Raw genomic sequence first — 115,992 nt, 5'->3', positions numbered from 1 at the left:
TGGGAACGTATTAGGATCTCATTGTGGATTTAATTTACGTTTCCTTAGGGCTAGTGACTTTGAACATCCTCTGATAGGCTCTTGGTCGTTTTTATATCTCCTTTGAAGAACTGTCCATTCACACCCCCTCTCCCCGTTTTGGGTTGTTGTCTCATGAGTTATAAGAGATCATACCGTCTGAAGACAAGCCCTTTATTACATGGATCTTTCTTTTTTCTTAAATCAGTCTGACAATCTCTCATATTTGAGTAGCGTGTTTAGTTCCTTCATATTTAGTATTTATATAGTTGCTTTTACATCTGCCATTTTGCTATTTGTTTCTTGATTTTTCTCACATCTCTTCCTCCTCTTTTATGTCTTAGCAGTTGCTCTAGGAATGAAACTGCATCTTATCTCTCTCTTAATCACTGGCTACTTCCAAATGATACAGATTTCATTCTGGCACAGCTTAGTAACTTTGTTCCAGTGTATCTCCTTTTTTTTTCCTTTGTGCTTTTGTTGTTACATTACATCTATATGTATTACAGCAACTCAACAATACAGTACTGTAACTACTGCTTTATATAATCTTAAATCCTCAGTCTTTAGCTGGGCATGTCTTAATTTTGCCTTTGCTATTTTTAGAATTTTTTTTTTTCCTTTTTTTATTTTGGCTGCCCTATGGCATAAGGAGTTCCCTGAGCCAGGGATCAGATCTGAGTCACAGTTGCGACCTACGCCGAAGCTGCAGCAATGATGGGTCATTGAGCCCACTGTGCCAGGCCAGGGATTGAACCTGTGTCGTGATGCTGCAGAGACACCGAGGATCCTATTGCACTACAGCAGGGACTCTTAGAGTATTTTGCTGAAATAGAATACATGGTTAAGTGTTTATTCCTTTTTTTTTTTTTTTGCCCCATCTATGGCATTCGCATGTTCCCAGGCCAGGGATCGAACCCAAGCCACAGCAGCAACCAAAGCCACTGCAGTGACAATGCCAGATCCTTAACCCACTGCACCACAAGATAAATCCCCTTTGGCAATTATTTTTTCAAATATATCTATTTGCCCCTTCTGTCTCTTCCTTCTAGGCTTCTCCTTTAACATGTGTTGGTATACTTGAAGCTGATCTGGTCCCAGAGGCTTTGTTTATTTTCTTCATTGCTTCCCCCCCCCCCCATTCAGATGGACTACTTTCTGTTGATTCTTTTTCAGGTTCACTGATTCCTCTTTCACCTGAATTTTTCATTTCAGATACTGTATTTTTCAGCTCCAAGTTCCCATTTAGTTCTTTCATATACTTTGTATCTCTTTATTGAGATTCTTTATGTATTACATCATTTTCATCATAGCTTCTATTAATTCTTTAAAAACGACTTCTGCTAGTTCTTTGAACATGTTCATAGTAGCTGCTTTCAGGTCTTTGCCAACTCCAGCATCTGGAGATGCTTGGTTTCTATTGAATGCTTTTCTTCCTCAGTAAGGGTACACTTTCTTCTTTTTTTGCTTTGTAATCTTTTTGAATTTCAGATAATGTAGCAATTTTCCCCCAGAGGGTTGTTTTCATTTTGGTTTTTGGTTAGTAACTTGGCAGCAGTAAATTTGTGAAGTCTGTTTTCACTGCAGTATGCAGCCACTGATGTCTCTGCTCATTTTTTAAATGTTAAATCTCGCTTCCTAAGGGTTGCTGCTGTGATTGCACAGCTTAGCATTTTGCCAAAGATTGGGCCGAGGTTGTGTTCAAACCCCATCACTTGGGCCTCCACTCTGCTGACGGAGCTTGTGGGCTGACAAGTTCAGGTCATTTTCAAGTCTGCTCTGCTCTTTGCTTTCTAATAGGCTTTTTTGCTTCTTGTACATATGTGTAGGCTTTGGCAACCGTGGATATGTGGGTGGCTTGAACTAACTTCAGTTTTCACTTTGCTTGCCAATAAATCTAAAATACATCGAGTGCATATCAAACCCAGACAGCTCTCTTGCCTCCCAGAACTTCCTTTGAAACACCTGGGTACCCTGTTTTTTGCCCCAAGCAGCGCTGCAGCCTCAGCCTACCACTGAGCTCACCACTTTAACTTACAGTGCATCAGGTTCAATGAGTCCTTTCTGTCAGTGGCAACAAGCCTATTTCCACGTATCTGCCATCGCCTTGGTTGAGCTGCTGCACCTGTGGACCCAGCATGGATGGGGGATATAGCAGCGCAGGAATACCACAGACTCACACCATTCTTTGCTGAAGCACAGTGGCTTTCATGAATAAGCAGTTCTTAGCTTGGTGTAAATCTTTGGTTCATTTCCCAGTGCTGGAATGGTTGTTAAACAGTTTATCCCAATTTATAGCTGCCTTTTTAAAACGGAGATGATTTGTCAACCTCCTTACCTCATCATGCTGAAAGTGAATTTCCCCAACTTATTTTGAATCACATTCCAACCAAATCAATTTCATAAGAATGGACTTCAAGAGGACTTAGAACTGTTCAAAGCTGTCCATTCAAAGCTACCAAAATGCCAGAGTTTTACAAGTAACCTATATCTATTAAAATTATTACTTTTGGTAATTGATACATATTTTATTTTTAAATATTCTTTGTATTTGTTCATATTCATTCTAAAGTAAATACTGAGTTATTACAACCTGGCAAGTTATAAGCATATTTCTTAATGTAAGTATGTAATATTTTAATAAAGTATGTTGGAATGTATACTTGATCTTTGGATTGAAAATACAATAGCCAGTCATGGACATAAAATTTGGAGAGTTTATACCTTTGAACTGAGGAATTTATTTCTATGCAAATTCTCCCCTGCCCCCATTCTGTCATATGAATCCCCATTCTTTTAGGCAAAATATGATACTCCTCCCCCTATTAAAACAGAAACTTAATTTGTACCGATGCTTCATATGGGAATATAATGGGTGGCTAATCTGTTAGGAATTTGAGAATATATTTCATTTAAAAAAAAAGGGAGGAAGGAACTATACAGCTGCCAAAGAGGGAGGGTGAGAGGAAGAGAGGTCATAAAATCTAGTTTGGAGTGTTTAACATGAATCTCCTGCAGTTCTGGGAGCAGATATTTAACTTATAACCAGGGAGCCTGGAATCTGAGAGCCCTGGTAAGGTTCTTTGGCTCAGGACAGGAGAGGAATTGTTAGTTTGTTGAGACCGTTCTGCACACTTGGCATTTGCCTTGACGGAAGCGGCCTCAGAGCTTATGAAGGACCCAATGTTGGTCAAGCCTGAAAGAAGAAAGTGTGGGGGGGTCCATTTTGGATTCGGTACAAAAGGGCCACTTAGAGGTGTGAACAAGCCTCATAAGAGGATAATATGAAGAAGTGGAACTCTGGAGTCCATAAGACCCGAGAAGAAAGCCCAGCAGAATGGGTTTCATTCGTTGAGGTCAAGGGAGATGCAAATGAGAACAGCTGTGAAAGAGTCAGCTTTAAAATAATTGCCTATGGAAGAGTGGCTCAGTGGAAATGAATCTGACTAGCATCTATGAGGACGAAGGTTCGATCCCTGGCCTCACTCAGTGGGTTAAGGATCCAGCGTTGCTGTGAGCTGTGGTGTAGGTCGCAGACCTGGTTCAGATCCAGCATGGCTGTGACTGTGGCGTAGGCTTGCAGCTGCAACTCTGATTCAACCCCTATGTGGAAGAAGACAGGAAGAAGAGACAAAATACAGAGGATCGGAGAAGATGGTTGCAAAAGGATTTCCAGGAAGAACAAAAGAGAAACTCTGATTATTTCATCACTATCTAAAAAAAAAATTAAAATCAACTGTCACCATCACAAGAAATTTGTGAATCAAGCAATGCAAAGCCTGTTCTGAGTGGAGGGAGCATGGCACCTGCCAGGTGGATGGCATGTGGTTATTATTAACTCTGCTAGGCCAAAGAGTTCTTATGTATGTATGTGTGTATTTATTTATTTATTTTGGTATTTTGGGGGCTGAACCCATGGCATATGGAGGTTCCCAGGCTAGGGGTCTAATTGGAGCTGTAGCTGCCAGCGTATGCCACAGCCACAGGTGCACCAGATCCGAGCCTCATCTGCAACCTACACCACAGCTCACGGCAATGCCAGATACTTGAACCCACTGAGCAAGGCCAGGGATCAAACCTGTGTTCTCATGGATACTAGTCAGATTCATTTCCACAGAGCCACAACAGGAACTCCTCATTTTTTTGTTTTTAACTTTGGCAATAGATAATGATTTGTATTGTTATAGTACAAAGAAAACCTACTTCAAAAGTTAGCAAAATTTGGAGTTCCCGTCGTGGCGCAGTGGTTAACGAATCCGACTAGGAACCATGAGGTTGCGGGTTCGGTCCCTGCCCTTGCTCAGTGGGTTAATGATCCGGCGTTGCCGTGAGCTGTTGGTGTAGGTTGCAGACGCGGCTCGGATCTCGCATTGCTGTGGCTCTGGCGTAGGCCGGTGGCTACAGCTCCGATTCAACCCCTAGCCTGGGAACCTCCATATGCCGCGGGAGCGGCCCAAGAAATAGCAACAACAACAACAAAAGACAAAAAGACAAAAAAAAAGCAAAATTTAATGTGATTTTTTTTTCCCCCTGTTTGGGTTAAACAGGTGGGCAAGTACTTACGTGGGCCCTGGTTCTACTTTTTGTTTGCTTTCTGTCATACTTTTTCGTCCTTGCTAGATTTTTTTTTTTTGTAGTCCTAATAAAATCTTATTGAGAACCAGTAAGTCAAATCCTTTATAGAACATAGAAACACTTTCTCAGCCTTTTCCAATAAATGGCTATAGAACATTGGTATGGGATCCCTGAATATCCCAAACACTGTATTTTTACTTGTAGGAGAAAAACAGTTCTTTTACAGCTTAATAATATAGAAATAGGGTGCTCTGATCTGTTTAGGGGAAGCATAAGTGGAATCAGAATTCAGTATGAATAATAAAGACTACAGACGAGTTCATGTAGACGAAGTAGATTAATAAATGCTCTCTCTTCATATTTTGTATTTCGAACTCAGCTAAGACAAAGCAGGGTATCATAAGATCAGACACATTAACCTGAGGACATAGGAGGAAAGCATATCTCTCAATTCAGTTGTACAGGAAAGTAGTAACAAGAGAGAAAATGTCCACTTTTACCTATAACTCCCCACCATGAAGGCTTTTGATGTCATTTAGCCTTTTTTTTTTTTTTTTGTCTTTTCTAGGGCCTCATCCGCTTCATATGGAGGTTCCCAGGCTAGGGGGTCGAATCAGAGCTGTAGCCGCCGGCCGAAACCACAGCCACAGCAACGAGGGATCCAAGCCACATCTGCAACCTACACCACAGCTCACGGCAACGCCGGATCCTTAACCCACTGAGCAAGGCCAGGGATAGAACCCTCAACCTCATGGTTCCTAGTGGGATTCGTTAACCACTGCGCCACGACGGGAACTCCAGGGTGATGTCGTTTAAATGGAACTGACATCAGAGATGAAAAGGGATGACTCTAAGAATTAAAGACTGACTCCTTGATAGGCCCAAAGCCCAATGGGATTGATGTAATTAATTGATCAAAATGTTCACAGAAACACATGACAAGAGAAATGAATACTGCTTGACAATGTTTTAAGGTTTTACTACTTAGGCCTTGCATGTAGATAAGAGACACTATCAAGTTTTCTGGAAAGCAACCTCGGGAAGTGTTTTTTTTTTTTTTTTGAACAAGGTGAGGGATCAAACACGCAACCTAATGGATGCTAGTCGGATTCGTTTCCACTGCGCCCACGATGGGAACTCCTTGTTAGTTATCTTGAACTAACCTTCAAATTAGAATTTTCACAATAACCGTCAAATTTCAAAAGTTTTTGATAAAGATGTTGGGTTATAGAGCTGGGGTTCTCTGCTAACAAAAGGGGGTGAATTTGAAAGTATGTTTATCTCTAGTTTAAATAAGCATTGAGAATTTGAAAAAATGGTATTAGGTTCCTAACTCAGTTGGCAACTCTTGAAATTTTTGACCTGGAAGCATACAGTTATATTTTTGTCCCCTTTCATAATCAACCACCTAGAGAAAAGCAATGTCCTAGGACTGTCATAAAAAAATACTAAAGGCATTTGCTTGTATGGATATATTTTGTTTATCCATTTACCAATTGATAGACATTTGGATTGTTCTATTTTTTTTGCCTTAAACGAATAATGTTGCTATGAATTTTGCCTAAGAATGTCACGTTTTGTTTTGTTTTTGGCTTTTCTGGAGCCATACCTGTGGCATACGGAGGTTCCCAGGCTAGGAGGGGTCCAATGGGAGGTGTAGCTGTCGGCCCACACCACAGCCACAGCAATGCAGGATTGGAGCTGCATCTGCAACCTACGCCACAGCTCACGGCAATGCTGGATCCTTAACCCACTGAGTGAGGCCAGGGGTTGAACCTGCGTCCTCGTGGATACTGGTCAGATTCAGTAACCACTGAGCCATGGCGGGAACTCCCAAGAGTGTCATGTTTATAAATATGTTTTTAGTTTTCTTGGAAAAAAAAAATACTAAAGGAGTTCCTGTCATGGCTCAGTGATTAACAAACGAGTTGTATTCATGAGGATGCCTGTTTGATCCCTGGCCTCGCTTAGTGGGTTAAGGCTCCAACGTTGCCATGAGCTGTGGTGTAGGTCGCAGATGCGGCTCAGATCTGGTGTTGCTGTGGCTGTGTCCTAAGCCAGCTGCTACAGCTCTGATTCAGCCCCTAGCCTGGGAACCTCCATTTGCCACAGGTGTGGCCCTAAAGAGACAAAAGACCAAAAAAAAAAAAAAAAAAGATTTCCTTGGGTATTTTAAAATTAAATAATAAACGGGAACTGAATTAAAGACATATTCTGAAAAAAATCAACTAAATCAAGTACACAATTTGACTCTATTGTTGCTTTAATCTTGGTTTGATATACAGAAAGCCTCATGTGGTGAGCTGCAGGGGGCAGACTTTCCTTACACAGTTCAAATGCAGGGAACTTAGCTTTTGTGGGTACTAGCTGGTCAGCCAGGAAATATATTGTCCTGGCCATTCCTTCAAAAAGGGAGAAGGGAGCATCCGATGTTCTGCATCCATGTTCTCCATAATCTAGACACCACTCAGCAAACTCAAAGGCCCTGTACAGGTCGTTCATGTCCTGTATGAGGTTGAACAGGGTCAGGAAGGCATAGGCATTCCCCGAGGTGCTGTGGCACAGCCCGTACCCATTCCTCAGCCACACATACTGCCAGGTCACATGGACAGACTGGTAGGCATCATTGAGATACCGTTCTTCTCTGAACACCTGATAGGCCTGAATGAGCATGTAGATTACCCCTGAGGAACCATGGCACCAATGGACTAGCAGATCTGGGGTCGTCCACACAAGGAGGGTAATTGCCTGAAGGGAATTTCAGCTGTCAGACGTAATCTACACTAGGCTTGACCAAAGTTTGTAACTTTGCATGGCTCCCTTGAAGGCTAGACTATATCAGGTAGTAATAAATTCCTGCCAGGCCATGAGCAGCTCCCACATAATATTCTTGGTACTACTCACACATTGGTGGAGTCTTTTCTGTGAAGTTTCTCTTTCTAGCTAGGTTTTCTCCGGAGGTTAAGACTGTTTCACAAATCTGCTGAATATGGCTTCGAGGAATCTTTTCCATTCCAAAGTTCTTACTCACAATGAGAAGAGCATAGATGTAGCCCATTCATCCATATAGCATTTCATTTGGTGCACGGGGATCAATCTTATTTACGTGAATTAGTCGGGTGATACAGTCTTCTGCTTGCTTCTCACAGTTCATCTTGGTTTTTTTTTTTTTTTTGTCTTTTTGCTATTTCTTGGGCCGCTCCCGCGGCATATGGAGGTTCCCAGGCTAGGGGTCGAATCAGAGTTGTAGCCGCCGGCCTACGCCAGAGCCACAGCAAAGCGGGATCCGAGCCGAGTCTGCAACCTACACCACAGTTCACCGAAACGCCAGATTGTTAACCCACTGAGCAAGGTCAGGGACTGAACCCGCAACCTCATGGTTCCTAGTCGGATTCGTTAACCACTGCGCCACGACGGGAACTCCAGTTCATCTTGTTATGCTCCACAGCAGCCACTGCCAGGGAGCCTGAAGCCCCACAAAGTAAAGTGATGGAACGCTTGGTCAAACAGTTCAGACTTTGCTTTACAGAGCCATGTGCCATCTGCAGGGAGGCAGGGTCCCAAACACATCAGAGAGGTGTGAGTAAAGCCCAGTAATACGTGCCAATCTAGTGTCATCCCGAGAGTCTGCTGACTTTAGGCCTCTCTCCATTTGCTGAAGAAGCTCTTGAATCTTACTGTTCAAGCATTGTAAGAACCCAGGAGTCAGCCTCCCAGCAAAATCAAAGTAGCCTTCGGGAGTTCCTGTCGTGGCTCAGTGGTTAACGAATCCGACTAGGAACCATGAGGTTGCGGGTTCGATTCCTGGCCTTGCTCAGTGGGTTAACGATCCGGCATTGCCGAGCGCTGTGGTGTAGGTTGCAGACGCAGCTCGGATCCCGCGTTGCTGTGGCTCTGGCGTAGGCCGGAGGCTACAGCTCCGATTCGACCCCCAGCCTGGGAACCTCCATATACTTCGGGAGCGGACATAGAAAAAGGCAAAAAGACAAAAAAAAAAAAAAGGTAGCCTTCGGCCAGGGGTTTGTTATAATCTGCATAAGGATTTGGAAAGGCCCTTTACACCATGATGCCAGAAATGAGCCCTGCAGCTTCTGGACAATAACAGAAGTGACGCTTTCACTCATCCTTGTTAGATTTTAAGATTCTTTTTTTGGGGGGGGCACCCCTCGACATATGGAGTTCCCAGGGCCAGGGATCATATCCAAGTTGCAGCTGCAACCTAAGCCATAGCTGTGGCAATGCTGAATCCTTAACCACTATACCAGCCCAGGGATCAAACCTGCGTCCCAGTGCTCCCCAGACACTGCTGGTCCTGTTGTGCCGCAGCGGGAACTCCAGTTTTAAGATTCTTAAATTCATCCTTCTTTCCGACTGTCATAAAACCTCTTCAAGTCCTCTCATGTAAAATTAGAAAAAAAAAGGTGTTAGAGGAACACATAGAAGGTAAGAAGAACGTCTCTATTAGTTAGGTTTTATAAAATACACCTTTTCTTAAAGTGAGCTGTTACTGTGCTTCTCACGACCCTAAATCACACATTTCATTTATCTGCCAAAGCTGTTGGTCACTGTTAGAACTGATTATATTGTTATCATTATATTTTGTAAATTATTTGTGATGCCGTGGTATTATTTTGAATTTGTGGTTAACTTTTGGGGAACTATTTCTTTAAATGAATAATGCTGATTTGTTTCTTTAAGTGGGTTAACATAAATTATAGCAGTATAATATGGCAAAATAAATTTTTACCAAGACTTTCAAACTATCTCCTCTTTCCTATGCACCAATACCATGAGCATGAAACCATCCACATTATTGGTAAATTTGTTGGCCTTGAAGGTAATGAGAATATCAGGATTCCAGTGGATTAAATTGTCACAGAACTGAAGAGAAAATGTTATCTTAAGGCAAGATGATAAAGCTGAACTACTATCCCTATCAAGTAAGATTGTACCCTGGGTTAATTTCTGAGCTGATTTTATCCTTTGACCATTAAAAAAACTGGTTCCTTGATTGTATAGAAAGTAAGAATGTTTTATTAATTATGCCTATAAATATCTTTTCTGTATTTTCATTTATACCAAGTTTATTGGTTACAAACTTAATGTGGCCAAATGTATTTATGTTTTCTTTTATAACTTCCATTGTTTTTGTTTGAAAAATCTAGCACTTATAAATAATAGCACTCATCCATATTTTCTTTTAAAATATTTAATAGTTTCATTAGAAAGACAAATAATGAGTTACCATTGTGGCTCAGCAGGTTGAGAACCCTGCTAGTATCCATGAGGGCGCATGTTTGATCCTTGGCCTCACTCACTGGGTTAAGGGTCCTGAGTTGCCACAAACTGTGGCATAGGTTGCAAATGTGGCTGGGATCCCACGTTGCTGTGGCTGTGGTGTAGGCCAGCACCTCTGATTCAGCCCCTAGCCCTAGAGCCTCCATATGTCGCAGGTGTAGTCGTAGGGAAAAAAAAAAAGAAAAAAAAGAAAAAACTCAAAACGCAGTTGCCTTTTGGCTCAGTGGATTGGGGATCTGGCATTGTCATTGCAGTGGCTCGGGTCCCTGCTGTGGTGCAGATTTGATCCCTGGCTGAGGGAGGAAAATAAAAGACAAAACATCTTTAATCCCAATAACAAATACAAAAAAAAAAAACCCTTTAATCTGGAGTTTATTTTGGTGTATAGGTTGAACTTATCACTAATTGATTTTTCTCAAAACATTGTTAAGGGGTTCCCCATTGTGGCGCGGCAGAAACGAATCCGACTAGGAACCCTGAGGTTGCGTGTTCAGTCTCTGGCCTTGCTCAGTGGGTTAAGGATCTGGCTTGGCCATGAGCTGTGGTGTAGGTTGCAGATGCGCCTCTGATCTGGCATTGCTGGAGCATAGTCCGGCAGCTACAGCTCTGATTAGACCCCTAGCCTGGGAACCTCTAAATGCTGTGGGTGCAGCCCTAAAAAGACAAAAGACGAAAAAAAAAGTAATAATAATAAAATAACCCCCCCAAAACCCATTTATTAATAATCCATGTCATTCTCATTAAATTGTGTATGTTATGTAGTTTCTGTTAAGTTAATAAGTTCTGGAGTTCCCGCTGTGGCGCAGTGGTTAATGAATCCGACTAGGAACCATGAGGTTGCGGGTTCGGTCCCTGCCCTTGCTCAGTGGGTTAACGATCCGGCGTTGCTGTGAGTTGTGGTTAGGTTGCAGACGCGGCTCGGATCCCGCGTTGCTGTGGCTCTGGCGTAGGCTGGTGGCTACAGCTCCAATTCAACCCCTAGCCTGGGAACCTCCATATGCCTCGGGAGCGGCCCAAGAAATAGCAACAACAACAACAAAAAAAAAGACAAAAAAAAAGTTCTCAACTCAATATTGTTTTCCAATAATATTCACATTCTTCTGTAAGCTAGTATTTAATGCTTATATTTTTGTATTTATTATTTTATAATCTAATAGAAAGAAATTATCTTAATTTTCTTTAAACACAATATCAAGCTATTTTATTATTTTAACTAGAAATAAATCACTAGAAGTCTATGCAGAAACAACATATATTTGTGGAAAAGCTTGAAAATATAAATAAGAAAATAAATATGAAACAAGTTAGACCCTAGTAATCAGAGTATGTAGGTCATGCCTCATTCTCCCAACATTGGGTCCCCCATATACATGGTTCTGAGGAGTGATGCTAAGCTTTTGCCTACCTCATTCCCCTCTTGGAACCTACGTGGGTTCCAGGTTGGAGACTGAGCCATTAATTTGTTTCCAGTGAAAAAAGTTTGGTCATAAATGAAGTGGCCATAACAACTCTCTTGGCACCAACTCCCTATAAAACTAAGAGGTCCTATGTTTGGAGCAAAGGTAAACAGCTTACGACTTTACGAAACAGAGATGCCCATCCAGTTTTCCTGAAGATGGAAGAGCATTGGCGACTGACTGTAGTGATGAGAAAACAAGCTCAGTGCCAACATTTGCCTTTTCCTCGTGGGAAGCAAAGCCCCTTGTGGGAAGGGCTAAAGCAGGTGTATGTTGCCAAATGATGCTCGATCCGATCACAATTCTGGGGGGTGGGGGTCTGAGCCACAGTGGTTAGTCTGGATTCTGTGGGAGAGGAGTATGGAGGGACACAGCTGAAATTTTAACTTGCATTCATTTTTTTTTTTTTGGCCTTTTGGCTTTTTAGGGCTGTACCTGCGGCATAAGGAGGTTCCCAGGCTAGGGGTCTAATCGGAGCTGTAGCTGCCGGCCTACGCGGCAGCCACAGCAACACGGGATCCGAGCCACGTCTGCAACCTACACCACAGGTCACGGCAATGCCCAATCCTTAACCCACTGAGCGAGGCCAGGGATCGAACCCGCAACCTCATGGTTCCTAATTGGATTCGCTTCCGCTGAGCCACGACGGGAACTCCTTAACTTGCATTCCTAACTAAGTTTCAGTGTTGGAAAGTTACAAAGAAAAGTTACAGATGCCCCAGGCTACCTGAGCAATCTCAGAGTCACAGATTGTGTCTGCTCTGGCTAGGTGGTAAAGGTAGGAAGAAGGTGAAAACTGCCAGGTGTGAACTGCCAGTTTACGCAGAAAGTATCCTGAGAGGAGGCCCAGAAAGGAGGGGTATTTGAGGCATGAAAATGCTCAGATCAGGTTTCCCTAGTTCGGAATCAGCTAACTAACCATGCCACTTTCCCCAGGACCATCTTGGTTTTAGCACAGACATCCCTCCCTGTGTCCCACGAATTCCCCAGCCCTGGGCAACTGAAGAACCTACTTGGGACACAAAGCAGACTGACAGCCTCAGCTGCTGTCCTTCTGGATCCACTTCTCTGTCTGTCCTATGCCCATGCTTCCCATGGCTGCTTGGCTGCTCGTAGCCGTCGATTAATACAACAGGTACAAAATGCACCCATTCCTGGAAGGATTTATTTTTTCTTTTTCTTTTTTCTTTTCTAGGGCCACACTCTTGGCATATGGAAGTTCCCAGGCTAAGGGTTGAATTGGAGCTACAGCTGCCAGCCTATACCATAGCCACAGCAACTCGGGATCTGAGTTGGTCTTTGACCTACACCATAGCTCAGGGCAACGCTGGGTCCTTAATCCACTGGGCAAGGCCAGGGATAGAACCTGTGTCCTCATGGATGCTAGTCAGATTTGTTTTCGCTGAGCCACAATGGGAACTCCCCCATTCCTGGAAGGATTTCTTTATTGGATGATTGCTTCCAGGACTCCCCCTTGATGTGACTGGAAATGTTAGAGTTGTGCTGTGGTTTTAGAGTCTTTCTACCCAATCCTCTTTGTTTCTTTCCACCTCCAGTCCTTGGAGGGGTAGGACCTGTACTGCAGTTCTTCATTCTTCCTAGCTCCCTCCCACTGTAGTTTGCTATGGCTACTTAACATGCTACCACAAATTTCATGCCTTAAAATCACATATATTTATTGTACAGTTTTGAAGACCAGAGGTCTGAAATGATTCTCAGCTAAAATCAAGATGTTGGCAAGGTTTCTTTCTGGAGGTTCTAGAGGAGGATCCGCCTTCTTGTGTTTTCCAGCTTCTAGAGGCCACCTGTGTTCCTTGGCTGTGGCTTGATACATTTTCAAAGGCAGTAATGATGTGCTGAGTCTCACGTCATTCTGACTGTTCTGCATCCCTCTCTTCAGTTGAAGGACACTTGTGATTACATTGGACCCACTTGGATTTGTTAAGGCATCCATAACAGTTGTTTTTCATCATAAAACCATTATTACTCATATTATTATTATTATTATTATTATTATTATTATTATTATTATTTTGTCTTTTCAGGGCTGCCCTCACAGCATATGGAGGTTCCCAGGCTAGGGGTCTAACCGGAGCTGTAGCTGCTGGCCTACACCACAGCCACAGCAATTCAGGATCCAAGCCGCATCTGAGACCTACACCACAGCTCACGACAATGCCAGATCCTTAACCCACTGAGCAAGGGCAGGGATCGAACCCGCATCCTCATGGATACTAGTCAGGTTTGTTAACCGCTGAGCTATGACGGGAACTCCTGCTCTAATATTAATTCCATTAGCATACCTATAAAATGAGTGTGCAGGAAACCACCAGGGCATTACCTGAGTCAGATAGGCATAGGCGTTCCAAGCAACAACTTCCAGTGGGCGTCTGTTCACAGAAATCTTGGGTTTCAATTGCTTGGGGATCTGGATAGCATTTGACCAAGGAAATACATAAATTTAGGGTTGTCCTAAAGTATACTGCTTGAGTATCTCTGGTCCATACAAAAACACTAGAATCGGGAGATCCCATTGTGGCTTAGTGGTAACGAACCTGACTGGTATACATGAGGACAATCCCTGACCTCGATCAGTGGGTTAAAGTTCTGGCGTTGTCATAAGCTGTGGTGTAGGTCGCAGATGAGGCTTGGATCTGGCATTGCTGTGGCTGTGGTGTAGGCTGGCAGCTGCAGCTCTGATTTGACCCATAGCCTGGGAACTTCCATATGCTGAAGGTGCATCACTAAAAAGACAACCCCCTCCAAAAAAAACCCCATAAAAATAGTAGCGTCAACCACATTTCCACAACCTACTTGGAGTCCTGGTGTGTATGTGGTTCTTAGCTACATACAGTGTGGCAGTGTGTTTGACTCTTTCCAGACTGTATCAGGAAATATCAGGAGTTCCCTGATGGTCTAGCAGTTAAGGATCTGGCATTGTCACTGCTGTGGCTGCTTAATATTCCTGGCCTGGGAGCTTCCACATGTTTCCAGCATGGCCAAGAAAAAAAAAAAAAAAAGATAAAGTGGTATTTTAAACTAGGTGAGAAAAGATGTATTGTTTGTGACAAGTGTATACCTTTTTATTATTATTATTTTTTTTTTGTCTTTTTAAGGGCTCACCCGCAGCATATGGAGGTTCCCAGGCTAGGAGTCGAATTGGAACTGTAGCCGCCAGCCTGCACCACAGCTCACAGCAACGCTGGATCCTTAACCCACTGAGCGAGGCCGGCGATCGAACCTGCGTCCTCATGGATGTTAGATTCGTTTCCGCTGAACCAAGATGGGAACTCCCAGAAATGTGTTTTCATTTCATGTGGAGAACATAGATAGATTTCTTATAAGTTTGCACTTGATGAGAACTATTGCCACAATCTCTGAAACCATGAAAACAGCCTTCTGTTGTTGCATCTGCTAAATTCCATGGAGACCCGCCGGGGTCCAGAGGGATGTGGAAAGGAATGAACTGAGGGATAAGAGACTGAGCCTTTGTTTTAGTGGAGCTCTCAAAGGAAGAAGGCTTTCAATAACTTGAAGCTCCACGTCGCTCTAGCCCCAATCGCTTGCAAAGACGCTTTTCTCGTGGACGAATCTAACTTTTTCAGATATCCGGAAATGCTCGGCCACCTCCCACCAACATTCAAAAGTTACGTTTTACTGCCCACAAGCAATCGCAGAGATTTGAAGTGCCCCGGCCTTGCACATGCGCGTTGGGCACTCTCGGCCTCCACGCCTGCTTGCACATGCGCAGTAACGTCAGCTTCTGATGCGCGCATGCGCACTGTGATCAGCGGTATTGCTTGGATACGTTTCTTCTGAGCTCAAAGATTCTTAACCGCGGATCTTTGCGGCTGGCATGTTGTGGCGAGACTCGGGCGGCTTATCTATAGCGTTCTATGGCCAGGACGTAGCTCTCAGGACGTGGCGAAAAGCCGAGGGGGAGGTGAGGTGTGTCTGAAGCCCGTATGCTCTAAGATGAAGAAAATTTTTGGCTTTGGGAGTAAGAAGGGCGAGTCCCCTTTGGGCTCCTCCACCAGTCCGGGGAGGGAGGGCAGAAATAGAAGCAACTCGCAGCCCGGGTACCACATCCGAGACAAGGATCTGGGGAAGATCCACAAAGCAGCCAGTGTTGGCAACGTAGCCAGGGTGCAGCAGATTCTGTTGCTCAGAAAAAATGGTTTGAACGACAGAGACAAGATGAACAGGTAAGCGGGGCCGGCTGGAGGAGGCGGGGCGGGCCTGGGAGGAACTCTTCCTGTCAGTTTTCCCTCTGAAGATCCTTGGACAAGCTACGTGGGGTCCACCGCTCAGCGGCCTTTACAGGCAGCAAAAGCAAAAGCTTTAGCTGGTTTCAGAAACCGCTCATAATTCCCCTTCCAGAGCACTTTACTCACGGTTTAAAAGTGATTTAAGTGAATTCCAGTAATTATAGAAAGGCAATTCAACACAAACAGCATCTTATTTTTAATGTACATGAGTTTATATCGTTATATATTACAGAAAAGTGCATAATGAGAAAAATAATTCCCATAATAGACAAACTTCTGGGCTAAAAACACTTTTTTGGGGGGGGAGGTTTGCATCAGTGGCATATGGAAGTACCGCGGTCAGAGCCAGGGATTGAATCTCAGCTGCAGCTCAGACTTCACTACAGCTGGGGCAACCCACTGTGCCATAGTAGGAACTCCTGGGCTGAAAATCCTTGGGATAAAATCCAATATCCATTTTATGTCAGTGTTTGCCTGTGTATATATGTTCTTTATTGAAGAACATTAGAAGACAGCTTTGAACTGGGAAGTGGTCTGTGTTTTTTAGTAGGAAGACTCATTTTCTTAAAATGTATGATCTTCCCATATTTATCACTTGTGTGTAAACCAAATAACCATATCATGGTTTTTAAAATTTTTGAGTTACACAGGCTGTGTATAATTGTTGTGATGAAATAAAAAATTTTATATAGTAGACAAAGATTTGCCCTTCTAGATGTTAAAATGTGCTGTAAATTTCCACAAATTATTTGCCAACAACTGAAAAGCAGATAAATGAATGGAACAGAATAGATAATGCCCAAACACCTAAATATATATAAGACTTTAGAGCTTGATACTGATGACATTTCATGTAAGAAGGAAAAGATAATAAATGGTGGAGAAATAACTTGCTTTTTAGAGAAAAGTAGCTAGATTTTTATCTCACAAAAATAACTTTCAGGAGTTCCCATCATGGCTTGATGGTTAATGAAACAGACTAGTATCCATGAGATTGTGGGGTCCATCCCTGGGCTTGCTTAATGGGTTAAGGATCTAGCGTTGCCGTGAGCTTAGGTGTAGGTCACAGACTCAGCTTGGATCTGGCGTTGCTGAAGCTGTGGTGTAGGCCAGTGGCTACAGCTCTGATTATACCCCTAACCTGAGAGCCTCCATGTGCTGTGGGTACAGCCCTTAAAAAGACAAAAGACAAAAAAAAAAACAAAACCCAAACAAAAAAAACAAAAACCCAGCCAAACTCTCAGATGGAGTATAGATTAAAAATTTTAATCCCTGGCCCAGGAACCTCTGCATGCTTCAGGATTTGACCAAAGGAGAAAAAAAAAAAAAAAAAAAAGCCCCTCAAGTTATAGGGATTCCCGGGTTGTACAGAGATTTAAGGAAATCTGGCATTGTCACTGCTGTGGCTCAGGTTGCTGTTGTGGCCCGGGTTCAGTCCCTGGCCCTGGAACTTTCACATACTGTGTGAGCAGACAAAAAAAATTAAGTATGCAAAGTGAGAGCAGTATCAGATGAAAACACAAATTCCTATTTGTACTTTTTTTAATACTGACAAAGAGCTTCCTAAGAATGTCTTCAAAAACAAGAATTCTGGAGGTTGATTTAACAATGAAAAAAATTTAAAACACTCTGTAGATCAGAAAATAAGATTAACATGGAGTTCCCGTTTTGGCTTAGCAGTAACAAATCTGACTGGTATCCATGAAGACTCAGGTTCAATCCCTGGCCTTGCTCATTTTACAGAGAAATCTCTGAAATCAACAAGGGAAAAAAATCTCTAATTTGAAATTGGGCAAAGTGCTTTTATGCATATCTATAACTGACCCTTGGATATAGTAAGAAAAGGAATTTAAGTTAAAAGTGGAATGAGGAGTTCCCATCGTGGCTCAGCGGTTAGTGAACCTGACTAGCATCCATGAGGTCTTGGGTTTGATCCCTGGCCCCTTTCAGTGGGTTGAGGATCCGGCGTTGCAGCGAGCTGTGGTGTAGGCCGCAGATTTGGCTTGGATCCCGAGTTGCTGTGGCTGTGATGTAGGCCGGCAGCAGTAGCTCTGATTGGACCCTTGGCCTGGGAACCTCCCTATGCCGCAGGTGCAGCCCTAAGACAAAAAGACCAAAAAAAAAAAAGTGGAATGAAATAGTATTTTCACATACCAAAGTGTGTGAAGATAAAGAACTTTGGTACTTATACTGCTACTTAAAGTTTAAGTCACTTTTGCTTTTTCTTTTTTCTGGTCGCACCTAAGACATGTGGAAGTTTCAGGGCCAGGAATCAAATTTGTTGTCACAGCAGTGACCCAAGCCACTGCAGTGACAGCACTGCAACCTTAACCTGCTGTGCCACAAGAGAACTCCATTTTTGACTTTTCAAGTATGCAATTTGATAATAAGTACCACATTACAAAAATTACACATCAATTCTATTTATACTAGTTAGAGATGAATCATTAGAGATAATTAGAGATAAAGTAGAGTTAAATAACATGCAGTTTGCTTTTCTCAACACTGCTTAAAATAGCAATGTATTAAGAAGTCACATAAAGGATTTTGTAAGTACACTACAGTGCATCTGGTATGGAGTAACGTGTGACCATGGAAGGTGGCTTAAGTAATAGCTGTATATTGACTTGCAGAGATGTACTTTGGTAAATCATTGAGAAAAAAAATTGGAGTTCCCTTTGTGGCTCAGGGGAAACGAATCTGACTAGCATCCATGAGGATGCAGGTTCGATCCCTGGCCTTGCTCAGTGGGTTAAGGACCTGGCATTGACAGGAGCTGTGGTGTAGGTTGCAGACCTGGCTTGGATCCAGTTTTGCTGTGGCTGTGGTGTAGGCCGGCAGCTACAGCTCCTATTGGACCCGTAGCCTGGGAACCTCCACATGCTGCGGGTACGGGCCTAAAAAGACACGGGCGCGAGCACATACACACACACACACAAAGGCCGCTAAGAAAATAAAAAAAAGAAAATGTACAAAAATTCTAGTAACAGTTTATTATTAAACAAATGATCCTGGGAAAGAGCAGGAAAATGAATCTTGCACAGATAAAAATAATTTCTAGAGTTCCTGTTGTGGCTCAGTGGAAATAAACCCGACTGTATCGATGAGGACTCAGGTTTAATCCCTGGCCTTGCTCAGTGTGTTAAGGATCTGGCATTGCCATGAGCTGTGGTGGGTTGTGAGCTGTGGTTGTAGGTCACAAATGGGGCTCTGATCTGGCATTGGAGCCATCGGTTGTGGCTGTGCTGTAGACTGGCAGCTGCAGCTCAGATTCAACCCCTAGCTTGTGAATGTCCATATGCTGTGGGTGTGGCCCTAAAAAGAAAAAAGAAAAAAAAAAAAAGAAGAAATACTGAACTCTCCAACTCTATCCATTCTTTGAATACATTTATTACTCAAATATGACTTGAATACGTGTTATGTAGCAGACCTGTTCTGCTCAGGCCTCTTCATCTAGCTCTCAGAACCCTTTCATTCTTAATAACTTCATAGTGCCTCCTGTGAGCATGATGAGAAATTTAAAATTGAAGTGTTAAGATTTAATATGAATTGAAGCTTTTCTTCCCTTCTTTTTCTTTTTTTTCTTTTTTGTCTTTTTAGCTATTTCTTGGGCCGCTCCCGCGGCATATGGAGGTTCCCAGGCTAGGGGACTAATCGGAGCTGCAGCCACCGGCCTACACCAGAGCCACAGCAACGCAGGATCTGAGCCGCGTCTGCAACCTACACCACAGCTCACGGCAACGCCGGATGGTTAACCCACTGAGCAAGGGCAGGGACCGAACCCGCAACCTCACGGTTCCTAGTCGGATTCGCTAACCACTTCGCCACGACGGGAACTCCTCATTGTAGTTTTGATTTGCATTTCTCTAATAATCAGTGATGTTGAGAATTTTTTCATGTGCCTCTTGGCCATCTGTATATCTTCTTGAGAGAAATGTCTGTTCAGGTCTTCTGCCCATTTTTCGATTGGGTTGTTGGTTTTTTGCTGTTGATTTGTATAAGTTGTTTATATATTTTAGAGGTTTAAGCCCTTGTCGGTTGCATCATTTGAAATGATTTTCTCTCACTTGTAGGTTGTTTTTTTGTCTTTTTTATTGTTTCCTTTGCTGTGCAAAACTTGTGAGTTTGACTAGTTAGGTCCCATTGGTTTATTTTTGTTTTTATTTCTGTTGCCTTGGGAGACTGATCTAAGAAAACATTTGTACGGTTGATGTCAGAGAATGTTTTGCCTCTGTTCTCTTCTAGGAGATTTATGTATGGTGTCTTATTTATGTTTAAGTCTTTAAGCTATTTTGAGTTTATTTTTGTGCATGGTGTGAGCATGCAAGGAAGTAGTTTTTTCAAAAAATTCTTTTGTTATTTTAGTTCTTTTTTCCCATGATGTTTTGTTTTATTTTTTTTAAATCAATGTACAGTTGATTACAATTTCACCCATAATGTTTTTATTTTTATTATTTTTTATTTTTTGTCTTTTTGTCTTTTTCTTAGGGCCACACCCTTGGCGTATGGAGGTGCTCAGGCTAGGGATCTAATTGGAGCTATAGCCTCCAGCCTATGCCACAGCAACACCAGATCCGAGCCGTGTCTGCAACCTACACCACAGCTCATGGCAATGCTGGATCCTTAACCCACTGAGGGAGGCCTGGGATCGAACCTGCAACCTCATGGTTCCTAGTTGGATTTGTTTCTGCTGCACCATGATGGGAACTCCCCCATAATACTTTTAAAAACTAAAATTTACCTCCATATGCCTTGGGTGCAGCCCTAAAATGACAAAAGACAATAAATTAAATAAATTAAATAAAATAAGCTACAAAGATATGTTGTACAACATGAGGAATATAGCCAGTATTTCATAATAACTATAAATGGAGTATAACCATTAAAACTGTGAATTACTATCATATCTTACAGCTGTAACTTATATAATATTACATAATATTTTATATTAACTGTACTTCAATTAAAAAAAAAATAGAGAAGTTCCTGTCGTGGCTCAGCAGAAACAAATCTAACTAGCATCTATGAGGACTTGATCCCTGGTCTCGCTCAGTGGATCAGGGATCCATTGTTGCCGTGAGCTGTGGTGTAGGTCACAGACGCGGCTTGGATCTGGCGTTGCTGTGGCTGTGGCTGTGGCGTAGGCTAGTGGCTCCAGCTCCGATTTGACCCCTAGCCTGGGAACCTACATATGTCGCCAGTACTGCCCTAAAAAAAGACAAAAAAATTAAAAAAAAAAAGATACCTGAGGCGAAAGATAGTAGGATAATTAGCCCAACAGGAAAAATGAGAAACAATAAAAAATAATCCTACCAATTAATTATAGCTGTAAGACATTGTGAGTTATAAACTGCATTCCAATGTCAGAGATGTTAAAATGTGAGAAAAGGAGCATGTTAGAATTATTGAAGTACAGTGTTTTCTCTAGTCCTTAAAACACACCTGCAAAGAAAATATAATATCCTTTTGCTTAATTGAAATATTGTCTTTGCAAAATAGTAGTAATAGTAATAATTTTATATTAATACGCTGTTATTTGTGCAAGGATCTGCTCTAAACACTTTGCAGAGCTTCTTCTTTAAACATCGCAGTGGTGTCCTTTGCAGTAACTACCGCTTTATGCACATTTTGTGGATGAGGAAATGGAGCACAGAAAGGTTAAGTGACAGCTTAACATGACAGAGTTAAAGTAGAAATCAAACCAAAGATGAGGTGAATCTCAGGGTCACGTTCTTATTCTTTACATAGGTTGTTCTCTCATTAATGTGTTGAGTAATAAGAGCTAAGAATTATTGTTCTTTCTCTAGAAGGAAACCAAATATTTGTCTTAAAGGGATGGAAGGAGCATGTTACTAAATATTTAAAATTACACGAGTCATTGTATATATTGAAACAGGACACTACAGTTTCCTAAAAAGTCCTCTCACTTTCGTAGGACTGCTCTCCATTTGGCCTGTGCCAATGGCCATCCAGCAGTGGTAACTCTCCTGGTAGAGAGGAAATGCCAGCTTAACCTCTGTGACAGTGAGAACAGGACAGCGCTGATAAAGGTATGTAGTGGCTAACCTTTATTATCACTGGGAGATGGATTTGGTTTTGTGACTTTGAGTAAAAATGAGTTTGTCTCATTTAACTCTAAGGAATTGGTGAACTTGTGGAGTGTTTCCTTTGCAGTCTTAGAATTTTTTTTTTATAGTGATTTTTATTTTTTTCCATTATAGCTGTAAATAATGATTTTTATTTGAATTCTTAGAATTTATCTTCTGTTTCTTGGCATGATACTGACAGGCGGTCCAGTGCCAGGAGGAAGAATGTGCAAGTATCCTGCTGGAACATGGTGCCGACCCAAATCTTGCGGACGTCAGTGGCAACACTGCCCTCCACTATGCTGCCTTTGGTCAGAATATCTCCATCGCAGCAAAGCTGCTTTCATACAATGCCGATATTGAAGCAAGAAACAAGGTATGGCTCAACTAACTTCATTTCGTTATGTTCATGTTGTTGCTGTTTTTTAGTTACAAGTGTTTTATGTACAATAATATGTATACTGAATAGTACCCATTAGACCCTGTTACCATAGAAACCATGTCAGGAGGCTAGAGAAAGGTGGTGCTCAAGGAAAGGGCAAAGCTTTGTCCCCCAGCTACCCTTTACCCAAGAAGGAAAAAATTCCGCTTAGGGAAGGCTCGGCCTCCACACATTGGGTCAGCATTTAACATTTAGGAGACTCATGCAGAAATCTGCATTTCAGGGATTTTCCATTGTGGCTCAGTGGAAACAAATTGACTAGCATCCATGAGGATGCAGGTTCGATCCCTGGCCTTAAAGAACAATGTTGCTGTGGGTTAAAGAATAATGCTGCTGTGGGGCTATGCTGTAGGTCAAAGATGTGGCTTGGATCTGGCGTTGCTGTAGCTGTGGTGTAGGCCAGTGGCTCCAGCTCCTATTCAACCCCTAGCCTGGGAACCTCTGTATGCCGTGGGTGCAGCTCTAAAAAAAAGGTGGGGGGAGTTCCTGTCATGGCGCAGCGGAAATGAATCCTACTAGGAACCATGAGGTTGTGGGTTTGATCCCTGGCCTTGCTCAGTGGGTTAAGGATCTGGCGTTGCCGTGAGCTATGGTGTAGGTTGAAGACTCAGCTTGGATCTGGTATTGCTGTGGCTGTGGTATAGGCCAGCAGCTGTAGCTCTGATTGGACCCCTAGCCTGGGAACCTCCATATGCTGAGGGTGCAGCCCTAAAAAGACAAAAGACAAAAAAAAAAATCACAGAAATCTGCATTTCAGGCTCCTTTTTTTTTTTTTTGGCCTTTTGGCTTTTTGTCTTTTCTAGGGCCACACCAGCGGCACATGGAGGTTCCCAGGCTAGGGGTCAAATCGGAGCTACAGCTGCCAGCCTATGCCACAGTAACGCCAGATCCTTAACCCACTGAGTGAGGCTGGGGGATCGAACCTGTAACCTCATGGTTCCTAGTCGACTTCGATTCCACTGTGCCACGACGGGAACTCCTCAGGCTCCTCTGTTGTTTTTTTTTTAATTTTTTTTAAATTTTTTTATTTTTTTGGTCTTATTGCTATTTCTTGGGCCGCTCTAGCGGCATACAGAGGTTCCCAGGCTAGGGGTCGAATCGGAGCTGTAGCCGCCGACCTACGACAGAGCCACAGCAACGCGGGATCTGAGCTGCGTCTGCAACCTACACCACAGCTCACGGCAACAATGGATCCTTAACCCACTGAGCAAGGCCAGGGATTGAACCTAAAACCTCATGATTCCTAGTCGGATTCGTTAACCACTGCACCACGACAGGAACTCCCTCAGGCTCCTCTTAAAGAAGCAATCTGGTCCTCCTTGAGCCCTTAGGACTATTTGGTCTGCTGTGCAGGGGCCACCCCTCCATGTGGGTCCTATGTTCCCTGTCTGTTCTCCTCATCTGAATTCTCTGCTTACTCTGGTCACCGACTTTGCTTTCTTAAGCATTTGAGTTTACAATTCCTGTTGTACAGTTTATTTTGATAAATATTTCAAGATTTAAAAAATTGTCTATATTAATTTATAGTCTAGCTCATGTTTTATGATAATCTCTGAAGAATGGTAAGTTAGAACCTATAAATTGTTTTTTGTTTTGTTTTGTTTTGTTTGTCTTTTTAGGGCTGCACCTGTGGCACATGGAGGTTCCCAGGCTATTGGTCTAATTGGAGCTATAGCTGCCGGCCTACACCACAGTCACAGCAATGCCAGATCCCAGCCGCATGCAACCTACACCACAGCTCACGGCATTGCTGGATCCTTAACCCACTGAGCAAGGCCAGGGATCGAACCTGAAACCTCATGGTTCCTAGTTGGATTTGTTTCCAATGCACCACGATGGGAACTCCTGTTTATTTGTTTTTTGGACACACCCATGGAATATGAAAGTTCCTGGGCCAGGGATCCAATCTGAGGTGTAGCTGTAACCTGTGTCACAGCTGTGGCAATGCTGGATCCCTAACTCACTGCTCTAGGCTGGGAATCGAGTTCTCCTTGTCTCAGAAACAATGCAGGGTCTTTAACCTGCTGTTCCATAGCAGGAGCTCCATAAATTGTTTTTTTAAAAGAACTGTTTTTCTTTACATATACGTGTATGTAAATAATCATCTTCCCATTGGAATGTCTGTAAACCTTATGGGGTTAATCATGGCCATAGATGGACAGGTTATGCATACTGCAGACAGTATTATATCTTTCTTCTCAGCATTGTTCCATAAAAATGCAATTGATTTCGTAGTGAAATGATTATCTTGGAGTAGTGTTTAGAGTAGTAGTAGAGCAATAAAATAACTACACTTATGGTCTACCTGATAAATGCTGTAAGAGAGGCAAAGATGCTCAGAACCAGTAAATGTTCGAAGTGAGTTTTAGAGAATGTCTTTGCAGTTCATCTTTCAAAGTGGTAGAGGAGGATCATTTTATTTTTTGCTTTTTTTTTAGGGCTGCATGCGCAGCATATAGAAGTTCCCAGGCTAGGGGTCAAATCAAAGCCACAGCCACTGGCCTATGCCACAGCCACAGTGACGGCACAACCCGAGACCCATACTGCAGCTTGTGGAAACACCAGATCCTTATCCCCCTGGGCGAGGTCAGGCATTAAACCCACGTCCTCATGGATACTAGTTTGGTTCCTTCCTGCTGAGCTACAGTTGGAACTCCCTGGATCATTTTAAAGAGAAGGAGCACAGGGAAGGAAGGGGCTCCTTTTTATTTACTTTCTTTTTTCTTTTCTTTTTTGTTTGTCTTTTTGCCTTTTCTAGGGCCTCTCCCACAGCATATGGAGGTTCCCAGGCTAGGGGTCTAATTGGAGCTGTAACCACCAGCCAGATCCAAGCCGTGTCTGCAACCTACACCACAGCTCACGGCAACACTGGATCCTTAACCCACTAAGCAAGGCCAGGGATTGAACCCGCAACCTCATGGTTCCTAGTTGGATTCGTTAACCACTGTGCCACGATGGGAACTCCTGTGTTTTTGTCTTTTTAGGGCCTCCCCCATGACATATAAAGGTTCCCAGGCTAGGGGTTGAATTGGAGCTATAGCTGCTGGCCTATACCAAAGGCACAGCAAAGCTGGATCCAAGCCATGTTTGTGACCTACACCACAGCTCACAGCAATGCTGGATCCTTAACCCACTGATCGAGGCCAGGGATCAAACCCACAATCTCATGGTTCTTCGATTCATTTCCGCTGTGCGAAGACAGGAACTCCTTATTTGCTTTCTATAGTATATGTTTAAGTTCAGAGAATCTTTTATGTATTCTAAGGTTCATTTTAGAAATATGTAATTTTGTACAATATAAATTGTTTTTGCTGTTTTACAGGATGATCTTACACCACTTTTACTTGCTGTCCGTGAAAACAAACAGCAAATGGTGGACTTTTTAGCAGAGAAAGAAGCAAATATGCATGTGGTTGATAAGATCAAAAGGTATAGTAGTTTTCTTTTTTTCTTTTTCTTTTTCTTTTTATGGCCCCACCCGTGGCATATGGAGGTTCCCAGTCTAGGGGTCTAATCAGAGCTGCAGTCACTGGCCTACACCACAGCCACAGCCACACCAGATCGGATCTGTGTCTGCGACCTACACCACAGCTCCGCCAATGCCAGATCCTTAACCCACTGAGCAAGGCCAGGGATTGAGCCTGCATCCTCATGGATCCTAGTCGGGTTCGTTAACCTCTGAGCCATGAAGGGAACTCCTATGTTACCTAATTTAACGAGGTCATATATTTATAGATAAATTTACTTACAAGTTATATAATAGAAGAGAGTTTCTAAATTACAAAACAGAAAGAGAAAACAGCTAATCACCATAATTAGTAACTTTTTTTCTGAAAACTATAAGGTGGGAATATTAAACCTATGAAAAAAACACTCAGTGGATTTTATTTGGGATTCAAAAGTAATTTTAGTGATGAAGTTCAAGAATTTTTCCATTCTTTCAGTCTTTCTCTGAGCATTTTGGGGGTATGTTATTTCATCGAATCCTCCTAACACCTTGTAAAATAAGGCAGTGAGACCCCAGTTTTAAAGTAGAAGTCTTTGAGATGAGGAGAGGCACCTCTTCCCGGGACAAATAACTGTTGGTTATAGAGCAAGGATTTCTGAGTTCGAGATACTTTCCATATGTCAGGCCCCCCCTAGTTAATTTACTGAGCTTTACTGCCTGCAGTTCATGAGTACTTCACCTTCCTTTTTTTTAATCCTTTAATTGTATGATAACCAAAAAGTTTGTAGAATACAAATTTGAAGTATATGGAACAGCTGACATTTTGACATTAGCTCTGATATTATCTGCAGTAATCTAAGAATTTAATATATTTGGTATTTGTTTTTCATATTAGTATTAAAATAGTAACATTATTTATCACTCGTATTTTTTATACATAGCAATCGCCAACTGATTTCTGAATATAAGGAAGAAAAGAGACCTAAAAGTCCTTCTCTAAATAGCAACCTAGGTAAGACTTTCTCTTAATGATCCTGCCAGAGGTAATGTGAGAGGGAGGGAGTTTTGATAATGAAAGACCAATGAAAAAAAAATTGTGTAAATTTCATGTGTATTTTTATTTTTAAAATTAATTTCTTAATAGTCTAGCTTTTAGAATTATTTAAGAAATCAATTGTTGGTAATTTCAGATCAGAGACAGTGTTGTCTGAAAAGAAATTTATTCATGTAATGATGGCTCCTAAAATCCCATGTTATATTTTGTGTAAAAAAGAAAAAGGTTTTTTTTTTCCTTTTTACGGTCACACCTGTGGCATATGGAAGTTTCTGGCCTGTGGGTCAAATAAGAACTGCAGATGTAACCTACGCCACAGCCATGGCAATACCAGGTCAGAGCAGCATCTGCAGCCTACACCACAGCTTGTGGCAACACCAGATCCTTAACCCACTGTATGAGGACGTGTTAGTAGACCTCTGTCAATCAAAGAACTTCTTTTTTTTTTTTTTAAGGGTCACACTCCAGGATATGAAAGTTCTCAGGCTAGGGGTTGAATCAGAGCTGCAGTTGCTGGCCTGCGCCACAGCCACAGCAATGCCAGATCTGAGCTGTGTCTGTAACCTACACCACAGCACACGGTAATGTCAGGTCCTTAACCCGCTGAGTGGGGCCAGGGATTGAACCCGCATCCTCATGGATGCTAGTTGGATTCATTATCGCTAAGTCACAGTGAGAACCCCCAAAGAACTTCTGTATGTTGTTTTTATAAGTTATAGGGGATACAGAGATGGAAAAGACAGAGTTTGGGTCTTCAGGGTGCTCATATTAGAATAGAGTTGTCCCTGCGTCTTTTCTGTGTTTTTTTAAAACAGAATTTTCAAAGAAAACATTTTTATTTATTTGTTAATTTGTCCACTTAACAAATAACTATCAAGTGTCTTTTAGGTATTAAGCGCTTTGGATGTTACAGAATGCAAACATTTTAAACACACAGTCCCTGTTCTCCAAGAGCTTGTTATTATTATTGTCATTTTTGTTCATTACTCTGTCTGTGCTTACTCTGTCCCAGAGTCCACCAGGTGTTTATAATTGTCCTGAAGTATTTTCTTCTTTATTATATTGGTGTTTCACATGTGCCAGATACTTTAAGTCTATGGTGAGGAAATGAGTTTTTCAAAAGTGGGTAGGCTTTAAGGTAAGCATGCAGAGTGAGGGGAAATTTGCCAGACAAAGAGGCAAAAGGACAGTGTTTGGTAGGAGAAACATATATTAAGATTACATGTTTGGGAGTTCTCTTTGTGGTGCAGTGGAAATGAATCCGACTAAGAACCATGAGGTTGCAGGTTCGATCCCTTGCCTCGCGCAGTGGGTTAAGGATCCAGCCTTGCCGTGAGCTGTGGTGTAGGTTGCAGATTCGGCTTGGATCCTGCATTGCTGCGGCTGTGGTGTAGGCTGGCAGCTGCAGCTCCAATTTGACCCTTAGCCTGGGAACCTCCATATGCCATGGGTGCAGCCCTAAAATTCAAAACAAACAAAAAAAGTTTACATGTTTGATAGAACAATAATGCAAAGGCTAAGATGCATGAGTGAGCTTGGCAGGATTTAGGAGTTCTGTTTAGCTGGTGCATAAAGGGTGCTGTGGGAATGGTTAGTAAAGAAGACTTGAGGAGAAGCTGGAGAAAAGTAGGAGAGGTACTTACCTCTACAAGGGGACAAAGTGAAGGTGTCTTGGAGGCAACCTGGGAGTCACATACCATCAGGATTCTATTCAAGGATTTTGAGTACCAGCCAGTTACAAAAAGATGTCCATAGGGAGTTCTCCTGGTGGTGCAGTGGGTTAAGGATCCGGTGTTGTCACTGATGTGGCTCTGGTTACAGCTGTGGCTTGGGTTTGCTCCCTGGCCCAGCAACTTCTCCATGCCGCAGGCGTGGCCAAAAAAAAATTGTTTATGGAAGTACAAAGCCCTCAACTGAGGACTTAGAATCATGAGATAGAGGGAAGCAGAGTTACTCCACATAGATCAGTTTCTACATTTGTTCATCTGAATGTAGTAAATAAAACTGTTCAAAATCAAAATTAAAAAGGAAAAAGAAGGGAGTTCCCTTTGTGGCACAGTGGAAATGAAAATGACTAGGATCCATGAGGATTCAAATTCGATCCCTGGTCTCGCTCAGTGGGTTAAGGATCCGGCTTTTCCCTGAGCTGTGGTGTGGGTCGAAGATGCAGCTTGGATCTTCTCTGGCTGTGGCTGTGGTGTAGGCTGGCAGCTATAGCACGCATTTGACCCCTAGCCTGGGAACCTCCATATGCCTCATGTGTGGTCCTAAAAAGCAAAAAAAGAAGAGAAAAGAAAAAAAGTAAAGGAAAAAGGAAACAGAAGTAGGAGAGAATTTAGAGATAGTGATACTGCAAAAATTTTTTTAATGAAAACTTCGATTAGGGAGCATCAATTATATCAAGTAAAAGTATGGAAAAGAAGATTGTATTTAACTCTTTTTTTTTTTTTTGGCTTTTTGTCTTTTTGCTATTTCCTGGGCCGCTCCCGCGGCATATGGAGGTTCCCAGGCTAGGGGTTGAATCAGAGCTGTAGCCGCCGACCTACGCCAGAGCCACAGCAATGCGGGATCTGAGCTGCATCTGCAACCTACACCACAGCTCACGGCAACAATGGATCCTTAACCCACTGAGCAAGGCCAGGGATCGAACCCACAACCTCATGGTTCCTAGTCGGATTCGTTAACCACTGCGCCACGACGGGAACTCCTATATTTAACTCTTACAAGCTCTTTGGTGGTAACTTTTTCAAAAGAACAATTTAAGAGTTCCAGCATCTACTTTTTACGTGCTTGGTACCTCTGATGTCCACATGTGGAAAAATGGTCACATCTCCCAAGGTCCTACCTAACTGTATAACTGCGGCAGCTGCCCATGCGGGGTGGGGAAAATGGTCTGGTCTGGTGAGCACACCTGCCAGCGTTTCTCCAAAGTTTGTCAAAACCTGGAAGTCAAGTGTGAGGAAAAATTGTTGTCTTTCTTCACTGCTTCTTGTGGAAACACTTGAAAGTTTTTCTCAAGTCTTTGGTAAGCTCTTCTAGATGAAACCTGAAACAAATTGTGGCAGCACCAGTGGGAATTTGGCGTCAGACCCTGACTCTTATAGGGAATCACTGCGGCCATGTTTTGACTGAGTTTCAAGTGTGGATGAAAAATCATTTATAGACCAGTAGTGTGGGGAAACTGACATCTTTTACATATTTCATTACAAAAAACTAATATAATACCACAGAGAAAAAAGAAAGTGATATGCTGCATATACTAGTTCTCAGTAGTTTGGAAATTCTGGTGATATCAGTAAAAAAAGTCAGTATCTGACTTTTGTTAGTGCTGTGTCTCTTGATTCTCTTTTCATTTGGCTTCTAGTATCTCTGCTTTTACTCCTCCCTTCTGAATTTCATCTCTAAAGAAAATTGTCTTTGCATCTGCTACTATTAGAACATGTTTCTAGGATACATGTGTTTGCAAAATGTGTATATCTCCTTTTAACGAAATTGGCTACCTATCCTAAATTTGTCTTATATTCTGTTCATTTCTTTCTTCCTTTTTTTTTTTTTTGAGGGCCACTCATGTGGCCTGTGAAAGTTCCCAGGCTAGGGGGCAAATTGAAATTGCAGCTGCAGGCCTATTGCACAGCCATAGCAACACCAGACCTGAGCTGTGTCTGTGACCTACACCACAGCTCAGCAATGCTGGATTGCCGACTCACTGAGTTAGGCCAGGGATGGAGCCTTCATCCTCATAGATACTAGTCAGATTCATTTTCGTTTCTGCTGTGCCGCAAGAGAACTCTTATTTTGTTAATTTCTTAAGCTAAATTTCTTTACATCTGTTCCACAATGATAGTGTTACTGATGATGATCACCCAAAATTTATTTATTTAATTAATTAATTACTTTTTTGTTTTTCTAGGGCCGCACCTGAGGCATATGGAGGTTCCCAGGCTAGAGGTCCAATTGGAGCTACAGCTGCCAGCCTACACCACAGCCATAGCAACTCGGATCCAAGCCACGTATTCAACCTACACTACAGGTCACGGCAACGCCGGATCCTTAACCCACTGAGTGAGGCCAGGGATCAAACCCACATCCTCATGGATACTGGTCAGATTCGTTAACCGCTGAGCCATGACGGGAACTCCAAATCACCCATAATTTTAAAGTGTCTTCTAGATTTTTACATAGAAATTAAGTTTTATCTAGCATAGGTTTTTTTTTTTTTTGTCTTTTTGTCTTTTTTAGGGCTGCTCCCTTGGCATATGGAGGTTCCCAGGCTAGGGGTCCAATTAGAGCTATAGCTGATGGCACATGCCAGAGCCACAGCAATGTGGGATCCAAGCCATGTCTGCGACCTATACCACATCTCATGGCAACCCCAGATCCTTAACCCACTGAGCAAGGCCAGGGATCGAACCTGCATGCTAATGGATGCTAGTCGGGTTCGTTGACTAACCACTGAGCCACAATGGGAACTCCCTTATCTGGCATAGTTTTAATGTGAAATACATTTAAGGTATTGTATTTTTTCAGAAATTTGTAATCTCTGGGTTAACCAGAATATAATTCCTTTTTTCCCCCCTAAAAGAGTTGAATACTATTGATTTTTAATGATCAAATCCTCTATTTTTGAGATGAATTGGATAACTCACCCTACATTTTGGATACAATTTTTTTTTTAGCTTTTTGACTTTTTTTGGTCAACAACTGCCCTAATAGGTGAGCCATGTTTTTAATTTTATAAGAAATTAGGAAAAAGAAACAAAAGAACTCTATAATCAGTAGTACATTATTTTATTATATATAATATTTACATTTTTTATTACCCAAGTTAACTGAAGAATCCTATTCTAAAAAGGAATTAATCCCTGTTTAATTGTAGAAAATTAAAGAGAATACTTGATCTTTTCCTTTTCTTTGTAGGAACTTTCATACTATAGAACATTATTAATCATCAGGATTCTCTCTCTTTTTATTCTGGTTAGAGTAGGATCATTGCTTGTTTCACATTATTTTCTAACATCACTGGTTCATCTATCCCTTTTATGCCTTTATTCAAATGGATCTAATAATAGAGGAGTCTCTAAGACAGATAGCAAGAAAAACAGATTTGATGAAAGGTAGTCTTTGGAATACATTAATCCAAATAATACAGGTTTCATGTAAATAATGCAGCTGTTTCAGAGATTCCCCAACCATACTGGGTTCAGCCATTCACTAGAACTCCTAGGACTTAGCCTGTGGTTGTAGTCAGGCTTGTGATTTATTACAGTGAAGAAATACAAAGCAAAATCAGCACAGGGAAAAGGCGCATGGGGCAAAGTCTGGAGGAAAGCAGGCACAAGCTTGCAGAAGCCCTCTCTCCGTGGAGTTATTGCGTGGTGTCATTCCTCCAGCATCAGATGATGACATCACAGGTGAAAGGTCCAGGAGGACCAGAGTCTCTCTTGAGAATCAATGCCCGAGGTTTTCTTTTTAATCACAAGTTTGTCATATAAACATTCTCTCCCTGGCATATGCCAGAGGTCCGGGCTCTGAGAAGGAAAGCAGGAGTTCTGCATAAGCCCCATTGTTTGTACTAACAGTAGGCTTGGGAGCCACTCTTATCCCTGAGGGTGTGGTGGGAACCGCCCCCCCCCCCAGATCCTGGTTCCTAGACACCAACCATTGGCTAATCAGTCAAGCAGGACTTTTCTTTTTTACTTTCTTTCTTTTTTTTGGTCTTTGTTTTTAGGGCCAAACCCGAGGCATTTGGAGGTTTCCAGGCTAGGGGTTGAATTGAAACTACAGGTGCTGGCCTAAGACACAGCCACAGCAATGCCAGATCTGAGCCTCGTTTGCAACCTACACCACAGCTCACGGCCAACAACAGATCCTTAACCCACTGAGTGAAGCCAGGGATTGAATCTGCATTCTCATGGATGCTAGTCAGATTTGTTTCCACTGAGCCATGACGAGAACTCAAGCAGGACTTTCTAAGGATAGCAGGCTTAGACCTGCTGTACAGAATCCTTTCTGCACAGCGCTTATAGCACCGACTTAATTTTTGGTGTTGTCTTAAAATTGTTTAAGTTGTAGTGCTGGTTATTATTACTATTCTTTTTACTTTTGGTGATAACAGATATTTGTACATAAATTATACGGTACTATTAGGTAATTACAATATTACTAAAATAAAGTAAAATTCTTATATAAAATATGCATCATGATTTCTATTTTAAGGTTAGAATAAAGATTGTGCTTTAATTATATGGATACCCAGTTTTGATTCATATTTGCTCCATCCCTGTTTGTAATAAATCAAGAAGTCATCACCAAAAAATAAATTAAAAAAAAAGTCATCACCAAAAGTCTACTTTCCATTCCTCACTGTCCAGTTGACTCCCTTTACCCCTTTTCCCTTCCCCATCCTCCTTTCAAGAGATTATACGTTGTAAAACCGAAATCATAAAGTCTTTCACACTTACCCTGCAAATAGAGATAGGGCCAGAGTTTGTTTGCCAGGTTTTACACGCTTTCAAATGCAGTGCCTGTAGACCAAGATTCCTTGTGATAGGGTGTTTTTATCCTAAACTGAAGAGCTGGAGAAGTTATGTCAGAGCAAAATGCATGTATTCTCTTCCAGCTTCTCTGAATGATGGAAGTCCAGAAATACTGTGCTGTTTAAGTTGCTTTTGTCAGTTTATGACACTGATCTACTAATGGAATTTTTTTCTGTAGGTCTCATTGAGTTTGGTTAGGATTGTAGTCACTGTAAATAGAAGTTCATTTTTAGGTATCAAATTTTGATAAACACCACTTCTTTTTTTTTTTTCATCTCTTTTTTCTTTAAGACTCTACCTGTGGCATATGAAAGTTACCAGACTAGAGGTTGAATCAGAGCTGCAGCTGCCAGCCTACAACCACAGCCATGGAAAGGCCAGATATGAGCCGAATACTCAGCCTACGTCACAGCCAGATCCTTAACCCACTGAGCAAGGCCAGGAATCAAACCCACACCCTCATGGATATTAGTCAGGTTCTTAACCTGCTGAGCCATAGTAGGAACTCTCACCCCAGTGTAATCTTCAGGTGTGGTCCCAAAGGATTTCTTGTTAACAAAGCATCAGTTTTATACTTTGAATATGCTGTAATTTTTTTTAGTGATTTAAAATGTGTTTTACTTTTTTTTTTTTAATAGTGGATGAGAGTTCTGAAGAAGACTCTTTAAGCAGGTAGGATTTTATGAATTTTTACAAATAATAGGCTAACTATAGGAATACAGAGAAAAGAAACTAATGTTTGCTGGATGTTCTACTCTGGGTTGGACACTGTAGTGTGTGCTTAATATTTGTCACTTCACAGAGTCATCACAACAGCTTTGCAAAGTGACTATGCTATTATAGTCTGTTTAATTAGGTGACTGTGGTTCAGGGAGATTGATTAATTGACTCATGATTCCATAATTAAGGAGAAGCTGACCTATGATTTGACTGTAAGCCTGCCTGTTCCCCAGACCCACTCTCATCCCTCAGCAGAAGTTGAGAAGTCCATGCATCACTGGGTTCAAGATATAAACCCACATCTGATTAACTCAGAAAGTCAAACTTGGCTACATATTAACTCCTATTTCGAGTTTTCCTCAGAAGCCTCATTAGTCTAATCCTTTGTTCTGATGTATTTGACAGTCACAGTGCTAACTAGTACTTTGTTTTTACCATTAAAGTGTTAGGGCAGATCCTAGGTAGCTGTGGCCACAAAACCATAGAATTTTACATAGGCAGGACCTTCTTAGGCAAGTCTTCTTAGGTATAATGATAACGACTGTCCTTAAGATGTATTTTTTTAAATAAGAGAAGCATATCTATGTATAGCCCATGTTATGTTAATTAAATTCAGTATCTACTTACTGACTTCCCAGTCTGGTTTTCCCTTCAGGCACGTACCCTCTCCTGGCTCTCTGAAGTTTTCTTTTTTGTTCCTAGAGTCTGTCTTCTTTTTAGAAATCAGTCATAGACCTCAGTTGGGTAGCTGGCACCATGTCTGTGTTGGGAGTGAATGACGAGGCTCCAGTCAGTCTGTTTGCCAGGAACAGGGAACTAGAGAGCTCCTACTCACGGTCACTTGAGCTCATCCTTGGTTTAGGAATCGTTGCCTTCATACGCTGAAATCTTAAAGGTTGGAGACTGACCTTGAGCCCTGGAAAAGAGTGATCTGGGAGAGGAGCCCATAGGAAGGAAGATATTTAGTTGTACTTAGGGAAATAGATGCATGGCTACAAAGACACTGTTTTTACTGCTCTCTTTCCTTGGTTGTCTGAGTGCTTTGGAGGGTTTTTAAGAGCTAGCTAGTTTATGTGGGCGTGAATAACCAGGATTTTGTATAGGAAAAATAATTAGACTTTATTTATTTATTTATTTTTGCTTTTTAGGGCTGCACTTGGGGCATGTGGAGGTTCCCAGGCTAGGGGTCAAATTGGAGCTGCAGCTGCTGGTCCACGCCACAGCAAGGTGGAATCCGAGGCATGTCTGCAGCTTGCCTCCATTGAGCGAGGCAAGGGTTGGAACCCACACCCTCATGGATGCTAGTTTGGTTTGTAACCTGCTCGGCCACAACAGGATCTCCCAACAATGCTGTGATAATTTCTGCTGTGCAACATAGTGATACAGTTATGTGTATACACATATCCATTCTTTTTCAGATGATTTTCTTATATAGATTATCACAAAATATTGGTAGAGTTGAGTTAATTTCTTTAAACCAAAAGAAAAATCAAGTAAAAGATTGGCTATTTATATATTAAAGGAAGTTCCCTGACAGCTAAAATTTGGCCTCTGTTTTTATTTATTTATTGTCTTTCTAGGGCCGCACCCGAGGCACATGGAGGTGCCCAGTCTGAGGGTCGAATTGGAGCTGTAGCCGCAGCCTGTATCACAGTTCACAGCAACGCCAGATCCTTGCACTGAGCAAGGCCAGGGGTCCTCGTAGATTACTAGTTGGATCTGTTTCCACTGAGCCACAATGAGAACTCCTGCCCTCTGCTTTTATTTTATTTTTAATTTTTAAATTTTTTTTCTCTTTTTTAGGGCTGCACTCTCAGCATATGAAAGTTCCTAGGCTAGAGGGTGAATCAGAACTGTAGCTGCTGGCCTAAATCACAGCCACAGCCACAGCCACGCTAGATCCGAGCCAAGTCTGCGACCTACACCACAGCTCTTGGCAATGCCGGATCCTTAACCCAATGAGGGAGGCCAGAGATTGAACCTGCGTCCTCATGGATGCTAGTCGGATTTGTTTCCACTGAGCCATGATGGGAACTCCTCCTGGCTGCTGTTTTTAAAAAACTTTTAGTTACCTGTTTCTGTTTCCATCTCTCCCAACCTATGAAATATCTAGTAAAGACCCATTCTTAGTTCTCCTAACAAACAGTGACAGCCAATATACCTGGCAGAACCTGAGAATAATTTGTTTTCACCAAACATCCTAAAAGCTAATCCAGTGAGTGACCTATCTTTTGTTTACTTGAACTGGAACAGACTTGACCTGAAACAAAGTAAAAAGATCCACTCTTCCTTCTCCAATGTCTGATCCTGGTTCAAAGACTAATCTGTGTCTGTCAAAAAGTCTTTCTTGGAGTTCCCATTGTGGCTCAGTGGTTAACAAATCTGACTAGGAACCATGAGGTTGCGGGTTCGATCCCTGGCCTTGATCAGTGGGTTAAGGATCTGGGGTTGCCATGAACTGTGGTGTAGGTCACAGACATGGCTCGGATCCTGTGTTGCTGTGGCTCTGGCGTAGGCTGGTGACTACAGCTTCGATTAGATTCCTAGCCTGGGCGTGTCCATGTGCCGAGGGTGCGGCCCTAGAAAAGACAAAAAGGCAAAAAACCAAACCAAAACAAAAAGTCTTCCTTCTTAAGCAGGGAAATCACTTATCAAGAAGGTCCCATTCCTTCTCTTTACTCTAAAACAGCACAGAGAGTTTCCTGAAAACTTTCAAAGTTAAATGACAGAAGTCGAAGGACAGAGCTCCCGCTGTGGCACAGTGGGTTAAGGATCTAGTGTCACTACAGGTGCAGCTCAGATTAGATCCCTGGCCTGGGACTTCCATATGGTGAAGGTGCAGCCAAAAAACAATAAAGTAAAAGAAATTCATGTTTAATTTATATGCCACAGTTTTCATAGAGAGATTAAACATTAAAAATTATAAAGTCTAGGTGTTCCTGTCATGGCTCAGCAGAAACAAATCTGACTAGCATCCATGAGGGCACAGTTTTGAACCCTGGCCCTGCTCAGCGGGTTAAGGATTTGGCATTGCCGTGAGTTGTGGTATAGGTTGCAGATTTGGCTCGGATCTGGCGTTGCTGTGCCTGTGGTGTAGGCTGGCAGATACAGCTCCGATTGGACCCCTAGACTGAGAACCTCCATATGCTGCAGGTGCGGCCCTTAAAAAAATGACAAAAAAATTTTATGAGGTCTGGAGTTCCTCTTGTGGCTCAGTGGTAACGAACCCAACTAGTATCCATGAGGATGCAGATTTGATCCATGGTCTGCACTATTAAAAAGAAGAAATTATTACAGCATTGTGAATCAGCTATACTCCAATAAATGCTAAAAAGAAGAAAAAGAAATGAACTCACTTTTGTTGTATATTTTTTGCTCTAAGGCTTTCTGACAAACCTGGTGTTGATGATTCATGGCCTACATCAGATGAAGACTTCGATTTTGATACCAAGGTAAAGTGCTCTTGTGAAATTAGTTTTCCTGCTGAATTTAGTTTTGTGTAGTATTTAAAATTTATCAGTGGTCTTCCGATCATTATTTTATGTTTGTAATGGAAAGTTGGTGAGAACAAACCATTTTATAAAAATATGACAATTGTTTTTTTTCGCTTTAATCTTTTAATTAACGAATTTTATCACATTTATAGGTGTACAACAGTCATCACAACCAAATTTCACAGCATTTTCATCCAATGACAGTTGTTTTTTGTTTTTGTTTTTCACTTCGGCAGGAGCTGAAGAAAAAATTAGCTGGAAAAATTAACAGGAAAATTGTATTGGGAAAAGCTTTCCCACAGTGGAGGATATATGAAATATGCTCAAGGATAAGGATTTTTGCTATGACTTTTAAAACCATACTGACATGATGACATGATTTTTGTAATACTCATGTCTAAGTGCAATCTTTAATGGATACAATTATTTATTGTAATAATTAGGAATCTCACTGGAACCTCTCAGTTTCAAAACTATATAGCATGTATTATCTCTCCCCCCCCCCCCCCCCCCGCCCTGGACACTTTTTATTTTGGTATCATAGAGTTGTTAGGAGAGGTTTGTTTGTTTGTTTTGTCTTTTCAGGGCCGCACCCACAGCATATGGAGGTTCCCAGGCTAAGGGGCGAATCGGAGCTATAGCTGCTGGCCTATGCCACAGCTACACATAATCCGAGCCATGTCTGTGCCACAGCTCATGGCAATGCTGGATCCTTAACCCACTGAGCGAGGCCAGGGATTGAACCCAAAACCTCATGGTTCCTAGTTAGAGTCATTTCGGCCGTGCCAGGATGGGAACTCTGAGTTTTTGTTTTTTTTTCCTCTACTTCTATCTTCAGTTCTGCATTAAGACTACAAGAGTAGGAGTTCCCTGGTGGCCTAGCAGTTAAGGATTCGGCATTGTCACTGCTGTGGTGCAGGTTCATTCCGTGACCAGGGAACTTCTGCATGCTGTGAGTATGGCCAAAAAAAAAAAAAAGACTAAGAGAATAGTTGAGGGAATTCCCGTTGTGGCTCAGTGGAAATGAATCCAGCTAGTATCCATGAGGATGTGGATTCAATCCCTGGCCTTGCTCAGTGGGTTGAGGATCCAGCATTGCTGTGGCTGTGGTGTAGGCCGGCAGCTGCAGCTCCACTTCAACCCCTAGCCTGGGAACTTCCATATGCCATGGGTGTGGCCCTAAAAAGAAAAAAAAAATGTTATAAAGGGATTCTACTGTGTTTTCCAAATCTTTCCATTAAGAGTATATTCAAAACTCTTCGTCTAAGATAATAACCATTTCTAGAAGCAAAGACTCTTAATAACCATATGATGCAACCTTCAATTTCAGAATTGTTTTGAATTATAGTTTTCTTTATTATTTATTTATTTATTTTTAATTTTAAAAAAATTTTTTCCTTTTTTTTAAGGGCCACACCCATAGCATGTGGAGATTCCCAAGCTAGGGGTCTAATTGGAGCTACAACTGCCAACTTACTCCAGAGCCACAGCAACACCAGATCCAAGCTATGTCTGTGACCTACACCACAGCTCATGGCAATGCCAGATCCTTAAGCCACTAAGCAAGGCCATGGATCGAACCCGCAACCTTATGGTTCCTAGTTGGATAAGTTTCCGCTGCGCCACAATGGGAATTCTGAATTACAGTTTTTAAATTTCAGATTTCAGATGTTTTGTATTATAGCTATTTAAATATTTATTTATTAGCCCCTGCAATAGTGTAAACTACTGGAGATCAGGGAACATAATTGTGTACCTCCTGGAACACCTAGAATAATGTCTTGAAAGTAAGAAGCATTTTACTAATTTTTGAGTGTGAATAAATGAATAGGCAGATGGAATTCTGTATAATGTTACAGGTAATATAATATGCCTAATATAATTAAATCCATTTGAATTCTGAAAATATGACTTAAATTTATATTCCCTTTTAATGTTTAGGATGTATAAGTTCAGTCGAGTTATGTTGAGGAAGTATGTCGTAAATAACAAGGAAACAAATAACAAGTATGTGATAAAGAAGAAAAAGGTTACATTATATTTTTCCATATTGGCCAGTTGTGAGCTTAGAATTTTAAATTTCTTGACCTTCTTTTTAACTCCATCTCATTTTATGTTAAATATAGTTTTTTAAGGCATACATTCTCCTTGAAGTTCTGATTACCAGTTCTTTCTTCAGGTGGAAAGTTGATGTGTTATGAACATTCCTTTATCTATTTTTCTCTCTCTCTAGTAATAATTTACAGTATTCAGGTAGTGATAGATGATCATGTACAACTATGTGAATGACTTATTTTATTTTATTTATTTTTGGGGGATCTTTTTAGGGCCAGACCTGTGGCATATGGATGCTTCCAGGCTTGGGGTCGAATTGGAGCTGCAGCTGCTGGCATACACCACAGCCATAGCAATGCCAGATCCAAGTTGAATCTGCAGCCTACACCACAGCTCACAGCAATGCTGAATCCTTAACCCACTGAGCAAGGCCAGGGATCGAACCGTTGTCCTCATGGATACCAGTTGGGTTTGTTAACTGCTGAGCCACTATGGACACTCTCTTGAATGACTTACTTTATAGTGACAAAATTGAATTCTTAATTACAGTAGTATTTATTAACAAATAACTATGTAGTAATACAAATCAGTATTACCAGGGATATTAGAACAACAGCCTATGTTTTATATTTAATATACTTAGATGTTTTTATAAAATTCACTGGAGAGCAATACATTTATATATACAATTTATATATACTTTGTATCTAATGAAATCACGTAAAACAGAGGCTTTTGATCATAGTATATCCCTAGTGGTACTGATATATTATTTACCTATTATATATAAATACTGAAATATATGTATTCTCCACATACTTTTTTATACTTATGTTTTCCTTTTTTTCTTTTTTTTTTCTTTTTTTTTGTCTTTTTGTTGTTGTTATTGTTGTTGTTGTTGCTATTTCTTGGGCCGCTCCCGCGGCATATGGAGGTTTTCCCAGGCTAGGGGTTGAATCGGAGCTGTAGCCACCGGCCCACGCCAGAGCCACAGCAACTCGGGATCCGAGCCGCGTCTGCAACCTACACCACAGCTCACGGCAACGCCGGATCCTTAACCCACTGAGCAAGGGCAGGGACCGAACCCACAACTTCATGGTTCCCAGTCGGATTCGTTAACCACTGCGCCACGACGGGAACTCCTTCCTTTTTTTCTTTACCTTAAGTTTGTATTTCACTAGTCATGTCTCATTTTTTCCTTTTTTCCTCCTCCCCCACTTTTTTTTTTTTTTAGCAATTCACCTCACCTTAATTTTTCCTTGCAGACAGTGTCTGTTCCTTTAGTCCACTTCTCTCTGTCTCTCTTGTGAGCATGTTTGGTTATGGCTTCCACTTTAGTATGTATGTGGCTTTCACATACACGGGTTTACTCTTGTTTTTCCCTCTTTCTTAGAAGGAGCTGAATATAGACAATCATTTGTCTTTATCATTTTTGGCAGATGAAATAGAAGCAGCTTATCCTGTTTGCAGTTCTAACCCATCTAAATAAGATAATGATAAAAACCAAACTCTTACAAGAGATGATTCATGCATATGTAAATCAAGCAAGTCCATCTGCAAATATAGCAGCTAATTTCATTTTCTTATTTTCTTCTTCTTATTTTTTTTGCTTTTTAGGGCCATACCTGTGGCATTTGGAAGTTCCCAGGCTAGGGATTGAATCAGAGCTGCAGCTGCTGGCCTACACCACAGCCACAGCAACGTGGGATCCGAGCCGAGTCTGTGATCTATGCCATTGCTCATGGCAATGCCGGATCCTTAACCCACTGAGCAAGGCTAGGGATCGAACCTGCATCTGTGTGGTTCCTAGTTGGGTTCATTAACTGCTGAGCCATGAAGGGAGCTCTTCAGTTTCTTATTTAAATTTTTTTTTATAGTTGACTTACAGTGGTCTGTCAATTTCTGTTGTACAGCAAAGTGACCCAGTTATACAGATATATTCATTCCCTTTCTTGTATTATCTTCCATCATGGTGTCTCCCCAGAGACTGGCGATAGTTCCCTGTGCTGTACAGTAGGACCTCTTTGTTTATCCATTCTATATGTAATAGTTTGCATCTACTAACCCCAAACTCCCGGTCCATCCCACTCCCTTTCCCCTCCCACTTGACAGCAAGTCTGTTCTCTGTGAGTCTAGTTCTGTTCATTTTACTAAAGAAAGTAATGTAATGGATATCATAGTATTTGTGTAAAAATCAATTAAGGGTGAGAAAAGTAACATTTTGGGGCTCTAGATGTCATCTCTCATAATTCTCACCCCATGAGATCATGTAGGTTAGCAAATGGAAGAACCACGATTTGAATCCATGTCAGAATGACTCCAAAACCTGTGCTTTTGGCCTTAGATCATATGGTCTTGGGGAATTTTATAATCGTTTTATTAAATTTGATATACTTGTTATTCTTAAAGCTATTATTTTCTTCTCTAGCCTGTACTGAAACCAAGCTTAACAACACTAATGAGTGCTTCTCAGCTGCCCAAGAAAATCAGTAAGTTATTGGAAGACTATCCTTGTGTTACTCACTAACTGGAAATGACAGGTGTTTTCATGTACTCTACCTTGTTTTCACTGTAGTAGAAGCAAAATGTGGCATTGTGGGACCAGAAAATAATACCTTCTTTGAGGACAATAATTCTGCTAGTGAAAATGAAGATGTGGTTGAAACCTTTCCTAAACCATCAATCAACGTCCAGGACTTTTCTAATTCTGCCTTTCCATCACCTGAACCTTTTCTAAAACCTTTCAAGTCTTTAACAGGCCTTGGTCTTACAAAGGTAAGTTGTTTTTTTGTTTGTTTGGTTTTGCTTTTGCTTTTTAGGACCCTACCCACAGCATATGGATGTTCCCAGGCTAGGGGTCAAGTTGGAGGTGTAGGTGCCAGCCTATGGCAGAGCCACAACAACACCAGATCCAAGCTGCGTCTGTGACCTACACCACAACTCATGGCAATTCGGAATTCTTAACTCACTAAGCGAGGCTAAAATCGAACCTGCATCCTCATGGATACTAGTCAGGTTCATTACTGCTGAGCCACAATGGGAATTTCTGTTTGGTTTTTTACTTTTTTCTTTTACTCTGCTTTTTCATACATCATCCCCCTGATTCTTATGATGCATGAAAAAGATCCTACCCAGAAGTGGAAGTCCTCCAGATCGTGATGGAGAATGGTGTCGTAACAAGAGCCATGTCTGTGCAGGATTGAGGTTTATAGATATTGGTGGCAGTAAACAGTTCTTAAGTATGCCATTATGAAAGGAAAGGATTTGAAAGCAACTTCAAAGAACAGCTGGATGAATATGAAGATGGGAAGAGGAATGGAGGGGAAGAATTCCTTTGAGAAGGATAAGATGAATATAAAGATTGAATGAGGGTCAAGATGAGAAAGATGATTATACAGATGCAACAGAAGTAGTGGGGTTAAGTGAGAGCAGAAACTCTGTATTATAAAATATAGAAATTATTTCAAATTTAAATTAAGAAAAGTGGAGGTCCCGTCAAGCCTTAGAGGAAACAAATCTGAGTAGGATCCATGAGGACGCAGATTCGATCCCTGGTCTCACTCAGTGGGTTAAGGATCCACCATTGCTGTGAGCTGTGGTATAGGTCACAGATACGGCTCAGATCTGGCCTGTGGCTGTGGTGTAGGCCAGCGGCTACAGCTCTGATTCGACCCCTAGCCTGGGAACCTCCATATGCTGTGGGTGTGGCTGTAAAAATAAAAAAAAAAAGAAAAAGAAAAAAATCAAACAAACCCAAATTAAGGAAAGAAAGGTAAAAAATGCTCAGACTCTTGTTAGTAACATATAGCTCATATTTAAGAAGAACTGGAAGAAAATTTGGTTGATTGACCCAGTGAATGAAGTTGGGTTTTTGTTTTATTTTATCTTTTTTATAGGAAGGAGAAACAAAGCCAGAAACTGGGAAAAAAGAAAATAGTACTGATGTTATTGAAAGTGCCCCACAAGAGCCAACAACTCATGACAATTTGACTTCTGTTAATGGAGCACGCAGAAATAATAGAAGTGGTAAGTTAGTGAATATCTTTGGATGTCTTTCTATGTTTAAAAGTTAGTCAGAGTTCCCATCGTGGCACAGTGGAAATGAATCCGACTAGGAACCATGAGGTTGCAGGTTGGATCCCTGGCCTTGCTCAATGGGTTAAGGATCTGGTGTTGCCGTGAGCTGTAGTGTAGGTCACAGTTGTGGCTTGGATCGTGCATTGCTGTGGCTATGGTGTAGGCTGGCAGCTACAGCTCCCATTAGACCCCTAGCCGGGGAACCTCCCTGTGCCATGGGTTTGGCTCTAAAAAAAAACAACAAAAAAAAACAGTTAGTATAGGAATTCTCTGGTGGCTCAGTGGATTAAGAATCCAGTTGTTGTCACTGCTGTGGCACGCGTTTGATCCATGGTCTGGAAACTTCTGCATGCCACGGGTGCAGTTTTAAAAATTTTTTTTAAAAACTAGTATAAGGAGTTCCCATTGTGGTGCAGTGGTTAATGAATCTGACTAGGAACCATGAGGTTTCGGGTTTGGTCCCTGGCCTCAGTGGTTTAAGGATCTGGTGTTGCCAGGAGCTGTGTAGGTTGCAGACGCAGCTCGGATACCGAGTTGCTGTGGCTCTGGCATGGGCCGGCGGCTACAGCTCTGATTGGACCCCTGGCCTAGGAACCTCCATATGCCGCAGGTGTGGCCCTAGAAAAAGGCAAAAAGACAAAAAGACAAAAAAAAAAAAAGCTAGTATAAAAACCTCAAAGTACGTGGATCCAAATATGATCTCCACTTTTTTTGGGGGGGTTTTTTTTAGAGCCACACACGTGCAGCATACAGAGGTTCCCAGGCTAAGGGTCTAATCAGAGCATAGCTGCCAGCCTACACCACAGCCATAGCAACACCAAATCTGAGCTGCATCTTCAACCTACACCTCAGCTCACAGCAACGCCGGATCCTTAACCCACTGAGTGAGGCCAGGGATCGAGCCCACAACCTCATGGTTCCTAGTCGGATTCATTTCCAGTGTACCACAAGGGGAACTTCTCCGCTTCTTTTAAAGTATTTAACTTTTGCTCTCTTTCTTCATAAGTTTCCCATCTCCTGCCAACTTTCTCTTGCTGAGAATGCTTCAACCTTCTGAAATTCTTTGCTGCTACTTTATTTCATTGAAATATTCATGATTGGAGATAGACTTCTTTGTGTATTTAAAAGTCATAATAATCAGTGTTCTCACTAATCCATCTGTGACATTTTATAGATATGTTGTCAGCATTGGGATTAGAAGAGGATGATATAGAATCACCTTGGGATTCTGAGGTACTGTTTTCTATTATTACTATTATTTTTAGTTTAAAATATAAGTACAGAGTGATGTTAAAACATAAGAGAGGGGATGCTCTGCTTTTACTTCACCTTTGCATTTACCCATCAAATTTTTAACCTGTAATTAATAAAATAATTATGTGCCAAATATAATACTATTGCATAGTACACTTCTATTAATTTGCAAGATTTACCTAATGAACCCCCCCCAGGTAGTGTAGTGCAAAAACCAAGGCTGAAAAGTCATAAGGACTCAGTTTGGGTTCTGAATTTAAGTTTATCTGAAAATGAAAGGATTATTCCAGGTAACTGTTGGCCAAATCTCTGTTTCTTTAGTATTTGATGTGTAAAACTCCTAGTGTGATTCGGAGAGAAACAGATGAAATTGTAGTTGTTGTTTTTTTTTTTTGTCTTTTTTGTCTTTTGAGGGCTGCACCCACAGTATATGGAAGTTCCCAGGCTAGGGATTGAATCAGAGCTGCAGCCACCAGTCTATGCCATGGCCGTGGCAATTTGGGATCTGAGCCATGTCTGCAACCTACATCACAGCTCACGGCATCGCTGGATCCTCAACCTACTGAGTGAGGCCAGAGATCAAACCCCTGTCTTCACTGATACTAGTTGGGTTTGTAAACCTCCTGAGCCACAATGGGAATTCCGAATTGTAGTTTTTTACCACTTTGACCTTGAAAAGATAGTGCTTAAGACTTGAGACTATTATTACATTTGTATTATCAAGTAGATCTGCAAGGAACATTTCAGGAGAAATAAAAGCATGGGAATAGTAATAAATATGTGGGGTTATGCACAAGCCCTTTTGGATAGTTAGAGTAGCATGCACTGAGTACCTTTATGGCAGCCATACCTGAAGTAACACAAGTATAAAGTAATGGTGACCTGTTCTAAGGTGACAGAAGTGGAAAGAGATGAGATAGAGACAGCTGCTACAGAGTGGTACAGCACTGTGCTTGAAGTCCAAAGACACAGTAGCATCCTGGTTGTGTCACTTACTAGCTTTGGAATCTTGGAAAAACTTGTTTAACTTGTTTGAATATCAATGACCTCCTTCATAAAAATGGTACTGATTTACCTCTTCGGTAAGCGTAGCGAACAGATGTGGTAACAAATGTGAAAACACATTGTAAACTGTAAAAAGGGCAGTTTAGAAATGTAAGACAAAATGATTACAGTGGCACAGTTTCTGCTGTGGAAGAACGGGTTAAGGATTTACCGTTGCCTCTGTGGTGGCATGGGTTTGATCCCTGGCCCAGGAACTTCCATATGCCATGGGTGCTCCTGAAAAAGAAAGAAAAATGATCACAGTGTCAATTAGTGGCTTACTGAATGTTGAAGATATTTTTTTTGGGTTTTTTTTTTTTTTTTTTTTTGGCCCATGTCCAGCAGCCTGTTGAAGTTCCTGGGCCAGGGATCAAACCTGCTGCATAGCAGCAAACTGAGCTACCATATTAACAGTGCCGATCTTTAATCTGCTGTGCCACAGGGGAACTCTGAGGATATTTTTTTAAACCCTGAAGGATGATAAAATGATAGTGGTGTTAAGAATGGGAAAGTTAGCAGTTCTCATCATGGCTCAGCGGTAATGAACCCAACTAGAATTCATGATTTCTCAGGTTCGATCCCTGCCCTTGCTCAGTGGGTTAAGGAACCGGTGTTGCCAAGAGCTGTAGTATAGGTCACAGATGAGGCTCAGATCTGGCATTTCTGTGGCTGTTTCGTAGGCCGGCAGCTACAGCTCCAATTCAACCCCTAGCCTGGAAAGTTCCATATGCTGAGGGGGTGGCCCTAAAAAGATTAAAAAAAAAAAGAAAAAAAAAAAAGAAAAGAATGGGAAAGTTAGAACAGGCACGTGGTTTTCTAAGTTGGGGTAGATTCAGTTTCAGTAGACTATAAGATCTTAAAGCACAGAGATCTCCTAGTGCTTTGGTACTTGAGGCCCTCTCAAGATCTTAAATGTTTTGGAGTTCCCATTGTGGCTCAGTGGAAACGAATCTGATGAGCATCCATGAGGACACAGTTTTGGTCCCTGACCTTCCTCAGTGGATTAAGGATCTGGCATTGCTATGAGCTGTGGTGTAGGTCGCAAATGTGGCTCGGATCCCACATTGCTGTGGCTGTGGTGTAGGCCAGCAGCTACAGCTCTGATTTGACCCCTAGCCTGGGAACCTCCATATGTTGTGGGTGCAGCCCGAAGGAGACAATAATAACAATAATAATGATAATAATAATAATAAAATAAAGATCTTAAATGTTTTGACCTTAAATAAATTCCTGTTATTGAATACCAGCTGTGTGCCTGGCAGTTAGACACTTAATGTACCAGTTGAGGGGTTAGGCTATAAAACAAGTAACTAGGAATCCTTTATAAGTCACTGCTAAGTCCCTCACATAAAGCAAATGGAGAACATTAGGTTAGATGACATGGGGCAGTTTGGATGAGGATGGAAGTGAAGGTGGAATTGGGGTAGTTAGAAAAGGCCCGGGTGTGACAAGAGCTGCCAGGGGAAGGTTGGGAAGGAGCCAGTTGTGCAAAGGACTAGAGAAGGGACCTACTGGACAGAAAGAATGGTGTGTCACATCTGTTCATCATTTCGCTCTTGCATCTTGGAATGACCAGGAAATAGGAAGTGGATAACCTTCCTTATGATCATTTTCAACCTTCCTTTGGGGGCCCCTGCCAACACCCTGAGCCACAGGCCCAGGCCCAGGCCCAGGGCAAGTGCCAGGCAGGTGGGTGCGGTAGGCGGCGTTTTTAGGGCACTATAAGCATGGCCCCGGGCTGGTCCTTCTTTATGATCATTTTTATTAGTAGTATTTCATGTAGAAAAGAATATGTGCATAATAAGGGCCTGGCACTTTTGGATGGTTAATAAATAAATGTTCTTATCCCTCCTGTATTAAAGCTTACTGTATTTGTTTAAAGAATTACATAACTATGTTTAACTTTTCTTGGGAGTTCCTGTCGTGGTGTAGAGGAAACAAATCTGACTAGGAACCATGAGGTTGCAGGTTCGATCCCTGGCCTCGCTCAGTGGGTTAAGGATCCGTCATTGCCGTGAGCTGTGGTGTAGGTCGCAGATGAGTTTGGGATCTGGCGTTGCTGTGGCTCTGGCGCAGGCTGGCAACAATAGCTCTGATTAGACCCCTAGCCTGGGAACCTCCATGTGCCATGGGTGCGGTTCTGAAAAGACAAATAAATAAATAAATAAATTTGCTTGCTATTTATTTATTTATTTTATTATTCAATGAATTTTATTACACTTATAGTTGTATAGCAATCATCACAACCCAATTTTATAGCATTTCTATCCCAAACCCCCAGCGCATCCCTTCAACCCCAGCCCATCTCCTTTGGAAACCATAAGGTTTTCAAAGTCTGTGAGTCAGTATTTGTTCTGCAAAGAAGTTCATTCTGTCCTTTTTTTTTTAGATTCCACATGTAATTGAGCATATGATGTTGGTGTCTCACTGTCTGACTGACTTCACTTAGCGTGATGATTTCTAGGTCCATACATGTTGCTGTGAATGCTATTATTTCTTTCCTTTTAATGGCTGAGTACTATTCCATTGTGTATATGTACCATATCTTTTTTTTTTTTTTTTTGCTTTTTAGGACTGCACCTACAGCATATGGAAGTTCCCGGGCTAGGGGTCTAATCAGAGCTACAGCCGCTGGCCTACACCACAGCCACAGCTATGCGGGATCCGAGGCATGTCTGCGACCACACCTCATAGCAACACCAGATCCTAACCCACTGAGCAAGGCCAGGGATTGAACCCGCAACCTCATGGTTCCTAGTCAGATTTGTTTCCACTATGACACAACGAAACTCCTGTACCATATCTCCTTTATCCACTCCTCTGTTGATGGACATTTAGGTTGTTTCCATGTCTTGGCTATTGTATATAGTGCTGCAGTGAACACTGGAGTACATGTGTCTTTTCAAGTCACGGTTTTCTCTGGATAGATGCCCAGGAGTAGGATTGTTGAATCAAATGGTAATTCTATGTTTAGTTTTCTTTTTTTTTCCTTCTTGTCTTTCTGTCATTTTAGGTCCTCACCCGAGGCACATGGAAGTTCCAGGCTAGGGGTCCAATTGGAGCTGTAGCCATCAGCCTACTCCAGGGCTACAGCAACTCGAGTTCCGAGCTGGGTCTGTGACTTACATCACAGCTCTTGACAATGCCGGATCCTTAACCCATGAATGGGGCCAGGCATCGAATCTGTGTCCTCATGGATGCCAGTCAGGTTCGTTAACCTCTGAGCTTCGATGGGAACACCTATGTTTAGTTTTCTGAGGACTCTCCATAGTGTTTTCCACAGTGGTTGCACCAATTTACATACCCACCAACAGTGTAATGGGGTTCCCTTTTCTCCACACCCTCTCCAGCATTTATTTATGTATTTATTTTATTTTTTGTCTTTTTGCCTTTTCTAGGGCCGCTTCCCACGGCATATGGAGGTTCTCAGGCTAGGGGTCAAATTGGAGTTGTAGCCACCGGCCTACGCCAGAGCCACAGCAATGGGGGATATGAGCCTCGTCTGTGACCTACACCACAGCTCATGGCAACACCAGATCCTTAACCCACTGAGCAAGGTCAGGGATTGAACCCACAACCTCGTGGTTCCTAGTCAGATTCGTTAATCACTGCGCCACAATGGGAACTCCTCCCACATTTATTGTTTGTAGACTTTTTGATGATGGCCATTCTGACTGGTGTAAGATAGTACCTCGTAGAGGTTTTTTTTTGTGTTTTTTTGTTTGTTTGTTTTGCTTTTTAGGACTGTACCCACGGCATATTGGAGCTGTAGCCACTGGCCTATACCACAGCTCATGGCAATGCCAGATCACTGACCCACTGAACAAGGCCGGGAATTGAACCTGTGTCCTTGTGGATGCTAGTTAGATTTGTTTCTGCTGAGCCACATTGGGAATTCCCCCTCATAGTGGTTTTGACTTGCATTTTTCTAATAAGTAGTGATGTCGAATATCTTTTCATGTGTTTTTTGGCCATGTGTATGTGTTCTTTGGAGAAATGTCTGTTTAGATCTTCTGCCCATTTTTGGATGGGATTGTTTGTTTTTTTGGTATTGAGCTGCAGGAGGTGTTTATAAATTTTGGAGATGAATCCTTTGTCAGTCGCTTCATTTGCAGATATCTTCTCCCATTCTGTGGGGTGTCTTTTTGTTTTGTTTAGGGCTTCCTTTGCTGTGCAGAAACTTTTAAGTTTAATTAGGTCCCATTTGTTTATTTTTGTTTTTATTGTCATTACTCTAGGAGGTGGATCTGAGAAGATATTGCTGCGGTTTATGTTGGAGAGTGTTTGGCCTAGTTTTCCTCTAAGAGTTTTATAGTATCCGGTCTTTTTTTTTTTTTTTGGTCTTTTTGCCATTTCTTGGGCTGCTCCCTCGGCATATGGAGGTTCCCAGGCTAGGGGTCCAATTGGAGCTGTAGCCGCCAGCCTACGCCAGAGCCACAGCAACGTCGGGATCCGAGCCGCGTCTGCAACCTACACCACAGCTCACGGCAATGCCGGATCGTTAACCCACTGAGCAAGGGCTGGGATCGAACCCGCAACCCCATGGTTCTTAGTTGGATTCGTTAACCACTGCGCTACGACGGGAACTCCCTTTTTTTTTTTTTTTTTCTTCTCCCAACTATTTTCTTAAAAAGAGATTAGGAAATCTGTATGCAACTCATTATTAATATTAATTTTAACAGAGTATCTCTGAGAGTCTTCCACAGAAGTTCGTTGATCATTTTTCTGGGGCTGCGGGTCAAAGAGGAAAAAATCTATTAGATGGAGAAGTAGAAGGTAAGAACTGTATTTTATTAAAAAGTCATTTGACAGAATGATGTTTTAAACAGGAATTTTCATTTTTTTCAAACATTAGTCTTTGTGTTTTATGATTTCCTTTATTTATTTATTGGCTACACCTTGTGACATGTGGAAGTTCCCAAGCCAGGGATTGAACCTGAGCCACAGCAGTGACAATGCCCAGTCCTCAACCGCTAGGCCACCTGGGAACTCCCTGATATATTCTGATAGCCAAAGAAAAGAACCTGTTGAATGCAGAGAGAGGAAACAGACTAGAAGGGAAGGAGGTTGTGTGGCTTTTCAGGTGTCAGCAATGGTTATAATCAAGAGTCCTGTTTAAGGAGCTAAGTAATTAGTTCCCTTTCAGGATGGTCTACAACCTAAGGAAAGTCAGGAAATAGGGAAGAGGAACGAGGAATGAGAGAGGCTGCAGGGAGTAAATGAAGGAAAAAGAATAGGGGGCTGTGGTGGAAGGTGCAAAGTAAAATAGTTCTTTAGGAAAAGGAAGAGAAGAGTATTTGAAATGTGAGGTGAATATCCAGCACCAGAACTTGTCGGAGAAGTACAGCAAAATATTCCCACTCTTAGCGTTCTCCTCATTGTTAGGAAGGTATTCACGGTCAAGGTTCCTGGTCACGCAGAGCTGCGTGTTATCCTCCGTGGTTGGACCTGGGTGTGTGTGGTTAACTGTAAATGTGAATGCATAATGTTACAGGAAATATTGCTGATTTATGGGAAGGTGTCATATGGACCAAAAGAAGAGAACTGAAAGGAAGAAGAGCACAGAGTGCATTAGGGGAGATCAGAGAGCTGTAGCCCGACAGAGTCCATTAGAAGCTTTACAGCTTCTCATTCAATATCAGTTTTGGGGAAGTGTTACAGTGAGGACGTCAGGGCTAGATTTCAGAAGGATAAATTAAGTTGAAGTAATGCAGAAGCAGACTCAGTGTAGACCAGACTTTTTCAAAGTTTAATTAGGGACCCAGGAACCTTGTGAAAAGTGCAACTTCTGAGCAGCAGGTGTGGGTTTCTGCATTTCTAACAAGCTCTCAAGGGACACCCAGAGTAGCCACGGTGTAGACTTGCATTAGAGAAATCTTGGAGACAAGCCATTGGATAGTTCGAGACATAACAAGGATCCAGGAAAACCATTGTTTTGTTTTTTTTCCTGAGCATGTTTATAGCCAGAGGGAAGCAAAGAAGTAGAAATATAAATGTAAGATACTACTGTCAAGTAAGGAGGAAAAAAGAAAAGTGGCGTGGATGAAAAGAACATAAAAGGGGAAGAATTAAGACCGCAGATCCAATGATTACCTTGAAGAAGAAAGGACATAGTGAAAGGAAGGAAGGAGGGAAGAAAGGCATTAAGTAAATGATTTTGGAGTGGATGAGGAAATTTGAAAGAACTCCTTTTATAGATGACTTCAGTATATTTGTACTGAAACAAAATCAAGTCATTGCTGCTCCAGAGAATACTGGGAGCCAGAGGAGGTGCCAAAAGTAGCGTTAAATACAGCCGCTCTTCATAATTATCAGGCATCAAAGATTTATGTTGCATTGGTATTTGTTATTCACATGAGATTAACTTGAATATGGAAGCATTGGCTATTTTTTGTGTGTGTGTGTCTTTTTGTCATTTTAGGGCTGCACTCATGGCATATGGAGGTTCCCAGGCTAGGGGTCTAATTGGAGCTGTAGCTGCTGGTCTACACCACAGCCACAGCAATGCAAGATCCAAGTCACATCTGTGGTCTATACCACAGCTCATGGCAACGCCGGATCGTCAACCCACTGAGCAAGGGCAGGGATCGAACCCGCAGCCTCATGGTTCCTAGTCGGATTCGTTAACCACTGAGCCACAGACGGGAACTCCTGGCTTTTGTTTTTTTAAGATAGCTAATTTTGTTAAGATAGTTGTTTCACAAAAATCCTTTTAAACATTAGCGTGATACACCAAACCAAACTGATTTTGGAAAAAAAAGAAATTAGTAAGAATCTTTCCCTAAATGCTAAAACTGGAATTATCTATAAATACTGCACTGATTTTGAAATACAGATCTTTAATATCTAATCATGCTGTCTCAGTTGAATTTATTTTTCCCTTTTTGATAATCTTACTTCTATGTTGAAAACTTATTATACATTATTTCTTAGATGTGTTTTATATACCTTCTTGCATGAGTGGATCAAGAAACTTTAAGAGGGCTAAACTAGAGGATCCAAGAAATGGAGGCATACCAGTAGCCCACATGGGTATGGAAAAAAATGAATATTTTCATGAACTATTATTCTACAAGTGTATATCCAGGCTGATCAATTCACAACTCCTTCCCTGGTGAGAAATGAATTGTACATTCAAGGGAACTATCATCACAACTGGCCACTTCCTAAATTATAGGAAAATTGAAGGATATGATAAGTACTTGTAGTATAATAGTGTCAGTGATGCTGCAGTACTGCATTAAAGAGAAGCTGTTGCATTTTACCATCAGCTTTCACTTTATCCTCTCGGGGTCATGATTTATTCCTCTGATTAGAGATCACTTTTCTCCTCATCACTCAGCATGTTCCCGTTGGTATATGTGCACTTACCTATTGTTAAATCATTTGAAACATCATCTTCCTTTTGAAATCTTTACTGCATGTTTTGTTAAACCTGTAATCCCCTTTTTTCTTCAGTATCTGTGATGGATTCCTGTTTCTTTCTTGTTGCTGTCTTAACTGCCCCCCCGCCCCCATCCCCCACCCGCTGCGCACCTAAAAACAAAACACCAAAACCTAATGTGTTCATTGCCAAAGCCAAACATGAGGATTCCACTCGGTACTAACTCCGCATAAATGTATACTTGGCTTTCATATTTACATATAATTGATTATATGTCCCTTTTGCCTTTTAGATTCTCCTGAAGAATATCCTCACTTGAAGGTAAAGACCTTTATACTTTTATCTTTAATTATTAACTATAGATTGCATCAAATGTACATTAATTATTAATCAGCTCATTTCCAAACCCATTCAGCCTGCAGTTGGAGTGAAAGAGTCTGTTCCTAATAAAACACTAGGAATGAAGGATTTACAAAAATCCAGATCAGGTAAATTTTACAATAGAAATTTATCTCTGAAAAGAAAGATACTAAAATATTTGAAATGCTCACAGTCTTCTTACTGCTAATGCTTTTTTTTTTCAAATTTACTTGAAGGATTTGACATAAATAAGGCAGATGTTATTGTTGGTATCTATGCTTTGAAAGATATTTATAAGCATAAGCAAAAGGGCTTTTAAAAATGTAAGCTTTTAACTCAGATGTTTTATGTTTCTGCACCTTAAAGTCCTCAGTTTGGAATCCCTATGCTTCTTGGGATTCTCAGAGGTTAATTATTAGATTCTATTTTTCCAATATTTTAAAATGCTTACTTAAATTCTGACCTTTATCTTGAGTAAAGCTTCACTTGCTAACATGTCAAATTGTATTTCAACTTTATTTCATTTTAGTTTTATACCTGATGGTCTTAAGCCAACCAGATGTTTTGATTAGCTGTGTGTGTGTGTGTGTGTGTGTGTGTGGTGTCTGTGATTATTAAAAATGGGGAAGTCATTAGTCAGATCTTAATAAATATTTGGTAGACAAAATCTTTTAAAATAGTGGAAGCTTTTGGCTTTAGGTTCCTTTTATACTATTAAAAATTATTATTATTATTTTTGTCTCTTTAGGGCCACACCTGTGGCGTATGGAAGTCCCCAGGCTAGGGGTCCAATCGGAACTGGAATCAGAGCTGGAGCTGCTGGCCTACACCACTGCCACAGTGATCCGAGCTGCCTCTGTGACCTACACCACAGCTCACGGCAATGCTGGATTCTTAACCCACTGGGCAAGCCCAGGGACTACACCCACATCCTCATGGATGCTAGGTGGGTTCATTACTTTGGAGCCATAATGGGAACTCTGTATTAAAAATTATTAGAGTTTCGGAGTTCCCATGGTGGCGCAGTGGTTAACGAATCCGACTAGGAACCATGAGGTTGCGGGTTCGGTCCCTGCCCTTGCTCAGTGGGTTAAGGATCCGGCGTTGCCGTGAGCTGTGGTGTAGGTCGCAGATGCGGCTCGGATCCCACGTTGCTGTGGCTCTGGCGTAGGCTGGTGGCCACGGCTCCTATTAGACCCCTAGCCTGGGAACCTCCATATGCCGCGAGAGCGGCCCAAGAAATGGCAAAAAGACAAAAAAAAAAAATTATTAGAGTTTCATGTTCAGGAAGTTAATGGCTGAGTTAGAACTAAAACTGATCTTTCCTGACTTCCAGAGCAGTTATCTTTTATAATAAACTGCATGAGTATCATAATGATGGGGGAAAATGCAGATGTTTTCCATGTCCCATAGAGCCCTAAGTTGTGGGAAGGGAGAAGGTGATAGAGGGGTGACCTCTCCAGTACACACCTCCCAGTCCCACTACTCTGAAGACCATTCTGGATTTTTTTACCAAAGTTTTGAAAAGTAAGGTTCTCCTGCTACCAAGAAATTTAAATTAAAAAAATCACAAAAAGTTAGAGTATTCCAAAGAACTTATGTTTAAGTAGATTGTATCTATTGATGTTTACTACATTAGAAAATAAAACTGGAAAATGTAAAATACAAGCACACGCATTCATATGTTCCATCAGCCCTTAGAGCTATCATGGTATCACATACCACACCTGTGGAAAACGCCTCTGAGAGTGTGAAGTGTAAAGGTCTGTGAAAATAACATTTAGTATTATTGTGAAAGCAGTCTTGACCTCTTGGACCCCCTGAATGGGTGAATCTTGGGACCCCAGGGATTCTCAGAGGACACTCAAGAACCACCATGTTGAGCCATAGACAGGGTTCATGGATGTGAACCTAAAAAAAAAAATGAGTTCTGAAGATATTGGAACATCAAGAACGACCATCTCATTTTAATTAAAGTAGTACCATTTGTTAAAAGATTCTTCAAAACCCATGTCTCTAGGGTTTTTAAGACATGATACTGTCATGCATATTTAAATGTAAAATAAATGGTTACACACATATTTTATTAATAAAAAATTCATATGTTAAAGAATCATACTATTAATAAAGTTCTAATGGAATACAGAGTGTATAATAGAGATTAATGAATGAAACAAAGTAATACTAGAGAACTAAAAAGAAAAAATGAGAGATGATAGTTAAGGTATCTATATGAATGGCAATGAAGCATAAAACAAAAAAAAGGTGTTAAGGAATAGTGTGGGTTTTTTTTTTTTCCCCACTTTTTAGGACTGCACCCGTGGCACATGGAGGTTTCCAGGCTAGGGGTCTAATCAGAGCTGTAGCTGCTGGCCTTCGCCACAGCCACAGCCACAGCAACACAGGATCTAAGCTGCGTATTTGACCTACACCATAGCTCACGGCAACACCAGATCCTAACCCACTGAGAGGCCACAGGGATCGAACTTTTAACCTCATGGGTCCTAGTCGAATTCATTTCCCGCTGGCCACAATGGGAATTCCAAGGAGTAGTGTGTTTGATTGGGCTTCTCTGAAGAAGGAATTTGTACAAGTTAGTCACGTCTATCATTATTCACCTTGTAATAAATGGAAACTTTGCTTTCAGATTTTTCAGACTGGGATTCTACTAATTTGACCCTCAATAATGAGACTTGTCAGGGAGCGGCCACTTGAAAGTTGATAATAACTGTCCCTTTGTGTCACAATTGGTGACCAAAAATTTAGTCAACATCCACAGAATCTGGACAGATGACCTTAATAGATAAAGAAAAGATTAATATTGGAGCTGTGCTTCTAGGGAATTATACACTTCATGACCTGTGTGAATTATAGCTGCCAGAAAACTAAGAAAGGAAAGAAGGTAATAATATAAAGAAGCCTACAGAACTTAGCCTTGGGCCACCTCTGCATGGCTTCACTGTAATTCTGAATTTTCAAAACTCATTCTGTGGCAAAGTCTACTTTGTGTTTACTCCTTTTATACAACCTACAACCAAACAATACCTGTTCGTAAGACATTTGCAGTCTTCCTCTGAGCAAAGCAACATAGTAAATAACCCAGAAAATTAATTAAGAGAAAGAGGAAGTCCTTTTAAACTAGTATTTGGCATATCCCTGAGAGTGGTTAGCAGGATTAAAATGATACAGCACTCCTTAAAACCAGTATCCCTTGTGAACTTTTAATACACAAAAAATAACAAAATAGGAGTTCCCGTCGTGGTGCAATGGTTAATGAACCCAACTAGTATCCATGAGGATGCGGGTTCAGTCGCTGGCCTTGCTCAGTGGGTTAAGGATCTGGCCTTGCTGTGAGCTGTGGCGTAGGTCGCAGATGTGACTCAGATCCAGTGTTGCGGTGGCTGTGGTGTAGGCCAGTGGCTACAGCTCTGATTCATCCCCTAGCCTGGGAACCTCCGTGATCTGAGAGTTCGGCCCTAGAAAGAAAAAAAACCAAACAAATGAAAAAACAAAACGGAGTTCCCATCGTGGCTCAGTGGTTAATGAATGTGACTCATATCCATGAGGACTCGGTTCGATCCCTGGCCCTGCATAGTGGGTTAAGGATCTGGTGTGGCAGTGAACTGTGGTGTAGGTTGCAGATGTGGCTCAGATGCCGCATTGCTGTGGCTGTGGCATAGATGGAAAATCAATTCTAATTCTACTAGGATAGCCAGGCTGTTGATTAACCACATCTAATATGTGTTCTATTTAATGTACTGATTAAGGGCACTAAATTAATTGGTACATAAAATAGGGTTCGATCCCTGGCCTTGCTCATCTATAATATTAAATCATTCTCCCCCTCCTGTAGTTTTTTCTTCTTTTCTTCCTTTACTGGTAGAATTCACATTGTATTTACAAAAGAGTCTCAGTTATCTCCTAGAGTAGCGATCACAAAAACTCAAAGGTTTTTTGTTTTCTTTTTAAATCTGTGCAAGTGACTTGTTTGCTCTTATTTCTTTGTGAGCTTGGTAGATCCAAAAAGAGGGGCTTCAAACAAAATATCTACATTAGCTTCCTCAACGCAGGTAGATATGAAGCAGAAAAACTGCAAAAAAATAACAGAGAACTTCAAACAGTTCATGTAGATAATTTTTCTTCTCAGTTGATACCCTTTATAAAGTATTAAACAGGGAGTTCCTGTTGTGGCTCAGTGGTTAACGAGTCCAACTAGGAACCAAGAGGTTGCGGGTTCAGTCCCTGGCCTTGCTCAGTGGGTTAAGGATCCAGCATTGCCGTGAGCTGTGGTGTAGGTCGCAGACACGGCTGGGATCCTGCATTGCTGTGGCTGTGGTATAGGCTGGTGGCTACAGCTCTGATTAGACTACTAGCCTGGGAACCTCCATATGCCGCGGGAGCGGCCCTAGAAAAGGCAAAAAGGGAGTTCCCGTCGTGGCGCAGTGGTTAACGAATCCGACTAGGAACCATGAGGTTGCGGGTTCGGTCCCTGCCCTTGCTCAGTGGGTCGACGATCCGGCGTTGCCGTGAGCTGTGGTGTGGGTTGCGGGCACGTCTCGGATCCCGCGTTGCTGTGGCTCTGGCGTAGGCCAGTGGCTGCGGCTCCGATTGGACCCCTGGCCTGGGAATCTCCATATGCCGCGGGAGTGGCCCAAAGAAATAGCAAAAAGACAAAGACAAAAAAAAAAAGGCAAAAAGCCAAAAAAAAAAATATATGTATGTATGTATGTATGTATGTATGTATATATAGTATTAAGCAGAGTCTTGTTCTCCAGGGATCCAGGATTTGTGCATTTATTCAATGAATAAAGATTTATTCTATGCAGGCCCTGATCATTTTAGATCCTAAATATTTTTGGAAACATTCCCTCAGTTCAAGCCTGTACTATCTTTTTTGCATTAATGATGCCTTGAAATTCATCTCCCTCCATTTATTTGTATGCTCTTCAAGTTCATCCCTGCCATACTTAGGGCTGCTGATGCCCTCCTCACCTCTCCCTGTGTTTTAGATAGACATTCACCCTATTGTATGCTCCTCTCCCTGCCTTAGTCCAGCCTTGCGTGTGTGTTCTCTTTCCTTCCCTCTGTTCCTTTGAATCTAACTGACCTCACTGCTTAAGTCTCAGCTCAGGCATTATCTCTCGAAGAGCCTACTTGATGCTTTTTATCTACATTCTTTTTTTTTTTTTGGCTATGCCCATGGCATGCAGAAGTTCTGGGCCCAGAGGTGGAACCTGAGCTACAGCAGTGACAGTGCTGAGTCCTTAACCACTAGGCTACCAGGGAGCTCCTCTGCATTTTTCTTTAAACTCCAGTGCCTGGAGGTCCTGTCGTGGCGCAGTGGTTAACGAATCCGACTAGGAACCATGAGGTTGCGGGTTCGGTCCCTGCCCTTGCTCAGTGGGTTAACGATCCAGCGTTGCCGTGAGCTGTGGTGTAGGTTGCAGACTCGGCTCGGATCCCTCGTTGCTGTGGCTCTGGTGTAGGCCGGTGGCTACAGCTCCGATTCGACCCCTAGCCTGGGAACCTCCATATGCCGCGGGAGCGGCCCAAGAAATAGCAACAACAACAACAACAACAAAAAGACAAAAGACAAAAAAAATAAACTCCAGTGCCTAGTACTGAGCAGGAACTCAATAAATAATTATAGAGTAAAATAAATAAAGACTGTTTATGCAAAGATTTTTTTTTTCTTTTTAGGGACGCATGTGCAGCATATGGAAGTTCCCAGGCTAGGGTTGAATCAGAGTTGCAGCTGCTGGCCTACGCAGTGGCTGTTAATGGATAATTAACCCACTGAACGAGGCCAGGGATTGAACCCTCATCTTTGTGGATACTAGTCTGGTATATTACTGAGACACAGCAGGAACTCCCCAAATATGATTTTAAGAGCTCATCCTGGAGTTCCTGCTGTGGCACAGTGGGTTAACAATCCGACTGCTGTGGACCAGGTCTCTTCAGTGGTGCGGGTTCAATGCCCAGTACATCTGGCACAATGGGTTAAAGGATCCAGGGTCGCCACAGCTGTGGTGTAGGTTGCAGCTACAGCTTGCATTTGATTCCTGACCCAGACACTTCTGTATGCCACAGGTGCAGTCATTTAAAAAAAAAGAAAAAAAAAAAAAAGCTTGTTCTCTGTAGTCTAGAAGCAAAGACAATAGATATATAAAGAAATGGGGAGTTCCTGTTGTGGCACAGTGGAAATGAATCTGGCTGGTATTTATGAGGGTTTGGGTTTGATCCCCCTGACTCAGTGGGTCAGGGATCTGGCATTGCTATGAGCTAGGTGTAAGTCTCAGACGTGGCTTGAGTCCTGAGTTGTTGTGGCTGTGGCGTAGACCAGCAGCTGTAGCTCCAATTGGACCCCTAGCCTGGGAACTTCCATATGCTGTGGGTGTGGCCCTAAAAAGCAGGAAAAAAAAAAAAAAAAGAAATGATTTACAGTTTATATGATAAAGATTCACTAGAAAAATTGATAAAGTACTAAGGTTACTAAGTTACAGCAATTTTGGAAACCATGAATAATGTTGCAGTTAAAGTTTCATGTGTTGTTAAAAAGATACTATTAGGAGGTAGAGAATAGAGTATATTGTGACTTTATATGTTTGTCCTGTACTTTTACATTTTGTTTTGTTTCTGATTGTTTTGTTCATTGATGTTTGGTGGATGAATTTGTGAATGAATCTTTGAGCTGTGTGTATATCTTTAACTGGTGACATCTGGTGTTTCCCAAATGATTTGTTGAAGTTTTGTATAATTAGAAGGGTTTTTTTGTTTTGTTTTGTTTTGTTTTTTTTTAGGGCTGAATCTGTGGCATATGGAGGTTCCCAGGCTAGGGGTATAATTGGAGCTACAGCTGCCGGCCTGCACCACAGCCACAGCCACGCCAAATCTGAGCCATGTCTGCAATCTACATCACAGCTCATGGCAACGCCGGATCTTTAACCCACTGAGCAAGGCCAGGGATTGAACCAGCAGCCTCACGGTTCCTAGTTGGATTCATTTCCTCTGCACCATGATGGGAACTCCTAGAAGTATTTCTTAAAGAAGTAAATATTCAGCTAAAGATTAAGCTTAATTTAAACTGTTGGTTGATAAACTGTTGTTTTTAAATTATTTGTAAAGATTGTCTTTAATCTAACTATTCTTAGTAGTTAATTTTAACCGAACATTTAGATTTCTTAGCAGAACCAGACTTAGAAATGACATTAGAGGAAGAGCAAGAAAGGCTTGATGGAAATGAAAATAACCACTCACAGGTATGTAAGAATGTAAATTAATAATGTTTTCTATGCTTAAGTAGCATGACGTAGTTCAAGTGAAATTCCCTTTCAAGCTAGCCTTTCAGAGTCAATAGAAAATAATTTAATATTTAGTTTTTAAAGCATGTTATCTAGTCCTAAAACTTAAAATATTGTCAGAATGTAGAATAATTTGTAGTTAAACTCTATCCTTAGAATTGAGGCAAAAGCATTTGTTGGGTATTGTTTGCTTCTTCCATTTTTATAACCTTACATGGTAAAGAAGGTGATACCAAATATTGAATCATGTGATTAAACAGTTGAAATTATGAGCAATATAACAATGACAGCCACTGAATTAGAGTCATGTTAAGAAGTCATCATTTCCAGAGGTTCAGAATTTGCAGTTTTAATTGCAGGTCACCAGTCCCAAGATTAAAGATTTATTGTGTCTTGTGATCTCTGTGTAATTGAATTTAGAATCTACAATCAGGGAGAGAATGGGGTCTTAGAATCAACCCAGTTGTCTGTGAAGAGAATCAGACCTTCCAGATTTGGACTTTTGTTGTTAGGGTGCAAACAATAGGTTTTTAATTTAATTCATTTCAGGATAGGAAATCAGTAAGTATAAATAAAAATATTTTTATCCACTCAAGTTACTGAATATTAGAATATAATGTAACTGGTTGCAAGCAGATAACATATATTGATGTTTAATACTTGTAGTATATAATAGTAAAATTTAGGAATTTGTACCACTTTCTGATTGATGTTAATTGATTTTGGCTCCTGCTAATTTAAAGATTTCCTATTATCCATTATTAGTCCTTAAAAAAAAATCTTTACATGCGTTGTGGTTATGGTGAGGTGAAATTTTTTTTTCTTTTCAGGGATGTACCTGCGGCATGTGGAAGTTCCCAGGTGAGGGGTCAAATTGGAGCTATACCTGCCAGCTTACACCACAGCCACAGCAACACCACATCCAAGCCATGTCTGTGACCTACACTGCAGCTCATGATAATGCCAGATCCTTAACCCACTGAGCAGGGCCACGAATTGAACTCACGTCCTCATGGATACTAGTCTGGTTCTTAACCTGCTGAGCTACAATGGGAACTCCAGGTGAAATATTTTTAAATGAAGAGGCCTTTGTAACATTAAAAATCATCTCCTAATTCAGCTTTGGTAGATCTAACATATATGAATTGTTCAGTTCAAACAGTAACAAAATTAGGTTTGTGAGTTCATGCTTTTCTCCTTATTTCAGGCTAAGGCAAGTTATTTTTCAGTTCTTAGTAGTAACCCGGTGATTTCTGAGTAGCTAAACATAGATTAAGAAGTTTCACAGTTAAATTTTAATTCTTTCCTAATTTCTCTTTATCCGTACTTGATTACCTAAGGATAAAGTTATTATACAATCATGTACCCTGACAGAAAAGACAGCTGAAAGTCAAATCAAGCCAAATAAGCTTCTGCTTTTACATCTGCAAAAAATGCCTCAAGAACCAGAAACGAATAAGGAATGTGGTAGAGAGGACCTGTCTGTATATTCAGGACTTCCTTGTGTGGAAAAGTGTGAGGAAATGTGGAACAAGCAAGGCAAATTAGAGTGGAAAAATAACTTAAAACGCGTCACAGAGGAGTTAAAACAGAAGTTTGGTGCAATTTGTGAAAAATGCAAAATTCCTCTTGGTCCTGAGGAAGAGCCACCGCATGATAACTCCAGAAAAGGAGCAGACATACAGGAAACACTCTCTACTTTGACAAAAAATACACTGGATGGTGAGGAAAAAGATGCTGGAGTATCTATCTCTGTAGTATTCCAGGCATTTCCTCAACAGAAAGGGCCCAGTCTTGAAAATGTTTCTCCATCGTATTCACACTCTGGGTCCCCAGCATACGCTTGTCAGTCATCTTCAAAGCTTTATTTAAGTGAAAATAAATTAAACTATAAAAGTGATCAGCCAGACACTGAACACGTTTTTAACAGACACAAGGAGAGTTTTTATAATGGTACAGAAAATAAAAAAGGAAGGACCCCAGTAGTTATTTTTGAAGTGAAAGAAGACCAAGAGTTTGATATGCAAATGTTACAAAGCAGAACTCAATGTACCACTAATTGGAAATCAGACATTGGACACCTATCTCAGTCTGGTGATCCCAAAAGCCCTTTTGATTTGTGGCTTGCCCGCTCCAGTGAAATGAAACACATGATTCACATAAAAAGTGACGGTATTTCTGCTGTTACAAATACTTCTAAGAAAACCAAACCAGTACAAGACTGGTTCCAGAGGTCCTTGCATACAGATAATTGCAGTGCTAATAACTATAAAAGCATGGAACCCGAATTAGGAAATGGGAGTTCTCCATCGAATAGTAACAGAACATCCAAAGTATATCTAAGCGAAGAATTACAGCAAGATATGCAAAGGTTTAAGAATGAGATAGGCATGTTACAAGTAGAGTTCCTGGCTTTGGAACAAGAGAAAATTCAACTTCAGAAAGAGGTAGAGGTTCATTTGCTGCAGCTTTGTTTTTGTCTCTTTGTCAGTTATCTGATCCATTCTGATTTTTCCACTTACGAACATAGCTTATGTATAAAATGGGGTTATCTATACATGTAATTGCATAGAAAGAGGTTATTTGTGCCACCTAAATAAGAGAAGTTCAGGAAAATATTTTCATGGGTTTTGTTCCTTAATCAACCTAAGTCTCTCTCTGTCATTCTTTCCTGTTGACTGGGAAACTAATTTAGCACTATGTGACTTCTGAGCCAGAATAAGCACAAAGGAAATTGCTTAAGAAATATATTAAGCTAGAGTTTTGGGGTCTCCCCCTTTAAAACCTATTGGCTTAAATTTAAATTGCATTTTCATAGAATGAGAAGGAAGCGGTGAATGAGAGAAGGGACATAAACACATATTTCCACTAAAATAATCTATTCACTGTGCTGTAATGTGTGCAATCTTACCTGCTTTTCTCAGTCCCTTGGGACTTAGAATTCCAACATGTCCACTTCAAGATATTTTTAATAACAAACGCATGTATTCTTACATATTCTTTATTCACCATTCTAAGCTGTTTCTATTGAGTCAGACCTGTATATTTTGTTGTTATTTTATAAAATGTAGTAAGGTTTGACATGTATAATTTTATCGGGTAGGTGGTATAAACCCTCAGCAAAAAAAAAAAAAAAGAAAAGAAAAGAAAAAGAAAAAAAAAATCTGTATTTATCTCCAAAGGAGAAAACTGAGTTTTGAGGTGCATTGAGTTTTTTTTTTTCCTGCCAGTAATAGATTTTTTTGTTTGTTTACTCTTTTGTATAAGAGATGCATTGAGTTTTAAAAACAGACAAAAATCTGGAGGAATTCCCCTTTAAAAGAAAAAGGAAACAGGAGATGAACCTACCCTGAATTAAGGCATTGAATTACTTTGCCAAAGTCACACTCTTATCTGATGAAATTGATGAATTTATTTGGCAATTTATCAGATTCAGCGTTATAGGTTTGTATCACTCTTTTGGCGCCATAAAAAGTTCTAGGGAATGCTACATGACGGGCTTTGGGCAAATCTTTTATCTTCCTTAGTTGTATTCCTGTTATCAGTAAATAATGGGGCTAGTGTAAATAATTACTTCTGTACCCTCGAGCTCTAAGATTTTATGGTTATTGAATATGAAATTGGGAAGCATTATTCATTTTCCCAGAATTTGGCTGACTAGCAGTTCATCAGTTTCACTCTGCTCCTTGTGCTTTGGTAAACGTTGGTGCCTATATTTTAGTGAACATCATCACCTTTTTGAGATCCCCAGGGTCCAAATGAATAAAGAATTATAAAGTGCAGTGGAGAAGAATAGCTTTAGTGTGGAAAGAAGGTCGTTTCCTTTTTGTTACCAAGGTGTCACATCCTCTAAATCTGGTTTTTAATGCAAAATCTGGGTGTTAAAGACAGAAGAGGACAAATTCTATGTCCTGGCCTTTTTATTTCTCTATTTTTGCTGGACAGAAGGGGAAGACTGGGTGTGACTAAGCACAACATTAAGAAAGCTCTTTTTGAAATTTCAGAAATTCTGTTTCTTTTCCTCAAACAGAAAGAAGCAGAATTTACAAAAATTTCAGTGATTGGGAGTTCCCATCATGGCTCAGTGGTTAACGAATCCTACTGGGAACCATGAAGTTGCGGGTTTGATCCCTGACCTTGCTCAGTGGGTTAAGGATCTGGCGTTGCCGTGAGCTGTGGTGTAGGTTGCAGACTTGGCTTGGATCCTTCGTTGCTGTGGTTGTGGTGTAGGCCACCAGCTACAGCTCTGATTTGACCCCTAGCCTGGGAACCTCCATATGCCACGGGAGTGGCCCAAGAAATGGCAAAAAGACAAAAAAAAAAAAAAATTTCAGTGACTGAAATGGTAAAGTAAGCACAAAAAATTTTTTTATTTGATTATATTTTTCAATTTTTTATTATAATGTTTTTATTTTTCTGTTATAGCTGGTTTACAATGTTCTGTCCACAAAAATTTTTTGAGCAATTAAAATTGGAGCAAAATCTGGCTTAAATGACACAATTAATGAAAACGAAAAGTCTTAATAATGAATAAAGTATTAACAGTTATCCTCAGTGTCAAACTTTCACAAAAGGTTGAGGAAGAAAAGAAGAAGCACAGAAACAGTGTAATGGAAGTATCAGAAAACAGACGTGATGCTGCTGAGAGTGGATTAATTCAAAAGAGAGAGAGCGGAAAAACTAATAACCAGCAGTTTCCCACTATGGAGAATGACGTTTTTGATAGGTAACCCATATCAATATTTTAAAATTGTTTATTATTTTTCTATAAAACCAATTCTAATTTGAGCTAATGTTCATGATGAACAAATTTTATATTTTACTAGGGATATAATTACTTTGAATACTCTTGTCCTTTATTCTAAATACTAGAGTTGATTGGCTAACACACCACCTTATTAGAGTATTTTGGATTTGGCTGTATTCTGACTTTTATCAGTGTGTTGTATACTTAAATATGTTTTATATTACTAATTAGCATCCTTTCATTACAGCTTGAAGATTCCTTTCAGCATTTCTTGTGAGGCAGGTCTAATGGTGATGAACTCCCTCAGCTTTGGTTTATCTGGGAAAGTCAGTCTTTCCTTTATTTTTGAAAGACAACTTTTCTGAATAGAGTATTTTTGGTTGGCAGTTTCTTTCTTTTAGCGCTTTGAATTTGTGATCCTACTCTCTCTCTCTCTCTCTTTTTTTTTTTTTTTGTCTTTTGTCTTTTCTAGGGCTGCACATGTGACATATGGAGGTTCCTATTCTAGGGATCTAATTGGAGCTGTGGCCACCAGCCTATCTATGCCAGAGCCACAGCAATGCGGGATCCGAGCTGTGTCTGTGACCTACACCATAGCCCACAGCAACACCAGATCCTTAACCCACTGAGCGAGGCCAGGGATTGAACCCGCAACCCCATGGTTCTTAGATTTGTTAACCACTGAGCCATGATGGAAACTCCTATCCTACTCTCTTAAAATCCATTGAGAAACTTATGAGGCTTCCCTTATAATTTACAAGCCCCTTGTCTCTTGCTGCGTTTGAGATTCTTCATCTTTGACTTTTGACAGTTTTATTATAATGTCTTGTGGTGGGAATTACTTTAAATTGGGTTGTTGGTGATCTGTGAGCTTTAGGAACTTGTCTACCCAAATCTCTCCCCAGGTTTAGGAAGTTCTCAGCCATTTTTTTCTTTAGATAAGCTTTCTGCCTCCTGCTCCCTATCTTTTCATCTCCCTCTCTTCACCTTTATCCCTGTCTTATCTGCAGAAATGAAATGTTTCTTTTGATGGTACCTGGTAATTCTTGTCTGCTTTCTTGACACTTTTTCATTCCTTTTTTTCTTTGTTCTCCTCTGATTGGATAATTTCAAAGTTCCTATCTCTTAACTCACAGGTTCTTTCCTCTGTTGATCCTTTCTGCTGTCATTGCTCTTTGTTGTATTTTTTCCTTTCATTCATTGTATTCTTTAGCTCCAGTATTTTCATTTGGTCGCTTTTTAAAAAAATTATAATTATTTATATCACTTGTTAAACTCCTCAGTTTTTGTGTATATTATTTTCCTGATTTTACTAGGTTGTCTTTCTGTGTTCTCTTGTAGCTTACCGAGTTTCCTTAAATACTGCTATTTTGAATTCTTTAATTAGGTAATTTGCAGATCCTCATGTCTTGGGGATTGTTACTGGAAGATTATTGTGATCCTTTGGTGGTGTCTTCTTGATTTTTCATGTTCCTTGAAGTTTTGCGTTGCTGTCTTTGGCTTTGAAGGAACAGTCACCTCTTCTAGTCTTTATATAACTGCTCTCTCCAGTGTGTCCAAACTTGTATTTTTTTGCTCCAGTGGTGTGCTGGAACTTCTCTGCTGGAAACCCAGATTTCCACAAAAGCTTTCTCATCTGTGGGTGATTATCTAAGACAGTGTTTTCCAGAGGTTGTATGGATGTGGCTAAGAGTAGCTGGAGCCACTTCATGGGGCATGCAGGGTCCATACCTGGGAGGTGGTCTGTATGCCTGTTACTATCCACACAGGTGGGCAGGGCCCTTTCCAGGCCCCTTTGTGTGTGGTGCTGGATCCCACAACTCCCACAAAGCCACTTTTATTCTTGGATGAATTTCAAATGGGTGGTTGTTGGGGGTGGAGCTCAAAACTGCTGGGGCCATGAAACTGCTGTCACTCCAACATGTAAATTTGAAATTCTAAAATTTCAAAGTAAATTTTGGGGGATTCCTGCTGTGGCACAGTGGGTTAGGAATCTGACTGCAGCAGAGCCTCCTCACCTGCCCTCTTGCATCTCTCACAAGCGTCCTATCTTAATAAGTCTTATTTCTTGCCTATAAAAAAAAAAAAAAAAACTCGACTGCTGCAGCTCAGGTCACTGCAGAGGCTCAGGTTCAATTCCTGGCCTGGCATAGTGGGTTAAAGGATCAGTTGTAGCTCAGAATGAGTCCCTGGCCTTTTTTCCCCTCAAGATATTTCCTTGAGGAGTTCCCGTTGTGGCTTAGTGGAAACAAATCTGACTAGCATCCATGAGGACGCAGGTTCGATCTCTGGCCTTGCTCAGTGGGTTAAGGATCTAGTGTTGCCGTAAACTGTGGTATAGGTCACAGATGCGGCTTGGATCTGGCATTGCTGGGGCTGTGGTGTAGGCCAGTAGCTACAGCTCTGATTAGACTCCTAGCCTGGGAACCTCCATATGCCATGGGTGTGGCCCTAAAAAGACACACACAAAAAAGATACTTCCTTGACTTCTTCTTTCATATTATGTGTGCCCCATGTTATTTTAATCATTTAAGTGAAGCATATTACATGTAAAAGCAAAAGAAATTATGGCACAAATCTAAATATTGCTCCCAGGTCTAGGAGTCATTGCTTTTAGGCATTGACCTCCACCTTTTTATTTTTTTATTATTTATTTATTTTTTAGAGCCTCACCCTTGGCATGTGGAGGTTCCCAGGCTAGGGGTCCAATCAGAGCTGTAGCTGCTGGCCTAAACCAGAGCTGTAGTAATGCAGGATTGGAGCTGTGTCTGTGATTTACACCACAGCTCACTGCAATGCCAGATCCTAAACCCACTGAGCAAGGTCAGGGATTGAACCCTCATCCTCATGGATACTAGTTGGGTTTGTTAACCACAGAGCCATGACAGGAACTCTGAACTCCAGCTTTTTAGTGTAACATTTGAGGTTCTTCAGAATTTCTTTCCAGACTCATCTCTCTACTTACTTCCATGCTTTTTTTTTTTTTTTGTCTTTTTGCCATTTCTTGGGCCGCTCCTGCGGCATATGGAGGTTCCTAGGCTAGGGGTCCAATCGGAGCTGTAGTGACTGGCCTACACCAGAGCCACAGCAACGAGGGATCCGAGCTGCGTCTGCAACCTACACCACAGCTCACGGCAACGCCAGATCCTTAACCCACTGAGCAAGGGCAGGGACCGAACCCGCCACCTCATGGTTCCTAGTCGGATTCGTTAACCACTGCACCACGACGGGAACTCCCCCTTTTTTTTTTCTTTAAAAAGGTATCTCCAATTTATTTAAAAAATTTTTACTATAGTTGATTTATAGTGTTCTTCAATTTCTGCTATACAGCAACATGACCCAGTTATACATTTATATACATTCTTTTTTTTCGCATTATCCTCCATCATCACAAGTGATTAGATGTAGTTCCTTGTGCTGTACAGCAGGATCTCATTGCTCATCCACTCCAAATGCACCTGTTAACCCTAAACTCCGGGGCCCTCCCTTTCCCTCCCCCTTCCATGTATTTTGTGCTTTTCTTTCAAGTTCCTAGAAAAAGTCTAGATGTCATGTGCCTAATCTTTGTGCTCACATTCTGATCTCTAAGTAGAATGACCTTCTCCCATTTTTTTTCCTCATGACTTCCTCTGTTTATTTCACTTCTCGTGTTAAGCCTTCCTTACATTCACTTCCAACTTTCATATGTCAGCTCTTCCATATTACTTTGTGTCATAATTGTCTGTCTTTGAAACAAGAAGTTGTATTTCCTTGCATATGGTGGGTAATTCATAACTGTTTTATGAATTAATAAATGACTGGAGATGGGTAAGAACTGGAATTTTACAAAAATCATTCTTATTCTTTATCAGTAGAATTATTAGACAACATTGGCTTTTTAATGGATTTTTTTTTTAATGTAGCAGTCCTGGCATATACCTGAAGGACGTAAAGAAAAATGAAAATGAAAAATGGACATCAGAAAAACTTGAGATTACACCAGTATTTGAGAAGGCTGATTCACCGACTGGTGGTTTACTACACATGAATGATGATAGCAGCTTAAGTGAAATAGATCAGGATGATGGCAGGTAAGTTCTACAAATTCTTTATTTCTAGGTGAAAAAATATTAGCAGTGAATACTTGTCCCGGAAATAAAATAGCATGCCATAGTATACAGGCCAAGGCAAGAGAATGCTCAACTATATCAGGTGAACACTGCTGGACGTCTAAGATAAGGACGAGTGCCTTTGACTGAAAGTAATTTTAATAAATAGGCCCCATGGATGCTACAATGGAGTGAATAAGCATGAACAGCCCCTTGGAGAGTATTTATTAGGAAAGGCAATAGAAAACTGGGTGGTGACTGAAGAGGAATGTGGAAGTTGAGGAAGTTTTCTTTCTTTTTCTATTAAGATGGGAGTTTTTAGGAGTTCCCGTCGGGGCTTAGTGGTAACGAATCCGACTAGGAACCATGAGGTTTCAGGTTCAATCCCTGGCCCTGCTCAATGGATTAATGATCTGGCGTTGCCATGAGCTGTGGTGTAGGTCACAGATGTGGCTCGGATCTGGCATTGTTGTGACTGTGGTGTAGGCAGGCAGCTGCAACTCCAATTTGACCCCTAGCCTGAGAACTATATGCCGCAGGTGCAGCCCTAAAAAGCAAAAAAGACAAACAACAGAAAAAGATGGGAGTTTTTAGGGTATTTTTGTTGGAAATGATCCGGTAGAGAACATGCTTATTTAGTTTAGTCTTGTTTGCATTTCCAACATTAGAAAGCTTGCTGATTGTATTACATTGTGTTTAAAATAGTATATTAGACTAATTGTACATAATAACTTGTATTCATGCATAGTTTTATGGTGAGGGCCTTGTTCATTGGCTCTCAAGTGTAGTTTTTTTTTTTTTTTTTTTTGCTTTTTATGGCCGCACTCAAGGCATATGAAGGTTCCCAGGCTAGGGGTCGAATTGGAGCTACAGCTGCCGGCCTGCGCCATAGGCGTCCACAGCAACACCAGATCTGAGCCACGCCTGCGACTACCTCACATTCATGACAACGCCGGATCCTTAACCCACTGAGCAAGGCCAGGGATTGAACCCGAAACCTCATGGTTCTCGACCACATTTGTTTCTGATGTACCACGACGGGAACTCCAGAAGTGTAATATTCTTAAATAATTGAATATTCAGATGATTACTTAAAAGTTATGTTATCATACAAAGATATTAAAAATTATTTAATCAGGGAGTTCCCATCATGGCTCCATGGTGAAGAACCTGACTAGTATCAATGAAGATGTGAGTTTGATCCCTGACCTTGCTCAGTGGTTAAGGATCCGGCATTGCCATGAGCTGTGGTGTAGGTCACACACACGGCTCGGATCTGGTGATGCTGTGGCTGTGGCATAGGCCAGCAGCTCTGATTCAGCCCCTAACCTGGGAACTTCCATATGCTCTGGGTGTGGCCCTAAAAAGCAAAAAGTAAAATAAATGAATAAATAAACAAAGTCATAAATATACAAACACATAGACCATACTGAATAGGATTTAATCATTTCTTGATGATTCTAGTTATTACACAATCTTTGATAATTTCATCATGAGTAGCTATAATTTTGTGAGGTTCTCTAAAACATCAGACTATACTAACTTCATAGTTGAGTAGATTCTAGGGAAAAGGGGAGGATTTTGTTTATATAAATAGAAAAACAGACTCTTAACAGTCTATCACAGTCTATTAATAGTATTACTTTTGGGTTATAAAGTTCTAAATGACAAAGGCCATGCCTCCTGTGCCCAAACTGTCATTAACACACATTGTGTGCTCAATAAATATGTAGTAAATGCATAAATAAACATCTGAGTAGGTGAATGAATGCCTGTTGATGAATTTCTTTAGAAAACACAAATCTATTGAAATTAGATTTCTAGTATTGCCTAGGTCTAAAGTCTTTTTATTTTTAAAAACACTTGCAAGGTCAGAAATTATTTGTAATTATAACTAGACATGAAATAATAATATAGATTCATTTGCTATCATATTATTTTCAAACACTTAAAAAAATTTGGAGTTCCTGTCATGGCTCAATGGAAACGAATCTGCCTAGCATCCATGAGGACGTACGTTCGGTCTCTGGCCTCACTCAGTGGGTTAAGGATCATGGTGTTACCATGAGCTGCAGTGTAGGTCAAAGTCTCAGCTTGGATCTGGCATTGCAGTGGCTGTGGTGTAGGCCAGCGGCTACAGCTCCTGTTTGACTCCTAGCCTGGGAACCTCCATATGTTGTGGATGTGGGCCTAAAAAGACAAAAAAAAAAAAAAAAAAGGGATTTCCTGGGGTTGAATGCTGGGTCTGTTACTAAACAGCCATCTGGTCTTGGGCAAATTACTTAGCCTCTGTGCCTCATTTTCTCTCTGTGTAAAGTATTAACTACCTCCCAGAATTGTTGTGAGGATTAAAATGTCTTTAAGACATGTAAAGTGCTTATAATAATGTGTAGCAGTTGCATGGTAACTCCTTAAAAAGCTAAGATCATGATTTTTAAAAAAGGATTTGTTTCATATGAGGACTTAAGTGATACTTTCCAAATAGGTTTTAGTGTCATAAAAGCTAGTTTTTATTGAAAATGACAACAAAAACCTCTGATATGGTTCTTCCTGTTAAATAATGCAAATACCATTATGTTTTTCCTTTTCCTTTGTCAGCTTGATCTAACTTTCATGCTTTTGTTAATATTACTATTGGTATGTTTTCTTTGTCCTTTAGTGTTACTCTTTCTATTTATTGTTTAATCCTTTTTATAGAATAGTAATTGCCAATACAAAGATTTTATATAAAAAAAACAGTGGGTTTAGGTATTCATTGTATTTTAAATATTTAGTATTTGGCTGAAAAGAATGGTTTGTTTTTTCAGGCCTGCAAAGAAAACATCTAATGAAGAGAACAAGGTATTGTAAAAAATTAATTATAAAAAATAATCTTCTAGTAAAAAATACTTTATAAAAGGTATAGTGGAGGGAGTTCCTATGTGGCACAGTGGGTTAAGGATCTGGAGTTGCTGCAGCTGTAGCATAGGTCGCAGCTGCAGCTTGGATTCAATCCCTGGCCTCAGAACTTTCATATGCTATGTGTGCATATGAAAAAAAAAAGGTTTAGTGGAAAAGCAGTGGAGTTCCCTTGTGGTTCACTGGGTTAAGGACCTGGCATCTCAGCTGCAGCTCGGGTTGTTGCTGTGGCATGAGTTTGATCCCTGACCCAGGAGCCTCCACATGCTGTGGGCACAATCTAAAAAGAAAACAAAGAGAAAATCTTCATTTGTTGTAGAGACATTTAAAAAACAGGTGTTTTTACTTTGAAGAAAACAGGAGTCCCTGTTTGGCTTAGTGGGTTAAAGTCCTACTGTTGTCTCTGTGAGGATGAGAGTTCAATCCCTGGCCTCCCTTAGCGGTTTAAGCATTCGGTGTTGCCATAAACTGCAGCATAGGTTGCAGATGTGACTAGAATCCTGTGTTGCCGTCGCCGTGAAGTGGGCATGCAGCTCCATCTCTGATTTGATGCGGTGCGGCTGTAAAAAAGAAAAAAAGTTTAGAAACACTATTGATAAATTTATCCTTTGATAAAACTCAGTTCTTTTAGGAAGTGTCTATGTTTTTGCTTTCATAAAAAGAGAGATATTTATTATCTCTGTTCACAGCATATTTTATAAATATTTTGAGGACATTGTGAAATATTATGATTTATTTGTAGGTCAAAGAGCAAATTAATTCTGTGGATGACCTTGATGACTTAACTCAGTCATCTGAAACAGCTTCCGAGGGTTGTGAGTTGCTATACTCCAATTATAAGAATTCTATGTTGCTTATTGAACAACTTGGCATGGAGTGCAAAGGTAGGACCATTGTATGAATAGAAAGCCTTTTTGTGCATACTGTAGTGATATATATATATATATATATATATATATATATATATATATACTCACACCTTGTCTAGTGTACACGGATATGTTGGAGCATAGATGTGTTGTGCTGTTTGTCTCACTCTGCTTTTTGTTGGCTCTGCTTCTCTCCTGTGCCTGCACCCAAGGTCAGGTTATCATTTGTCTTCTAGAATACTGAAATAACCTCAGTCATTTCTCTCCTAGAATTCTGAAGTAACCTCAGAACTTTTTTCCCTATCATTCCATCTCCTGGAGCCTTGGTTTATACGTAACCATAATTATTATGTATTTTTAAAAAATTCAGGTCTTGTCATGTTGCCCCCTTGCTTAAAATCCAGCTGCTGCTCACTTTGCTCTATGGTTAAAGGCTGCAATCTTGTATGCATTTTATACCCTTCTTTCCACATGACTCTTAGAATCTGCTTGTCATTCTTTTAGGAAAATCTGCTAGTCTTTGGGAAATTAGTTTTGGATTATGTTGAATCTATAGGTTAATCTGGGGGAGAACTGACTTCTTAACAACATTGAATTTTCAACCTTTGAACAAAATTTATTTATTTATGTAGATCTTCCTTGATTTTCTCAGTAATTTGTACTTTTTAGTGTATAGATTTTTCCATCTTTTATGAGATTACCTTTATTTCTTTTTTTAGTGCAATTATAAATAGTATATGTATTTCTTCTTTTTAAATTTTTTAAAATTATTCAATAAATTCTATTACATTTGTAGTTGTACAATGATCATCACAACCCAATTTTATAGCATTTCCATCCCATACCCCCAGTGTATCCCCCCACCTCCCAACCTGTCTCATTTGGAAATTAAGTTTTTCAAAGTCTGTGAGTCAGTATCTTTTCTGCAAAGAAGTTCATTGTGTCCTTTTTTTTTTTAAGATTCCACATGTAAGTGATAGCATATGATGTTAGTGTCTCATTGTATGACTGACTTCACTCAGCATGATAATTTCTAGGTCCATCCATCTTGCTACAAATGCCATTATTTCTTTCCTTTTAATGGCTGAGTAATATTCCATTGTGAATATGCAACACATCTTCTTTATCCACCCCTCTGTCAATGGATATTTAGGTTGTTTCCATGTCTTGGCTATTGTTTATAGTGCTGCAGTGAACTTTGGAGTACATGTATCTTTTTGAGTCCTGGTTTTCTCTGGATAGATGTCCAGGAATGGGATTGCTGAATCAAATGGTAATTCTATGTTTAGTTTTCTGAGGAATCTCCATACTGTTTTCCACAGTAGTTGCACCAATTTACATTCCCACCAATAGTATAATAGGGTTCCCTTTTCTCCACACCCTCTCCAGCACTTATTGTTTGTAGACTTTTTGATGATGGCCATTCTGGCTGGTATATGGTGGTACCTCATAGTGGTTTTGATTTGCATTTCTCTTAATAATGAGTGATGTTGAACATCTTTTCATGTGTTTTTTGGCCGTCTGTATGTCTTCTTTGGAGAATTGTGCCCATTTTTGGAGATCTTCTGCCCATGTTTTGATGGGGTTGTTTGTTTTTTTTGGTATTGAGCTGCAGGAGGTGTTTATAAATTTTGGAGATGAATCCTTTGTCAGTTGCTTCATTTGCAAATGTTTTCTCCCATTCTGTGGGGTGTCTTTTCATTTTGTTTAGGGTTTCCTTTGCTGTGCAGAAACTTTTAAATTTAATTAGGGTCCCATTTGTTTATTTTTGTTTTTATTGTCATTACTTTAGGAGGTGGATCTGAGAAGATATTGCTGTGGTTTATGTCAGAGAGTGTTTGGCTTATGGTTTCCTCTAAGAGTTTTATAGTATCTGGTCTTACATTTAGGTATTTAATATATTTAGAGATTATTTTTGTGTATGGTGTTAGGAAGTGTTCTAATTTCATTCTTTTCCATGTGGCTGTCCAGTTTTCCAAGCACCACTTATTGAAGGGACTGCCTTTTCCCCATTGTATATTCTTGCCTCCTTTGTCATACATTAGTTGACAATAGATGTGTGGGTTTAATTCTGGGCTTTCTGTCCTTTTCCACTGATCTGTATATCTGTCTTTGTGCCAGTACCATACATTTTTGATGATTGTAGCTTTGTGGTATAGTCTGAAGTTAGGGAGCCTGATTCCTCCAGCCATTTTTCTTTTTCAGGATGTCTTTGGCTATTCTGGGTCTTTTGTGCTTCCAAACAAACTTTAAAATATATTTTTCAAGTTCTGTGAAAAATGTCCTTGGTAATTAGATAGGGTTTGCATTGAATCTGAGGATTGCCTTGGGTAGTATAATCATTTTGATAATATTGACTCTTCCAATCCCAGAGCATGGTATGTCTTTCCATCTGTTTGTGTCATCTTTGATATCTTTCATCAGCATCTTATAGTTTTCAGAGTACAGGTCTTTTGTCTCTTTAGGTAGGTTTATTCTGAAGTATTTTGTTCTTTTTGATGTGATGGTAAATGGAATTGCTTCCCTAATATCTATTTGTAATCTTTTGTTGTTAGTATATAGAAATGCAGTCGATTTCTGTGTATTAATTTTGTATCCTGTTACTTTGCCAAATTCGTTGATGAGCTATTAACAATTTTCTGGTAGAGTCTTTAGGATTCTCTAGGTTTAGTATCATGTCATCTACAAATAGTGATAGTTTTACTTCTTGCTTTCCAATTTGGATTCCGTTTATTTCTTTTTCTTCTCTGATTGCTGTGGCTAGGACTTCCAAAACTATGTTGAAGAGTAGTGGCGAGAGCAGACATCTTTGTCTTGTTCCTGATCTCAGTGGGAATTCTTTCAGCTTTTCACCATTGAGAATCATGTTAGCTCTGGGTTTGTCATATATAGCCTTTATTATGTTGAAGTAGGTTCCCTCTATGACCACTTTTTGAAAGGTTTTTTATCAGAAATAGGTGTTGGATTTTGTCAAAGGTTTTTTCTGCATCTATTGAGAGAGAATCATATGGTTTTTATTCTTTGGTTTGTTAATATACAGTAGTATATTTTAAATTTTAATTTCTCATTGTTAATTCTGATTATAGAAATACAGTTGGGGAGTTTCCATCATGGCTCAGTGGTAACAATCCTGACTAGTACCCATGAGGACGCAGGTTCAATCCCTAGCCTCACTCAGTGGGTTAAGGATCTGGCATTGCTGTGAACTGTGGTATAGACCTATAGCTGTAACTCTGATTTGACCCCTAGCCCAGAAACTTCCATATGCTGTGGGTGTGGCCCTAAAAAGACCAAAAAAAAAAAAAAAAAGAAGAAAAAAGAAAAGAAAAGAAATACAGTTTGTTTTTGTTTATTGATTCTTTGTCTTCCAGCTTTTCCAGACTTTTTTTAGTTCTAGTGGATTTTTTGTAGATTTTCTCAGATTTGCTACATAGTCAAAGTTGTCAAGCTTTTTCTTTCTTAAACTATCTTACTAAAGATAGTTCATATTTAAGACTTGCAGCCAGTGCATTCTCTGTCCTTTTAATCATTTCTGCCATTGTACCATGACTGTAGGCGCAAACAATACGTAAATTAATGGACATGCCTCTATTTCACGGGAAGTGTATGTACCAAAGCAAGCAGCCTGGCGCACAGGGTGGAGTTAGCTAACTCCTGTTATGGAACCATGTTGCCTGCTGATTAGCAGACAGTTTTACTTCTTCACTTCCCCTCCAATGCCTTCTGTTTCATTGTTTCGCCCCATCGCACTGGCTGGTACCTCTAGTATTGTGCTGAATAGTTATAGAAGAAGCTGTGCCTTGTCTTGTTCCTTATCTTCTGGGAAGGGCATTCAGTTTTTAAATAATTACATATGATATTTGTTGTGGGATCATCATAGATCTTTATCATATCAAAGAAGTTCCCTTTTATTCCTAGTTAGCTAGAAGTTTTGACCAGGAAAAAATGTTGAGTTTTGTCAAGTGCCTCTTTTTATCTAGTGATATGATCACATGATGTTTCTTTTCTAGTTTGTTGATATGGTGATTAACATAAATTGATTTTTAAATATTTGAACAACCCTGCATTCTTGGGATAGACCCCATTTGGGCCAATTATCCTTTTAAGATGTTTTTTGATTTAATTTGCTGTTGTTTTTATTGAGAATTTTTACCCCCATTTTCATGACCTAATTTTCTTTTCTTGTAATATCTTTGTCTGGTTTTGGTTTCAGCATGATGGTACTTTTATAGAACAGGTGGGGACAAATCTCTCTCTATTTTTTGTTGTTGTTGTTGTTTTTTAGGGCTGCACTTGTGGTATATGGAAGTTCCCAGGCTAGGGGTCGAATCAGAGCTACAGTCGCTGGCCTCGGACACAACGAGGGATCCAAGCCGCATCTGTGACCTACACCACAGCTCACAGCAATGCCAAATTCTTAATCCACTGAGCGAGGCCAGGGGTCGAACCCGCATCCTCATGGATCCGAGTTGGGTTCATTAACAACTGAGCCATGAAGGAACTCCAGGACATATTTCTTATCTTCTCTTTTTGAGGAGAGTTTGTGTGGAATTGGGATTATTTCTTCCTAAAACATTTGGCAGAATTCACCAGTGTAGTCTTTTGGGCCTGGAATCTTCTTTGTGAGAAGGTCTTTAACTAGGGCTTTGTTTTTAGATATAGGGCTATTTAGCTTATTTGTTCTTTCTTTTTTTTTTTTTTTTTTTGCTTTTTAGGGCCGTACCCAAGGCATAATAGAAGTTTGCAGGCTAGGGGTCAGATTAGAGCTGCAGCTGTCGGCCTACGCCACGCCACAGCAACACGGGATCTGAGCCACATCTGCCACCTATACTACAGCTCACTGCAAGGCTGGATCCCTAACCCACTGATCGAGACCAGGTATTCAACCTGGGTCTTCATGGATGTGTTTCAGATTTGTTTCCTCTGAGCTCCTTATTTCCATGGGAACTCCTTATTTGTTCTTTCTTAATTAAGCTTTGGTAATTTCTCTCTTTCAAGGAATTTACCCACTTCATCTGAGTTGTCACATTTATTTATGCAATATTTATAAAATTACTCTGTCATTCTATTAATGTCTGTAGAATCTGTGGTAATATCACATTACTCATTTTGGAAATGGTCATCTGTATCTTCTCTCTTTTTTTCTCTACCAGATGGCTAGAGGGTTATCACTTTTATTCATCTTCTAAAAACATTTGATTTCGTTGATTTTTCCACATTGTCTTTTTTTCTTTCTCGGTGATTTTGTCTTTTTTTTTGTCTTGTTGCTGTTTTTTGGGCCGCTCCCACTGCATGTGGAGGTTCCCAGGATAGGGGTTGAATTGGAGCTGTAGCCTCCGGCTTACGCCACATCCACAGCAACACTAGATCCGAGCCATATCTGCAATCTACACCACAGCTCAGGCAACGCCAGATCCTCAACCCACTGAGCAAGGCCAGGGATCAAACCCGCAACCTCATGGTTCCTAGTTGAATTCGTTAACCACTGAGCCACAACGGGAACTCCTATCTTTGATGTTTATTATTTTCTTTCTTCTACTTGCTTTGGGTTTAATTTGCTTTTTTACTATTTTCTTTTTTTTTGGTCTTTTCTAGGGCCACTCCCGTGGCATATGGAGGTTCCCAGGCTAGGGGTCGAATCAGATCTGTAGCCGCTGGCCTACGCCAGAGCCACAGCAACGCAGGATCCGAGCCGCGTCTGCGACCTACACCACAGCTCTCAGCAACGCCGGGTCCTTAACCCACTGAGCAAGGGCAAGGATCGGATCCCCAACCTCATGGTTCCTAGTCGGATTCGTTAACCACTGTGCCACGACGGGACCTCCTCTTTTACTATTTTCCTATGGTGGAAGCCAAGCCAAGGTCTATTTGAGACCTTTTTTCTTTTGTAATGTAGACATTCGGTACTGTAAATTTCCATGTAAGTAAGCAGCATTCCATAAACTGAAGTATAATATGTTTTCATTTTTGTTCAGTTCAAAATACTTTTTTCTTTTTTTTTTTTTTTGGTCCTTTTTGCCTTTTCTAGGGCCTCTCTTGCGACATATGGAGATTCCCAGGCTACGGGTCTAATTGGAGCCATAGCCATCGGCCTACACCACAGCCACAGCAAAGCCGGATCCGAGCCGCGTCTGCAACCTACACCACAGCTCACCGCAACGCCACATCCTCGACCCACTGAGCAAGTCCAGGGATTGAACCTACAACCTCATGTTAATCACTGCGCCACGATGGGAACTCCTCAAAATACTTTGCAATTCCTCTTTTCATTGCCTCTTTGACCCAGGGGTTATTTAGATGTGCTTACTTAGTTTCCAAATATTTGAGTATTTTCCAGAGATGTTTTTCTTCTTGATTTCCAGTTTGATTGCTTTGTAGTCAGGGAACGTACTTAGCATGACTTGGATCCTTTTGACTTACTCCTTTTATTAAGATTTATTTTGTGACCCGGAATACAGTTGGGTTTTTTTTGTTGTTGTTGTTAAGTGTTCCATGGCTACTTGAAAAGAATATTGGTTTTCAAGTCTACCATGTTGATTTTCTGCCTGTCCTATCAATTATTGAGTGAGAGGTATTGAAATCTTAGACTATGATTGTGCATTTGTCTGTTTTTCTTTGTAATTCTCTCAATTTTTGCTTCATGGTTTTTTTTAAAAAACTTCATTTATTTATTTTTTTAAATGAATTAATTAATTTTTTTGACCACGCCAGTGGCATATGGAAGTTCCCAGGGAGGGATTGAACCTGCACCATAGCAACACCCCAAGCCACTGCAGTGAAAGCCACTGCACCCTTATCCCACTGTGCCACCAGGGAATTCCCTCTCCTCTCATGTTCTGACCTCTGATTTCTATCTGCTTTGGTTTCACCAGACACTCAGCATCATCACTTTACTTCAAGGAGCCTGGTGTCCTGCTTCAACTCTTCCCTGTGTCGTGGCCCAGAAATTCTCTCAAGGCAGTGAGCTGGGGTGTTCTTTAGCCTAAGCTCATGTGTTTTCAGGGATCATTGTCCTTCATTGCCTGAAGCCCTTTGTCTTGAAAATCATTTTTTAAATTTATTTTTTTATTTTTTAAATGATTTTTATTTTTTTCCATTATAGCTGGTTTACAGTGTTCTGTCAACTTTCTACTGTACAGCAAGGTGACCCAGTCACACATATACATATACATTCTTTTTCTCACATTATCTTGCTCCATCATAAGTGATTAGGTATAGTTCCCAGTGCTATACAGCAGGATCTCATTGCTTATCCACTCCAAAAGCAATAGTTTGCATCTCTTAACCCCAAACTCCCAGTCCCTCCCACTCCCTTCCCCTCCCCCTTGGCGCCACAAGTCTCTTCTCCATATGCATGATTTTCTTTTGAAAATCGTTTTTAATATATTCTGTTTTGCTTTTGCTTGTTTCGGGTAGGAAGGTAAATTAGTGCCTGTTACTCTGTCTTGGCTAGAAGCAGACCGCAGGAGAACGTGGGCACATGCTGTGTGTCTGCAGTGTTCTTCTTCCTCCTTTGCTCAGTGCTTCCTGCTCAGCCTTTGTTTCTCAGTGTAGCTATCTCCTCCTCGGGGAAACTTCCCTGCACCTAGTCTATATCAAGTTCCATTACGGGATCATAGAACTTTCTTTTCTTATAGTACCTATATGAGTTTATCATTATTTACCTTTCTCTTTTACTAGACTTAAGCTAAACTTAAGAGTCTGTGGTCTTGTCTGTTTTATCTGCAGCGCTTAATACCATGCCTGCCGCATTATAGATACTCAATATGTAATTTGTTCAGTGTTTGATGAGTGAGTGTGCAAAGTGCACAGTCCTTTATCTGCAAAAATTACCAATTTATTTGTTTTTCTTTTCTTCTGAATGCAGATTCTGTTAGCTTATTGAAAATTCAGGATGCAGTTCTTTCATATGAAAGATTACTAGAACTTAAAAAAAGCCACTGTGATGTACTTAATGGAAAAATTAAAAAAATGGAAAATAAAGTTAGTGGGCTGCAAAAGGAGCTATCAGAAACAAAAGAAGTGAAATCTCAGTTAGAGCATCAAAAAGTGGAGTGGGAACAAGAGCTCTGCAGTTTGAGGTACTGAGCATCTTGGTTTTAATATTTAAAGACATTTGAACTTTTTTATTTACTTTCATGATGCAGATATATAGTTTTATAATTGCTGACTTACTTTCTAGTTTTATAATTGCTAACTTACAGGGGAGAAAACTTCAATAATATTGTGAAGTACGGAATTCTTGAAAATAATACACCAAGTTCTTCACAGTGAAACCTTCTAATAATTTGATGTGTATTTTTCCAAATAATCATTTCCATGACCATACCAAAGTCCACTGTATGAAAACCTCATAACACATTTAACACATTGAATTTTGGTTGATTTTCATTTATCGGTGTTATATTTAATAGGACAAGGAATATCTTTTCTATAAATTCATGCCTTCATTTCTGATTATTTATTTTGAATAAGTCCTTTAATATTATATTACTTGGTTAAACTTATACTTTTTAGAAAACCGTCTTCCATCCATGTTTCTTTGTTTGTTAGTTTCCTTTTTTGGTTGCACTCGTGCCATATGGAAGTTCTGAGGTCAGGGATCAAACCAGCAACACCGCAGAGACAAGCCAGATCCTTAACCCATTATACCACAGTGGGAACTCATTAATCTATATTTCTGAATTATTCTTAAGCCAGGTTATACTACTTTATGTTCCCACCGACAGACTATAAAATGGTCACTTTTCTCAAGGCAGGAACATTTTAAAAATATTTTTGCAGTTTTATTCTTAATGTGTGGATGGAATAAAAAGTGAAATGGAAAATGATTACTGATTAGTTTATTCAACATCTTTCTCATACATAGATAAAATTAGTTCAATGGTCTATGCTGAAAGAACATATTACTCTTTATTGTTTAATTAATATATGGATCCTGTCTTGTACCAAAAGGGGTTTAAAATGATTTATTAAATAATAATGAACAAGATGAGTTGTAAGTATTACAAAAGAAAAGACTTAAAAAGGGTAGGGGAGCAGGAAGTTCCTCCTGTGGTGCATCAGGTTAAGGATCTGGCATGGTCTCTGTGGCAGTGTGGGTTTGATTCCCAGCCTGGAACAGTGGGTTAAGAATCTGGTGTGCCACAGCTGCAGCATAGGTCATAGCTGTGGCTTGGATTTGATCCTTGGTCCGAGAACTTCCATATGCTGCAGGTAGGGCAAAAGAAAAAGAAAAGTGTAGGGCAACAGATACTAGACTTCTTAGCCTAGTTTTGGATTATAGTAATCTGCAGATAGACGTTCTGTAAAAGACATCTACAGATGTTATCTTGCACAATAAATATTTTAGGGATACGTATAATAGTTCATGAAGGTGCAGTTTCATTTCTAGTGAACTTATAAACTTGTTTTTAAACAACAGCTTCTCTCTCTCTCTCTTTCTTTTTTTTTTTTTTTTTGTCTTTTTTCCTTTTCTAGGGCCGCTCCCGCAGCGTATAGAATTTCCCAGGCTAGGGTTGAATCAGAGCTGTAGCTGCCGGCCTACACCAGAGCCACAGCAACTCGGGATCCGAGCCGTGTCTGCAACCTACACCACAGCTCAGGCAATGCTGGATCCTTAACGCACTGAGCGAGGTCAGGGATGGAACCCACAACCCCATGGTTCCTAGTCGGATTCGTTAACCACTGAGCCACTACGGGAACTCCAATGGCTTCTCTTTTTAATTAGTGACTAAATAGTCTGTCCTAATGGAACAGTATTTATGACCATGTGGAAAACAGGATAATTTCCCCTCTAATTTTAGTGAATAATTTCAAAATTTGTTTCCTACACTATTCTCTAGTTACTGTTGATAAAAACATACTAAGTAGCAGAATGCTTTTTGCATTGCTACTTTTCAAGTATTTATATCTCTATAAATAGAGACTGAAGTGAAGAATTAAAAATATGAGGCCTAGAAAGAAAAAATTGGAGAAGAGACATATCATTAGAATACTAAGTCAGCATGTTAAGAACCAGATCATAAAATGAACATATTATTTTCTAACAAAACAAATGTTAAAGTAAGCATATTTAACTACAGATTCACCTTAAAACAAGAAGAAGAGAAAAGAAGAAATGCTGATATGTTATATGAAAAAATTAGGGAGCAGTTAAGAAGAAAAGAAGAGCAGTATGGTAAAGAAGTTGAAATGAAACAGCAACTTGAACTCACCCTCAGAGCACTAGACATGGAATTGAGGACTGTGAAAAATAATCTGAACCAGGTAAATTAATCTTTGGTGAAAATTTCATACTTCTAACACCTTTTCATCAGTACTATTTATCATATCCCTTTGATTTAATATGTATTATTTAGGTTTAAAACAAATAAAATGTTACTACATCCTAAATATGAATTTTGACATTTATAGCCTAACTACATCCTAAATATGAATTTTGACATTTATAGCCTAAGTTATTAAATTTCTTGCAATTCTTGGCTTCCGATGGAGGATCTTTATAAGCTTTATGTATGGAGGAATGAAAAATAGGAGTTCCCGTCGTGGCGCCGTGGTTAACGAATCTGACTAGGAACTGTGAGGTTGCAGGTTCGGTCCCTGCCCTTGCTCAGTGGGTTACGGATCCGGCGTTGCCGTGAGCTGTGGTATAGGTTGCAGATGCGGCTCGGATCCCGTGTTGCTGTGGCTCTGGTGTAGGCCAGTGGCTACAGCTCCGATTAGACCCCTAGCCTGGGAACCTCCATATGCCGTGGGAGCGCCCAAAGAAATAGCAAAAAGACAAAAAAAAAAAAGGAAATAAATTGAGCTTAATGATTGGCATTTTTGGCGCATTCAACAAAATAATATTCTTCTTTTTTTCTTTTTTGGCTACCCTGCAGCATATGGCTTTCCCAGGCACATCCAAGCCACGATTGCCCAGGACCAAACGTGCATGCTGATCCCATTGAGCCACAGTGGGAACTCCAACAAAGTAATATTATTATTATTTTTTTTTGTCTTTTGCCTTTTCTAGGGCCACTCCCGTGGCATATGAAGGTTCCCAGGCTAGGGGTCTAACTGGAGCTGTAGCCAGAGCCACAGCAATGCGGGATCTGAGCCTAGTCTGCGACCTATACCACAGCTCACGGCAACGCCAGATCCTTAACCCACTGAGCAAGGCCAGGGATCGAACCTGCAACCTCATGGTTCCTAGTTGGACGCGTTAACCACTGTGCCACAACGGGAACTCCCAAAGTAATATTCTTAATTCTAATCGATGTGTTCATTTTGGCTTGTTGGTTGTTTCATTTACTTTGTTTGGGCGGCACCCGTAGCATACAAAAGTTCCTAGGCCAGGGATTGTACCCACACCACAGCAGTGACCTGAGCCACAACAGTGACAACCCTGGATCCTTAACCTGCTGAGCCACCAGGGAACTCTAATTTTGAGTTTTTAATGTTTAAATACAGGCTAAATTGGCTTGAGACTGTGATGGACTAGTTAAATGTTAAGAAATTTTCTTTCGTAATACTCTACCTGCCTATATTTTTGCTCTGTGATAGATTTAGCTATCATTGAAATGAAAATTTGAAAAATAAATTACAATTTGAGGATTTTTTTTTGTTTTGGGGTTTTTTGGTGTGTGTCTCTTTAGAGCCACACCCGATGGCATGTGGAAAGTTATATGCCAGGCTAGGGGTCAAATCAGGGCTGTAGCTGCCAGCCTACACCACAGCCACAGGAACTCACCAGATCGGAGCTGCATCTAGATGCAACCTACCACACAGCTCGTGGCAGTGCTGGATCCTTAGCCCACTGAGCAAGGCCAGGGATCGAACCTGCATTCTCATGGATACCGGTAGGGTTCACTACCGCTGAGCCACAACAGGAACTCCTAAAATTTGAATTATTCGTGTGGGATAAAGATCTTTGTTTTTAAGAAGGCCACTTCCTTTTAATAGCTTTTTTTTAAAATTTTTTTTTAAGATTCTGTTCTTAAACTTTTGACTTTTGTTTTTAATGGTATGAGACCAAAAACTTAACGAAATGTGTCTCCAGGTTATAGAAGAGCGAAATGACACTCAGAAGCAACTCTCTCGAGAACAAAATGCTAGAATGTTACAAGATGGAATCCTGACCAATCACCTTTCCAAACAAAAGGAGATAGAAATGGCTAATAAGGAAATGAATTCTGAGGTATTTTCTTTAGTCATTTTCAAATATGTGTGTGTATGTGTTTGTATATGTATATATTTTAAAAACCAATAGTTTCTATCATGGAAGGTATAGAGGATTTTTAAAGCCTATATGTATTTATATGGAGGGGACATTTCTGGCCCTTTGGATAAAGTGACTTTTTCTTTTTTTTTAATTTTCATGGCTGTATCCATGGCACATGAAAGTTCCCAGGCCAGGGATTGAATCCGAGCTGCAAATGCAGCAATGCCAGATCCTCGAATCCACTGCACGCCTGCAGCTACCTAAGCTGCTTCAGTCAGATTGTTTTCTTTTGAGGGGGGCACCCTGCAGCATGTGATACTCCCAGGCCAGGGATCAAAGGCACAGCCTCGAACTATGCTGCAGCTGTGGCAATGCTGGATCTTTAACCCAATATACCAGGCTGGGGATTGAACCCGAGTCCCAGTGCTCCCAAGATGCTGTCGATCCCCTTGCGCCACAGTGGTAACTCCTGTAGGAAGATTCTTTTTTTTTTTATTTATTTTTTATTTTTTTTTTTGCTATTTCTTGGGCCGCTCCCGCGGCATTTGGAGGTTCCCAGGCTAGGGGTCGAATTGGAGCTGTAGCCACCGACCTACACCAGAGCCACAGCAACGCGGGATCCAAGCCTCGTCTGCAACCTACACCACAGCTCACGGCAACGCCGGATCGTTAACCCACTGAGCAAGGGCAGGGACCGAACCCCCAACCTCATGGTTCCTAGTGGGATTCGGTAACCACTGCGCCACGACGGGAACTTCCTGTAGGAAGATTCTTAACTCAGTGCACTGCAATAGGAATTCCTAAAGTAACATTTTTATTTTATTTTATTTTGTTTTATTTTTTGTCTTTTTGCCTTTTCTTGGGCTGCTCCCACAGCATATGGAGGTTCCCAGGCTAGGGGTCTAATCGGAGCTGTAGCCGCCGGCCTACGCCAGAGCCACAGCAACGCAGGATCCGAGCCGCGTCTGCCACCTACACCACAGCTCACTGCAACGCTAGATCCTTAACCCACTGAGCAAGGGCAGTGATCAAACCCGCAACCTCATGGTTCCTAGTCAGATTCATTAACCACTGCGCCACGATGATAGATTGTCAGTTATCAGCAGATGTAATTCTTATAACTGACTGTAAAAATATTAGGAAGGTAAAATATTTATGAAATATTCTCTGGAAAGAAATTTTAGGAAATTCAGTCTGTTTGAAATATGTACGGAGCTAAGGCTCTCCCTGTGGGCTGGCTACTATAGGTTAGATATGAGATGCAGTTCTTAAGTGTAGTCAGATTTATTAATCTTTTTTTTTTTTTTTGGTCTTTTTTGTCTTTTTGCCTTTTCTAGGGCTGCTTCCCACGGCATATGGAGGTTCCCAGGCTAGGGGTCCAATCGGAGCTGTACCTGCTGGCCTACGCCACAGCCACAGCAATGCAGGATCCGAGCTGAGTCTGAGACCTACACCACAGCTCACTGCAACGCCAGATCCTTAACCCACTGAGCAAGGCCAGGGATCGAACCTGAAACCTCATGGTTTCCAGTCAGATTCGTTAACCACTGCGCCACGAGGGGAACTCCTTAATCTTTCATTTTTAAGCATACTGGGTTTCTTGTAATTCAGTGAAATACCTTCCTAATTCTGAGATTCTTAAAATTTCTCTTGTGATTTCTTTTTTACTTTCACGGATTCATTATCTTCGGTTAATTTTTTGAACTTTTGGGGATTCCTGCTTGAATAAAGTTGGAGGGATGTATCCAACTTCATTTTTTCCAGTTGGATATCCACTTACTGCAATCTCTCGTTGTATAAACATATAGACTGTCTTTCATTTACGAGGAAACGTGTCAATTTATTGAGTACTAGCTAAAATTCTCTTTCGTTTTACTTAGGTTTCTGAATGTCGTGAAAAAGAAGAAAATCTGTTGCGCAGAAACCACATGTTGCAGGATGAAATTGCCCTGTTAAAACTGGAAATAGACACAATAAAAAAACAGAAACAGGAAAAGGAAAATAAATATTTTGAAGACATTGAAATTGTAAAAGAAAAAAATGATGACCTTCAAAAGACAATAAAACTTAATGAGGAGACATTAGCAAAAACGATCTTGCAATACAGTGGACAGCTTAATGTTCTGACAGCTGAGAATACAATGCTGAAGTCTAAGCTGGAAAGTGAAAAACAAAATAAAGACAGACTGGAAGCAGAAGTTGAATCTTACCATTCTAGACTGGCTACTGCCATACAGGATCGTGAGCAAAGTCAGACGTCAAAAAGAGACCTGGAACTTGCCTTCCAGAGAGCAAAAGATGAGTGGTTACGGCTACAGGACAAAATGAGTTTTGATGTGGCTAACCTGAAAGATAACAACGAGATGCTTTCTCAGCAGCTGTCTAAAACCGAAACTAAATTCAATAGCCTGGAAACCGAGCTCCATCACGCGAGAGATGCTCTCAGAGAAAAGGCTTTGGTGTTAGAACGCGTACAGAGAGACCTTAGCCAAGCGCAGGGTCAGAAGAAGGAAATTGAACACATGTATCAGAGTGAACAAGGCAAAGTGAACAAATACATGGGCAAGCAGGAGTCCTTGGAGGAGAGATTGTCCCAACTACAGAGTGAAAACCTGTTGCTACGACAGCAGCTGGATGACGCGCAAAATAAAGTGGACAGCAAAGAGAAGACGGTGATTAATATCCAAGGCCAGTTTCAGGATATCGTGAAAAGACTTCAAGCTGAAAGTGAAAGACAAGGTCTGATGCTGGAGGAAAGAAACAAGGAGTTAACCAATGAATGTAATCATCTGAAAGAGAGACTGTATCAGTATGAAAATGAGAAAGCGGAAAGAGAAGTAAGTATCCAGAAACAGAGAACTCCCAGACTTCCCGAAGGAAATTCAGAGTAATATTTGAGGATGGCCCCAGATGAATCTAGTTGAATATGAAAAATAATATAAATATAAATATGTATATTTTAGGCTATAAATCAGCCTAAGAGCATACCTTGAATCCCGCAAACAAAATTAGACCTGAGATGTGCTTTGCTTTGATCGAAGACGTTGTGTCACCTATGAAATTTTAACAGATTAAATTAGAAGTTGTTAATAGATACAGACAGGTATTAATAATTTACTCAAACAATTAAGATGATAATTTTTTATCTTTATGTCACCACATTGTAATATCATAATGGAGCAAATAAAAGAAATGCTCATACCTAAAGTGAGTGTTTTGATATTAAGATTCAGTTGTGTGGATGACCTTGACAGTTCATCCCAGATTTCCCAGATGGACTGAGGTGAAAATGCTGTATCTCATAGTACTTGTCCTTCAGTAGCTTTTCATACCTTTTTATTTTATTTATTTATTTACTTTTTTGCTTTTTAGGGTCATACCCGCGGCATATGGAAGTTCCCAGGTTAGGGGTCAAATGGGAGCTACAGCTGCCGGTCTACACCACAGCCACAGCAATGTGGGATCTGAGCTGTGTCTTCAAACTAAGCCACAGCTCACAGCAATGCCAGATCCCTGACCGGCTGAGCAAGGCCAGGGATCAAACCCACCTCCACATGGATACCAGTTCAATTTGTTTCCGCTGTGCCGCAAAGGGAACGCCTTCATACCTTTTTAGTTGTTAGTTTATTTTCATTCATGTCATTTTGAATTAGATTTGGAAATATTTCAGTCTCAAATCATGTATTCTTATGACCTCTCAAATCTTTAAAGGCATCTACTTTTTCATTAAATCATAATTTGGGACAAATGTGGAGAGTTTTAGCAAAACTGCCTTTGATTTAATCTTCCTGCTGCTACCTAGAATTTTTTTTTGACCATTTTTACAAATGATTTGCTCATAATTGTCTATTCACGGCTCAATCATTATCATCTAGATATAAACTTGTCCATCCCAGAGAGAAGTGTAGCTTTCTGATTAATTTGGCATTGGATTCCCATTTTCAGACTAATGAGAGGTGGCAGGATTCATGCGTAGCAGGAATGGAGCGGGTTGGGGGAGGGCTGAAGGGAGGCAGGTGGAGGCCAGGTTATCAAGGGCCCCGAAGGCCATGGGCATGATCTCCCTCACTTTTATTCTGAGATAGGAATCCATTGGAAGGATTTGAGCACCAGACTGAATATGTGAGGAACTCTGGTTTGGTTTGGTTTTTCATTTTATTGAAGTATACTTGATTTACGGTGGGAAATCTGAAGTTAATTGAAGCCTCTAATAAAGAGGAGGGGGAATGTTCCACCATGTGGAATCTACCACTCCTCCTCCTCAACATACCCATTTCTTTCTCTTTCTTTCTTTCCTTTGTTTTTTTGGTGGGGTGGGCCGTGCCCTTGGCATGTGGAAGTTCCTGAGCCAGGGATCAAACCTGTACCATGGCAGTGACTCAAGCTGCTGCAGTGACAACACTGGATCCTTAACGCGGTGCACCACGAGAGAACTCCTTTTTTTCTTTTCTTTTTCTTTCACATCCATTTCTTTATGAGACAGCAGGAGGTGGTGAAGCTCTGCAAATTCCTTTTTGGGGATTGTTGGAGGGGAGTGGGTAGCAGGGCCAAATCTGTTGTTCCAGTAACTTAATGTCAATAAAGCAGGAGGGTAACACTTTCTGTATCTTGAACCAAATTCAGGGAGCTGGAAGGTGTACATGCGAAGGAAAGAAGGTGAATCGATGTCTGTGGTGATACTTTTCCAAGTACATATGTCGGAGTTATCTGTTATTAACGTAACTTAATAATAAGGTGATTTATAAAATCAGTGACAGAGTATCTTATCAGGCAGTTGTGAGACAACTTCAACAAGAACTGGCTGATACCTTGAAAAAGCAGTCCATGTCAGAGGCTTCACTGGAGGTGACCTCGCGTTACCGTGCTAACTTAGAAGATGAGGCGCAGGATTTAAAGAAGAAATTACGTCAAATCACAAGTCAAGTATGTATGAAATTGTTCAGTGTTAAAGTCAACAGTTAATGTATAACAACTTTTTTTAGGATACTGATTTTCATGGGCAGTTCCTTTTGTATTTTCATTACAATTGTTTTATAATTTTATTACCTTTATAATGTACTTCTTTCTTAAACTCTGACTTTTATTCTGCTGTTTGTATTATACATTTTTTTCTTACAATATTTCCCCTTAGGAAAGTGGAGAATTAGGCATCATTCCTCACAGAAGTTGAGAGATTTCTTAAAAATATATTAAATAGTATTTTTTAGTGATATCTCTATCACCATGATGAGGCAAGCCAGATAAAATCAGAGGATGATGTTTAATGGAATGTTCCAGAAAATTGACATTTCTCATCTTCACTTTGGTGAAGGGGTATAGAATCTATGCATATTTATTTCTTGGATTTCAGATTAACTTATACAGAGAGGTCATTTTACAAACCAGTTGAAGTTAGGCATTGCCTTTATTTTCTTTTCATTTTAGCTGTATGGTAAAAGCATGGAGATACTCAGATCTTGTATAGTATGTGCACCCAAAATAGAGAATTAAGAAAATTACCTAGGAGTTCCCGTCATGGCGCAGCAGAAACTAATCCAACTAGGAACCATGAGGTTGTGGGTTCGATCCCTGGCCTCGCTCAGTGGGTTGAGGATCCGGCGTTGCCATGAGCTGTACTGTAGATTACAGATGCGGCTCTGATCCTGCATTGCTGTGACTGTGGTGTAGGCCAGCAGCTGTAGCTCCAATTTGACCCCTAGCCTGGGAACCTCCATATGCCACAGGCATGGCCCTAAAAAGAAAAGACCAAAAAAAAATTTATCTAGATCCTGCCATTGGATTTTTTTAAAAAGCTTTATTGAGGTATAACTCATATGTAATTCACCCACTTAAAATATGTAGTTCAGGAGTTCCACTTGTGGTGCAGTGGAAATGAATCCAACTACCAACATGAGGACGTGGGTTTGATCCCTGTCTCGCTCAGTGGGTCGGAGATCCAGTGTTGCTGTGAGCTGTGGTGTAGGTTGCAGACATGGCTTAGATCCCTCATGGCTGTGGCTGCAGTGCAGGCTGGTGGCTATAGTTCGATGCAACCCCTAGCCTGGCAACTTCCCTATGCTTCAGGTGTCCACCTAAAAAAAAAAAAGTGTAATTGAGTATCTCCTAGTTTATTCAGAGAGTTGTGCAGTTGTTATCACAGTCAACTTTAGAACTTTTCCATCACCTCAAAAAGAAATATATCACCCCTGTATCCCTTAGCCATCACCCACAGCCCCCCATCTCCCTAAGCCTCAGACAACCACCAGGCTAATTTCTGTCTCTATAAATATGCCTACTCTGGGTGTGTCATATAAATGAAATCACATGGTATGTGGTCCTTTGTGATTAGCTTTTTTCATTTGATGTTCAATTTTCAAGGTTCATCTTTGTCACAGCACCTTATCAGCACTTCCATTTCTGTTCATTGTTGAGCAGTACTCTGTTACGTGGTTAAAACACTTATCCATTCGGCAGTTGACGGGCCTTTTGATTGTTTCCACTTTTTGGCTATAAATAATGATACTGTGAACCTTTGTTTTCAAGTTACGCTGTGGATCTGTTTTTATTTCCCTGCTGTTGGTCTTTATCCTCTGAGTTAAGTGGCTGACTTCACCTGTTCTTGGCCTTTCTTATTTCTGTCCTTTCTGTCTTTTTAGTTTCTTTTCCTCTCACCTAATCCTCCATTTGTTTGGACCTGCTCCCAGCCTCTCCTTCCGCATGAAACTTTCCCTGACTGTTCTTCCTGTCATTTACCCTGTTCTCGTCAGCCCTTGTCATCTGGTCTGTGCAGAACAGTTTAGCCCTTTATTTTACACTGTTTTAATTTTTTTCATGAAAGATAATCTTATCTAAGTGTAAAGTTGTCTAATGGGGAATATTGAATGATATGCATGGAACCATGCATAAATCGAAAATATTTTAGCTTAACAGTTATTAGGATAATACTTTAGCTTAACAGTTATTAGGATAAGATTATAGTATTAGGATTACTTTATACCATACCAATAATTTCTTCTTGGAGATATTGATATAATAACGATGTGGAGCTTGGAAGACAAAAGTGTAGATGTTTACCACAAGGTAATTTTCTATCTTCCCCCATTTGGCCAATTTATAAATTTGCGTATTTATTTGATAAAATAGAATTTAAAGCATGAAAAATGTGTTTTAGTACTAGAGGAGAGGTTGGTGACTTGTGAAGAGCCAGATAGCAAATATTTTAGGCTTTGTGGGCCATAAGGTCTCTGTTATAACAACTCAGCTCTATTGTTATGTCACAAAAAGTAGCTGGCCTCGCTCAGTGGATTGAGGATCCGACAATATGCAGATAAAAGAGACCAAAAAAAAAAAAAGCAGGTGATGATGTGTTTATACCAGATTATCAATAGCTAAAGAAATTTTGTTTTCCTTTATTTTAGCTGCAAGAAGCTCAGGATCGACATACAGAGGCTGTGAAATGTACTGAGAAGACACAGGATCACGTGCAAAAGTAAAATTTATTTATTTACTTTTTAAGCGAGAATTGCAAGGATTTTTAATATTTATTTATTTATTTATTTATTTACTTATTTATTTTGCTTTTTAGGGCTGTACCCGAGGTATATGGAGGTTTCCAGGCTAGGGGTCCAATCAGAGCCACAGCTGTCAGCCTACACCACAGCCAGAGCCACAGCAACGCAGGATCAGAGTCCCATTTTTGACCTACACCACAGCTCATGGCAACGCCAGATCCTTAACCTACTGAGTGAGGCCAGAGATCGAACCTGCAACCTCATGGTTCCTAGTCGGATTTGTTTCTGCTGCGCCCCAATGGGAACTCCCAAAAGTACAATTTAAAGCGGCACAGTGAATAATTTTCGTATATAAGTATAAAGCACATAAGCCATATAGTTTAAGAATTATGTCAGGAATGATAGTACATAATTCATCATTGTTAAGATGGGTAAAAATTTCAGCTTTGAGTTGTTTTGAAGTGTGACGTTTTCCCCAGTTACTTCTAAAATTTTGCACATTATCCACAAAACATAACTAGAAATATGGCACAATTTTCCTGAATCATCTACTTTTCAAAATTTTAAGAACTTATATAATGAACTTGCAGGTGTTTGTTCACAAATTGTGTGGTATTTTAAAAATTTATGTGTGAAAATAATTATTTTAAAATATGCATTTTAGGCTTGAAATTGAAAATGCCAAGTTAAAAGTTACAGTCAAAAAGCAAGTGGGCAAAATTGAACAGCTTCAGAAAAACCTGTTAAGTACAGGTTCGGTAAGTCAGTCTTTTAATTTCTGTCAAGCTAAAAAAGAATTTTATTTCTTTATTTCTTTATTTATTGTCTTTTGTCTTTTTAGGGCCACACCTACAGCATATGGAGGTTCCCAAGCTAGGGGTCTAATTGGAGCTGTTGCTTGCGGCCTACTCCAGAGCCAGTCTGCAACCTACACCATAGCTCACAGCATCGCCAGATCCTTAACCCACTGAGCAAGGCCAGGGATCGAACCTGCAACCTCATGGTTCCTAGTTGGATTTGTTTCCTCTGTGCCAGGTCGGGAACTCTGGAATTTTAATTTTGTTGCTGCTACTATATAAGGGTATTTTAGACAATGTGACAATACTCATAGATGAAAAGTATTTATTGTATTTATATTGTTACTACTTGCTACTAATAGCATAATTACTCTTTATAGAGGAAGTTAACTGAATTCATAAAATTAATGATTTTTGTAGTAAGATTTCTTTTTTTTTTTTGTCTTTTGTTGTTGTTGTTATTGTTGTTGTTGTTGCTATTTCTTGGGCCGCTCCCGCGGCATATGGAGGTTCCCAGGCTAGGGGTTGAATCGGAGCTGTAGCCACCGGCCTACGCCAGAGCCACAGCAACTCGGGATCCGAGCCTCGTCTGCAACCTTCACCACAGCTCACAGCAACGCCGGATCGTTAACCCACTGAGCAAGGGCAGGGACCGAACCCGCAACCTCATGGTTCCTAGTCGGATTCGTTAACCACTGCGCCATGACGGGAACTCCTGTAGTAAGATTTCTAATTAAAAAGATTGTGCTGTCCAAAGGCAGTAATTATGTATACCACATTCTATTTATTCATCTGTTAATGAACATTTGGATTTTTCCACCTTTTAGCTCTTGTTAAGAACATCAGTATAGAAATATCTGTTTGAGGAGGTCTCATCGTGGCACAGTGGTTAACGAATCCGACTAGGAACCATGAGGTTGCATCGTGGTTCAGTGGGTTAAGGATCCAGCACTGCCGTGAGCTGTGGTGTAGGTTGCAGACGTGGCTCGGATCCCGCGTTGCTGTGGCTCTGGCGTAGGTCGGCAGCTACAGCTCCGATTAGACCCCTAGCCTGGGAACCTCCATATGCCGCGGGAGCGGCCCAAGAAATGGCAAAAAGCCAAAAAAAAAAAAAGAAAGAAAGAAAAAGAAAAAAAAAGGAAATACCTGTTTGAGTCCAGAAATTTGACTAATGATTTGATCTAGCATTCTGAATTTCTCTTGTAATGTAAACCCTTGAAAATGAATTACTTTTTTTTTGGATGTGCTTGCGGCATTAGAAGATTCCAGGCCAAGGATTGAAGCCATGCCACAGAAGTGACTTGAGTCATCACAGTTACAGCTCTGGATCCTTAACCCGCTGTGCCTCAGGGGAACTCCGAGAATGAAATACTTTTTTTTTTGGTCTTTTTAGGAATGCTATATGCTTTTTAGGAATGTTATATGGAAGTTCACAGGCTAGGGGTCAAATTGGAGCTGTAGCTGCCGGCCTACACCACAGCCACCGCAACTTGGGACCCAAGCCACATCTGTGACCTACACCACAGCTAACGGCAATGCCGGATCCTTAACCCACTGAGCAAGGCAGGGATCTAACCCGAGTCCTCATGGATACTAGTCAGGTTCGTTATTGCTGAGCCATGACCAGAATTCTGAGAATGAATTACTTTTAATGTAGTTTGTTCTTTTCATCAAGAATGAATACTTGGAGTTCCCGTCGTGGCGCAGTGGTTAACGAATCCGACTAGGAACCATGAGGTTGCGGGTTCGGTCCCTGCCCTTGCTCAGTGGGTAACGATCCGGCGTTGCCATGAGCTGTGGTGTAGGTCGCAGACTTGGCTCGGATCCTGCGTTGCTGTGGCTCTGGCGTAGGCCGGTGGCTACAGCTCCGAATGGACCCCTAGCCTGGGAACCTCCATATGCCGCAGGAGCAGCCCAAGAAATAGCAAAAAAAAAAAAAAAAAAGAATGAATACTTGGAGTTCCCGTCATGGCGCAGTGGTTAACAAATCTGACTAGGAACCATGAGGTTGCGCATTCGATCCCTGCCCTTGCTTAGTGGGTTAAGGATCTAGCGTTGCCATGAGCTGTGGAGTAGGTTGCAGACGCGGCTCGGATCCTGAGTTGCTGTGTCTGTGGCGTAGGCTGGCGGCTACAGCTCTGATTTGACCCCTAGCCTGGGAACCTCCATATGCCGCGGGAGTGGCCCAAGAAATGGCAAAAAGACCAAAAAAAAAAAAAAAAGAATGAATACTAGGTCAGTATACAAGCATTTTTCTGAAAGGAGTGTTTTTTTTTCCTTTGTTGTATTTTTAAAAAAAGAAAGAAATGGCCGGTGAAAAAGTAGAAATGGCTGTTCAATCAGGGCCTTATCTAGTAACAAGTGCTCTCAGCATTGTAAGTTCAGAAACAATTTTTTTTTTCCATTCCCTTGAGTTAATCAACCTTTCAAAGATATAACGCCCAGTCTCAGAAGAGATTGCTATGTAATCCAGGATTCCACTTTATCAGTGTTTAGTGAAAACTACGTCACTATTTACCAAACAGAACAGACTTTTCCTGCCATTTATATACCCTTTGTAGGAGAAGCTTCCTGCGATTTAAACGTCAGAAGATGCATTGTGAGCCCTCTTTTGGAGCAGTGAGGTAGATGAACCTACCAACTTCTTTCAGTCGCTATAGATTCCTGCCATGTATCATACAGATATACCTATTGGGGAACTAAAACATTCTACTGACTGATCCTTCTTGTGTTCCAAGAAACCTTGAAAATTGTCTTTTCTAGACTTGTAAATTAGTCACATTGTATCAGCATACTTTTCATACAGGTGACAACACAATATGTTGATATAAAGAGTCTTACGTGAATGAAAGTGCCAGACATCCCTTTATATGGTCAAACAGAAATCTATGAAGGTATCAGAAACTGAATAATTTATAAGAATACCCACAACTGAATAAGCATATTAAAAAATAGTGAAGGATTTTCTGTAGATTCCTATAGGCATGAGTTAGGATTATGACATAGAATTATTAGCCACTTTAAGGTCTTCCAGAATCAAAAATTTAATGAGACAGCTTTTAACCAACTCACGCAGTAGCCCTGTCTTCTCTAGAAGGTTCTCATCTCATGAATCCCCAGGTCATAGGCTACCTGAGTTAAGATATTTGATCAACACAATTTTGAAGTGAAGAATCTAGATTGGGATGAAAAGAGCTCTGCCTGGCTTAAGGCTTCCAACAATATAGTTGAGTATTCACCTGAAAGGGGCATCAGAAGAAGGCTTCCCTAAAGTCAGCTCTCTGGAATAGGAACTTATTCAAGAGAAAACAAAGGCAAACAATTGATAGTCTGACCCTTGGGGGAAAATGTTCGCATTATAAAAGGAAAGCAAGACCGTACCTGCTGTTCAGTATCCTAAGGGTGAGAATGCCCCCCAAGATTAGAAAATCACACTGTACTCAAAGTAACACAATGAGAATAAACACTGCATCCTCATGGATCCTAATTGGATTTGTTACCGTTGAGCCACAATGGGAACTCCAAGGTTTTGTTTTTTGTTTTTGTTTTTTCCTATAGTGTATAGAGAAGACTTAAACTTTAAAGAGAAAAATGGCTAATAGAAAACAAGGGGAGTTCTCTTGTCATGCAGCGGGTTAAGGATCCAGCATTGTCACTGCAGTAGCTCGGGTTGCAGCTGAGGCGCAGGTTCGTTCCCTGGCCCAGGAACTTCCACATGCTATGGGCCCAGCCAAAAAAAAAAAAGAAAGAAAGGAAGAAATTGAAACCTATGCAAGAATACTTATAGAGAATAAGAGGCTTTATCTCATCCCATAGCCACGTGATCTTAAAAAAATTAATGGGAATTGCATGAGAATTTTTCAAAGGATTTTAGTAAGATAAACAAAACCTGGAGTAGGTTGACTATCAATGAAAATGTTTCTAGGGCATCTTTAGAAACTAAATCGTAAATGTAACCACTCTTTGAAAAAGACTTTATTAGGGAGTTCCCGTCGTGGCTCAGTGGTTAACAAATCCGACTAGGAACCATGAGATTTCGGTTTGATCCCTGGCCTTGCTCAGTGGGTTAAGGATCCAGAGTTGCTGTGAGCTGTGGTGTAGGTTGCAGATGTGGCTTGGATCCCGCATTGCTGTGGCTATGGTGTAGGCAGGCGGCTACAGCTTCGATTCAACCCCTAGCCTGGGAACCTCCATGTGCCGCGGGAGCAGCCCAAGAAATGGCAAAAAGACCAATAAATAAATAAATAAAATTTGAAAATAAAAAATAAAAAGTAAAATAAAAAATGATTTTGTTTAAAATTTTTTTTTCAAAGTCTGAGGATGAAAAGGAACAATTAAAGAAACTTACTGAGTTAAAACAATCTCTGGAAAGTAGTTTGGATCAAGAAATGAAGAAAAATGATGAATTAGAGAAAGAGCTTACTGGGTAAGATTTTCATATTTCAGATCTTTTCAGCTCTTCATTAATTGACTTAACTGTAATTTTACTTTATTAAAACCTAGATACAAGTTCACTTTACATATGCATTTTCATAATTCACGTAATTATCCTGTTTAAAATTTACTTTGGAAACTCAAAGTGCAGTCTGAAACTTTCAGATGCCATCTATTGTACTTACTGTGAATGCTTTCTGAAACAGTCCTAACAGTGCCTATTGCATACAGTCACTCTGCTCTTCATCATTTACCTTGAATGTTTATTTCTGCAAGATTTCTTTGCTCTTTTGGTAGTCCTTCCTTCTTTCATTTTTTAAATTTTTTATTTTTTTAGGGCCACACCTGTGGCATATGGAAATTCCCAGGCCAAGGGACGAATTGGAGCTACAGCTGCCAGCCTACGCCTCAGCCACAGCAACGCGGGATCCAAGCCTCATCTGTGACCTACGCCACAGCTGGCGGCAACTCCAGATCCTTCATCCACTGAGTGAGGCCAGGGATTGTACTCAAGACCTCGTGGATATTAGTTGGGTTCGTTACCGCTGAGCCATGATGGGAACTCCCGTTCTGCCTTTTACTACCATTGTGCTGGCAGAGATTTCTAGGTCTCTTAAAACAGTCTTCACAAGACTGTTAGACATTTTCTGCTGATTTCCTTTCTTCTAAAGCTCTGCATGGTTTTTTTCCCCTGTCAACTCAGACTCCAAAGATTCTTCTTTCTTGTTTCTTTTTTCTATTTTGAGTGAATGCCTTGGTGTTTTTTTGTGTGTCCTTTCTTTTCTTTTTGTAGGCTGTGATCAGTAGGTACCAAAATAAATTTTTATATCTTTTCAAAACATTCATATATAAGTATGCTCTTCCTCACCTTGGATAATTATCTCTGGTGTATTGGTAACATTTAAGAATAGGCTAATATTTCGTATTAACATATTAAAATGATAATTATAAGAACTCTATAATAAATATAATACATATGTATGTATAACTACACTTTACCTATCATATATGTTATAAAATTCTTCATATTATTTATCTAAGATTATAATTTAGTTACTATGCTTTCAAACAATATTAGAACAAAAGAGAAAGAATATTAATTTATAGGTTTGTTTATATTATATGATAGAACATATATCTATTTAAGTAATTATTAAATATTTTACTCTTAAAGAACCTGACTTACTCATTCTGTACATTTCTGCAGATTTAAGGAACTCTTAAAAATGACAAGAAGGAAGTTAAATGAATATGAAAGTGGAGAGTTTAATTCCCCTGGCGATTTAAAAACCAATCAAATTGAAATGGATATTCAGATTAATCTGCTAAAACATAAGGTAATTTTTAATCAGTTTTGGGACCCCACAATCACTTAATTTGGGAAAATGTAAATCACTCAATGCTTTGAGCAGTGAAACACAGATTTTCCTGTTAATTTTGTGAGCCACACGAGAAGTCCAAATTTTTCTGTTAATTTTATAGACTTAATACGAGTTAAAAAAAAAAAGCAGTTTTTCCTCTTAGAAAGGGCATACTGTTGACTTTTTTAATATCTTGAACCCTGGCCAGTGATCTGAAGCTGAACAGCACACCATTACCGACCTTAAAGCATCAGCTGTTTTTTGGTGATGGCTTTATTGAAATATAAAAAATTAATTAATTAATTTTTGTTTTTATGGCCACACCTGCAGCATAGGGTGTTTCCCAGGCTAGGGGTCTGATGGGAGCTGTAGCTGCCGACCTACAATGCCACAGCTCAGTGCAGCACCAGATCCTTAACCCACTGAGCAAGGCCAGGGATTGAACCTACAACCTCATGGATCCTAGTCGGGTTCATTAACCTCTGAGCCACGAAAGGAACTCCTAAAATATTAATTTAAATTGTGCAGTTCAGTGACTTTTAGTATATTCAAAGAGTTATACAGTTATCACCACAATTAATTTTAGAACATTTTTATCACCCTAAAAAGAAACCCTATTCCTTTTAGCCAATACCCTGTGCCAGTTTCCCCTTCCCCACTCTTCCCAGACCTAGGGACCCACTGCTCTACTCCTTGTCTCTATAATAGGATTTGCCTGTTCTGGACATTTCGCATCAATAGAGTCACACAATAGGGGCTCCTTTCTGGCTACCTTCTTTCCTTTCGTGTATTTTCAAGGTACATCTATTCTGTAGCATATATCAATACTTCATTTCTTTTTATTGCTGAATACTATTCCATTTTATAGACATACACATTTTATTTATCCATTCATCATTTGATGGATCTTTGGTTTGTTTCCACTTTTTTGCTGTTGTTCATAATGCGTCTGTGAACATTTATGTACAAGTTTTGGTGTTAACATATGTTTTCATTTCATTTGGGAATATACTCAAGACTGAAATTGCTGTATTGTATGCTAACTCTCTTTAGCCTTTTGAGTAATCACCATACTGTTTTCCAGAGTGGCTGCACCATTTTATGTTGTTATCTGAAGTATATAAGCATTTCAGTTTCTATATATGCCTGTCAACACTTAGCATTGCCTATCTTTTTGATTATAGCCATCCTAGTAGGTGTGAAGTGACATCTCATTTTGGTTTTGATTTGCATTTTTCTGATAACTAATAACATTGAGGATCTTTTCATGTATTCAATTATCCATTTGTGTATCTTCTTGGAAGAACTGCTTATTCAACTTCTTGCCCATTTTAAAATTGGATTTTCTTTTTACTATTGAATTGAAAATCTTTTTTTGTCTCCTTGATAGAGATCTTTTACCAGATTCGAGATTCTCAAGTATTTTCTCCCATTCAGGAGCTTGTCTTTTCACCTTCTTTTTTTTTTTTGTCTTTTTGTCCTGATGGTTCCTGTAAATATATAAACCACCTCAAAACCTAGTGGCTCAAAACAGCATTTACTTTGTTCATAAATCTACGTTTAGGCAAGGCTCAGGGAGACCAGCTCATTTCTCCTCCACTGGAAGGTGGGGACCAGAGTTACAGAAAGGCCTGTTCATTCGCATGTCTGGCTATGGAGCTGGCTTTGGGTGGGCCCAGTGGCTGGGGCAGTCAGCTGGGACACAGCCATACATGGGAAGTCCCTGTTTGGCCTGGGCTTACTCACAACGTGGTGGCTGGTTCTAAGGCGGAACCTCCCTCCAGAGTATAAGGTGGAAGCTATCATTTAGCCTTAGAAATCACACAGCAGTTCCCCCATATTTTATCCACTGGAAATCAGTTACGGAGGCCAGCACATGTTGAAGGGGAGTAAATTTCATGGGAGAAGTGTCACAGCATATGTAGACATGTTTAAAAACCATATCTACTCACTTTGTCTTACCAAATCATCATGTCTAAAGGAGAGTAGTTCTTCCCATCTCAGTATAACTGAGATTCCAGCGAGGTGTTTTTTTTTTTTTTTTCTTGTCTTTTTAGAGCTGAACCCCCCACATATAGAGGTTCTCAGGCTAGGGGTTGAATTGAAGCTGTAGCCACTGGCCTACACCACAACCACAGCAATGCGGGATCCAAGCTGCGTCTGTGACCTACACCACAGCACAGGGCAATGCCTGATCCTTAACCCACTGAGCAAGGCCAGGGATTGAACCTGCATCCTCATGGATTCTAGTCAGATTTGTTTCTGTTGAGCCTTGGTGGGAACTCCTGGTTTGTTTTTGTTTAGTATGTTCTCTTATTTTCTGGAAAGTAACAAAGAATTTCAAAAGTTGAGGCAATATTTGGTTCAGGAAACTATGTGGATCATCTCACTAAACTTTTACACTGGAAGACGTGATTTCTCCTTAACACTGCGAATTATTTCTCCTTGGAATGCAATTCAAATTAGCGTAAAATATTTGTAGTTCAGAAAAAGGCTTATGGCATTAGAATCCATGGTTAGAAGATTCATTAGAGTCTTATTTTCAAAGTCTTATTTTGCGAGGCATTTATTAACTCATCTCTAAAGAATTCCATATGATATCCCTAAAACTTCTTTAAAAGTCATGGAGAGTTGGAGTTCCCGTTGTGGAACAGTGGTTAATGAATCCGACTAGGAACCATGAGGTTGGGGGTTCGGTCCCTGCCCTTGCTCAGTGGGTTAAGGATCTGGCGTTGCCGTGAGCTGTGGTGTAGGTTGCAGATGCGGCTTGGATCCCGCATTGCTGTGGCTCTGGCGTAGGCCAGCGGGTACAGCTCCGATTGGACCCCTAGCCTGGGAACCTCCATATGCTGCGGGAGCAGCCCAAGAAATAGCAAAAAGACCAAAAAAAAAAAAAAAAGTCATGGAGCGTTAAGATGAGGGGGAAGTATTAAAAGACTTTCTACTAAGAGATGCTGTATAGTCATTTTATAGAGGAAATACATGAAATAATTATAGAAAAATAAAAGTATAAAATTAAGTGTAAATGGGAGTTCCCATCGTGGCTCAGTGGTTAACGAATCTGACCAGGAGCCATGAGGTTGCAGGTTCGATCCCTGGCCTTGCTCAGCGGGTTAAGAATCCGGTTTTGCCGTGATCTGTGGTGTAGGTCGCAGACACGGTTTGGATCCCGCATTGCTGTGGCTGTGGTGTAGGCCAGTGGCTACAGCTCTGATTTGACCCCTAACCTGGGAACCTCCATATGCTGCAGCAGCAGCCCAAGAAATGGCAAAAGACAAAAAGACAAAAAAAAAATTAAGTGCAAATGTTGTATAATAACTTATTTTTGTGACTCTTGGTGGTTTGAACTTTTTTCTTGATTTTCTGAGTTATTCAAGATCTACATTCTATAATACAGAGACCATTTTATTATAACTGAATTTATTTCAGAATTTGATACTGGCTTTGCATCAGAATGTTCTCATTCTCCCTCCCTCATAACACTGTATTATTTAATTCCTGCAGATTGATGATCTGACAGCAAAACTGGAAACTGCCTCTTCAAAATGTCTACATCTGGATACCAAAAATCAAGTTCTTCAACAGGAATTATTATCTATGAAAGTAATGCAAAAGAAATGTAAAAAACTAGAGAAGAATAAAACAAAGTTGGAACAAGAAGTAGTAAACCTCAAAAGTCACATAGAAATGAATACGGTAGAACGCAGCCAAGTAGAGCAGTATAAACGGGAGATTGAAGAAAGAGCAAGACAGGAGTTAGTAGAAAAATTAAAAGAAGTCAACTTATTTCTGCAGGTTAATTGATCTGTTATGTGCTTTAATTCTCTTCACTCTAAATTATATCTTGGATACAGTTTATGAGTTTCCTCTACTTAAAACGGTTTTGTAGATTTCTGAAAGGAAGATGGCATTCATTTCTCTAAAATATTTGTTTCCATCATTATTCTCACTGTTGATCTTTTAGATTAGAATGATTCATGCTTAGAGAATCACACCAATTGGTATGAAAAACAAAGACTAATAGGAGGAATAGAAGATAATTGTGATTTAAAAATTATACCATACTCTTGGATTACTCTTAAATGGTATTGTTCAATTTTTAAAATTTTAAATCAATCCTGTTATTCTTTCTATTATCAGATCACTGTGAATATAAGAATGATTCAACTTTAAATGTATAATTCAGATTTAATTCAGTTGACATTGATGATAAATATTTTAAAGTTCAGCTACCTCCCCCCCATATACAGTTGTTTCCTAAATCATTGACTACAAACTAAAGGGAATAAATATAATTACTCAGGTTATAATTATTTTTAAAATGTATCCTTTTAATTTGCTTAAGGCACAAGCAGCATCTCAAGAAAACTTAGAGCAGTTATGGGAGAATAATTATGCTTCAATAAGAAGTCAGATGGAACTTAGAATTAAAGATCTAGAATCTGAACTCTCCAAAATGAAATCTTTTCAAGAATATTCTGATAAAACAGAATTGGAAAAATATAAGCAACTCTATCTAGAAGAAGTAAAACTTGGAAAGTCACTGGCAAATAAACTAAACAAGTAAGTTAAAACATAGAGTCATAAGCTATGTGTTTTTGAAGCTTTGGGATTGAGATAGAAATATTATAAAATTTCTTGTTGAAATCACCAAAAATAAAAACATTAACGAATTTAATTATTTTTTGGAAGATGACACCTTAAACTGAAAGGGTCACCTTCTGGCTTTTGGTAAATTTACTTTCTTTCTTTTTTTTTTTTTTTTGTCTTTTTGCCATTTCTTGGGCTGCTCCTGCGGCATATGGAGGTTCCCAGGCTAGGGGTCCAATTGGAGCCGTAGCCACCAGCCTACGCCAGAGCCACAGCAACATGGGATCTGAGCTGCATCTGCAACCTACACCACAACTCACGGTAACGCCAGATCCTTTAACCCACTGAGCAAGGCCAGGGACCAAACCCGAAACCTCATGGTTCTTAGTCGCATTCGTTAACCACTGCGCCACGACGGGAACTCCAATTTACTTTCTTGATTATAATGTTTGGTATCATCACTAGAGGGTGCCCTGAGCCAAACTCAGCTTGTATCCTTTTAAGTTTTTCTGCTTGCTCTGCAGAAAGCCTTGCTTGTGAAATAGGGGGAAATTATCATGGGGAGAAGGGCCGTATACTTCACATAGTGGCTAAAAATAATACAGTGGCCTGCTTGAGGAGGTGTGTGGAAGACTGAAAGGGCAGATCCCACCTCCAGGACTTTGGTGATAATGTTATAAGCTACAGGTTTCCTGGAGTTCCCCTTGTGGCTCGGTGGAAATGAATCTGGTGTCGATAAGGACACAGGTTCAATCCCTGGCCTCGCTCAGTGGGTTAAGGATCCAGCGTTGGCCATGAGCTGTGGTGTAGGTCGAAGAGTTGGTTCGGATCTGGCGTTGCTGTGGCATAGGTGGGCAGCTATAGCTCCAATTTAACCCCTATCTTGGAACCTCCATATGCTTCAGGGGTGGCCCTGTAAAAAAAAAAAGACCGGAAAAAAAAAAAGAAATTAATGTAATTTGCATTTTGCCATCTTCACAGGACTAATGAGAGGCTGGCCGAGATCAGTGCCAAGCTTCTGGTGGAGAAAGAGCAGAACAGATCGTTACTCCACACTCTTACTACAAGGCCAGTCCTGGAGCCGCCTTGTGCTAGAAATCTTAATAATGGTTTAATGTTCAATAGGAATCTTACTCCGAGAGAAAACTTAGTGATTTCTACCTCAAGTCCACGCCCTTCAAATGACAGCATAGAGACTTACTTGACCAAGGTAGGTACATCATCCTTTCTTCCATGGGCTTCAGATTTCTGATATAATTCTTGGTTATTTTCTTGTTTGTTCGTTTTGTCTTTTTTTTAGGGCCACACTTGTGACACATGGATGTTCCCAGGGTAGGGGTTAAATCGGAGCTGTAGCTGCCAGCCTACACCACAGCCACAGCAACACAGGATCCGAGCCATGTCTGCAGCCTACACCATAGCTCATAGCAATGGCAGATCCTTAACTCACTGATCGAGGCCAAGGATTGAACCTGTGTCCTCACAGATACTGGTCAGATTGGTTTCTGCTGAGACACAATGGGAACTCCATAATTCTTGGTTTTAGTTGGTGAACTTCTGAGTTGTTTATTTGACTTATGCACACTAAGTAAAAGCCATAATTATTTGTGCTAATAAAGGAGATAAATTTTGTATCTTTTTTAAGTCCCTAAGTTCTCACTTTTTTTTTTTTTTTTTGCCATTTCTTGGGCCGCTCCTGTGGCATATGGGATGTTCCCAGGCTAGGGGTCGAGTCGGAGCTGTAGCTGCCAGCCTACGCCACAGCCACAGCAACGCAGGATCCGAGCCACGTCTGCAGCCTACACCACAGCTCACGGCAACACCGGATCCTTAACCCACTGAGCAAGGGCAGGGATCGAACCCACAACCTCATGGTTCCCAGTCGGATTCGTTAACCACTGCGCCACGACGGGAACTCCCTAAGTTCTCATTTTTTAAGAGATAGCTATCATTACTTTATTCAATAAATGTAACTAATTGACAAATTTTAAGTTTCTTGAACAGCTGCATTTAAATTCTGTTTGAGAAATTAAATATTATTGCCAAATAACCAGACATACTTTCAGATGGTTGGCATACTTTCTAATTGATTTCAGTTTGGTGATGGTTCAGAGTAATTTTCAAGTTTTGCTGCATCCCAGTTTTTCTACACCTAAGCGTAAGTTTGAATGATTGGCATCCAAATGCTTAACCACATATGGATGTTTTTTACTTAATGAACCTAAGGTAAATCCTTTTCATGAATTAAGTAAACTTCTAACACTAAAATAAAAGATTTAGTTCCCGTTGTGGCTTAATGTTGTCACATTATTCATTTTCTAAGCCCTCTCTATAAGCCTGTTGTAAGAAAGATGTTATGCGGGGAGTTCCTGTCATGGCGCAGAGAAATCAAATCCGACTAGGAACCATGAGGTTGCGGGTTCAATCCCTGGCCTTGCTTGGTGGGTTAAGGATCCAGCATTGCTGTGAGCTGTGGTGTAGGTCGCAGACATGGCTCGGATCTGGTGTTGCTCTGGCATTGGCAGGGGCCAGCAGCTGTAGCTCCAGTTGGACGCCTAGCCTGGGAACCTCCATATTCTGTGGGTGTGGCCCTAAAAAGACAAAAGACCAAAAAAAAAAAAAGATGTTATGAAAAATGACCTGAAAATATTGGGAAGTATGTTAGCCAAAAAAATTTGTCTTGATACCTACATTTTATAAGGGCACTATCATGTTATCATATCCCAGAGTGTTATGTTCAGTACACTATTTTAGACCCTGTTTAATGTGAGGATGTGTTTTATAAGAAAAATTTTTTAAAGAATATAGTAGGTGGAGACACTTATAATATAGTTTGAAATATTCCTACACATTTCAAAATTAAGTAGATAGCTATCATTAGATGTTTCCAAAAACTTGCCCTAATTTTTAGAATGGAAACAAAGTTATAAAGAATTATATATTTTCCTGTTTCTAATTCTAGATAGTCATGAGTCAGAAACCCAGTTTGATAACTCTAGCCCCTCTTTTTCCTTTCTGAAGAAGCAGATTTTTTTTTGCTAATAGAATTTTCACATGACATTACAACATAATCCCTTTTTTCATTTTATGTATTTAAGATTCTGTGTCAAAAAAAATTATTTCCATATATGGAGTTTCCGTTGTGGAACATTGGAAACGAATCCAACTAGGAACCATGAGGTTGCGGGTTCGATCCCTGGCCTTGCTCAGTGGGTTAAGGATCCAGTGTTGCCGTCAGCTGTGGTATATGTCGCAGATGCGGCTTGGATTCTGTGTTGCTGTGGCCGTGGTGTAGGCTGGCTGTAGCTCCAATTTGATCCCTAGCCTGGGAATCTTTGTATGCTGTGGGAGTGGCCCTAAAAAGGAAAAAAAAGAAAAAAGAAAAAAAAAATTTATTACCACAGGAGTTCATGGGGTAGTGGAAATGAATCCCACTAGAAACCATGAGGTTGCAGGTTCGATCCCTGGCCTCACTCAGTGGGTTAAGAATCCCAAATTGCTGTGAGCTGTGGTGCAGTTTGCAGATGTGGCTCGGATCTGGTGTTGCTGTGGCTGTGGTGTAGGCCGGCAGCTGCAGCTCTGATTAGACCACTAGTCTGGGAACTTCCATATGCCACGTGCTGCGAATGCGACCCTAAAAAGGCCAAAAAAAAAAAAAAAAGAAAAAGAAAAAGAAACTATTACCATAGGACATACCTTAAAATTTTAATTTTGGAGTTCCCATTGTGGCTCAGTGGTAATAAACCTGACTAGTATCCATGAGGATGTGGGTTTGATCCCTGGCCTTGCTCGGTGGGTTAAGGATTTGGCCTTGCTGTGAGCCGTGGTATAAGTCATAGGCTTGGCTAGGATCCAACAGTGCTGTGGCTGTAGCATAGGCTGGAAGCTGTAGCTACAATTTCATCCCTAGCCTGGGAACTTCCATATGCCATGTGCAGCCCTAAAAAGCAAAACAAAAAAAAAATTTAGTTTTATGAAATTGCAAGAATGGAAAGCTCATTTTAAGGAAAAATCCATTAATTAAACTTTAATAAAGGGCCCTTTTTCTAAGAGTAGCAAAGTAATGCATTCAGTGTAAAATGCCACTTGAATTGTTTAAACTTCTTTGTCCCAGAAAGATCAAGCATCACCCTCTAAAGTTATGTATATTCAATAGACCAACATTTATTGTACTTTTTATCAGATTAATTTAAATAGGGTTACAGGGTTACATGTGTATGTTCTGTATTATCTAAAATCAAAGTAAGTAGGACTTTATTTTATTTGTATGATTATTTCTCTACTTGAGCAATCCCCAAGTTAAGTCTAGTCTCTAAAGGTATTATTTAAAGGCCACGTTTCATAAGCTATATATCATTCATATGATAATGTCTCTTGTTTCGCTTAAACATTGTAAATAATATTTGACTTATTTCAGATGCAGCAGGAGTTGCAAAAGAATATAACTAGAGAACTAGCAGAAGGTATGTTGTCAAAATTTATGAATTAAATACAGACTTTGATTTCTGAAATCAACTGTAAATAGGAAATGGCAGTTCTTTCCATTGTTTGGATAACAGATACAATATTAAAATATTTTCTTCTTATACATATCTCATGAAAAATGTGAAAGCATACATATCCATAATGAAAAATATACTTATTCCTCATTTATTCAGCATGTTCCATAGTTTTAAAAAAAATCTCAAAAAGTCTATGTATTTCTCTTTCTTTCTGGCTGTATCCTTCCTCTGCTTCTGCCATCCCCATGGACCTGTCAACCTGCACACTGACACTGTTTGCAGAAAACAGGGGGTTCACCGACTTCTCAAGTTTCTCGTAGTGATTAAGGCCAAAAAACCCAGCCTCAGAGTTCATGCAGTTCATGCAGCTGTCACTTGGTGGGTGACATTTGAATTTCCTGTCATTGACTTTGTCATTGGTTTACCTTTTGCCCTCGGGAAAAATTCCAAATTCCTTAACATGGAATAAAAACACTCAAATCAGTTTGGTTTTTGCCAAAGTATTCAGTCTTGTCTCTCTACCACCCTTCTCTGCCCCTTTCCTCTGGCATCCAGTCAAACAGACAGCATACAATTCCAGACAGCTCTTCCTCACCTCCGCTCTTTGTGTTGGCTTCTTCCCTCCATTTCCCATACTTTTTCCTTGTCCTTCAGGCATCTACTTCCGTGTCACCTCCACCAAAAAGCTGACAATATTGACACCAAGCTGCATGTCCCTTCTGAGTGTTCAAGTCGTGTCCTCCTTTGTACTTGTCATAGGACTTGATAACTTTATTTATTTAAAAAATTATTTTTTTTTGCAAGCAAAATCTCTATTAAAGGAAAGCAAATAGCTCCCAGGGCTGCTGTGGGAGGCGGGGAGAAGAGCCCTTAGGACTTGACAACTTTAAAAAAAATGCACAACCTGAAAGTTGAGAGTTAAGTTTTATCTGGGGCAAAATTAGGATGTAAGCCCAGGAGACAGCATCTCAGGTAGCCCTGAGAAAATCACTCCAAGGTGGCGAGGCGGGGAGCTAGGATATACAGGCTGGGAACAAAAGATTACGGAAAACCAGATATCTCAAGTTAAGGAACTCTGTGCGTTTCTGTGGGCAGATGTAAAGGCCTGGCCTTACTGGAATCACTCCTTTGATGTGCACCTCAGCTATGGGGCCAGTATTCTTTCTTTGCTGAATTTTTTCAGAGCTCACTGGCTCACCCTTGGGAGTGGCTCCACTCACAGATGACTGTGACATCTTTTTGTTTTTAAAGAGTAGCCCGGGCAGTGGCATTTCAAATAGCTCTTGAAACACTGCTCCAAGAGGCAGGGGGAAATAACATGGGTGTATATGGGATAAAGGCGAGCGGGGAGGTGCATGCAGCCGTACACACGTTTTACAACTTTGCTTCTGGGCTTGGGAGGGTTACTACTGGTCACAAGGAGCAGACTTCACCATGAAGGATTTTAGTGTTTTTCCAGATATGAGAAGATGCAAGAAGTGGGCTCATAAAGTCTTCTCTGAAAAATACCTGACTATCTGAAGACCTGTTCTTCCAGTTTTCCCAGAGCGGAGTGCCTCACTCCCCATCTCAACCCTGAGCTCTGCTCAGGGGTTGTGGGTCGGCAGCTGCAGTGGCTCATGAGTTAACCCATGTAGAGGCTGATGGCAAGTGCCAAGCTCCAGTTCACAGACTCATGACTCTGTATGGAAATTGCCTGTTCATCTGGTTTTCCAGTTTGTAGTATGTGGCCCTCTAGGGTGGACTGTGTCACCTTCCGCTTGTCATTCCCGTGCTGGTCACAGAACCTTAGCAGATGGCTGTTGAGTAAATGAATGAGGAATGAGAAAACCGGAAGATCTGATATTCGGCCTTGGGAGCAGTTAGCTTGGCATGCAGCCATGGGCAAATGATAAAAGAGTCATCTTGTATTTTGTGTTGTAGTCATATATAGATATTTTTCATTCTTCTTAACACTTAGAAAGATCTCAGCTATTCTTATATTTAGTTAACTAGGAATTACTTTAGATTAAGAATATCATTCTTTCTTTTTCTCTCCAGCGGCTGCTGAATTTGAATCTGGAATCTGTAGAACTTCTCCTCTAGGATCTACTGATGATCTAGTTTTGAAAACATCTCAAGAATATGTACAGATTTTGAAGAAAAATTATATGCTATGAAAGATAAATAGTAAACATTTATCTACTGGACTGTTTACGTAACATTTTAGTTGTTTTCCCTTAATTAAGATGTGAAAATCTTTATGAAAGGAAAATATTTTTGTATCTTATATGTAAGATGAGAATTTATATAGTACTTTAAACCATGTTTTCTGCATCTGACTTACTTTTAAGCAGATTTTGTGAATAAAAACCAGCACTGTTGAGTTTTACATAGTCCAACTCAGCCCGGATACCAGCAGTTTAATCAGCCCCCAAACAATCAAGGCTGTCATTAATATTTAGCAGTGTTGATTAGATAGCTTTCTTATAGTTTTCAGTTTTTATCGCTATGTATAGACCTAAAAATTTAGACATTATTTGAATATAGTACTCCTGTGGATATTGTCAATGTTTTCCTGTATTACAATTGTTATAGAGTCATTAAAACTCACTCTATATAACTTTAAACACTAACACATAGATCTTTCCTCATGGAGCAATAAGATTTGACTAATGCTTTTTACCTTTTCTATTTATTTTTTTAAATTTACTTTTTGGAAACAGTTTTAAAATTAGAAAAGTTCTGAGCACCTGACTCAAACAGACATCATCACAAAACTACCATATCTCCCATATATTCCCCTAAGGTACCGTTTATCTTTCCCAAGAGTCATTTGTTCTCCCATAAGCACTTTCTCTCCCCCACTACCAAGAAGTCATTTATTTTTCCGAAAATGCCTTTCTCATACTCTTTGCCACTTACTACATAGTATGTAAACCCCAGATTCTAGCCATTTCTTCAAATCACATTTCTTTGTGAACACCTACATGAAGACATACATTAAATGTTTTTTCGCAGGGTAATCTGTTTTTGTCACTTTAATTTGCAGATTCCCGATTACTGCACCTAAGAGGGTAGAGGAGATGTTTTCCCTCCCAACAAGTCCAAGAGCAAAAGTTTTAATAATTCTTACTTACATCCTCTGTTCCCTTTTCTTTCTGTCCTCTCGGTGTACTTGGCAAAACGCCTGCTACACAAGAGATTGAGTCTCATTTTCCCCCTTGCCTTCACCCAGACACCTGTGTGCTGCTGACAAAAATCACACACCTGCCCAATGAGCCAAGTACTCTTATTTGCATGTTCTTTCTTCAGGTAATGATTTAAAATTTCTTCTCTCCGGAATTCCCATTGTGGTGCAGCAGAAAAGAATCCGACTAGGAACCATGAGGTTGTGGGTTTGATCCCTGGCCTCGCTCTTTGGGTTGGGGATCTGGTGTTGCCATGAGCTGTGGTGTAAGCTGCAGATGCGGCTTAGGTCCTGAGTTGCTTTGGCTGTGCCGTAGGCCAGCAGCTGCAGCTCCGATTAGATCCCTAGCCTGAGCACCTCCATATTCTGTGGGTGCAGCCCTAAAAAATAATAATAAATAAGATAAAATAAAATTTCCTCTCTCTAAACTTCTCACCCTGTTTCTCCCCTCTCGCTTGTACCAGTCTTATGTCCCATGACAAACTCCTAGCCACATTTGCCTGTTTCCTCATTGACAGTCCCCACCAACTCCAGGAGGTCTTCTCCATCCCTCCGTTCCTTTGAAAATATTCCGAAGTCACTGATGATTCCATTTGCTAAATCAAGGTGATACCTTTTCAGTCCTTTTCTAACTGAATTTCTCATTCCTCTTGGCATTCTGTACAGTGACCCGCTTGACATTTTCTCCTTTTGGCTGGGGCTTTGCTTTTTTTATATATCTTATTTTTTAGAGTTTAACTCTAATTATTTTTTTTTTCTTTTTTTTTTTTGGTCTTTTTGTCTTTTCTTGGGCCACATCCGAGGCATATGGAGGTTCCCAGGCTAGGGGTCTAATTGGAGCTATAGCCACCGGCCTACGCCAGAGCCACAGCAACTCGGGATCTGAGCCGCATCTGCAACCTACACCACAGCTCACAGCAACGCTGGATCCTTAACCCACTGATCGAGGCAAGGGATCGAACCTGCAACGTCATGGTTCCTAGTTGGATTCATTAACCACTGAGCCATGACGGGAACTCCTAATAATATTTTTTTTAATTCATTTTTTTTGGCTACACACATGGCATGTGGAATGTCCCAGGCCAGGGATCGAACCCGTGCCACAGCAGCAGCCTGAGCCAATGCAGCGACAGTGCCAGATCCTTAAGCTGCTGTGCCACAAGGGAACTCCTGGGCTCGGCTTTTAATATTCCTTAATTTAATCCTGATTGTACACACATCAGGGTGTGATCAGGGTGTTGTGATCAGAGACAGTTCTCTAGAGCTGCAGCTACAGGGCTACACCACAGCAATGCAGGAAACGAGCCTCGTCTGCAACCTACACCACAGCTCATGGCAATGCCGGATCCTTAACCCAGGGATTGAACCTGCGTGGATACTGGTCGGATTCATTACTGTTGAGCCACAACGGGAATTCCCAGAGACAGAGTTGTTATTAAATATCCCATATAAATATACAGGCCTTGCCCCCCTCACCCAGGCTGACACCTGGGGCAACATGCGGAGAGCAGGTCATTGTTCTACACCAGTAGGTGAAGGATAGGAGGAGAGGTTTTTCCTGCTTCTTGTGAATGGGCAGGAGTGAGCTGTGTCCTCTTTTCCCAAGAAGGCTATTCTCCTTACTCTATCCTTGGGTATGTCAATGAAATAGTCACTGACCCCAAGGAGGGCTCTTCTACCCAGTGTCACTTGCACCAATAGAATGAGTTGGGTTCAGAAGCAAAGGAAAGCTCTATTTGATCAGAAGATGGAGAGGTGCAAGTTCCTGCTCTAGACAGGACATGGGCAGGGCTTCTTTGTAGGGAATCTCAGCAGTCAGGGCGGAAGGGGGGCGGTGGTCCTTGCCAGGCGGGCACAGGCACAATGACTCCAAATGGCATCTCTGCTTGTGGCTCCAAGCCGCCATCTTGAATGGAGGTGGTACGCGCAGCATCTCTGCACAGGGTCTCCGCAGGTATTAGCATGTGTGGGGCTCCCAGACTCACATGACGCAGGAACCCCAAGAACGTTAGGCTGGTCTGTCTGCAGTTAGAGAGTTGGGCGCTCACTGTCACTGTGGTTTGAATACTAAATCAATGCCGTTTTGTACTTCAAGATGGTGAAATGAGTGTAACACTTGCAAATGCATACCTTTGAATTACCGTATTGACCCCCCTGGAGAACCTATAACATGACCTATGTATTCCTTCCTGCCTCCCTGCAGGGGTTTGTTAGTTTTTTTCTTTATGGCTTTTTTTTTTTCGTCTTTTTGTCTCTTTCGAGCCACACCTACGGCATATGGAGGTTCCCAGGCTAGGGGCTGAATGTAAGCCCCTGGCTTACAGCAGAGCCACAGCAACGCCCGGTCCAAGCCATGTCTGCGACCTACACCACAACTCACGGTGATGCCGAATCCCTGACCCATTGAGCGAGGCCAGGAATCAAACCCGCGACCTCGTGGATGTTAGTTGGGTTTGTTAACTGCTGAGCCACAATGGAAACTCCTGTTACTGATTTTCTTAGTGAACTGAACTTGAGTCCACTTGCCTGATGGGCAGCAAAGCCGATCTGCCGATATCAGGTTGTGGTGAAGGAAAGTATGGTGTTTATTCCAAGATGCAGAATGTGGAGCCAAGCAAGGAGAACGGGCGGCTCAAGCTCAAAAGATCCAAACTCTCTGATAGGCTTCAGGGAAGGGTTTTAATTTAATTTAATTTAATTAATTAATTCATTTATTTATTTTGCTTTTTGAGGGCCGCACCCTTGGCATATGGAAGTTCCCAGGCTAGGGGTCAAAACGGCACTACAGCTGCAGGCCTATGCCACAGCCACAGCAGTGTGGGATCCGAGCCTCGTCTGCTACCTACATTGCAGCTCATGACAATACCAGATCCTTAACTCACTGAGCAAGGTCAGGGATTGAACCCACATCTTCATGGATACTAGTCGGATTTGTTTCTGTGCCACAACGGGAACTCCAGGGAAGGCTTTTTAAAGGCAGCCTTAGGGGTGAGGGTGGGAGGGGCCTGGTCAGCGTGTTTACATGCTTCTGATCGGTTGGTGGTGGGTTAACAGGGAGGTGTTTTGAGAGTCAGCATCCTCAACCTCTGGTTCCAGTGTGTCTGGGGTCCTCGGGCCTGGGAGCCACGTACGGTTGACTTCCTCCACCTGGTGGGAGTTTTGAGTATCTGCAAAACAACTCAAGGATATGGCTCAGGATATCCTCTATAGCCCTCAGGGAGGAACTAAAGGTCCCTGACTTTGTTTTTTGGCTACACTGTTAACTGTTTTGTCACACGTAACTTTTACCTTTGTTTCTGCATTTTCTCACTTCTCAGCTTGAATTTGCTCTTTGGGACCCTGGGAAGGCCTGGGAGGCTAAAGCTTTACTTCAGACAAGAGGCAGGGTACACGGGGAGGTCCCTGCAAGGTCCTTTTTGGTTTCAGTTTGTTTTTTTTAGTGTTTCCCCTTTATTCTTAACAGATTCAATACTTCAGAGAAGGGGAGAGTGTTCTTAGGAGGTTTATTTTTATTCATTTATTTATATATTTATTTTTTATTTTATTTTATTTTGCTGTACAGCATGGGGACCAAGTTACACATACATGTATACATTTTTTTCCCTTCCATTGTTCTATTGTGATGTAAGTATCTAGACATAGTTCTCAATGCTACACAGCAGGATTTCATTGTAAATCCATTCCAAGAGCAATAGTTTGCATCCAATAACCCCACACTCCCGATACCTCCCACTCCCTCCCTCTCCCCCGGGCAGCCACAAGTCTATTCTCCAAGTCCATGATTTTCTTTTCTGTGGAAATGTTCATTTGTGCTGTATATTAGATTCCAGTTATAAGTGATATACGGCATTTGCCTTTGTCTTTCTGACTTATTTTACTCCGTGTGAGAGTCTCTAGCTCCATCCATGTTGCTGCAAATGGCATTATGTCGTTCTTTTTTATGACTGAGTAGTATTCCATTGTGTATATAT

The 115,992-nt window shown here is 40.6% G+C and overlaps 2 protein-coding genes and 1 pseudogene across 5 annotated transcripts; 2 read left to right on the top strand and 1 right to left on the bottom strand.

Annotated features, from left to right (window-relative positions):
- Window positions 1–3,002: 3,002 nt before the first annotated feature.
- LOC125112479 (glutathione S-transferase LANCL1-like) lies at window positions 3,003–7,747 on the bottom strand (annotated as a pseudogene).
- A 7,395-nt stretch (window positions 7,748–15,142) lies between these two features.
- Window positions 15,143–111,398, top strand: LOC125112613 (ankyrin repeat domain-containing protein 26-like). Of its 4 annotated transcripts, none has more exons than XM_047754929.1 (34): window positions 15,143–15,553; window positions 21,552–21,666; window positions 21,905–22,078; window positions 25,467–25,573; window positions 26,534–26,604; window positions 33,821–33,854; window positions 37,285–37,354; window positions 41,880–41,940; window positions 42,027–42,226; window positions 43,348–43,477; window positions 44,703–44,761; window positions 50,509–50,602; window positions 52,760–52,858; window positions 53,503–53,531; window positions 53,626–53,698; window positions 60,747–60,829; window positions 65,446–65,597; window positions 69,521–69,688; window positions 72,514–72,547; window positions 73,347–73,488; window positions 81,341–81,554; window positions 83,559–83,742; window positions 85,517–85,654; window positions 87,559–88,515; window positions 90,449–90,601; window positions 93,076–93,146; window positions 93,833–93,926; window positions 98,279–98,391; window positions 99,607–99,736; window positions 103,265–103,363; window positions 104,106–104,323; window positions 105,332–105,560; window positions 108,768–108,813; window positions 110,893–111,398. In XM_047754929.1, the coding sequence occupies exons 1-34, from the start codon at window positions 15,324–15,326 to the stop codon at window positions 111,009–111,011; spliced, it is 4,890 nt and encodes a 1,629-aa protein (XP_047610885.1). In that variant the 5' UTR covers window positions 15,143–15,323; the 3' UTR covers window positions 111,012–111,398. The 4 variants fall into 4 exon arrangements, with proteins under 4 accessions (XP_047610885.1, XP_047610883.1, XP_047610884.1 ...); XM_047754927.1 differs by having other exon boundaries at window positions 103,265–103,555; XM_047754928.1 differs by lacking the exon at window positions 52,760–52,858 and having other exon boundaries at window positions 103,265–103,555.
- Window positions 62,000–64,001, top strand: LOC125112615 (coiled-coil domain-containing protein 144B-like). Its single transcript, XM_047754931.1, has one exon. It carries the CDS (start codon window positions 62,305–62,307, stop codon window positions 63,433–63,435), a length of 1,131 nt encoding a protein of 376 aa, XP_047610887.1. The 5' UTR covers window positions 62,000–62,304; the 3' UTR covers window positions 63,436–64,001.
- Window positions 111,399–115,992: the final 4,594 nt, after the last annotated feature.

Source organism: Phacochoerus africanus, chromosome 12 (genome assembly GCF_016906955.1).
Source record: "Phacochoerus africanus isolate WHEZ1 chromosome 12, ROS_Pafr_v1, whole genome shotgun sequence".
Classification (NCBI taxonomy): domain Eukaryota; kingdom Metazoa; phylum Chordata; class Mammalia; order Artiodactyla; family Suidae; genus Phacochoerus; species Phacochoerus africanus.
Note: the sequence above shows the minus strand (reverse complement) of the source record. Positions and strands in the feature narration are given on the sequence as shown.

Coding starts and splice junctions, on each gene's coding strand:
- LOC125112613 (XM_047754927.1), top strand. CDS start 15,324: ATGAAGAAAATTTTTGGCTTTGGGAGTAAGAAGGGCGAGTCCCCTTTG. Junction 52,859..53,502: donor CATACCAGTAGCCCACATGG/GTATGGAAAAAA, acceptor TTTGCCTTTTAG/ATTCTCCTGAAGAATATCCT. Junction 103,556..104,105: donor AAGTCAACTTATTTCTGCAG/GTTAATTGATCT, acceptor AATTTGCTTAAG/GCACAAGCAGCATCTCAAGA.
- LOC125112615 (XM_047754931.1), top strand. CDS start 62,305: ATGCCTCAAGAACCAGAAACGAATAAGGAATGTGGTAGAGAGGACCTG.